The sequence below is a fragment of the Peromyscus maniculatus genome, chromosome 1 (genome assembly GCF_049852395.1).
Source record: "Peromyscus maniculatus bairdii isolate BWxNUB_F1_BW_parent chromosome 1, HU_Pman_BW_mat_3.1, whole genome shotgun sequence".
Lineage (NCBI taxonomy): Eukaryota > Metazoa > Chordata > Mammalia > Rodentia > Cricetidae > Peromyscus > Peromyscus maniculatus.
This window is the reverse complement of record NC_134852.1, coordinates 161,055,300-161,197,748: the sequence shown is the minus strand read 5'-3', so window position 1 is coordinate 161,197,748 and position 142,449 is coordinate 161,055,300. Positions and strand designations below refer to the sequence as shown.

General features: G+C 44.2%; 3 protein-coding genes and 2 long non-coding RNA genes across 10 annotated transcripts in view; 3 read left to right on the top strand and 2 right to left on the bottom strand.

Moving 5' to 3' along the window:
- LOC121822109 (uncharacterized) overlaps positions 1-4,858 on the top strand; it is an 18,194-nt gene extending 13,336 nt beyond the window's left edge. The window contains exon 3 of the long non-coding RNA XR_013049952.1: positions 4,587-4,858. This is a non-coding gene — a long non-coding RNA (uncharacterized LOC121822109). The remainder of the gene's footprint in view (positions 1-4,586) is intronic.
- A 5,290-nt stretch (positions 4,859-10,148) lies between these two features.
- Positions 10,149-18,134, bottom strand: Slc22a6 (solute carrier family 22 member 6). Its single transcript, XM_006995164.3, has 10 exons — positions 17,766-18,134; positions 17,281-17,384; positions 16,897-17,051; positions 15,056-15,224; positions 14,475-14,598; positions 14,226-14,341; positions 13,220-13,434; positions 12,971-13,079; positions 10,832-11,035; positions 10,149-10,541 (listed from the first exon to the last, which is right to left on the bottom strand). Exons 1-10 carry the CDS (start codon positions 18,132-18,134, stop codon positions 10,451-10,453), a joined length of 1,656 nt encoding a protein of 551 aa, XP_006995226.1. The 3' UTR covers positions 10,149-10,450.
- Positions 15,444-22,701, top strand: LOC107399749 (uncharacterized). 2 transcript variants are annotated; one of them, XR_013047063.1, is made up of 3 exons: positions 15,444-15,813; positions 21,967-22,120; positions 22,266-22,701. It is a non-coding gene; the product is annotated as an uncharacterized LOC107399749 (long non-coding RNA). The 2 variants fall into 2 exon arrangements; XR_006063131.2 differs by lacking the exon at positions 15,444-15,813 and adding an exon at positions 18,379-18,493.
- A 2,257-nt stretch (positions 22,702-24,958) lies between these two features.
- On the bottom strand, positions 24,959-42,748 carry Slc22a8 (solute carrier family 22 member 8). 3 transcript variants are annotated; one of them, XM_006995162.4, is made up of 12 exons: positions 42,574-42,748; positions 40,927-41,010; positions 39,881-40,237; positions 30,881-30,984; positions 30,253-30,407; positions 29,574-29,742; positions 27,712-27,835; positions 27,409-27,524; positions 26,313-26,527; positions 25,879-25,987; positions 25,539-25,742; positions 24,959-25,453 (listed from the first exon to the last, which is right to left on the bottom strand). In XM_006995162.4, exons 3-12 carry the CDS (start codon positions 40,211-40,213, stop codon positions 25,360-25,362), a joined length of 1,623 nt encoding a protein of 540 aa, XP_006995224.1. In that variant the 5' UTR covers positions 40,214-40,237; positions 40,927-41,010; positions 42,574-42,748; the 3' UTR covers positions 24,959-25,359. The 3 variants fall into 3 exon arrangements, with proteins under 3 accessions (XP_006995224.1, XP_076415040.1, XP_076415027.1); XM_076558925.1 differs by having other exon boundaries at positions 39,881-39,965; positions 42,574-42,666; XM_076558912.1 differs by lacking the exon at positions 42,574-42,748 and having other exon boundaries at positions 40,927-41,065.
- A 35,734-nt stretch (positions 42,749-78,482) lies between these two features.
- LOC102923679 (solute carrier family 22 member 19-like) lies at positions 78,483-141,576 on the top strand. 3 transcript variants are annotated; one of them, XM_042260251.2, is made up of 11 exons: positions 78,483-79,107; positions 80,299-80,402; positions 87,265-87,419; positions 87,521-87,689; positions 89,519-89,623; positions 97,152-97,275; positions 102,884-102,999; positions 130,135-130,349; positions 131,660-131,768; positions 134,013-134,216; positions 135,488-141,576. In XM_042260251.2, the coding sequence occupies exons 1-11, from the start codon at positions 78,706-78,708 to the stop codon at positions 135,546-135,548; spliced, it is 1,764 nt and encodes a 587-aa protein (XP_042116185.2). In that variant the 5' UTR covers positions 78,483-78,705; the 3' UTR covers positions 135,549-141,576. The 3 variants fall into 3 exon arrangements, with proteins under 3 accessions (XP_042116185.2, XP_076415017.1, XP_006995222.2); XM_006995160.4 differs by lacking the exon at positions 89,519-89,623 and having other exon boundaries at positions 78,485-79,107; XM_076558902.1 differs by lacking the exons at positions 87,265-87,419; positions 87,521-87,689; positions 89,519-89,623.
- The last annotated feature ends 873 nt before the right edge of the window (positions 141,577-142,449 follow it).

Genomic DNA, 142,449 nt, shown 5'->3' with positions numbered 1-142,449 from the left:
TCTGCAGTCAGAGGCAGAGGCAAGCAGATCTCTCTGGGTTTGAGGCCAGCCTCATCTACATAGTGAATTACAGGATAGCCAGGGCTGTTACACTGAGAATAGTGAGACCCTGTCTTGAAAAACGGAGCGGAGAGTGGATGGGTGGGTGGGGGAGTGCAAGGAGGGGCTGGCAAGGGAACTCAGGAGGTAAAAGCATTTGCCAGGATAATCTGGGTTCAATCTGTAGAATCCACATAATCCACATAAAGGCAGAAGGAGAGAAACAACTCCATAGAGTTGTTCTATGACCTCCACACACGATCTCTTCTTCCCCTGCATCTCTCTCTCTCTCTCTCTCTCTCTCTCTCTCTCTCTCTCTCTCTCTCTCTCTCTCACACACACACACACACATTAAAAAATAAATTTAAAAAAAAATTAAAAAGGAAGAGACAAAGGACGGCAGATTTGGGAGGTTGATAAGATATGTTGAAGTGAGTGGACACTATCTACTATCTTAGGCCAGAAAATAAAGAAGAATACCCAGGCTGGAGAGATGGCTCAGCATTAAGAGCACTTGCTGCCCTCCCTGGGCACCGAGTGGAGGCTCACAACTCCAGTTCTAGAAGCTCTGACATCATCTTTTGGCCGCTGAGGGCACTGTGTGCATATAGTGTGCAGACACACACAGGCAAAACACCCATACACATAAAATAACAATAAACAAATCTTTAAGAAAAGAAAGCCGGGCGTTGGTGGCGCACGCCTTTAATCCCAGCACTCGGGAGACAGAGGCAGGCGGATCTCTGTGAGTTCGAGGCCAGCCTGGGCTACCAAGTGAGCTCCAGGAAAGGCGCAAAGCTACACAGAGAAACCCTGTCTCGAAAAACCAAAAAAAAAAAAAAAAAAAAAAAAAAGAAGAAAGTCTTTATAACTGTGTCTGGAGGGACTTCCATAGGACATCTGTGTGTGACAGGGAGGAGGGACTAGCCATGCCATATTTAGTTACCTGATGCTTCTGTGCTGGGTCTTTCCAGCAGGAATATAATTTACCTTTTACCAGTTGCAGGCAGATGCTGTATGAGAAAAGCCTGGGTCTATGCTTGACCATTGTTCTTTCTTAGGGCATCTTCTCTTTGCTTAACACAGACTGAGATGCATGTGATGGTTAAATTAATTATCTGATGATGTTTAGAATCAGCATGGAAACAAATCTCTGGGCCTGTCTGTAAGGTGGTAGCTAGATTAGGCTAATTGAGCTGGGAGACCTACCCCAAATTTAGGCAGCATCATTCTGTGGGCTGGGGTCACAGACAGAATAAAAAGGAGGAAGTAAGCTAAGTGTAACATACATCTCTGCTCCTTGATCATGGATTCAATGTGACCAACCATCTCAAGCTCCTGATACCATGGCTTCCCCGCCAGAAAGGACTTTATCCTTAAACTGTTTGCCAAAAACACCCTCTTTCCTTATATAACATTTGCCCGGCATTATCACAGTAATAAAAAAGTCAACGATAAAGTGCATTTATTAGAGGAAGTATGGCCATGAGCCAAATGCAGACGGGGAAGCTTATCAGTATGTTGCCTTAAGCCAATCAGAACTTTTCCTGAGAATTTGAATTAAGCACACAGAAATGTTCTTAGTGTTGAGCCCTAAGCCTGAGAGGATCAGAGCTAGGACTGGTGATCATTTTGCAAGATGAGCCCACAGATGAAAGGGGCTGAGGAGGCAGAGGAGCAGAAAGAGCGTGCAGAAACACTTTTGGGGTTCCAGTTCTTGGTTCCAGTTCCCATGAACCCTGGATATGCTTTATTTACTGTTCCTGAAGTCTTAAAAAAATCTATTTTTAGTATTTTACATTATGTGTAGGTATGTCTGCATGTGGGTACAATGTAAGACAATTCCTGTACATGAGTGCTGATGCTCGCAGAAGCCAGAGACAGTAGATCCCCAGCAGCTGGAGTAACAGATCACTGAGAGCTGCCTGACTTGGGTGCTGGGAACCAAGTTTGGGTCCTCTGGAAGAAGAGCAGGTGCTCTTAACTGCTAAGCAGTCTCTTCAGCCTCCTTGAATTCTTTTGCGTACCTGAAACTATGTCTCCTTTCCCATGGGCTGATTCGAGGGGGCTATTCTTGCCGACCATTGACTGGAACAGAGGTGAAGAACACGATCCATGTCACAGCTGTGACATTCAGAATGTAGCCCAATGAGCCACTCAGCAGGATAGCATGATCCTCTCTCTCTCTTTGTGTGTGTGTGTGTGTGTGTGTGTGTGTGTGTTTGAGGGAGAGGCACTGTTATAGTTTAAAAACGGTGGGAAGGAGTCACACCATACAACAGGGCCCATGTAGAAGGTTTATTGAAGGGAAAGAAGGGGACAGAGACCAAGCCCTGGGGACAACAGCAAAGAAAAAGAGACCGGAGGTGGGCAAGGACTGCTGCCTTTTATAAGGAAACGTAGTGAATGCGCACAGAGGGTGCTCTTAGTGACTGTAGCTGAGGATGTATCCTGTCAGGACCCTAAGGGCAGGCCAGTACAGATACCTAACTGCTAACATTCCTCCCTTTTGTTTATTATAAAAAAAGGTTAAGAGTTAGAAAGGGGTAGCAGGTGAGGTGGGGATGAGGTCGCCATATTCTCGAGACTGCTTCCTGCTGACCTGGGAGGCATTGATCATCTTTGGGGGACCTGAGAGAGCTGGGGTGCTGGCCACGTCCTGGGGTAGCTGGCTGTTTCACTTCACTGTCCAGGCTCTGTGGAACCATCTGGTGCTGCTTGGACCTCGCAAGATGCTGTTTGAGGTGAGTCGAAGTCCACTCCCTGGAGCTCACAAGAAATCCTGATGAGGTCACCAGCCAAGATGGAGGAGAGCCATGTGGTTGCTGTTAATAGTTACATGCACATGCACATATACACAGAATTAAACAGGAGTTGAGTAAATAGAAAGGGAGAACCTGTGTGTGCTGAGCAGGACGAAGCTGGCTTCTCCATCTCTGACTCGCACCTTGCAGCAAACAGAACATTTAGAGAGGGAGAGCAGACAGACACAAGCAGATCTTGGAGCAAAGAAAAAGAAAATGGAAAATCCTTTCTTGGTTCTCCAACTGCCTGGTACAAAAAATGGTCAGCGGGTCTCCAAAAGACAACCCAATGGGAGGGAGGAGGGGTATGAACAGTTCCCAAGGAGGAGGCAGAGAGAAGAAGATCCAAAGGCCTGAATGTTCTGGTGTCCCAGGGGTCCAGGGAGGATCAGATTAAGAGGGCACAAGCTGTTCAGTGCGTTGTCATGTAAGAACAGGGGCCGAGGGCTAAGAGCCCGAGTGAGACACGGTCGCCTGGTACCGGGACTTCGAGGAAAGCCAGAAGACGAAGATGGTGCTCAAGAAATGAAGCCTCACTGGTGGGAAATGGCCACAAGTGAAGAAGGGGGTGATTACCAATCGTCGGTGTTGGATGGAGAGTCCCAGTGACCCGTTAGGTGGGAAAATAGGGCTGTCACGGGCGGACCAGGTTCCAGGGTCCCCACAAGTCTCAAGCTGCCGGGAGAGCCTATCCCAGTCATGGCATCGAATGTTGTATTTTAAAAACGGAGGGAAGGAGTCGCACCATACAACAGGGCTCACCTGGGAGGTTTATTGAAAGGAGAGAAGGGGCAGAGAAGCGGGCAGAGACTGGTCCCTGGGGACCAGAGCAAAGAAAGAGAAAAAGAGACGGAGATGGGCAAGGACCGCCTTTTTATAAGGAAATGTTGTGAATGCGCATGCACCGAGGGCGCTCTTAGTGGCTGCAGCTGAGGATATGTCCTGTGAGGACCCTAAGGGCAGGCCAGTACGTAAATGCTAACAGGCACTAAATTACCAAGATGAAAGGAACCCCACAGCCGTCTTCGCTCCTTGGCTGTGCTCCATCTCCTAGTCTCAGCTACTGAGAGCAATCTCAAGATGAAGTCAGGAAATTGCTTCTGTCTCTAACACCCTGAACTCAGAATCTCCAGCCTCCTTTTTCCTTCCTCTGCATCCACCTACCTACCTTGCAGACCTGTCTGATTCCCCAGGGTCCTTTGGCATTCTGAGGCGAAAGGTGAGCATTCGGCTCCTGTTGCAGCATCTTCTCTGCTGTGGGCTGGGTAGAGAGCTGCTTCCTGCAGGGATTACTGTGTCTCCCCCAGGAAGAGCCTCCCAGCTCTGTGTTTTGGGCAAACACTGTAGCTTCAGGGTCTTCCCCCATTCAGACAAACTCAAGTCAGGGTCACACAGTCTGTGTTTGTATGTGAGAGGGCAAGATCGGGGCGTATGGCGGGTGTGGGGAGGGATGACAAGGGATCTTGATGGGCATGTTGGCAGGATTTAGAAATACATAGGAGATAAACTTCTAGTGTGTCTGTGGACCCCCCTCTGAATCTGGGTGGCACTATTCTGTGGTCTGGGGTTCCTGACTGAATGAAAAGGAGAAAATAAGTGGAATACAGGCAGTCATCTCTCTCTGGTTCCTGACTGCAGATGCCAGGTCTGTGACCAGCTGCCCCAGGCTTGCGCATCCCTGCTGGCATGGACTGTCTCCCTCTAACTGTGAGCCAAAGCAAACTCTTCCTTTTTTTCTGTCAGTTTCTCTGATGCAGCACCGAGGAAGGAATCGAAACAGATGGGGACACAGAGGGTGGGAAGCGGTCCAGGTTTCCTCACCTCGGCCATGCTGGTAGAAGGGAAGGAAGATCCAGACACCCATGCAGAGCTTTGTGACTCCAGTGCTGCTGGCCTCCGTGTTATCATCGGGAAAGGACTGTTCCATTGGAGGAGAGAAGAAGGAGATGCAGGGTCCAGGCCATCCCCTGTCTGAGGCAGCCAGGCCTCCAGGGACCCTCTCCTTACTGAAGTTGAGGAAGTGAAAGAGAGGGGAAGATGTTGGGGGTGCCTGGGCAGAGTGGGAATGGGGTGGGGTGGATGGGATTAAGATAAGTTGTTCACACAAGTGGAACTGTCCAATAATAAAAAATACTCTATTGAAAACAGAATATGCTCCTATCCGAACTTCTGATGTCCTTATATAAAGAAAGCATCAGGGATGCGTGCGTGCAGAGGAGAGGCCATGTGAGGACACACTGGGAAGGTAGCCAAGGGAAGCGGCTTAAACCTGCTGACTCTTTGATAATGGACTTTCAGCCTCTAGCACGGTGAGAAAGCGCTTTTCTGTTGAGCAAGCTATCTAGTTCTTGGTATTCTGTTTTGGAACTCTGTATGTTAGTCAGCTTCCTGTCACTGTAACAAATACCTGAGGTTAGGCAACTTACAAAGTGCAAAGGTTTGCTCCGGCTCACTATTGTTGCCATTGCTAATAAATGGCTATAAACTTAGGTTTTTGCCAGAACTGGATTTCTGTTTCTTCTCTTCAGCACGTTGGTGTGGTCAGTCTTAATTTATTTTTCAAGGAGGGAACAAATTTATTGATAGTCCTTTGGGTATAGTTAGGAGAATTATAGAGAAAACTCAGCTTGAGTACTGTGATCTACAACTAGTCTGGTGAAGACACTGGGGTCTACAGATTAGCTGTGGACCCCTCACCATGGGGGAGTACTCTGGTGGGCTCCATTTTCAAGTCACTGGGTCCCGAGTCAAAGTCCTGTGTGGATCGGTTGCACTAGCTGAGCCTCAGCCTTCTGGCTGCATCTTGGTCACATGGAGTAGCAGGAAGTCCAAAGTCAAGAGGTCACATCTGGTGAGAGTCTTCATGCTGGTGAAGATCCTGTAGAGTCTCAAGGTGACTGCATAGAATCCAGAATTTTACGTGTTAGCTGTTTGTATGGGTGGGAACCGACATTTTCCTCATGACTATTGAGGTTGATCATTATCAAATGCTTACCACCCATTCCTGTATCTTCTATGGTAAAGCCTGTATTTATGTATTTTTGGGTACATTTAAATTGGGGGTGCCTGAGTTCTGTTTACTGAATTCTAAGGAATTCTTTTAAAATTTAATTCTATTCTCTCTCTCTCTCTCTCTCTCTCTCTCTCTCTCTCTCTCTCTCTCTCTGTATGTGCATATAGAGATCAAAACATAACTTTCAGGAGTCAGTTTACTACTTCCATAGTGGGTTCTAGGGACAGAATCCATGTTGTCAGGTTTTTGTGGCGAGTGCTTTTACCTACTGAGGTATCTCACTGGCCCTAGAAATTCTTTTCACTTATTTATTTATTTTTTTTGAGATAGTCTCATGTGGTCTAGTCTGGCCTTAGGTTCTCTATGTAACTGAGGGCAACCTTGAACTTCTGATCTTCTGTGTGCTGAGATCACAGGTGTGAACCACCACGCCTGGTTTGTATGTGGTGCTGAGGTAGATAAGCCTTCTACCAACTGAGATACACCTCCACGGACAGGAATTCTCTTTAGACTCTGCAAACCTGTGGAACCCAGTGCCGGCATACCTCTCTCATCTCCAGAAGTTTCATAGTTCTCACTTCTGCAAAGACTAGCTGCCTTGGCCACCCTGAACTTCTCTTTTGTTCTCCTCAACTTCATGAGATTGCTTGGCTCTGTTTGGATCCTGCTTCTCTCCTGAGGTCCAGAATCTGCTCCCAGGAAGGGGAGGAGCTCTCATATCATTTGTTCCCTATCTCACATCAAGTATGGCCTGGTGCTACCTAGTATCCAGTGTCTAACTATGTTTCCTTCAGTTTTCTAGTGTTGACAAGTAGAAGAATTCTTTTGGACCCTGCTCTCCCTGATGGTTGGGACCTTTTTCTCTTCCATTTTCAGTGCTTTTAGAACACCCAAGTTCCGTGTATAATTGCAAGTGGAGAGTTCAAGTAGAGGTCAGCAGGTGGTTTTGGGATTGGTTGAGTCTATGTGCCAATGACATCCAACTACTGTGGTAGCTCTAGCTTTCCATTATGTTGTGTTTGGGTCCCCTGAACTCCTGCTTTCCCCAGTGCTGCTGTGCTCTGAGACATGGCATCTGAACATCTAGCACCATCCATCACCTACATCTAAACTGTAGCTGATTGGGGTCCTTACAGTTGGCTCGGCTTCTACAGATGTGACTTACGTCATAGCACTGGTGTACGCTTCTCTTGAGGAGGGATTTAAGCAAAACAGGGTGAGAGTGAATTAGAGCCGGTGGAGGGAATTGAGCCTCAAGATCATCAGTTCAGCACTTCATCAGTTTGCAACAGACTCAGCTGCTGGTGCGTAACCACAATCTGAGCTGCATGGAGATGGCCCTAAGACAGTGGTTCTCAACCTTCCTGTGGCCCCTTTAATAAAGTTCCTCGTCTTGTGGTGACCCCCAACCAAAAAATTATTTTCATTGCTACTTAATAACTGTGATTTTGCTACTGTTATGAATCATAATGCAAATATCTGATATGCAGGACATCTGATATGTGACCCCTGTGAAAGGGTCATTTGACCTCCCAAGGAATCATGACCCATGGGTTGAGAAACACTGCCCTAAGGGATCATTGAGGGTTTTCTTTTCTTGTCTTTTTTTTTTTCAGAGCTGAGGACCGAACCCAGGGCCTTGTGCTTGCTAGGCAAGTGCTCTACCACTGAGCTAAATCCCCAACCTGAGGGTTTTCTTAAGAGGAGGCACAATGGGGCACAGGTTCATGCAGTGTTCCCTTCCCCTCCCCTCCCTTCCCTTCCCTTCCCCTCCCCTCCCTTCCCTTCCCTCCCCTTCCCTCCCCTCCCCTCCCCTCCCTTCCCCTCCCCTCCGCTTCCCTTCCCTTCCCTTCCCTCCCCTCCCCTCCCCTCCCTTCCCCTCCCCTTCCCTTCCCTCCCCTCCCCTGCCCCCTGCTTATCTCTTTTTGTTCTCCCCTCGAGACAGAACATATCATGAAGGCCAGACTGACCTCAGAATCACTGTGTAGCCCAGAGTGACGGTAAACTTTGGTTCCTCCTGCCTCTACCTCTTGAGTGCTGGGATCATAGGCACACACCAGCATACCTGGTTTCTTCAGTGCTGAGGCTGGAACTCAGGGCTTCGTGCCTGCTATCAGCTGAGCTCCACCTCCAGCCCCAGTGCATGATTTTTCTTTTGCCCCTGTGCCTATGATGAACACTTTTTCTTGCACATCTTTGAAACACCTAAGCAGAGGGTTGGGGGTTGGGGGGCTGGGGGCACTGGGAGGCTGCGGGGCTGAGGGTAGGCAGGTGAGGATTTAGCAGAGGGGAGTCTAGGAGTTCCAAAATATATGCAGGAACCAGGGGGGTAAGGCAAACGCTGTGAATTCGATGGCAGGGGCCTTTGCATTACCTATGCATTACAGCTCTACCCCATCAAAAAATACAGTGCATGGGAAAATAAATCTCTACTGGGCCTCCTGGAGGAAGCTAACAAAAGCCATATCCGTTTCCTATTGCTGTTTGTAAGAAATCATTGTAAATATAGAGGCTTAAATCATTCTCATATAGATAGAGGCTGGATATCTAAGGTTGCCATGTCAACAGGGCTGTGTTCCTTTGGGTGGCTTCAAGGAAGAATCCATTTTCTTCCCATTTCAGCTCTGGGAAGTTTCATTCCTTGGCTTGGAGGCTCACACCACTGATTTTATTTTTTGTAATGCTGAATATATTTATTTGACTGAAAATGATCAGAAGTTACTTTAATTTAGTAACAATTAATTGAATCTTATTGCCTCTGTCTTGATTTGAACTGCTTTTTATTTTTGTCCCATCTTGAGTCACTCCGACCTCTTGATTCTGCTGTTACATCCCCTGTTCACTGATCCGTCTTTCTAAGTGCCCTTGCCATCACATTGGGCTAACCCAAATAATTCAGGCTAGTTTCCTCGTCTCAGAATCCTTAATATAACCATATCTGCATGATTCCTTTTCTGTTTCAGACAACACAATAGAAGGTTCCGGAGCTTTGGCTGTGGGTGTCTTTGTGGGTTCCTCTATCCAGCCTACCACAGGACCTGGAAGCTTCTCTGGGGAAGCCTCTGTCCTCTGTGTTTCTCTGGGGCAGTGAAACTTCTGGGGAGGGGGACAGAAACATCTAAGGAAGAGCTTTGGACTGGACTAAAGCCTGTGTGGGAGTTGGCGTGACAGAGTGAAGTCCGGAGAATGCGGCTTTGAGGAGCACTCTAGCAGGAGCACTCTGCCAGGACCAGGCAGTTGAGGGTCCTCTGGAGTTCCATTTTGCTCTGGACACAGAAAATGCTGAGAAAGCTACAAATTCAGTGACATGCTGACCGAAAAGAGACTGAAATGGGAAGAAAACAGTGCCACTTTCAGATCGAGCATTGTGGCACACCCCTGTAATACTAGCATTTGGGAGGTGGAGGCAGAAGGATCAAGGTTCAAGGTCATCCTCAGCTACGTAGTGAGTTTAAGGCCAGCCAGGGGGACGTGAGGCCCTGTCTGAGTATTTCCATTGCTGTGACAAAACACCATGACCAAAAGCCACTTGGGGAGGAAAGGGTTTATTTCATCTTACAACTCTCAGGTTATACTCCATCACTGTGGGAAGTCAGGGCAGAAACTGAAGCAGAGGCCGTGGAAGAACTCTGCTTACTGGCTTGCTCCCCCGTGCTTGCCCACCTTGCTCTGTTATAGCACCCAGGACCACCAGCCCAGTGGTCTGGACCCTCCCACATCAATCATTAATCAAGAAAATGCTCCACAGGCCACTTATGGAGACATTTTCTCAGTTGAGGTTCCTTCCTGTTGGATGACTCTAGCTAACCAAAAAATGAAACCAAACCAAATTATTCTCAAACAATAACTACCTCCAGGGAGTGACTGGGAGGAGAAACTGAGTTAATATATTCAAACTGCTTAAGACGTCGCCCGGCACGTAATCAGCACTCAGTGTTGGGTCTCCCTGGCTGTTCAATAGGGTCCCGTCCTCGTCCTTCCTCTCCAGCCCTGCCCCTGGACCACAGGACACAAGCAGATTGAAAACTCAGCAGACACAGGAAGAATCAGGTCGGCAAGTCGCCTGCACTTGCAGAGGGCAGCATCCTGATATCACCTGTGATCATCTTTCTCTTTTACTGCTCTTACAGAGGGAGAAGAGCCCAAAGCAGAGCCTCTGATTGGCTGCTTTCATTTCAGTTTCTCATCGGGTTCTGATTTCTGGGAAGGGAAGGGGACATAAGGCATTTAACTAAAACAGAAGTGTTAGGAACGGAGAGGTGGAGGCAGAGAAGAAGAGAGAGGGACCAAGGTGGGAGAAGAGAGTCTTTTAATTATCTGGGATTCTTTGCAAAGTCCTGGAGGTGGAGGGCCTTGGAGCCGGGGGAGGGACAGACCGTGTGAAGCTGGACTACTGCTGATGAAGAGCACATTCCATTTAAGAAGTTGCACACAGTCAGACCGTTTAATTATTGTTCCTGGTGGGGCCTACTGAAGTGACCCTTGGGGAGGCACTTCTCTGCCTGCACACTTGGATGGTCTGGTCTCTCCACTCGCTCCCCCTCCTCAGGTAGGTGGCAGGACCTGCTGAAGCCCGCTCCCTTTAGAGCTGTCCTCAGAGCCCATTCTTCTCTTGTGTGGAGGGCTGGAGTGGCATCATCTGCTTCTGCAGTTCCTGCTGCGCTTGCTCCTGTTTTCCTCTATGCCTGGGAAGGGAAGCAGACATCTGGGTTTGCAGCCTCCTGTCCAGGTCTGACATGGTTCCGGCTCTCCCCTCACTCTGTGACTAGCCACCTGCTCTCTGCCCCCAAATGGCAACTGTTCCTTCCTGGAGCTGAGAGCCCCGAGAAGGATTATGGGAGAAGCCTCCCATAGGGGATAAAGGGACTAAACTCTGATCTGGAAGAGAAGTCCTGGGTTTGAGCCTCAGTGCTATCCCAGCCTGGGTGGGTGACCTGGAGTAAGACCCCGATCCTCTGGGCGGGGGGGTGCCCACCTGCTCTTCAGGTCCTGAACTGTATCCGGCAGTGGCTGGCCCAAGGTCTCTGGCAGGAGGGTAGTGACAGCACTGGCGGCCACAGGGACAGCGCCGAAGATGAAGAGAGGCATGGAGGGGTAGAACTCGGCAGTCATGCTCACCAGCGGGCTCACGATGCTGCCCACCCGGGCCATGGTGCTGCCCATGCCCAGGCCTGTCTGCCTGTGGTCAGGTGGGTGTTGGTTAGAGCTCTGGTGTGGGTACCAGTGGTCACATTCGGAGCAGGGTAGTTCTGACAGCCCTGGACATCCCTGTGCTTCCTCTTTCTTACTGGACTAGCAAATGATTCCACATTTTTGTGTTTTGCTGCTGGTTGTGCTGGACAGCATAGCCAGGACCTTGCACTAGCCAGACGCTTTACTACTGACCTGCATCCCCAGGCCGTTGTGGTGACTTTTAAAACAAAAAGGGAAATCGAGAAGGGCTGTCGTCAGAGAACCGGGGACTTGAAACTGAGTTCTGCCTCTGTCCGTAAGCCCCTATGTGACTTTCAGCCAATCGCTTCACATCTCCAGGCTTCAGTTTCCAACTGACACTTGAGACCATTGGGTAAGACCAGTGATTCTTAGGTTACCATGATCTGGAATGTTTTTGTTTTCCTTTTCTCTTTCTGGCTGTGCTAGGGATGGAATTCAGGACCTCACACCCACAAGACGGTTGCTCTGCCCCTGAGCTACACCCCAGCACACCTGCATCCCTTATGAATCATAGCTGTCTCCATCTCACAGAGACCTATGAGTTAGGATCCTCAGGGGGAGGAATCTGGAGGCTGCCTGTTGCTTGTGTGTTAAGAACATTCATTCTCTATGAGGGACTGGAGAGATGGCTCAGCCGCTAAGAGGGGTACTGGCTGCTCCCATAGAGGATCAGGTTCAGTTCTCAGTACCCACAAGGCAGCACATAACCATCTGTAACTCTAGTTGTAGGGAATCTGATGTCCACTTCTGTGCTCTGTGTGTACTAGGCATGCTCATGGTATGTATACATACATGCAGGCAAAACATTCATACATGAAATAAAAATAAATATATCTAAAAGTAAATCCAGCTAACCAAGAACATCTTCTATGAGAGAAAGGTTAAAAACATTGACCCAGGAGGCAGCTGCATTGGGGTCTGGTGCAGGCTTCATGGCTAGCTGTGTGACCTTGCAGAAGTCACCTAACTTCTGTGAGTCTGTTTTCACATTCGTAGAAGGAGAATGATAGTGCCTACTTTGATCAGCTATGAGAAATAAGTGAGTTAATATTTGTGCAAAGATTAAGAAGATGCTTCATACACAGAACACACTTTGTTTGGAAACCCTTAAAGGCATGGCATAATATATATCCAAGATGCCTCATCCCAGCGCTCTGACCTCTCAGGTCTTTGACGTTTCATGTGATTTTGCATTTGATTCTTAAAGTAGACTTACTATTTATTTCTTAATGTCTCTCCCATCTCGCTATAAAGTGGTGCTGAGTTCATTCCTATGGCTGGCATATTGTCAGGAGTGGTTCTTTTTTTTTTTAATATATATTTTATTTATCTACTTGTGTGAGGGTGTCAGGTCCCCTGCAAGTGGATTACAGACAGCTGTGAGCCACCATGTGGGTGCTGGGAATTGAACCCAGGTCCTCTGGAAGAGCAACCAGTGCTCTTAACCAGGTTGCTCTTAACCACTGCGCCATCTCTCCAGCCCAGGAGTGGTTCTTGTAGGAAGTTGCATGCATGTTTGTGTTTTTAGTTTCAGATGTGCTGGTTGGTTTAAGATGGAGTTTAGATATGGTCACAGCTTGTAACTTGTGCTCTGAAATCTTCAGTTCATTCATTGCCTCTGAGATGTAGCTCTCTACCCTGTTCTAGATGGTGACTCCTTCTAGATCTCCTTTAGGGTTAGGTGGGGGCTGGACAGCTATATCTCTGTCAACCAGACCCCGACATGTGTAACTGAGTGAGTGGTTCCTGGTTCCTATATATCCTGCCCTGATTAATGTGTTTTTTTTTTTTTTTGGGGGGGGGGTTGTGTACTGAGCTATGCTTTGGGGTTCTGGCTTTAGTGTGTGCAGGGGACTGTTTTTCCCTAGACCTCCCCTCCGTGCCCTGGGCTCCCACTCACCGGATCACTGTGGGATACAGCTCTCCGGTGTACAGGAAGATGCAGTTGAAAGAGGCAGCCAGGCAGCCCTTCCCTAGCACAGCCAGGGAGGTGCGTATGATCGTCTGGTCTAGAGAGAAAGGAATGGGGAGAGCGGGAGCATAGGAATTGAGGCTGGAGGTACTGGCTTCTTTCCTTCTGAGAAGTTGGGCTGTGTCTGAAGGGGTAGGGTGGGTGGGACTGAGCGCCAAGACGCTGGTAAGTGCTCACCCTTTGGTATCACCCCATTCACCAGGATGCAGATGCCTGCCAGCAGCAGGGAGGCCAGCTGTGCAGGCCGGCGGCCCAGGGAGTTGATGACAAGGAAGCACACGAACTTGGCAGGCAGGTCCACGGCACCGAAGATCACCTGGATAAGGTACATGCTGACCCCGAAGCCTTGCAGGTCCATGACCAGCCCGTAGTAGGCAAAGCTAGTGGCAAACCTGGTGAGGAGGGAGAGGGATGAGGGGCTGGTTAGACAGGCTTGAACAAGGTGCTCTTTCATAAATACAGTGATATGATACATGGGGTATCCTGCTTCGGGACCTAGGATCTGCTTTCGCTATTGCTTCTTCAGACACCACAACTGCATATTCAAACTGCACAGTTGAAGTATTGGGGGCAGTCCTCCAATCCTGTGCTAACCAGACACCCCAGGGAACAGGGGGGACTTTCATCTAGTTGCTAAAAATGTTTAGGGGTTCACAAAGCATAGGTTTGGGGGTAGAACCCTCTACAGAGAATAAACCTAAACTTGCCAGCAAAGAATTCTTTGGCAAGACTGTTCTTCTGACCACGCCCCACTTAACTGTCATGGGATTGCCATGGTGATGCACATGGGAGAGGCAATGGGAAAACCGCACAGGAAAGGAAGATTTGGGTTTGTAGGATATACGTGTGGGTCCTCTTCTGCCTGTGCTACTTTCCCCCCAGGCACCGCCAGAGCAGTCAAGTCTCTGCGTGGTTTTCAAAGCACACTGATCTGTCCTCACAATATAAATCCGTGGGCTCTGGAGACCATTGGTCCTAATGAGGTGGTTTGTACGGGAACGGGGCTGGTGAGTTTAGCATGGAGACTGGTCGAGCTGGAGGACCCTTATTTCTTTAGGGTCCTTACTCCTCCTCACAGCAGATGTGCTGACCCCCTGCCCCCCCCTTTTCCACCCATCGCATCCACGCCCTCCCTCAGCCTGCTGTTTGTCTTCTGTCCACCGGTGCGTCTGTCTGAGCCTACCACAGCATGGAGAGGCAGAGGAAGAGGTGGCGAAGGGTGGGGCAGCGCAGCAGCTCCATGGCTGAGGCCTGGCCTTTGCCCAGCATCAGTTCCTTCTGCAGGCTGGTCTGGAGCACCTGGCGGGACAGGCGGGACTCAGGGCCTGAGCTGCTCCCGGGGAACGCCCTTGGTCCAGCCTCTGAGTCCTGGGTCTTGGTACTGGTATTTGGGTTGGAGCTCAGGCAGCATCTAGGGACAGAGGTGCCTTACCTCTATACTCAGCTTAGCCCCCTCTTCCTGTCTCCCATTGATCCGGGCCACTCTCTGCAGGGCTTGGAGGGTGAGGTCCAGCCTTCCCGAGGAGGAGTACCAGCGGGCTGACTCAATGAAGAACCTGGGAGTGGGGATGGAGAGAGGGTGGATGTTGGCGTGGTCTCAGTTTTAGTCTTCTGGGTTAGAGGTATACAGTAGAGTTTTATTTATGTTTGGGGGCCAGGGCCCGTGCCAAGACCCCCTTAAGGATCACCATAAGGGTCACAAAGTAGTGGCCACTTTGATAATCGCTCATCCCCAACCCAGAATTTAGTTCTTGGGTTCTGAGTAGGGAAGGAGGAGTATCAGCGGGCAGGTCAAACTGTGGGGTGCGGGAGAACTGCCACCCCCCTCTGGGACTAAACCTACCCCCACAGCCTTGGCTTCAGAGTCTGTTCAACAGAAGCATTGGATTGGGGTCAGCTTTCTGTCTTGGATGAATTTTCTGGGGAGGTTTGTGCCCTGCTCTGGGAGCTGGCTTGTCCCCTGTCGTCCTGTAGGCTTCTGGGCCATTGCTTCCCACCCCAGATCCCACGTACCAGGAGTAGATGAAGGCAGCGAAAAAAGGCACAGAGACCAGAAGCTGCAGGTGGCGCCAGTGGGGCACCGCATAGGCGACACCAGCCAGGATGAACTGGCCCAGGCTGTAGACATAGCCAATCAAGGTGCCCACGTAGGCGCGGGTGTGGATGGGCATCCATTCCACATCTGGAAAGGGGTTAGAATAGAGGGGTGCAAGTAACCGGGCTGGTGGGTGGAAGGAGACTCCGCTCCTGCCCTCTCCCAACCATGTGCTTTCCCAAAGCTCCGTAGAAGATGTTTCAGTGAGGTTGGGTGCCAGGGTAGGGAGAGTGGAGACAGTGAATGGAAGTAGGAGACCCAGGGACTGCCTTCTCCACCCCCCTGCTGCTTTTTGGCTCTGCCCCCAGGGCCTGGCTACATCCCCCTTCCCTGCAGAGTTACTCTGACCACTCAGTCTGTTCTCAGCAGAAACCACTTCCCTTTCCCTCGGCCTTGGGCTGGACCCACCCTCAGTGGTCAGAGCACTGGTCTTTTTCTATCCTGAAGCATCAGTCCAGGCCGGAAGAGGACCACTACTCCGTTAAGGTCTCAAGAGGCTGGGCTAGGTTCCTGGCGGGCTTCTGACTCTGCTGCCGGGATACACTTGAATATGTACATTGACTTTGGAGCTGGAGCCTTAGGCATATCTCAGCTCCAGCTCAGGCCTAGCTAGTTCCTTTTGTCTAGAGAATTGTGAATCCCTGGATTCCCTCCTGGAATTGAGAGGTGACTTCAGGTAAATTTCTCTTCTTCTCTCCAGCTTCAGATTCATTATCTGGGAAATGTGTGTGTGTGTGTGTGTGTGTGTGTGTGTGTGTGTGTGTGTGTGTGTGTGTGATCTACTAGAGGAAGCACACTGATGGTTCATGAACACACTGTCCTCAGTCTCTTTGTTTGGTGCATATGATGCTGGCTTATCCTTGTTTAGAAATATTAGACTAGCCACAATATTAAAATAATTATGATATTTTATATTAATTTTAAAAAGTGACAGAGACCTGGGTGTGGTGGAATATGCCTGTAATTCTAGCACTCGGGAGCGGGGAGCTGAATGTCGTGAATTGTAGGCCACATGGTAAGACCCTGTATCAGAACAAAACAAATAAACAATACCAACAAAAATGGAGTAAGATCTGACTCCTTGGCTGCGAGTACAGTTGGTATCTCTAGATAGGATGTTTCCTTTAAAACAATCACATTTGTTTATTTATTCTCTCTCTCTCTCTCTCTCTCTCTCTCTCTCTCTCTCTCTCTCTCTCCCTCCCTCCCTCTCAGTGTTTATGCCATGGCAGGTGTGTGGAAGTCAGAGGACAACTGACTTGCAGCAGTTGGTCCTGGGATCAACTCAGGCCATCAGCCTTGGTGGCAAGTGTCTTTACCCACTGAGACATCTCTCCATGCCCACCTTCTTTGCTATTTAGCCCAGACTGGCCTGGAACTCATTATATAGCTCCATCTGGCTTCATACTTTGGACAGTCCTCCCACCTCTGCCTCCTGATTGTGGGCACATGCCACCATGCCTGGCCTATCTCATGGCCTTTGGATCTCTTTTGGATACAGTCTTCACTTCTCCTAAGGTCTCCTGTACCTGGCTTGTCTTGGTCACTCTGACCACAAGTCTGCAGTCTTACTAATAAGTAAGAGTCGAGATGGAGCGAGCTGGGGAAGGCAGGGTGGTGTTGACTGGAAATGCTGATCTAAGGGAGGTATTGGCTTGAGGGTGGCAGGGTGGGGGTGGGAGAGCTCAGGAGGGGACACCTTCAGGAGGAGGCTGGCAGGATTGGGTGGTGAGAGGGGACATAGGTGAGCAGTCCTCACTTAGTGTCATGCAGTTGATTGCAATGCTAGCCAAAGACATGCCCGAGAGGAGCCGGAAAATGCAGTAGACGGTGTAGTTGGGTGCATAGGCTGCACAGGTTCCTGACACAGCTGTCTGCAGGTAGTTCAAGATCAGAACCTTCCGACGGCCCAGCCTGTGGGGGAGGGAAGACCTGGGTCAGGGGCCTGAGGACTGCGAGGGTTGGGGGGGGCGGGGGGGGGGGCAGGGCCGAGCTACACAGGAGAGGCCCCGGGCTGCAGTCCTCTGAGGATCTAAGAAGAATCCTGAGTCTTGCACTTAAACCAGCCACCCCTGCCTTGAATCCAGCCAGGGGCCCCCCCGATCCCAGCTTAGCCCAGCTCTTTGGCTTACCCAGGACTGACCTGTCTGCCAGGTAGCCAAACATCATGGCCCCCAGCAGCACTCCCACCATGTACAGGGACTGGGCCAGCTGGCGGAAGGCCCGGTGAGAGCACACGAGGTTCCACTGTGGGGAGAGGTAAGCCAGAGTGGGCCAGAGAAGAGCCCAGACGCAGGGAAGGCCCCCTCAGCCTCCTCCAGGAAGGTCCTCAGGGACCCATGCCTCCCTTTCAGTCATACTTTGTTCTGCTGTTTGTCTCACTGTTCCCGGGAGCTAAGTACATTTAAAGCACTCAGCCGCTCCCACATCCACCTTCCACAGATGCCACCCTCTTGAATGCTTTTATCGATCTCATCTCCAGATCTTGGCCCCCCGGGGAACGTGTGTGTGTGTGTGTGTGTGTGTGTGTGTGTGTGTGTGTGAGCACGCACGCGCCTGTGTCTCTGTCTGACCATCTGTCTGAGAGGTGAAGTGGTGTCACATGGAGAGGGAGCCCCAAATCCTTACCTCAGTTACAATGGTTGAAGGGAAGGTGCTGTTGTCATAGACCCAGCCGTCAATGCAGGACTCTGTAACTCCGGTGCCATTGGCCTCTGTGCCATTGTGAAAGGGTGGTACCCACTGTGGGGAAGTAAAACGGAGGCAAGACTCGGGTCGTCCCTCCTTGTCCAGGGGCAGCCAGGCCTCCAGACCTCCATCTTTGCTGAGGTTGGCATTGGCAGGTGGGCGGCAGTGGTGAGTGGGGATGGCAGCAGTGAAGTTCTGCAAGGTGTTGTGGGAAGCCATCAGCAGCAGGGGAGCAACCACCAGGGTGACCTGGATCAGCTGGAAGCGTCCGACGCCCCCCACCTGCTTCAGGAGGTCATTGAAGGCCATGGGGCTGGGCCAGGCCGAGCGGTCAGAGACTGAAGACCTCCAGTCCTAGGACCTCTGTCTGCCTGCCTGCTGCCCTTTGCCTGAGGAGTGGGGCTCTTGCTGCCTTTGCAGCTGAGTGGCTCCTGGAGCTGGAACTGAGCCGGCTCTGTGGCGGGACAGCGAGCTGGTGGACCGCCCCTCCTTTCTCTCTCCCCTGGTTCTGGCCCTCCCTTGCCCTCGCCTCTTTTCTTCACTTCGGGGGTCTGGACAGCTCAGCTTTCAGGGTCTGCTGGAGCCCTGACTCTTATGCAGGCAGCTTTTAATCTTTGGCCTGAAGACAATGAGTTAAAGTGTGACTTGGTGTCAGGAGGATTAACCCTGTGAGTATCCCTTGTGTCAGTGGAATTTTTCCAAGTGGGTGTAAAGGGCAGGAGGGGATGGTTGAGACTGAGAGTGGAGAGTGGATTCACTGGGGGCAGCCATCTGGGCACCTGGATGCAGAAGGGGACAAGATGGGAACTTCTGTCCTCTCTCTGTTGAGGAGTCTGGGCTCTGGGAAATGTGGTGGCTGGCCTCCTGATGGGTTTCTGTGGACATCAAAGTCTGTCTTCAGGAATAACACCAGAGACAATATGGCAAGTCCCGTTGAACCTGAACTTCCGATCGATGATTACTTTTTTAAAAGTGTAGCCCTAATATTGCATAGACCATGTTTCTATCCAGAATTATGTGTTAGTTTGAAATGCAGATCTGACTGGGAATCTTATATTCTTATTTGCGAAGTTGAGTAACCCTGGTCTTTGGCCTTCCAAGGACAGCTCACGTCTTGTAGGACCACAGCCTTGTGCAACTGGAAGAAACAGCGGTGGTCAAAGGTTGCTCTTGAAGTCACGGGGACCAAGGGCAAAATCAGACAAAATGGGAATCATTCTCCTGGGACCTTAGTTTTCACATTCTTGATTCTTCTTTTTTATTTGTTTTTAAAGACAGGGTCTCACATAGCTTGGGGTAGCCTCCGGGTCGGTATGTAGCCAAGGCTGGTCTTGAATGACTCCTCCTGGCTCCACCTCCCAAGTGTTGGGATTTCAAACATATACCACCACACTGTTTACCTTAATTTTTTCTATTTTTGAGACAGGGTTTCTCTGTGTAACTCTGGCTGTCCTGGAACTCGCTCTGTAGACCAGGCTGGCCTTGAACTCAGAGATCCACCTACCTCTGCCTCCTGAGTACTGGGATTAAAGGCATGTGCCACCACAGCCTGCCAACTTAACTAACTAACTAACTAACTAACTAACTATTATTATTATTATTATTATTATTATTATTATTATTATTATTATTTATGTGTGTAGCCATCTCACTGGCCCCCATTTCCTCATTTAATTGTCTTGATTCAAATTTTCCCATTGCTGTGTTTTTATTTCTAAAAAAAATCTTACTTTATTTCATATGTATGGATGTTTTGCCTGCATGTATATCTGTGCACCGTATTCATGTCTGGTACCCACAGAGGGTGTCAGATTCCTTGGAACTGTCATTACAGACAGTTGTGAGCCACTCTGTAGGTGCTGGGAATTGAACCAGGGTCCTGTGTAAGAACAGACAGTGCTCTTAACCATTAAGCCACTTCTCTATCCACCTCTTCTATTTTTTTTTTAAACAATGAGCATGAACCTATCTTATTTTTAGCTGCAAGTCCAGCTAAATTGACTTGAATTCCTCCAACAGTTTTTGGCTCCTGAGCCTCAGTTACTCACAATCTGAGGCAGTGTTGAACACTAACTGGATGTCTCTGTTGGATCCGATTGCTTGGATCACAGACTGGGCAGGTTGCTACTCTATGGCTTTGATTTGCAAGGTGCATCTGGTGTAGAAGAACAATGAACTCCAGAGTCAGTCCTCTTGCCATATTCTCAGGCTGTGTGACCAGGAACAAGTTATTAAACTCCTGTGTACCTAGTGCCCTTGCTTTCAAGGTAGGGAGGTTTTAATGTCCCCTTTATTTTGTTCCTGGAGGGTAAAATGAGTCAATACAGGTCAAGAGTTTAGCCTTTATCCAAGAATAGTGGTTTGTGCCTGTAGTCCCAGCTCCTGGGAAACCTGAGGCAGGGGGCTCAAGCTCAGGAGTTCAAAACCAGCTTGAGCAGGAGGATAGTAGTTCAAGCTTAGTCCTGGCTACATAGTAAGTTTGATGGCCCTCTGGGCTACATGAGACACTGTTGTTTTTTTTTTCCCTCAAGACAAGGTTCTTCTGTGTAGCCCTGGCTGTCCTGGAACTCACTCTGTAGACCAGGCTGGCCTTAAACTCACAGAGCTCCTCCTGTGTCTGCCTTTCAAGTGCTGGGATTAAAGGAGTGTGCCACCACTACCTGACTATGAGACCCTGTCTTAAAGAACCTCCCACCAGAAAAAAAAGGCCAGATACTATGCTACGCAAACTGCACTTGTATGCATTCAATTGGGAGGGTGTTTATTGTCTGCTTAAGTCCTCAGGCACATGAGGCACAGGACTAGGATCTTAGCTTCAAAGCTGGCTTCCTCCTCTTCCTCCAACGGGGTCTTATTATACATGCCAGGCTAGTTTCAAACTCATGGTTCTCTGATCTCAGCCTCCCAAGTTCTGGGATTATAGGCCTGGAGCCACGATGGCTAAAAGCTGAACCCTTCACAGTGGCTGTAGAGGTGTTCACTGCCAAGCTAAAGGGGTTTTGGAGATGAACCAACTTCATATGTAGAGAAGAGGCCCAGAGGAGGCTGTAATTCATCCCAGCCTCCCCCTCCCAGCATGTGTTGATTCTAGCTTGGGCTCAATGGGTGTCCAGATGCCTGATACATTCTCCAGGCCAAGGTATATAAGAACCTGTGGCCTGGGGAGGCCAGGACAGCTGGACAAACAGCTTAGAGGCTGTGGGGTCAGTTCCCTGCCAAGACTTAGGGCTCTTGTAGGGAAGTAGGTGGAGTGTTGAGGGTAGTGGGGTGACCTCTTGCAAGCACCCTCGCTCTCCAAGCTTGTGCTTAATTCTGCCCTGGGTAAGAACTTCTTTCTTAGCTCCTGTCTTAGTATTGTTGTGATGAAATACCATGAGCAAAGCAGATTGGGGAAGAAAGGATTGATTTGCTTTATACTTCCACATCATAGTCCATCACTGAAGGAAATCAGGACGGAAATTCAAACAGGGCAGGAACCTGGAAGCAGGGTTGATGCAGAGGCCATGGAGGGGTGATACTGACTTGCTCCTCATGGCTTATTCATTCTGCTTTCTTATAGCACCCAGAACCAGTCCAGGGGTGGCACTATCCACAGTGGGCTGGGTCCTTACCAGTAACTAAGAAAATGCCCTACAGGCTTGTGTACAACCCCATCTTATGGAGGCATTTTCTTTTCTTTTTTCCTGCTTTTTATTTTCTTCTTTCTTTATTGAGAATTTTTTTATTCATTTTACGTACCAATCACAGATCCCCCTCTTCCCTCCTCCCACTCCTCCAGCCTTCCCCCTCTCAGCTTCCCCCCCATTCAGAGGCATTTTCTTAATAGAGATTCCCTCCTCTTGGATGACCACAGCCTGTGTCAAGTTGACATAAAACTAGCCAGTGCAGCTCCTGACAAATCCCAAGCCTGGTGGAGTCTATAAAAGGCTCCACTGGAGACTTCACGAACTGAACGGTGGCAGGATCCCAGGGTTTTCAGATCTGGGGATGGTCCCTTGTTGACTTTGTGGGTCACTGAAAATTCAGGATGGGATGCCTCTGTGCTAAATGGATCATTGGCTTTTAAATTCTGGCTGTGCTCAGTGGGAGAGTGTCAGCTTTGGAGATCTGGATACAGGCAGAAACGTATTTCTCTTTTCAGAACCACAAACCACTGGAACTGAGAGCCATCACTCAGCTGGAAACAACTTGTGATACGGATAAGAAGACTGAGGCCCGGACAGGACCAGTGTCGCCCATGATCACACTGCAAGTCTCAGACTCCACGCCTTTGACTCCTTTGTTCTCTGTGCTGTGTGAGTTGCTGTCACATAGGTTAGATTTTCTGGGCTAAGTGCTGACTTGGTGTAACTGTAGTCTGTTAAGTCAATGGGATTCAAAGTGTGGGACTACATGTGATTTTTATTACTTTGTGACACCTTTCAAATAAATAATTTACAGATCAAAGAAGACAGTTTGGCTCAGATCACGTTCTGGAAGCATGGGGTTGAAATGACCTGGAGAGTTCAGAAGACTCCAGCTGCCTACCAGCATCTAAGCCGGAAATTTCAGAACCAAAGTGACCCTTGTGCCTTGTTCCTGGCTACCCCAACCAGCAGGCCGTATAAACCCATCCAAAACCACTGTTTAAAAGCTGGATCTACGCTGGGGATGTATCTCATTGATAAAGTACCCATATAGCATGCAGAAAGCTCTGGATTTGATTCCTAGAACCACATAACACAGGGCATCGTGACACACAAGTAATCCTAGCACTAAGGAGGTGGGAGCTGGAGATCAGAAGTTCAAGGTCATCCTCAGCTGGCTGTTCAGCACATCAGAGGCCAAACTGAGCTACATGAGACCCTGTCTCAATAAAATAGCAAAACCTCACAAACTAGATATGAGATCACTCACCCACGAGGTGACCCAGGGGGTGCTCCATATTGGGTGGCAATTCACTGAGTTAGTAGTTGTCCCTGCTCGGGTCCAGAGAGAGGGGAATAGAGGAAGCAGGGAGGGCTGAGGAACAGCAGCACTGGAGAGGAGGAGGAATTGGGTTTGGTGTTTCTCTGTGAATCCTGACGGCAGCAACAGAAAATCCTTTCTGGGCATTTGCCTTTCCCTCACCACGTGTCCGTAAGACACACTCTGGAGCAGTGCAGAAACGGTCCTGGTTAGGACATCCCAGGAGCCGTCCTGACTTCTGGATCACTGATGGGTGGGGAGAAGGTAGAGGCCAGTGATTCACGCTGAGCCCAGTTCTTCTCTGTCTGGTGGAGATCTAGTGAAACCAAGGGAGGCACTGCTGGCTCGACTGTCAGCTGATCTGAGGCAACAAGGTGGAAGCCCCATCAGTAGCCATCAAGTTCGAAGGCCTGATAGCCTCACTGGAAAAGTCAGGTCTCCATGGCCAGTGTACCAGCCCCAAATTATCTAAAGGTTGGCAAACGAGACTCCTGCATCCAAACCAAGAGTAAATACAGTTTCCCATGAGACTGGATGACAGGCTGGTGTGGGTGGGGCTTGGAGCAGGTAGCAGAGGGGTCCTTCTGCCTTTTACTCCCTCTCCTCCCAGCTCTTGCTTTCTTTCCCAGACTTACTCTTCCACTTCCTATTTTCTTGACTATCCTCCCCAGTAAGCCACTTTATATCAAATCCTTGTCTTGGGGTCTGCTTCTGGGGAAATCTACACCAAGATGCAACCGAGACCATGATTCATTGTACAACCAGTAGGGTACCTAACCCAGGCTTTAGAGCCTCAGAAGTCCTTTGGGAGGAAATTGCACAAGTTGAGACCCCCAAGATGAGTTGTGGATGAGCCAAATGCAGTGGGAATCAGACAGGGAAAATTCAAGTGCTGAGTGAAAGGCTGGAGCAGTTTTTGAGCAGAAAGAAACTGAGTAAGGCTGGATTTCAGCCTGTAAAAGTGGAATGTTAAAAACAAATTGCTTAGGCAGGTTGGGGCCTGATTCTGGCAGATCTTGTAAGAAGGTTGAAGTTCTATCCCCATGAAAAATCACTGAAAGATGGAGGAAGGGTGCAATATAATTCTTTTAATATTTATTAAGCACCCTCTCAGATCTTTAAATACATACTTAAGAGTGGTCATTAGCTCTGTGCTTGATAATGAGAATTCATAGAGTGTGTTGGCGTTGTCCTATGTGGTCACCAGTAGCCACTGTGGAGCACTTGAATGGAGTTGATCCAAGCTGAGTGTTCTGGTTCACTTTTTGTCAGCTTAACACAAGTTAGGAGGAGGGAACCTTAATTGAGAAAATATCTCCATAAGACTAGCCTGTAGGCAAACTTGTGGGGTGTTTTCATGATTAATTATTGATGTGGGAGGGTCCAGCCCACTGTGGGTGGGGCCACCTCTGAGCTGGTGGTCCTAGGTTCTATAAGAAAGCAGGCTGAGAAAGACAGGAAGAATAAGCCAGTAAGCAGTGTTCCTCCATAGCCTCTGCTTCAGTTCCTGCCTTGAGTTCTTGTCCTGATTTCCCACAGTGATGAAGTGTGACTTGAAAATTATAAGATGAAATAAACCTTTTCCTCCCTGAGTTGCTTTTGGTCATGGTGTTTTACCACAGCAGTAAAAAGCCTAACAAAGGCAGGGTCTCATGTAGGGTACTGGAACTATTTGATTAGCAGGTCTTGGGAATACAGACCCTTGGAGAAGGGTGAAGTGCTCCTCATCTTGATGTTTCCCTTAGCTCTGAAGCAACAGTGCCCAGTGAGTGTGGCTCAAAACCTCGAACTGAGAGCCCACATAACACCTTTTAAGGTATTTTGTCATGGTGATAGAAAGCTGACTAACACGGATAGAAATAACCGGAGGGAACCAGCTTTGTGGGGACACTATAAGAAGGTTCTCACCAGACACTGAATGCCAATACCTTGACCTTGGTTGGACTTCCCAGCCTCCAGAGCTACAAGCAATACATTTCTATTGTTTAGACAATCCAGCCTGTGGTTGTCTGTTACAGCTGCACAGACTAGAATACCTGTACGTGTTCCACAGTAGCCCAGCTTGCACGCAGCTGAGTGCCCATAGCTGTATGTTTGCGTAGTACAGATGGACATGTGTGTGCTCACATGTCCACATGGTGGCCAGCCCTCTTTCCCATCTCCTTTCCCAAGCAGCATGGCCTGAGTTCTTCATTGTGGTTTATTGAAATTTCCCACCAAGGAAAGAATTTGGGGGAGGAAAGAACTACCTGCTAGAGGATCTCAAGGGAAATGGAGATGGGACAATGGAGGAAAGTGGCCAATACAGAAGGGGCAGATGGAAGGGCAGGCCCTGGGTTGCAGGGAGGATGAGTGCAGGGGTGAGTATGGGAAGCCTTGTGGCCAGAGCTTTGAACAGGTGAGGTCTGGGTTGTGGGCTACGGTGGAGGAGGTGATGGTGGAGATACCTTGACTGAACTCTCAGAAGTCTTTGTTCTAAGAGTATGGGCCCACCCAGGGTCTCCCCCAAGCCCCAAGGTGCTTGAGGAGCCCTGGAAGGGTCCTGCTTGGGATCAGTCTCTGGAGGGCAGGAAAGAAGATTCTGTTCTCAGCTTGGGTCCGACCCACCAGTCTTCAGAGGGATTGTCTGGGATGCCGTTTCTGGCTCTGGCTCCTGCTTTGCTTTCTTGACTTGCTGGTGCCTAGAGACATAGAGCTTAGGAGAAGCCTGGAGCTCTGGCCTGTTTGCTCAAAGGGGGTCCTGGGGGCCAGAGGCAGAGAACTCACCAGTCTTGAATGTCCTCGATAGTCTCGGGCAAGGGCCGGTTGAGGGTCTCAAGCAGGAAGAAGGCAGCGCTGCCTCCCAACAGGGCCATGGTCCCAAAGATGACATTAGGGATGAAGGGCTGCACTTCACCCGTGATTTTCACCAGTGGAGCTATCATACTTCCCACTCGAGCCCACACGTTACTAACACCCATACCTGTTTGCCTGGGAGGGTTCAGAGAAGGGATTGGCAGCCTGAACAGAGGGCTTTTAAAGGACAGTCCTGGGACCCCTGGGTAGAGGACGGGAGGAGGATGCTACAGTTCCATCTGTTAGCCCCTGACCCCGGTGCATCGCCTACCTGAGGACTGTGGGGTAGAGTTCACTCGTGTAGAGGAAGAGGCAGCTGAAGGAGCCAGACAGGCATCCTTTCCCAAATACAGCCAGTGTTGTTCTCACGAGCGGCATTTCTGCATGGGAAGGGGTTGGAGGATGGGCCTCGGTGTTCATGAGCACCCGAATGTTTTCACTCCTTAGCAGACTTTGTCTCCCTTTGTGCTTGGTTGCCCGGAAGTTCATATGAAAAGGTGAGTAATAACCCATCTGCTACTCCTAATGCTTTTTCATGTTGGCCAATTGGATTGTTTTCTAGAAGAGTAACCTGAGCCCCACAAAAAGTGGGGATCTGTTTAAGGCCAGCACAGTGAATTGGAGGAGGGCTAACAAAGCTGGAATTCACTTTCCAGCCTGTATCAGATTCTTCCAAAAGGTCCTAGGGTAGCCTCAACCTCTCACCTGAAGACACAAAGATGAGGGCCAAGATGGCCCCTCCTGCCAGGAGCAGGAGGAAGCCTTGGGTGATGCGCCGGCCTAGATAACTTATGGAGAGGATGGTGATGAATTTGGCTGGGATATCGACCCCACCAAAGATGACCTGGAGTATGTAGATGTTGACTCCAAATTCTTCTACCCCCATAGCCAAACTGTAGTAGGCAAAACCAGTAGAAAACCTGAGAGACAGAGAGGCATTGGTCAGCATCTGTAGCCAAGCTAAGATCTCTTCCCATAGCTGTCCATGGGTTACCAGGATGATAAATAGTTTTGCTTATTGTGTTATCTATAGCTGATTGATACAGTCTGCTTGAGTACAGTTGAGTTTTATGAGGTTGTGTCTGAAGTCAAGGAAAAGTGCTGGGATTCATTGGTCATGTCTTGCATGGTCATGGTCTAGGGTGTTCATGGCGAAGGTGCCCAAGATTGGCTCCATAGAATAACATGACTGGAGGGACTCTCAGAGACTAGAGGAGGCAGGAAATGATCTGTTTTTGTTCAGTAGAAGTGGAACATCCAGAGAGGCAGAGGTGAAAGTCAAGCTGTGAACCGTGTGAACATAATTCTTCCTCCTCTCTCAGAATTACGGCAAAGTGTGGGACAAATTTGATCCTGGGGAAGACTGGGATGGAAAATGGTCTCACAACTAGGTCACAAAAGGACTTGGGGGACGATGTAGGATCAGTCAGAAGAGGAAATTTGGGAGATACATAATTGCTTCCTGAAAGTCTGCAGCCTGCAGGGTCAGCTCTGCTCTGTGTGGCTCCAGAGGGCAAGGCTAGGCTTCAGGGGCAGAGAGGCAGACTGTGGAGAAAGTTCTGTCATCAGGAGGTGCACTGAAGGGTCTGGAGCACCTGCCCTGTGTGGGGCAGTGCGACCTCAGAGGGAAGCAGACACTCTCAGCTGAATATGGGACTTCTGGGATGGAAGCTGGGCTTGGTGGCCCTAGGAGGTATTCCTTTGATTTCTCTTGAATGGTACCCTAGGCTTTGCCCTGATGGACACCTCCTTGTTCATCACCCCTGTGCAGGGTGTGGGTAGGGTGAGGTGGGCAGGTTACCAGGCCAGGGAGAGACAGAAGGTCACACGGCGCAGGATGGATACCCGGAGCAAGTCAGATAAGCCGTATTTGACCTTGGCTGAGGTGATGTCCTTCTGCAGGTTGAACTTCAGCTCCTTAGAACATAGGAGAAGGAGGGGTGCTGTTAGTGGGTCTGCTGGTGGGAGGGAAGGAGGTTTCAAGTCTAAGTTCTTCCAGAGGATTCAATGTGGGAGCAGATGGAAGACAGCTGTAAGCCAAGGAAACAGAGGCAAGAGAGGCAGACACATGGTCCTGCCCCAACTGCAGTCCCTCCTCACCTACCTCAGTGGTGAGCTTTTCCCCCTCCTCCTTCTTGCCATTGAAGGTAGCCACCCGCTTGAGTGTCTTCAGGGCCTTTGAGAACTTTCCAGACAGAACCAGCCAGCGAATGGACTCTGGTACCCACCTGGGGGCCAGAGTCAAAACATAATGGTTCCAGATTCAGAGTCCCTTTTGAGATGTCTGCATCCAGGGCCATGGGATAGGAGGCCCAGAATCCTCAGGTGCCTCGTGCACTTTCTATGGAATTTCACATGGGCATCTTTGTACCTGGGCTGCCTCTAGTTAGCACAAATTCCAGCATTCTGTCCCCGCACTTCTAAAACTGCCTTCCAATGCTCCCAACCTAGGTTGGTGGCTGTTGTTGGATGTCTTCCTTAGCTAAGAGCCCCAAGGACTAGACTAAGGTAGGTGGAGCCTGGGGAGGGGATGGCATACCTGAGGCTGGACAGCTGGAGGGTCATTTACCTCTACTTCCCTAACCATCCTTGGTCTGGATTCCTTCAGGGCCTTTGGAGGGTGGAGGCTGATACCTGGCTTCAGACCCCTGATCCCAACTTTTTGAGTCTGTTGCTCATGGACTTATAGCTTCGTTTCTACCTTGACAGTCCTGTGAGCCTGCTCTCACCAAGACTGTGAAGGAGTTCCTCTCATGCGTCATGGCCGGGCCCAGGGCTCCAGCCTTGTCTCCTGAGAATAATGATAGCAATGGCTCCCACTCAGCAAGCCTTCCTGTAGGTGAGCCCCACAAAACTTAGGATAATCAGCAGCACCATCCCCATCTTACCTAGAAAAGCCTTGAGGCTCAGAACGGGTGAGGCCTGCCCCAAGCCACGGGGTAAAGGGCACTGAGCGTCACCTGCACTCTGCTGACCATCTGCCCCCTTGGTCTCCCGACTCGGACTGCTCCCACCCCAGGTTGTGCATGTTTCTGCCCCCACTCTCTAGTCCCACCCCCTCCCTTTCAGATTGCTGTCCATCTCTGACACTTCTATGTCCATTTCCAAGTTGCAGTTCCATCTCGAGTCTGTACTTCTCCGTGTAACTTTCCCCGAGCCTCAGTTTTCTCATCTTTGGATAGGGACAGTAATGCTCCCATCAAAAGGAGATGTGACAAGGACCAGAGACAACACTCATTAATGTCCAGGATGGGGTATTACGCATAATTTATAAATAGTTACTCCACGGTTTCACAGTCTCCCTCGGAAAGCTTGTGACTTCCAGTACTTGGGCTTCGGCAGCGAGTTATGCAGGCTGGTTTTCTGTCTTCCCGTGTGAACTGGCATTCAACAGGCTGATCTGAGATCTCTGGCCTCTCTGCATCTCCCAGCAGACCACCTCAGTTCTCATAGATTTCCAGGCTGAGGCTCCACTGTGGATATTCTTTTGTACTTTACATCTGGAACTCTCCCAATTCTGTAGCTACTTCCTTCAAAATGTCTTTCAGATTTCTTCCCTAGCATCCTCTAGCCTGCATATCCCCCTCCCTTCTGTTCTCGGCCTCACCATGTGGGTCTATATTTCTGGGCTTCCCCCCCCCCCAGACAGAAATTTGGGTAGGCCTGCCAGCCCCACAGACACTTTCTGTGCTTTTCCATCCTCTTCCATGTAAAGTTGAGGCTACCCTGGATTTCTGTGCTCATGATGGACCAGCCCCCCTCCTGCCTATCTCAACTCATGCCTCTTCTTCAGCTGCAGGTAGCTTCCAGTGCCCCCAACACCTGGTCTCTCTTCCAGCATGCCTTCCTTGACTCTGGTGCAAGGGAACAGGGGACAAGTGGAGTTGGATAGCTGGATTAGGCATGGATCCCTTATTTGTCCCTTGTGGAATTGGGTAGAGAGGAGAACAGAAGAGGGCCACATACCAGGATAACAGGGAGAAGATGAAGAAGGGAACAGACACAGTTAACTGTAGCCAGCGCCACTGAGGAATGACATAGGCCAGGCCCGACAGAACGAATTGGCCAATGGTGTAGCAGTACCCAATTAATGTTGATGAGATGGCCCGCATCGAGGTGGGTACCCATTCCACATCTGTGAAAGGAGCCCAAGGACTAGATTAGGGTCTTGTCAGGCCTTAGGCACCTCCCTGTGAAGTGGTATCAGCTTCTGCCTCCCAGGAGCTACCTGACTTCATCTGATCTAAAGGATTCAATTATCATCATTTTGCAGATATTGCGCCTGAAACTCAAGGACATAGGACTCAAGTCTGGGCCTCTCTCTGCCCCAGTTCAGTCTTAATATGCCTCCCCACTGGCAAGTAACTTCCCTTGCTTTGCACCTCAACTTCATCATCTGTACAGCAGATATAGTATCGTTCATTCACTTCTGCATATGTACTGAATAGGATCATAGGCCTAGCAGAGGACTCAGACCCAAGGCAAGTCCTATAGCTTCATAGCTGCTGTCATTACGTTTGTGATTGTTGTGAAATTCAGAAGGGTCTTAAGAAATCAAAGGCAGGCCTCTGGTCGAATCAAACCCACTCTCTTTTTGGCTGGTGCTCCCCAAAGCCTTGCTGCTCAGGCCCCCACTGTGGCTCACTCAAGATAACGGTGCTCAGAGAAATGCCTGAGATGCTGCAGCCACACAGGAATCGGAAGATCATGTAGACGGGGAGGCTGGGGCTGAAGGCAGCGCCTGAACCACTGGCTGCCAGCATGAGGTAGCTCCAGGTCAGGATAGGCTTTCGGCCAAACCTGCAGCTCAGAAGAGAGGAAGGGCCAGGTTAGCCACTGCGTCTGATCGCCAGCTTGAGTGGCTGTGCAGGCTTTGGGGCAAAGGGCTGAAGGCCACCCCCCAGTCCTCACCCAAAGACCAGCTGGAGCATAGGACTCTCTCACCAGACAGAGCCTTGCTGGTAATTGCTGTTTTTCAACAAGTTTGCAGTAGGAGCGTTGAGTTAATGAGTTATTTCCTCTGCCTCTGCTTAGCTGACCGAGCAGAGGTCAAAAGACCACGTATCTCCAAGTAATCCATCTGCCCTGGCTTTACACTATGTAACCACAATACTGTGTCTGAAAGCCTGGGTTGAGAGGACTTTGGGACAAGGGATTGGTGTCTGCCCAGGGAGGATCATTCTTCTCACCTCTCCCAGCTTTTGCTTCTTCGGGGTACATGGGCGTAACAGAGTTAGGAGGGGATGTACAGGGAATGTGCTCCCCAGCCTCACCTGTCTGACAGTTCTCCAAACACAGGCCCTCCAATCAGTATGCCTGCCATGAAGATCGACTGGGCCATCTCCTTCAGTTTGTTGGAGCTGCACACCAAGTCCCACTGCACAAGAGCAAGGTAGGGCCATGCCAGTTCAACACAGTCCAGTACCCTCAAGCCATGCTAAGCCTGCACCTTCACGTGCGTGTGCACGTGTGCGTGTGGGCACGCACGCATGCACTCAGATGCCTTGGCTTCCCTGAGCCTGGTTTTTGGCTCCCAAGCACCAATTCTTTCTGCCCGTGGGGGTTCCTTAGGCCTTTGACCCATGATCATTTGATGGTAGCATCTCTCAAGTGTGTGTGACCTGTTGTGTGGTTTACAGAGTCTGCTCAGCTGCCCCATTGAGCTCCGTCCTCAGCCTCTTCCACTGAAAGTCCATCTGTGCTCTGCAGCTCCCAATCTGCCTCCTCATTTCCCCCACATTTCCAAGGCTGGTTCCTCCCACCTGCATCCTTGACCTCACCTCTCCTCCTCTTAAGGTCTACTCTTTTGGTCTCTCCCTCTCTCCTCTTTCTCTCTCTCTCCCAACTCTTCTCCATCAGTCTTCCCTATAAACTTTCCAATTCTCTCCAACAAGAATCCTTGATGCCACCCAACCTCTTTGCCCATTTCTCAGTTCTGCCCTGACCAACACACGGGAGCTGTGCTTACCAAGCCGCCCACGGCCTCTTTGTCACCACACTACAGACCTTCTGTGTTCCGGCCTGACTTACCCCTGGGCTCCCCTCCATCGGGCTCTCCTCTTGCTCCTTACCCCCACCTTCTCCACTTCTTTCTCCCTGCCCCATCCTGCTAGCTTCTCCAGGGCTCCCTCTGGATCCTGCTCTTCAGCTAAGGCTCTTTCCCCAAGCCGATTTCTGCAGCCCAGCCTCTCCTCCGGCCTTCAGACCACTGGAGTCAGTGTCATACTTGAAAACACCACCTGGATGACAGCCCACGAACATTCCAGACTTAACAGGACTTGTCATTCCACTCTTTGTGAGGTTCCTTGCACACCGAATGGCAGACCTGGCTTTTAAAAATATTTATTTTTGAAATTTACATGGCTTTGAATCAATGAATCCTAATTATATCACACGTGTGGATAACACTGCCATGTTTTCAATATACATGCAAAGAATAAATCGTGCTATGGAAACCTGTCCTTAACTTTTCCTGCTTTATGTTTTTTTGTGGTGATACATTTAAAGTTTCTCCTTTCAACTGTTTTGATATTCAATCCATTATGAGGACTATAACCACCCTGCTGTGCAAACAGAACTCAAGCTTATTCTTTCCATTCACCTACAGCTGTGTATCCATTGATGAGTAGCTTTCCTGTGCCCACTCCACACCAATCTCCTCAATCCTTGGCCTCTGACAAATATGATTCTATACTCCTAAGAAACCCACATATAAGAGAGCATGCTGGTGTCCACTTTTTGACTTCTTCCTCTCTCTCCTGCCCCGCAGAGAATATGATATCTTCATGCTCACAGATATGCACTAGGGAAACCAGGAATGTTAGACACGCACGGTTGTCTCTTCAAAGGGAGACAGGTATAATTTGTTTTCCATTTAGAAGGCTGGGAATGTATGTAATTAATAGCCTGGTGACCTGTGCTACCTGTAGGGCCAGGTCACACCTGACTCCCCCAGACATTTCCTTCCTTCCTTCCTTCCTTCCTTCCTTCCTTCCTTCCTTCCTTCCTTCCTTCCTTCCTTCCTTTCTTTCCTTCCTTCCTTCCTTCCTTCCTTTCTTTCTTTCCTTTTTTGAGACAGGGTTTCTCTGTGTAGCCCTGGCTGTCCTGGAACTTGATTTGTAGACCAGGCTGGGCTTGAACTCAGAGATCCACCTGCCTCTGCCTCCCAGATGCTGGGAATAAAGGCATGTGCCACCACACCTGGCTTCCCCTAGACTCTTATGCTTAAAAATAAGCATTCTCCCTAGACCAGTGGTTCTCACCCTGTGGAACTGCATATCAGATATCCTGCATATCAGGTCTTTACATTATGATTTATAACAGTGCAAAATTACCATTATGAAGTAACAATGAAATAATTTTATGGTTGGGGGTCACCACAATATGAGGAACTATGTTAAAGGGTTGCAACCTTAGGAATGTTGAGAACCACTGTCTTGGACCCTTATTGTGAGCATTGTTTCTCAGCCAATCTCTAGAACCCATCTTTATGGAAGAGCTCACTAAGAGTTTTGATGCAGTGATGCCTTAAGCTTTATTGTGCATACAAGATTGAGCTAATTGTCACAAAAACTTTTCCAAAATTGTACTATACTTAAATATGCCTAAAATGAACTACCTGGCATCACACAAGTTACTGAGTCATGTTGAACCGGACTTCTTGCCTCACTCAGATCAAAACTCTGCTGGCTCTGGTGTTTGCAGATACTCCACCCCACAGTCATTTGAGACAGGGTTTCTCTACATAGCTCTGGCTGTCCTGGAACTCATTTTATAGAGCAGCTAACAGAGACTGGCCTGCTTCTGCCTACCTAGTGCTTGGACTAAAAGAGTGTGCCACCACACCCGGCTGCATTTGTTTTTGAAACTGGATTTTTCTATTCTTTAGATTTATTTCTTTTGTGTATATTGAGTGTTTTGCCTGCACATGTGTAAGTGCACTGTGTGTGGCTGATGCCTCCAGAGGTCAGATGAGGATGTCAGAGTCTCTCAGACTGGAGTTATGGATGGATGGTTGTGAACTGCCATGTAGATGCCAGAAACAGAAAGTAGGTCCCCTGCAAGAGCAACAAGTGCCCTTAACCGCTGAGCCTATCCTCCAGGCCCTCTATTTTCATTGCAATTGCCTTAGTATAGGGCTCGCCATCTTGCCTCTGAACGCATAGTAACAGCTGATGTTTGCTGAGGGCCCCCTGTACCAGGCACTGTCATAAGTTAAAATTTTTCTATACTTTAATTTCTTTAAGCCTCACAACATCCATGTTGTATGTTCCCGTTTTACAGGTGAGGAAACAGGCTCAGAGCAGGTTACTGTGACAAGTGCATGACAAGTCTTCCCCACTCCTTTCCCGATGACAGAATTGGCTTTTAGGTTTCTATTTTGCTAAATATTCCCTGGCTCCCTGTTGTTGGCTAGGTAAGGACACTCACTCCCCTGCTGAGAGGTTTATAAGGCTGGCTATGCTTTGGCCTGGTCAACCTGTCTGCTCTAATCTCCTGCTAATCCCAGCACACATTCTTTGCTCCAGACATCCTGAATTACTTGTGTAATGAAGTGAAGAATGTTCCCTAGAAATGCCTCCTAAGAGTATTTCATAAATAAAGTGTGGGGAGAGCCCAAGGAGTTATTTTCTACCTTTCTCTTCTGGAAGTGAGGCGGGATGGGGGTGGATGAGGACTCCAGATCTTCCAGCTAGCTCCAGGTGAGCCAACATATCCAGTAATCCTGGTAGACATTTCTAACAGGGAAGGGGATCTACATGGTATGGTGTGGCGGCAAGGAGGGAAACGGAATATAGGAGGAAGTGAGGGCGTAGGGAGAGAAGCATGGTGGTCGTGGGGTGGGAGGTGTTTAGAGAGAGTTCTGGAATTTTATGACAAGCCGTCTTAAGCCGTTTAGGAAAATCTAAAGAAAAGACCTACTGCTCACATAAATTACTTCACCTCCTTCCTTTGCAGCAAAAAGCACACCCCCTGTGTGATGCTGTAGCTGAGGGGAGCCATGTTGTTATTGATAAGAAAGTTGAATGGGAAGACACATGTGGCATCTCTACCTATTGGCTTAAGAGGGACTCCTTGGCCTGGGCATACATGCTTTCTCTTTTCTTATGGGTGGGAATAGTGACAATAGCAACAACCCTGGGAGGCAAGTACTGAGTTGCTGTCAGTCTGGGTCCCTGGATGGCCCTGCAGATCTAACCATCAGTCTGGAATGCTATTTTTTTTTCAGAACTCTTACAGAAGAAACACTTCTTTATTAATAATAATAGTCAAGCCATGACTTATTGCTGAGGCTTTCATTATAGCAACAAAATGTTGTAGATGAAAATGGAATTTGTATCACCCTCCACGTCTGCATGAGAGGTTTACATTCCAAATTCTATGAGGAAAACTGCCTCCTTTGTGAGATGTGTGTGTGGTGGGATGGGCAGTATCTAGCACACAACTCTATGTAGTGAGGAGAGAAAGCTTCAAAACGACATGACATCCACTGGAGTCATTCCTTAGTGATGTTTGGAAGCTCAAAAGAAGTACTCTGTGGTTAAAACTTTAAAAAGAAAAAAAAAAGCAAACTTCAGTTACACTGTAAATTTCTTTCAGAGATTTCATGAGTAACGAAGCTCATGAGAAGCAATGAGAAAAATGTGGCTGTGACCACCCTGCAGAACAACACAAACTGTAGGACCCAGGTCTGAGACCTGCAGCCATTAGGAGTTGACTGTGTCCCCTCAAAAGACACAGTTCTAGCCTTCTACACTGGAAATCAAGTTGTTTAAGTATAATTAGCTGAGTTACAGTGAGGCCGTCCTGGGTAGGGTGGACCCTTGTAGTAAGGGTAGAGACATGCACAGACAGGACAGGATGGAGGCGGAGCTTAGACTGGGACCCACAAGCCAAGCAGTGCCAAGGCTGTCAGCAGCCACCTGAAGCTAGAAGAGACATCGATGATTCTTTGTAGGGCCTTTGTAGAGAACATACTAACGCTGTGGGGTTTGGACTTCTAGTCTCCAGATCTGTGAGATAATAAAATCTTTGTTGTTTTAAGCTACCCGATTTGGGGAATTTGCTAGAAATGAATAAACTGTGTGATTTGGCTTTGTGTGAAACATCTATTGGCCTTATAGGTGATGATGTGAAAGGGATTGAGAATAGACGAGGGAACGGGTGTGGAGCAAATGGGATGTGTTTTTAAAGGTATACCGAGTTTCTGAAAGAGGAAGATTTTAGCATTTTGGAAGCTTTCGATGGAACTCCCTGTGGAAAGCTCCCAGTGCAAAGCCCTCAAGAAGGTCCTGGTAAAACCTGCAGCAGAAGGCTTGAATATTCATGACATCTGGAGTGGTTTCTGTGCTTTCTTTGACTGGGACTCCAGAGGATTGTGTAATCCTTGGATTTAATCAGGTTTTACTCTGAGTCAATGAAAACGAATGGTTCCTTGATTCCCTTACTCAGTCAGGGGTGTTGCCTGTCCTTTGATAATCTTTTCTGAATGTCAGGGGCTCCTCTGGGTGGTCAGCTCATGCTTGTGAGGTGGATGAATGTCTGGGAACTGTGACTCCCAGTGAAGGTAAGGTTGCCCTTGTCTCTGCAGCTCTGATTTTACTGCTGGGAGGGCAAATGCTATGAAGCCTCTTTTTACTGCCAACAGGGTACATGCTATGAAGCCTCCTAGCCACTCATGTCTTTGTTTTTCCTCTCCTGTATTCTGTAGCCTTGCTGAGGGCAGAAGACATCTCACTTGACTTTTTATCCCTGGAAACTAACAGAATAGTTGGTTATAATACATCTTAGAGTTTGTTTAATGCATAATGGATGAATGAATAAACAGGGCAGGGCTATCATACATATTTTTACTGTTGAGGCTCAGAGAGGGAAAGGTAATGTGCTCATTGGAGGAAGCCTTTTGTGGTGCTTCTCTCCCGCCCTGGGTATGGCCTGGGTCTGTAATTCCCATCAGCTCCTGTGAGTTCTACACAGACTTCTTGCTCTCCATAACCTAGTCCTGCCCTGCATTTCTTTTCCCAGTCTGGTAGCATAACTAAGCCCCAAGGAGCTGGTTCTGGAAGGAAATGACAGAAACTTCTGCCTTGTCTTCCTACCTGGCCTAGAACAGCAGGAAGGTGGTCGGGAGGAAAGAGAAGGGCCACTCTGCTCAGGAGGCTGAGGAAGAGGTTGAAGCAGAGAGTGCTTGAAGCAGGGTTGAGGGCAGCCAGTGGGGATGTGGAGCAGGAATGGGACTGAACCCAAGAGACAGACTGATAAGTGTCCTGAATCTGGGTAGTCTGGGGATTTGGTGATGAGGACCAGGAGGTCAGAGGTGGTTGACCAACGACCCTGCAAGAGTCCTGCCTGGGGTACAGACCATGAACTTCTTGTGGCCCTGGAATCAGGACAGGAGGGTACAAAGCCAGGAGGAAGCCCAGGGGCCTTTGAAAGGCGCACTTTGCTCACTTGAGGCTGGTCCCAGGTCCAGGGGGCTGTGGGCTGAGTCAGTGTATGTGGCTGTGAGTTATACTCCTGGGAACCTAGGGATCAGCACCCAGGCTCCCGAGCTTTCCAGGCATAAAAGAAAGGTCTTTGTTCCCTCTTAATGTCCTCGTTAAAGCTCCTTCTGAAAAGTCCTGATTGCCTCTATCACATGGGAGGCAGAAATTCTACCCACCCCAAGCAGATGGCGCTTGTATTTGCCATGGCTGAATGAACAGAAGACCACGGCGCTTGTGTTTGTTCTGGTTGTTGGGTTTGGCCATTAATGTTCCAGTGGCTGGGCAAGGTAGGAGAACCTTCTTGTGGGCTTGTCATGGCTGTGTCCCCAGGGAATTAGAGCTTAATGTAGAGCTAAATGAGGTCTGACATGGACAAGGGTGCAGCCCCCTGAGGACTGCTGATCCCCTACATTGTGCAGACTCACATCATCTCAAGGAATGTAATGGTGACTGGAAATTTGGCTGGCACAAAGGTGAACTGACGCTTGACTGTGTATGAGGCCCTGTGGCCTCTGCCTTTGGCATGGCTCCTGGAAGCCCACCTGAGGAATGACCTCGAGAGGAAGCTGTTCCCCAGTGGTCAGCAGTGCCTCTGCAGGAGGAACTTATCCTGTATTTAGCATTGTTTAAGCACCTACTGCATACCTAGTCCTGTGATGACAGATAAAGGTGGGAGAGATACTGTCTGTGTCCTGGAGGAGCTCCTCCAGGGTGGGGTGGGCCATCTGTAGATGAGTCAGACAACCCAGTTCTCTCAGTGGGATGAAGGGTGGACAGTCAGTCTCATGAACTACAGGTCAGGTTCTGTGCAGCCTTAAGGAGCGTGGTCTCTAGAGCCCTACCTCAGGGACTTGAGTTCTCCACTCTGCCCTGTGTGAATGTTGTGCCTCGACTAGGGACCTGTTTTCCAACGTCCTCATCTTTGCAAACCGGATAATCAAGGTGCTAAACTCCGAGGGCCGTGAGGATGAAATGAATCCATGCACACACCTCTATCCATCTGGCTCCTGTGAACTCGCACACCATGTTCATGATTAGGCCATCTCATTACTCCTTGTAAGCCTGCTCTTTCTTTCTTCATTTTCTCCTTCTTTCACTCATACACTGGGAAACTTATGGGCATGTCTTTGATTTCCTATCTGCTCTTCTCTCCCACATCTGTTCAGCCACCAGGCCCTTAGATTCCAATTCCCTATCCTCTTCTAGTTTCTAACCCCCCCATTCCATCTATGTGTCACCTCCATCCCAGAGTCCTATGCAGCTCACGACTAGCTTTCCCTGCTGGTAGACAAAAGCTGTCCCTGCAAGCCACTCTCTGTCCTGCAGAGTGAGGCTCCTCAGATGGCGACCCGAGCCTGCCACACTCCTTCTTAAAGACTACCACATCCTATGGCTCCTACTTCCTTGTTACAGAGGCCACAGGTTTGGCTTAGTGACCACACCAGGCCATCCTGCTGTCCTCTCCTGTCCCATGTCCAACAGCCTCCATGCCTCACTGTTCTTGTCTATTCTTCAGTCTGTGCATCTGTGACTTTGCATTTGGCATTGATGGTGTAGATAGTCTTGGATTCAAATCCTACCTCTGCCTACAGAAGAAAGTCAGGGCTGAGCCTCCATTTCTCATCTGTGAAATTGAGCTAAAGACATTGCCTTCCTTAGGATTTCAGAAAGCCCAGACTCACAGAGTGGCTACCTGGGAGTGTATTTGCAAGGCAAAGGTCTTCTAGTGAAGCAATGTTTGGATCCTGCACTTGTGGGGCTCACAGGGTGTCCCTTTATTAAGCCTCCCTGGAATTTACAGCTAACTCATCCATTGTACTTTGTACTCAGGGCCATTTTGCTTTAAAATCCAGCCTTGAAACTGATCGTGCACACTGCACAGAACAATCACCTCCTTCCCCAGGACTGAGGGCCTCACCCTCAACAGCAATAGACAGTATCTGCAAAGCACCCAACTATGCCTGGCAGTCAGTTGACATTCAGTAAACACCATTCCTGTTTCCTCTCTTCCTCCTGTCAGTCTCCTGCCTGGCCTGTCAGTTCATTGAAGGATTTGATTAAACTCTAGTTTTGGTTCTAGTTTGATTTAACTCTAGTGAGAGAATCAGCTCCTCCAAGAAGGATGACTGGGAAGTGAAGCCATAGTACCTGTGTGGGCGACTGACACTCCCTGGATCTTCTCAGGAGTCTTTCAACCTCTGCTCCTCGAAATCCCTTTTCTACACCCCCCCTCCCCTGACGCAATGCTTTACACAGGATGGAATGTTCCTCTTCTCCCTCCCAGTCTGGTTAACCCTTGCCTGGTGTTCCAGTCTCAGCTCCAGGGCTGCGTCTTTAGAAGGGCTTCCTGCAATGCCCACCCTTTCCTGTCCCTATAACCAGTCCAGTGGTGGTAGGTCACAGTCCAAGGTCACGGCATAGCATGAGGTAACAAGCCATTTTACACTACTTCATGTGGTGTTTTTGCCCACTGATGCTATCCAACAAGGTTATAACACCCCACCAGGAGCAGGGACTGTACGTTTTCTGAATCCCTGGAACTTAGTACCATGCCAGCTAAAGAACAATGCCCCCATGGATTGCTGAAGGAATGCTTGGGCTCTGAGCATGATGGAACCAAACCACTCAGCTCCTCTTCATTAGTACTGGGATCCTTCCTTTTGGCCCAGCCCTCTGTCCTCCAGTCCCAGGAAGTCTAGGCCCCCTAGCTCTCTTCCTATCCACAAGTGCTGTAGGGTGTATGGGACTACCTAAGATAAGGTGGGGGAGCCAGGGTGCCAGACATACCTCTGTCACAATGGTGTCTCTGGTGCCGTTGTAGATCCAGCCATCCAAGCACGGCTCAGTGGCTGCCTGGGTATCATTGGGAAGACTGGCATTGGGCAGATGCATGAATCGGAGACACTTCTCAGGCTTCCCATTTGGATCCAAGGGGAGCACCCAGGGCCCTATTGAGGCGTTGGGTGGCGGGCGACAGTGGTGGGCAGGGGTGGTGGCTGTGAAGATCTGTAGCAAGTTGTGGTTGGCTATTCCAAGGACTGGGAGGGCCAGCAAGGTCACATGCAGGTACTGGAAGGGACCCATGCTTCCAACACGGTCCAGAATCTCGGAGAAGGTCATGGCACCAGGCAAGACGAACCAAAGCTGTAGGCAAGGCATCAGGCCAAGAGGGGTGTGTGTGTGTGTGTGTGTGTGTGTGTGTGTGTGTGTGTGTGTTATAGGCCTGTGGAGCAACATAGAACCACATGCACGAAGATGTATCTAGTTTCATGTATGAGCATGTGTATGGAGCTGTGTCTCTGTGTGTGTATGTGTAAAGATGTGGGGGCTCTGGTGCATGAGAATGTACCCAGCTGCATGAAGGGACGTGAAATACCAAAAGTGCACACACACACACACACACACACTCACACACACAGATGTGTGGGAGCAGATATCTACAGTATGCATACATTTAAAATGCAGCATGAAGGCTGTGTGAATGCAGGCATATGGCCCTATGCTTATATGTTATAGGTGTGCATGCATGGAGCTGCACAGGCCACAGAGTAGGGACCAAGAGACCAGACTTGGATGTTGGTTGCACAGGCTGGAGGTGGGTGAGGGGGAGAATAATACACATTCGTGTATTGCTCTGTGTGGGGTGGAAAGGACCTCCCCAAGTTCAAAGCCTCCTTGCTGTTCCCTGGGGTGAGTCCCCCATGCGGGAGTATCAGAAGAGTCCAAACAGGTTACCAAAGGCACTAGGGGTTTGACTAATCACAGTGAGGAAGAGGGCCTGGCTTGGGGGTGTTCTTGGGTGCTAGACTTGGGGGCCTTCAATCCCGTCTCACCTGGTGGCTGGGGCTGGATCCAGTGGGGCTGGAGGTGGATGTGGTGGTGGCCCGCGCTCTGTCCTAGGGTCCGGCAGCCGGCCGCTGTGGTAGGACAGCTCAGCTCTAACAGGCTGTTTGCGTCTCCCCCAGGGGGCCTTATATAAGGCATAAGCTGTCTCCTGGGCTAATGTTTGACTTTGTTTGGAGGATTAACATCCGGCGGGCGGCAGCGAGAATGCTGTGCACCCACCAAGCCCAAGGACTGCCTCAGCCAAGGCTGGTGGGGGTGGAGACGGAGCTGGGGAATGGAGTGTGGCTGAGCCTGGAGGACTGCTGGCTGGGCAAAAGGCTGAGTGGCCCAGGCCGCCCTTCCCGAGAGAGAGTCTGGGAAGGGATTTTGGTCTGAGGGTCCAGGGCCCCTCTGAGTTGATAGTCAGAGGATTTGGAGCTGAGAACAACCAGTGAGAGAGGCAGTATTCCTGCAACGCACTGTCTTTTCCTGCCCGGTGTCTCCTGAGTGGCTGCGTGGAGAGTGTTAGAGCGCACCCAGACAGAAAGTCCCAAGCACTGGTCCTTATGGTCTCAGAGATGCCATGCCTTGGCCTCCTGGAAAAACCAGGGCCATTCTTGTCTGAGTCTCAGACACAAGAGACCATTCTTCCATCTACCCATGGACTCACTCACCTTCTTCCAGCTGCTTCTTTCCGGAGACCAACTGCAGCCCCTATGGCTTTGTTTATTTCTCTGGGTATGGTTTAATTATCTAATAATGTGCATTTCTTGTATAAAACAGAAGATCTAACAAGCCAACACAAATCAAATAAGTACATTCAATCTCACCCAAGAGCCAACTGGGCAGTGAGTTCTGTGTCATGTTCTAGTCTTTTCTCCCACAGACTTATATCTAAGACACAGTCTAGCAGCCAACTTGAAGCTTGGTTGGCACTCATGGTCAGTCCTACCGTTAGCCTGGCATCGTCAGGAAACTGAGAAGTTAAGTAACTTGCTTAGGGTCCTCAGCTAGGAAGTAGGTCAGAGGTGCGGCTTCAAGCTCATTTCTGTCCTTAAGCTCTCTCTCTCTCTCTCTCTCTCTCTCTCTCTCTCTCTCTCCCTTCCCCCTTCTCTCCTTTCCTTTCTTTCTTTCTCCCTCTCCTCTTTCCACCTCCCTCCCCTCTTCCAGTTTTTGAGACGGGATCTCACTACATAGTTCAAGCTGGCCTTCAGCTCACGGCAGTTCTTCTCCCCGCTTAGGCTCCCGTTGAGTGCCGGGATTACAAGTGTGCACTGCCTCTTCTGGTTTGAATCAGTGTTCTGTGAACTCCGCAGGGCACCGTATTCCTTCTTCCTTAGCAAAGTGGCTTAACCTGGTGTGTCTTTTAAATCACGACTAGCTTGTTTTTGGCTGGCTGTTTCTATTTCCTGGGACCCCTGGGAGATGTCCTATCCCACCTGCTCTAGGGGGCCAGAGAGGGGCCCACTTGGGGTCCACTGTTTTGTCTGCTAGAGGTCTCCCATTCTCCTCTTGGGCCCCCTTCTTAAAGGTGGCATCCAGCCCCCAAGCGAGGGCCGGGATCCCTCTGCTGAAGTACCTGCCAGTTCTTCCTCCCTCTACCACAGGGCAGGGGCAGCGGATGACCCCTTTTCCAGCCCCTCCTCTTCGCTTACCACCTGGACTCAGCAATTATTGATGTTCTCCGAGTGGCCTGAGGCAGGCTGAGATCTGGAGTCATCAAAGGAAGATTAAATTATGCTCCAAGGCCGCCAAGGGGTTGTTTTAGGAAGGTTTTGACTGTGAGGCTTGCAGCAAGCTGGGCTGCCACAGTTAACCCCATGCTCCCCCGCCCTGTTCTGGGTGTTCACTCTCTTAGAGAGATTTTTCTGGTTCCTAATTGGCCTGGGTTGTCCGTCTGTTCCTGTCCCAGTGGGTTGTTGTTTAAAGGCTCCTGGTGACTTCCCTGAGGCTGTTGGGGTTGAGCCAGAGTATACATAGCCCAGCTGCCCAGTGAGGGGCCGCTGTATCCAGGCAGCACCCCCACCCCCCAGCGGATATGCCTGGGTTCCTGATCCCTGGATCAAGGCTATTGGGGGGGTTGTATGATGCACTTGTATGACCTTGGAGAAAAATCACCTCTCCCTGGGCCTCTTCTCTTCATTAGTTAAGTGGCTTTGAAAAAAAAAAAAAGCACCAGAAACCTTTCATTTAATGGTATATTGGGTTCATGACATCTCTAGATAAAGTATATTATAGAGTTGGTGCTCCAGCTAGAGTGAGCGAGAGTGATGGGAGCCAAAATGAGCACCTTTCTCCGTCACCTTTCTTAGTTGCTCTTTCCCTTGGCACCTTCTGTCCCAGGCTGCCTCTGCTGTGATCCTAAAATTCAATGTGTTCAAACTGATTTTTTTTAAAAGAAATTATGTACTTGAGAAATCTTACATGCTGAATGCATTTTAAATTCGGGACATGGAAATTGGTTTTGCTCCCCCCCCTCATCCCTTTTCTTCCTTCTTTTCATTTTTATCTAAATTCTTCCAGTATCCTTTAAGCTGAAACTGAGTTCAGGTTCCCCTGTAATCTGTTAGGTCTCATCAGGGGTATGTGTAATTTGACCAAGAAGGGTCCAAGAAATCCTCTAGTCCCACGCCCTCGTCTTTTTGTGGGCAATCGAAGTCCAGTGCAAAGGAACACAGACTGTGTCTCCAGCTTCTTCGGCATCTTTCGAAATCTTAAGTTCTCTGAGGCAGGGGAGCTGCTGAAAAAGGGAATCTCGAACACAGAGAAGTAGGGTCCCGCCGACTTTTTTGTGGCCATGTGTTTTATCTGAAGCCCTACACTATGGCTGTGCTTACTTCCAGCGTGCCTCTCTGAGTGGACGGCATTCAAGAAATAATTATAGCACAAAAGATGTTAAAGGTGACCAGGCTGGAGGACTAGATCAAAACGGGCTGTCTGGAGGAGGTGACACCATCACCAGGATTTGATGACTGGGTAGAGTGAGTTCATCAGGTAGGGTGGAGGGGGAGGGTAGTGTATGCAGGGTGATTGTGATTAGCCAGAGGAGAAATGGATGAAGTCATTTGGGCAGAACCTCTGTTTCCACCTAGGGTGGTGACCTTAGCCTCAGGGCCAGGAACCTCTGTGACAGTCTCAGAGGGTCTGGTGGCCCCTGGGTTTCTCTGTCCTTCAGGAGTGGGGAGGGAGAGTGTCTGAAGCCTGAACCCTGTGAGGAGTCAGGAGTTGACTGAGTCAGGCTCAGTGGTACCCAAGTTCGTTTAGTTCAGCATCTGAGTCTCTCACCTCTTACGGTTATTTTTACCAGGCTGGCTGCCAGTAGCTGCTGCCTACCTGTTCTGAACCCTCTCAAGGGTTCAAGGTAGGAACTTAGCATGTGCATCCCTGCCTGGCTGCTTAGAATGTTCATAGGTGAGGATGGTAAGGCTAATTTTCCTAGGGCCAGGCCCTGTATTTCCCTAGTGGCTGAGTCAGATCCTCTTAGCCCTGGGATTGATTGATCACTTACTTGTTAGAGACCCAAACTCAGCTTCAAGAAGATAGATGGTCTGTGTGGGGTGTCTTCATGCCAGACCTGAATAAGAGGAAACTGTTCTCTGCCCTTAAAACCCAGCTCCTCCCTCCTGCACAGATCCAGGGTACAGTTGTCTTCTAGGGAAGGAGACTTTACAGGGCTGGCTATGAATGTTGACTCTGCCATTTACTACCAAGCTGGACTTGGGCAAGTGATAAATCACCTGTTTAAGTCTCAATTTTTTTTTACCTGTAAGATGGGGTTGTAGGATTGTTGTGGTTTTATATAAAGTATGTAAGCCCACAGAACCAAAGACATGGGACTTAATTTGAGGGTCAGACCTGAGAGAACAGGTCTCAGGAGAACTGAGCTCTCATAGGATTAAAGAAGGCAGAACAGGTTTAGAGAGGAGGAGTACTGCCTTCCAGGGCACAGACCAGCAGGCCTGCGAGGTGGGTGGGCCTCTTGAGATCTTCCTCGTCAACTGGAATACATAGACCCTGGCCCAGCCATTCCTGCCTGAGTCCATCCTGTAGCTAAGCAGCCTGGGCCTCAGCTGTGTTACAGGGCAGGTTTATAGGCCCCTTCCTGAACCTACATTCACAGAGATCATGTTATTGCAACTTGAGCCTGGTGACTAGGAATGGCTCTTCACAGGCAGCTCCAATGCAATGTGGGGAGACACCCTCTTCTGGTTTACATCACAAACTGTGTTTCTTCCCTGAAGATGGAGGGAGCAGGGACTCCCCCTACAAGGGGTAAGCGCCCTAAAGAGTTGAGGAAAAGGACCTGGTGCCAATGCTGCACACCTAGTAGAAGGATGAGGCCAGTCTGGGATACACAGTTGGGCCTTGTCTTAAAAAAAACGACAACCAAACCAAACTGAAACAACAACTGCCCCCCCCCCCAACAATCCTCCTCAAAAGTCACAAACAACGAATAACATAGAAAAACCACTAGTAACCCAAAACAAAAATAATCGCTACAACAAAAAGAACTGAGTGAGGAGATCTCAGGCTGGGGTACTTAGCTTCAAGGTGATGGGACAAATGCCATGGTCTCAATTTCCCCAGCACAGTTTTCTGCTCATCGAAGGCTTATGTTAGAGCTGGCAGACTAATGCTGAGGGAGAGTATGTGAGTAAACTGGGTGGGTCAAGTGCTGGCAACAGACGTGTGTGTGTGTGTGTGTGTGTGTGTGTGTGTGTGTGTAAGGGGAGGTGTCAATAAAGAACATTCTCATGAGAGAGAGAGAGAGAGAGAGAGAGAGAGAGAGAGAGAGATCCATGAAGAGCTGTAGTGTGTGTGTGTGTGAGCTATGGAGTGTAGAGTCTGTGAGCGTGTTTGTGTGCATGTGTGTTCATCTGTCCATGATAAGCTTGTGGAGTGTGTGTGTGTCCATGAGGCGCTGTAGAGTGTGTGTGCACACAAGTGTGTTTGTGTCCATGAGGAGCTGTAAAGCGCACGTCCAGTCTGAAGCGGGGTAGCTGCTGCTCCACACCAGCTGCTGTTGCCATGGGGACATGCAGGCTTTGGGTTGCCAGATCCTCAGATATTTTAAAAATAGCTTGAAATCTGGACTTTTTTTGTGTGTGAAAATTTTCCAATTGTGTAGGCGACCCTTCCTCCCACCTTCTGGAATCCCTTTGCCTTCTCTGCTTCTGCCGCCCATGGGGGCCACAGGCTTCATGAAGTGATTCCTGGTAGGGAAGGGTAGGACTGCCTTAGACTTGTTCTCGAGCCTCCTCCTTGCTGGCCGTGATGGGCTATTCTTGGCTGTCAACTTGACTACATCTGGAAGTAACTGAAACCCATCCAGCTGGGTACATTTGTGAGGGATTTTTTTCTTAATTAAATCATTTTAAGTGGGAAGACCTGCTTTTGAGGTGGGAAGATCCACCTTTACTCTGGGTCACACCTGGTGTCAGCCTATATAAGGGACAAGGAAGAAAGAAGCTTGTTCTCTTTGCCTGCTTGCTCTCCTTGGCACGTCCAGTCTTTCACAGGCATTAGAGCCTAGTCCTTTGGGATTTCAGTGTACACTGACGACCTGTTGTGACATCCAGCCTCATGGACTGAACAATTACTGGATCCCTGGACCTTCTGTTGGTAGACAGCCATTATTGGACTAGCTGGACCAAAGCCTGTAAACTATTCCAATAAATTGCACACACACACACACACACACACACACACACACACACACACACCCCGAATCTATCTATCTATCTATCTATCTATCTATCTATCTATCTATCTATCTATCTATCTATCTATCTATCTATCTAACAATCTATCTATCTATCTATCTATCTATAGATTCATTCTATAAGTTCTGTTCCTCTAGAGAATCCAGCTAATATAGATTTTGGTACCAAAAATGATTCTAGAGCAACAGAAGTCTAAGGATGAATTTTTAAAGGATCTGGAATAGGTTTCCCAATTTGCCAACACCTACAGTTACTGAAGCCTCTCCTAGAAACTTGGAGAGTACTGAAAACCCATGGTGTGAACTATTTTACAAACTTAAGGAAACAAATGCATTTGATTATCCTGATTCATCAATTGTGAGAGGCAATGGATTTGGTGACTCTGTATACAAAACTTTTGACCATTTGTGGAAAAATAAGGAAAACGATGCTGCTGGTTGGTTGCTCCTCCATCTCTGGACAGAGGAAAAGAATGAGCTCTGCGATAAAAATTAACTGACTTCCAGCATCGCAGAATATGGTGAAGGACAAGGGACTCAGAGATAAAACCAACAGGCTCCAGATACATATAAAGTCTAACGTTTCTCAGTGTGCCCTGGAAGAGAATCTTCTCTCCAGCAGCCACAGAACTCAAGTTTCCGAAAATCAAACTGAAGCCCTTATTATAAGGTTGGCTGAATTACAGCAAAAATTCAAGTTCCAGCTTCAGAGGGTGCCGGTGATAAAAGTTAGGGCATTGATTGGTACAGAATGGGATCCTGCAATGTGGGATGGAGACGTGTGGGAGGACCCTATTGAAGCTGAGAACTTTGAATATCAGATTCTTAGGGGTTTATCTCCTGGAGGAAGGAGTCTCTCCACCCTCAGCAGAAGAGGAACTCCCACCTCTACCCCCTCAAATATTGCCTTTTCTGCCTTTGACTGAGGAAATTAATCCCTCATCGTCTGTTAAACCAGCAGAGACTTTCTCTGAAGGAAACACCAGACAAGACAATACCGATGTCCCTCAGGGCCCTAGTTGCCTCTAGATCTATAACCAGACTCAGGCAAAGCAGGCTCCTAGAGGGGAGGTAAAAAGTGTAGTCCGTGAGGAGGTGCACTACACTACTCAAGAGCTTAATGGGTTTGCTAATTCATTCAAGCAGAAGTCTGGGGAATATGTGTGGGAATGGATTTTGAAGGGTGTGGGATAATGGTGGAAGGAACATAAAACTGGATCAGGTTAAGTTTGTTGATATGGGCCCTCTGGGTGGAGAGTCTAGGTTTAATATGGAAGCTTGCACAGTTTGTTTGAATTGTTGGCCTACTGAAAAGGAGTTGGAGATGCCTGATATCCCTTGGCTTAATGCTGATGAAGGGATTTTAAGGCTCAGAGAAACCACAAATGCCAGAGTGGGTACACTGTGTAAAACCTAAACCATAACAACGGGAAGGCCCAGAAGACATGCCCGTCACTAATCTTACAAGAAGCAAAGTGGTGAGGGGGCACCAGCACATTTGAAGAGCCTTATTGTTGACCGTTTCCTTATGCCAGACCTTAGGGCTGGAGATGCTGCTGCTCAGTTGAATGGATTAAATCCAATGGGTTTATTTGGGTCTTGAAGTAACAGAGCCTAGGTGGCAGAACTTAATTGCCAAAGGCAAGGTAGGCATACTTATTGTAATGGGCAGCACAGACAAAGCAGTGTCCATAATGGCCTGACCCATAATGGTCAGCATAGGCAAAGTGGATTTTATGGTGGCAAGACTCATATAGACCTTTGGTACTGGTAATGTTTCCAGGCATGAAATAGATTCATGGGCTGTAACCAGTGAGTTGTCTGGACGGTCAGGGACTTGGAAAGAGCATGATTGGAAAACTGGTGAGAAAGACATCTGGGGAAAAAGTAAGAGGAGAGAGCTCTCCAAATGGACAAAGGATGTGAAGATATTTGTGTCCCATGTAAATGCTCATCTTCAAAGGTGACTCCAGTAGAAAAGGAGTTCCATAACCAAGTAGATAGGATGTCCCATTCTGTAGACAGTCAACCTCTTTCTCCAATCATCCCTGCCCACTGGGCTCACGAATGTGACCATGGTGGCAGATATGGGGCTTATGCATTGGGCATGACAACATGAGCTGACGCTCAACAAGGCTGACCTGGCTACGGCTATTGCTGAGTGCCAGATCTGCCAACAGCATAAATCAGCACTGATCTCCCCAGATATGGCACCATTCCCTGGGGTGACTAGCCAGTGACCTGGTGGCAGGTTGACTCCATTGGACCACTTCTTCTGTGGAAAGGACAATGCTTTGTCCTTATTGGAGTTGATACTTTTTCTGTTTATGGATTTGCCTTTACTGCATGCAATGCTTCTGCCAAAACCGCTATCTGTGTACTTACAGAATGCCTTATTCACTGTCATGGTATTCCGTATAGTATTGGTTTTGACCAAGGAACTCACTTCATAGCCAGAGAAGTGAGGCAGGAGGCCCGCAGTCATGGAATCCACTGGTCTCACCCTATTCCCCATCATCCTGAAACAGTGGCCTGATGGAGAGATGGAGTGGCCTTTTGAAGTAGTGCTAATTAGGTGGTAGCAGGAGGTCTGGGTAGGGTCCTTCAGAAGGCAGTATATGCTTTGAATCAGTGTCCAATATGTGGTACAGCTTCTCGCAGTGCCAGGATCCGCAGGTCCAGGAATCAAGGTGTGAAAGGGAATATATAGTTCCTCTCACTATCACCCCCAATGGTCCACTAGGAAAATTTTCCTTCCTGTTCCCATGACCTTAAGTTCTGCTGCCCTATAAATTTAGTTCCAGAGAGGGGAGCACTCCTGTCAGGAGACACAACAAACATTCCTTTGAACCGGAAGCTCAGACTTCCCCCTGGTCACTTTAGGCTTCTAACGCCCTTAAACTAACAGGCTAAGAAAGGAATAACAGTGTTAGGAGGGGTGATTGATCAACTTACCCAGGGGAAAGTGCATTGCTCCTCTACAGTGTCTGGAGTGCAGGAGATCCTTTAGGGCATCTCTTGGTGCTGCCCTGTCCTGTGGGTAAAGCCAATGGGAAACCACAACAACCTGATCCAGGCAGGATGGCACAGGGCAGACACATCAGGAATGAAGGTGTAGTCACTCCTCCAGGAAAAGAGCCAAGAGCTGCTGTGGTGCTTGCTGAGGGTGGAGGAAATGCAGAATGGGTAGTAGAGGAAGGTAGTCATAAATACCAACTAAGGCCACGTGACCAGTTGCAGAAACAAGGATTATAATTGTGCGTCTGTCATTATTGGTTAAGAATACATTTGCACAGGTATTTGTTTGCTTTATCATGTAATGTAACGTCAATAAAGAGAATGTTGGTGGCTGTCATATATTTAAGTTTGGGATATTAAAAGACTGCCCTCCAGTGATTATTGCCACCCTTTCTAAAATTTATAATGTGTTTGTGATTGTACAAGGGATTGTTACATCATGTCAAACATAATTATGATCTGGCTAAATATACGTGTTTGTGACTGTACATGGGATAGTTTTATCTTGTTAGGTGTAATGATGATCTGGTTAAATACTTCTCCAGCACCTGGGCTGAGCTTTCTGGGAAAAAAAAAGGGGGGCATTGAAGATGGGGCAGAAGAATGAGAAATATGCATTGTTTTGGTGACTCACAAACCTACAGAAGGAAAGTGGCTGGAACAGGAGCCTGGGCAGGTGTCAGACACCCCAGGGACACCTTCCCACATGCCTCCATTCTCTCTGAGGTTTTGTGTCCTCTCAGGGATACCATCCACAGTGGGGGTGGACCCATTTGGTCCTAAACTGCGCTCACCCCTTCTCAGTATCTTCCTATTCCCTGGTTCCAAAGCTAGCTCCTGTTAAGCTCCTCAAATGTCACATCCCCAGAGAGGCCTTTCCGGACCACATTGGCTAGTGCAGCCTTACCTCCATCTTTCTGTGTGCTACAATATGCTCTCTACAGCGTCCTCAGATACCTGAAGTCCCACGTGCTTACTTGTCACTGGTTTTCCTCCTGTGGATTATAGGGCTGTGGAGGCAGGACCTGGCTGTCACACATGCCACTGCTCGGCTTCATGGCAGGAATCTGGTAGTTTTGTGTTTAATGGACATACCCTGGTGACTAAGACTAAACGGGAGGCTTAGACAAGGTCCTGAGAGTCTTTTTAAGATTGCAGTCACTTCCTTTGCTTGAGGGGTGTGTCTATAGCAGAATCCAGTCTTTTGTCATCTTTTGGGGGGCCTGGAAACCCTGGGGTTGTTTCCAGGATGCAGTCTTAGCAGAAGCAGAGTTCAGTCCTGGATCTCCCTCGCTGGGCCTTAGTGTCCTCAGCTGTAGATGGGCAGTGACAGTGGTTTCAGTTCTGATGCTTCTGTGTGTGCTGTGAGGTGGTTTGTGGTGTCTTTGCACCTTTGGGTCCTGACTGGAAGCCTGGAGTTTATTGACAAGTGTCCTCCCCCACCGAATAGTGCATTTCCCCAGCCTGCCTTGTTTTTTGCCCAGGGCTGGTGCACAGGCTTGCTCCAAGGTGGGTTTCCCTCAGCGAGATCAGTGACAGAGGAGCTGAGTGATAAAGATGAGCTGAGCTGCCAGAAGCAGATGGTACCACAGGGAAGAAACCACAGATGCTAGGGGAGATGCTCTGAGCCAGAGAAGTCCCAACTCAATTGTTCCTGGGTCTCAGGTCTCCTCCCAGAAAGGGAGGGGCATCCTTGTGAGGGGGATTGGCAGAACCAACTTGGCCATGATGAAGGCAAAGGCCAGAAAAAACTTGGAGTCTACATGTGGAGGACTTGGCAGTGGGGTCCAGATAGACAGCTGCTTGCACAGGGAAGAGACTCTGAGACTGGGGCTGAGGGCGGAAGAGCATCGGGTGTGGCACCCAGTTTCGTGAATGTTCGTAGCTGAAAACACAGGGTCTATCACCATAGATAGGGTGTCAGGGGCTGACCCTCCACCTCAGGGCTCTGTGCTCACCCCTGTGTCTTCAACACTGTTGATGAAAATCGATAAGTAAACTTGATTGAGTTTGCTGAGAACCCAAAGCTGGGATAGAGGGTGTCTAAGTGGGAGGAGAGAATCAGAATCCAAAGCCATGGGAGGGTTGAGTGCCGCTACTTTGTAGTAATATCACTTCCCACAAGTCAGTTAACATTTTTCTTTCTCAGAGAAGCCGATTGATCCACAGCCTCACATGTTCCAGGCATCATGTGCTCTGCCACTGAGCTACATCTACTGTCTGCCTGTCACATGTGCGTGAGTGCATGAGTGCGTGCGTGTGTGTGTGTGTGTGTGTGTGTGTGTGTGTGTGTGTGTGTATGTGTGTGGTTTTAGCTTGCTTTCTATTGGTGTGGTAAACAGCATGACTGAAAGCACCTTGGAGAGGAGAAGGTTTATTTCTTCTTACAGATGTAGTCCATTATTGAAGAGAAGTCAAGGCAGGAACCTGGAGGCAGGAGCTGAAGCAGAGGTTGTGGAGGGGTGCTGCTTACTGGCTTGCTTTCCATAGCTTGCTCAGCCTGTTTTTCTACCTAACTCAGGACCACCTGCCCCTGGGTGGTACAACCCCTAGTGGGCTAGGTTTCCCCGAATCAACCATTAACCAAGAAAATGCCCAACAGACTTGCCTACAGCCCAGTCTCCTGGAGGCATTTCCTTAACTGAGATCCTCTCTTTCCTACTTGTGTCAGTCTGACAAGATTGCTGATCGGTGCAGGTGTCTTTCCTCAATCACTCTTCATCTTCACTTATTTGTAAAAAAGTTTTAGATTGACTTATGTGTGTGAACATTTTGCCCCTATGTGTGTCTATAAACCACCGTGTTATTATGGATGGTTGTGAGCTACCACATGGATACTGGGAATTAAACCCGGGTCCTCTGCAAGAACAAGTGCCCTTAACTGATAAGCCATCTTCCCAAGCCCTACCTTTATTAATTAGTTAATTATTTTTTTGAGCCAAGGTCTCTCACTGAACCTGAAGCTCAGAGATTCAGCTAGACTGGGTAGCCAATGAGTTTCCGGAATCCACCTATCCCTGCTTTGCCTGGCAGGCTGTGCCCAGCTTTTTCTGTGGGTGTCAGGGGGTCTGAATCAGGTCCTCATCCTTCCACAGCAGGCATCTGAAGAAGTTAGCCATCTCCCCAGCCCACACAAGCTTACTGAATCTTGGCTTTCCCCTCTGCAAAATACAGACAATACCACCTACAGCGCAGCGTTGTGAGGGGTCACGAGACAACTGTGATTATGATATTAGCCATGTGTACCTGGCACAGAGTAGGTCCTTTAATAACTGGTGGCTGTTGATGTGATTGGTGTCAGTGGGAGCTCCTTAAGGGCAGGGGACTTGTCTCTCATTTCTGTACCAGCACCTGGTACTGCGTGGGCACTGAACAAATGTTTGTCAGATGAACGAACAAGATGAATTTGACAGGGATAAATGTCAGTTCCTGCACTCAGATCCAAAGACCCAGCTGCACAGGGATGCAGTCGGGGGAGAGCTGTAGGGATGCAGTGGGGGAGAGCGGTCTCAGTACCAGCATATGTGAGAAAAGCGGAGGGCTCTACACTGGTGCAGATTCTGGCCAGTGTGAGGTGGCTGCCAAAAAACAGCCAAGGCAAGCTCTGGTGGCATTACCAGAGGCCCCGTGGACCAGTCTCAAGGGCCACACACCATTCTGTCAGATGAAGTGGGGAATGAGACCCAAGACCCACATCACAGAGAAATCCAGGCACCGGTCCTGGAGAAGTTCCCATGAGGCATGTGGTGGCATTCAGCCCTTGCCTCTTGCATTTATTTGCTCGGGACACCATAGTAACAGCACCAAGTCTCAGTTTCCTTATCTGTGAAACATCAAAGCTACAGGTTGGACGCGGCATGGTTGCTGGGGAAAGGCAGGAACCAAGTTCAAGCCTCGCTGGACTCACTCCCCCACCCTTCTCTCCGAGCTCCCTGTGTGTGGGCGGCTCACACTGGAGGACAGCTTGCAGGAAAGCTGTGGGTGGCCGGTGGAGTCTTTCCATTTTTGGGGGGTTGGATCAGGATTACATGTGTGGCTTCTCTCGGGTAGAGCTCCATGCCTCTTTCCTCCAGTTGAATTCAATTAGCAGATCTGAAAGATCGGTTACCTCTCTGGTCCACGTCCAGACCCGGCCAGTTTCCTTTTCACGGGCGGGATTCTGCCCTTACTTAATATGCACAAAACTAGGTTTTTGGTCCTCTGCCACAAACAGCGCTCCAGCCTAGTGGTCCCTGTGCGCCCTCTGGTGGCTTCAAGGAGTCACTGCATCGGGCTTAGCATAGGGTTGGAATTAGACATTTTGGCAAAATCATGGCCCTCCATCAGCAACAGATGCATGAAAAAAAAAACATACTATGATATATGTATACAGTTGGATTATTTATTAAGCATTAAACATGAGGGAAATGTCACCACATACTACAACATTCATGGACCCTCAACATTTTTTTTCTTAGTGAAACAAGATACAAAAGGCAGATAACTATAATTTTGCATCTAGGAAGCGCTATAAAAGGAAAATTGAGACATGCAGGAATTAGAATAGAGGTTTTCGCAGGATGAGAGGGCTTGGAAGGAGAGTTATTGCTTAACAAGTTCAGAATTCCGTTTCCCATGACAACATCCTAGAGATGGGTGGTGGTGATCATTGCTCAGCACTGTGGAGATGCAGAATGCCACCGAGATGTTCTCACACACATGGCGTGGTGTCTGTGCATGCCTGCGGTCTCAGCATGAAGGAGGCAGGAGGAAACATAAGCTATGGTCTCAAAAAGCAAAACCGGGCTGGCAGAGGGCTCAGCGAAGTGCTCTAGGACTTGGGTTCGGGTCCCCAGCACTCAGGGACTGTAAACATCAGGGTGTTGATTTTACAGGATCTGCTCCAGGTAGTAGATTCCTGGAGCTCATAACAGCCGTGGTTACCTGCACACTATTAAGCCAACCAAAATTCCAGCATGGATGGAAGGGCCCCTGAGGTCTCGGCCCCAGTAGGGGAGCTGTTGGCAGTTGGTGGCTGCTGAGGAAGAGAGTCACTTTGCTTTCTTCGGGAAGGTTGCCCATTCCCCAGTGGAGAGGACCCCCCAACCCCCATGAGCATATGGGCAGCACTAATTGGACTTGGGGTTATTAATTACAAATTTTTAGAAAGAACACATGGAGTTGGGAAAGAGGTAGGGTGGGGGACACTAACAGGAATCTTAGAGTGTTAAGGGTGGATGGATATGATAAAAATATATGGTGTAAATGTATGAAATTGTCAAAGAATAAATTAAATGTTGTTAAAATTAATAAATATAATTAGAATAAAGTTTTCTGTTTTAATCATGGGCAACTTTATGTCTCTTTGCATGTTTGCGTATGTGTACTTATGTGCAGCGGCCAGACAGAGGTCAATGTCAGGTGTCTTTCTCGGGCTATCCACCTACAGATAGAGTCTCTCTTGGAGCAGCTAGACTGACTGGCCAGTGAGCCTAGGGATCTGTTAGTCTCCACTCCCTGCCCCCTGCTGCTGGGGTTACAGATACATGCCACCGCACCCTTATTTTACAATCCATGGGTGCCAGGTATCCAAACCCAAGCCTTCAAGCATTTTACTAACTGCTTAGCTGTACTTAAGTGAGTCCATGCGCCCAGTCGTGGTCCTGCTGGGTTTTTATTTCAAATGCCTCACTCTGAGAGGTCTGAGCTGGTTCTAACATTCTAACATAAGAGCAGCACAGTTCCTAGGGAGAAATGAAACTTGAGCATATATTTTGATTTCAAGAAGTGCTGACCCAGAGGAATTTGAATTTTTGCTAAGTGGCTTCTTTGCACTGTTTTTAAAGTGGACTTTTGTCTAATTTAACCCTTTGATAGAAACGATAGTACATTTTGTTTACATTTCCCACCCACATGAGCAGTGCCTTCAGAAACAGAGGCCCCCCACCCTTCCTTCTTGTCTTGCCATCTAGTTCTGTTGGGAAGCCAAGAGCAATGACACTAGCTTGTGTTCTGGATGTCTCTGGGGCTGGCTGACAGTAACACACAGGGAGACATCTTATGCCTGGCACTGAGACATTTCAAACGCATGCCTTCGGGAAAAGTGTTGTCCACCTCTGCTGGTGTCTCAGTTAGGATTTCTATTACTGTGAAGAGACACCGTGACCATGGCAATGCCTATAAATGAAAACATTTAACTGAGGGGGCTCACTTACAGTTTCACAGGTTCAGTCCATTATCATCATGGTGGGGAGCATGGTGGGGTGCGGGGAGACATGGTGCTGGAGCTGAGGGTGCTACATCTTGACTCAGAGGCAATAGGAAGTTGACTGTCACATGAGGGAAGCTTGAGCAAGAGTCCTCAAAGCCCGCCCCTACAGGGACACACTTCCTCCAACAAGGCCACATCTCCTAATGATCCCATGCCCTTTGGGGGCCATTTTCTTTCAAACCACCACAGCTGGATACTTCTGTTCAAATTACTCTCTTATATTTATTATATTTTAAAAACTAGCTTACAAATTAATGGATCTCCATAAGGCTTAAGTATCCTGAGTCTGGCTAACCCACCCTACCCTGTCCTGTCCCTGGTACCCCAGTCCCACCTAAACCTTTAGCCTCAAGCATGCCTGTCTCCCCCTTTCCTGTTGCCTGTGCTCTGCTGTTCCTGTTAATGAATTTTGTTTCTTGGGTTAGAAAGCCGTAGGCTCCATATGGTGTTTTCGAGCATCTTTTGGTTAAGGCTTCTATCACCTACCCATTTCCCGCCCCTACCTACCTCTGTCTCGAACCAATCTGCCCCCAGGAGTTCCCCCTTTACATTCACTTTATTATCCCCTTCTCCCATCCCCAGTGGCCTGTCTGCAGTTTCCTGGCTTCCACATGTACTCCAGGTTAAGGGTACACAATGGAAGATGAGAAGCTGGCATCCACATATGAGAGAGCTGTGATTATTATTATTATTTTTTCTGGGCCTGGGTCACCTCAGTCAGAGTAATGTTTTTCTAGTTCCACTCATTTACCTACAAATTTCATGATTCATTTTCCTTTATAGCTGAGTACTATTCCACTGTGTAGATGTACTGAATTTTGCTGTCCATTCCTCAGCTGATGGCCCTGTAGGCTGTTTCCATTTCTCCAGCTATTGTGAATAGAGCAGCCATGGACATGGATGTGTGACCATTTCAGCAGTAGAGTGTGGAGTGCTTTGGATATTTGTTTAGGAGTGGTGAGGTTGGTGTCCCTCTCTTTAGTCTGGTTGCCACAGTAGCAGCACCCATTTACATGGCCACCAACAGTGTATAAAGGTTTCTTTTTTCCCTCCCCACACCTGTGCCAGCCTTTGTTGCCATTTCTACTATTGAAGATGGCCGTTCTTAATGGGGCGAGATGCAACCTTAGTTTTAATCTGTATTTTCCTGATGGACAAGTATGTTGAACATTTTTTAAAAAAGTGTTTATTAGAGACTGGAGATATGTCTCAGCCGTTAAGAGCACTGGCTGCTCTTCCAGAGGACCCAGGTTCCATTCCCAGCACCCACGTGATGGCTCACAACCATCTCTAACTCCAGTTCCAGGGGGTCTATAGACACCCTCAACTGGCCTCTGCAGGCGCCAAGCACACATGTGGTCCACAGCCACACATGCAGGCAAAACATCCCCCCCCCAAAAAAAAATAAATAAAAACCCTAAGAGTGTTTATTAGCCATTTTCACTTCTTTCGAGAACTCTCTGTTCAGTTCCACCGTCTGTTTTTCTGTTGGGTTGGTTGTTTTCTTGGTGTTTAGTTTTTTGAGGTCTTTGTTTATTCCAAGACACAAGGCCTGCGTCAGCTACATAGTTGGCAAAGATTTTCTCCACTCTGTAGGCTGCCTCTTCACTCAGCTGACAGTTTCCTTTTCATTATATGAGACTGTTCTTGCTGGTTGCTGCTCTTATTTCCTGTGTTACTGGAGTCCAATTCAGAAAGCCCTTAGCAGTGCCCACAGGCTGAAGTGTGCTTCCTGCCTTCTCTAGGAGCTTCAGAGTTTAGAACTTCTTCTGTTGAAGTCCATGCTCCATACGGAGTTGAGGTTTTAAATTATTTTTAATTTATATATTTATTTAAAATTTTTATGTGTATGAGTGCCTGACTGCATGTACGTATGTGCATCACATGCATGCCTGGTTCTGTGAAGGCCAGAAAAGGGAACCAGACCTTCTGGAACTGGAGTTACAGACTGTTGTAAGCTGCTGTGAAGGTGCTGGGAAGTGAACCCAGGTCCTCTGCAAGAACAGTAATTGCTCTTAACCACTGAGCCAGTTCTCCAGTCCTTGGCATTGGGCTTTGTGCAGGGTGGGAAGTAAGATTCTAGTTTCATTGTCTTACATGCTGATATCCAGGTTTTCCAGTACCATTTCTTGAAGAGGCTGTTTTTCCTCTAACATGTATTTTTGGCATATCTGTGAGAAATCAGGCAGCATAGTTGTGTGGACTCATCTGGGTGCTGTGTGTGTTCTAGTCTACTGATTACATGTCTGTTTAGATGCCAGTACTATCCCGTTTGGTTATACGGCTCCACAGCATAACTAAGTCAGGTATGATGATACCTCCAGCAGTTTTTGTAGTTGTTATCCAGGATTGCTTTGATTATGTTTGGTCTTTTGGGCCTCTGTATAAATTCTAAGATTGTTTTTTACATGTCTGAGAAGAATGGCCCTGGAATTTCGACTGAGATTTCAGTGAGCTGGTAGATGGCTTTTGGTAGGTCAGGCACGTTCACAATATTAATTTTTCTTACCCATGAGCATGGCAGGTCTTTACACCTTCTAGTGTCCTTTCCAGTTTCTTCTGTGAGCACCTTAAGGCTTCCATCACAGTGGTCTTCTGTCGGTTAGGCTTTTTCCTAGGTAATTTATTTTATCTTTGTGACTATTGTGAATGGAATTGTTTTTCTGATTTCTTTTTTTTTGTGGTATATATATGTAATAAAATTTTATTCAACTGTAAGTCTTCTTTTTAAGTATAATTATATTTGGCTTTCAAATATTTTATTGAGAAATATTGCATCTGTGTTCATCAGGGAGACTGGCCTATAATCTTGTTTTTATTTTATTTTATTTTATTTTACAATACAATTCAGTTCTCTGATTTCTTTTATAGCATGCTTGCTGTTGGTGTGCAGGAAGGTAAATGATTTTTGTGTGCTAATTTTGCATCCTGCCTCTTTACTAAAAGTGTTCATCTGCTTTGATCGGATTTTGTTTCCCAAGTCTTTTTCATCTAGGCAGCCAGGGTATCCAAGAAACTAAGTCAGGTCTATTTCTGCTTAAAGTCCCCCTCCCCACCCTTCCCTTGGCCCCATCACCCCTTCCCTCTCGGCACCATCTCCCACATTCTCCCATCAAACTGTCACTCCAGGCTCTTTTCTGACTCCCGGGTTTTGACCTCACAGGTCACTCTCTGGATCTTGCTCTCTGGTTTTCTCTGTCGTCCAAGTGAGCTCAGATGCCACCTGCTCTCCCCTGGGACTTCATTACTCAGTCAGCTCCTGGTGCCTCACCTCCTCAGCTTCTCTCTCACCTGTCCTGTGTTTTCTTCTTCAGGTCTGCTGTCCTTACTGCGTTATCTTATCTTTATGAACTTGGTTTGTTTAACTGCTTGAACTTTGTAGGGCACACAACAGGAAGTCATCCCCCACTTGCATTGGCTCTGTTGCTTCTGAATTCCTTGAAAACATTTCAGGAGTGCAGCTTTATTCCTGCGGCTGTTAGAGCAACTCTGAGTCCATCCATTAAAGAGTTAAGTTACTTCAGAGGTGCACACTGAGGGCTTTAGCAGTGATGCCACAATGTCTTTTTTTTTTTTTTTAAATGAATGTCTTCTAGAATTTATTATATTTCTGTTGTTTTCCAATTGGCTGATTTAATTAATTAATTAATTAATATTATGTTAACCTAATATTTTATTGATTATTTGGGAATTTCACATAATGTACCCCATCACCCTTACCTGGGAGGACAGTCCTGGGAGGTCTGTCCTTCAGCCCTTGTGGCCTCCGCACCAAAAAAAGATTAAAAAAACAAAAACAAAAACCAAGTTCAATTTGTGTCGTCCACATAGTCACTGGAGCATGGTCAAAGTCCCTGTGGTCAACCCCTTAAAGAAAAATGAGTCCTTCCCTACCCCACCCCTTCTAGTAGCCATCTATTGTAGAGAGCATCCTTATCACAATTTTTAAGAGTTCTCTTAAATGGCTTCCTGTCTAGGTGGCTTTCTTACTTTGGGTGGGAGTTATCACAGAAGCCTTCAATGTCTCTCTTTCTCAGTTGTGAGTCTGCAGTCATCCATGTGACTGCAGAAGAAGCTTCCTTTACAGTTTATAGTCAGCAGGAACATGGATCATGGACTTCCACACGGTATCTGGCAACAACATGGGCCACAGACACCTACCTGACCTCTGGTGTTAGCATGTGCCATGGATCTCAGCATGGTCTCCAGTGGCAGTATGGGTCATGGACACCAACACGGACCCCAGCAGCAGCCTGGCCCACAGACATCAAGATGGCTTCAGGGGGCAGCACAGATCATGGACATTCACATGGCCTTTGGTGGTAACACTGGTCATGGACATCAACACGTTCCTGGGCTGTAGCAGGACCACAGATCCAAACATGGCCCCCAGAAGCAGCAGGGATCACAGACATCAACATGGCCTCTTGGCAGTAGCTCAGGCTTCAGACATTGAAATGGTTCAGCCTCTCTCCACCTTGCAGGCACTGCTCCATTCCTCCATCCTTCCCGTCCCTCTACCACAAATTTATTTGTCGCAGTGGCATTGGAAACTGCAGCATGTCACTGAAAATATTTTTTTGCCCACACAGCTCTCTGTGCAAATACTCATTCCAGCGAATCATGGGTCTGGCTCAAGGCCTCTGGTCTCTGAAGCACCATAAATACCAGACCATCATAGAGATGTCTTTGACCACAGTCATGCTTCAGGTTTTCATCTTTGGTACTGATGACATGCTTCTGGATCTGGTTCTGCATCATTGGCTCCTTCTTGAGGTCCAGCAGTTCAAAGATGGAGTAGGTGTTGGGATTTACCATCTGGGCCAGATGGCTTTGGAGTTGGCCTTGACTAGATCCTGACGCCCTTGGCTTCCCCAAGTGCTGAGATTATAGGCATGTGCTACCACACCCAGTTTTGTTAGCCTGTTAGTTTTACAACATAATGCTTTCATCACGACATTTTTCATACATGTCTGCAATATATTCTGATCATCCATGCCCTCAGTACCCTCTCAGATCCTACTCCACTTTCCCACCATTTCCCTTCCTCTTCACAAATAGCCTTTCTCCTTTCATATCTTTTTTTAGTCTAGCATCCAAGTATGAGACGAGACATTTGATATTTGTCTTTCTGAGTTGAGCTTATTTTGGCTAGTTTTCAAATGCTTCAGCAAAACTATGGACAGCTGGCCCTCTGCACCTGCAGCTTCTGCCGCCTCTATTTGGTTAACTCAGTGGTTCTCAACCTTCCTAATGCTGCAACCATTTAATACAGTCCCTCATGTTGTGGTGACCCCAACCATAAAATTATTTTCATCGAGACTTCATAACTGTGATTTTGCTACCGTTATGACTCATGTAAATATCTGATATGTGACTCCTATGAAAGGGTTGTTTGACCCTAAAGGGGTTGTGACCCAGGCCATGAGAAACACTGTACTAATCTCACTTAAAAATATTTTAACAAATTGCATTGGGTCAGGTGTGGTTGTGCAGAGGCAGGTGGATCCCTATGAGTTTGAAGTCAGTCTGTTCTATATAGTGGGTTCCATGACTACCAGGGCCATATAGAGTCCTATATTAAAAAATATGAATATAGGCCATGGTGGTTCATGCCTTTAGAGTGCCAGGCCAGTCAAGGGTATGCAGTGAGACCCTCTCTCAAAAAATGGAAATGTTGACATAGTATTTGCACTACATTATGTATTATAATTCAAAGGTGATTTAAAGTATAGTGAAGATAATGCTGAGTGGGTTCTATGCAAATGTTACTCTAAATATTGCACGTCCATAGATTTTGATATCTTAGGGGGTCATGGGGCAAGATGCACATGGGTACCGATGGGACAGACAGACATAAAGACACACACATGCACGTGTGCGCGCACACACACACACACACACGCGTGCACACACACACACGCGTGCACACACACGCGTGCACACACACACACACGCATGCACACACACACACACACGCAGCGCACGGACACACACACACACACACACACACACACACACACACACACACACAAAGTGTGCCTGCATCTCCATCACTTCATCCTCCCACTTGTCCAGTTCCTTCATGTCTTGCGCAGTAGTGAGTGCTCTGGATACTGCTGACATCCTGAGGTCTAAGTGGTGACCAGATGGGTGTTCGTTATAGTATTCTTTCAATTTCTTTGTATGTTTGAAAACTCTCTTTTAAAAAGTTGAGTGAAAACAGAAACGTTAGTAAGCTAAATATCTAAATATCTATCTCTCTTCCAGCATAGTCTAGCCAGCTTTGCAAAGGCCTGGATTTCCTGGGGACAGATTTCCAGCGAGCAGTGGCACTGTGGTTGGTGTCTTTTCCCCTTGAGTTCACTGCAGGCAGCTGTTCCTGCTTCTTCAGGAAAGGGAAGGGGAAGGCTGTGTGGGGGCAGTTCCAAACCACACCTAAGGAGAAAAAACAGTTCAACTGTCCCTGTTGGAAAGAAGCATAGAGCCTTCTCCAGCTGCCTTAAAACCTTCCTGGAAGAAGTATGGTAATCACCTGCCTCTGGGAAATGTTTGCAAATCCTTTCGGAAGCAAAGCAAGCCCTTCTTCAGCCCTGCTCCCCAGAAATGTTTCACAAGATCCCCTGAAACATCCATTTGAAATGTAACCAGCAAGGAATCCAGTGCCCTATTGCCCAGTTTCTGTCGCAGCAACCTAGCCTAACTTCAGCTGGGCCTGGTTCCAAAATGGCAGACCTATCTTCCTACCCACCTGCTGTCTTATTAACAGGGAAAGTGGGATTTTCATTTGAATTATTCAACACAGGTGACCACCGTTATCACCAGGCTTGGGTGGATGAACTCTTTGTGAAGACAGGGTTATTTAGTCTTCATTGTTATCTATCTGTCTACCTACCTACCCTATCTATCTATCTATCTATCTATCTATCTATCTATCTATCTATCTATCTATCTATCTATCTATCTATCTACTTACCTACCCTATCTATCTATCTATCTATCTATCTATCTATCTATCTATCTATCTATCTATCTATCTATCCATCCAGGTATATAATATAATGGGGGAACTTTCTGCTTGGCTACACAAAATGGGGAGAGTATTTCTCTTTGCAGTCTCTCGGTATCTTGCTGACTGGCACGTTCTGGCTTAGTGGTTATTCGGTATTTCTTTCCTTTCCTCTTTTGCAGGAGACTTTCTGGATCGCCAGGAGATTGTGCCTTTCTTTAATTTGTATTTCCTTGGCAGATGGTGTGTGCCCCTTCCAGAGATGTGTGCTTGTGTGTCATCTTTTCTGTAGAAAGGAATGGCACCGTTTCCTTCAAGCCTCGCTAAGGTCCCATGGGTCCCTATGTCTAATGTGGCCTCCAGCGAAGGGTCAGCCGCCCTGCCGTTATCAGGGCAGCCTCCCCCAGAAAGGGCTTGAGAAGTGTTCGCTCTGCTCCCGGACAAAGGCTGAGGAGAGGATTTGCAGAGACTGCTGTTGACCCTCTGAGTAGTTCAAGAGGCTGCTCGGCCAATTCCCCCAACACCGACAGGACCAGTGTGTAGAGTGCAGTGGGAGAGGGGGAGGTGACAGCTTCCTGCACTGTGCTGGGTGCTGGGGACTAGGCTGGGCGCAGCGGACTAGGCTGGGCGCAGGGAACTAGGCTGGGCGCTGGGGACTAGGCTGGGCTCAGGGAACTAGGCTGGGTGCAGGGGATTAGGCTGGGCGCTGGGGACTAGGCTGGGCGCTGGGGACTAGGCTGGGTGCTGGGGACTAGGCTGGGCGCAGGGGACTAGGCTGGGCGCTGGGGAAGGCCAGGGCGCAGGGGACTAGGCTGGGCGCTGGGGACTAGGCTGGGCGCTGGGGACTAGGCTGGGCGCTGGGGACTAGGCTGGGCGCTGGGGAAGGCCAGGGCGCAGGTTGTGTGCCCCGCTGAGGCTAGGAGCGCCTCCGAAGTCACGCAGCCGCAGCCCTGCGAGACTGGCTCGACAGCGACATCCTGTGGCAAGTATGGAATTGTAGGGTCTCTACGGAGTAAGTGAGCCAAAGGTGTCACTGTCCTGGAACAGCGGCGGCTGGGAAGAAAGTCATGTGACAACGAGGATGCTGGGGGCTGGCTCAGGAGACTGGAAAGGATATGTGTGGGACAAGACTCTTATGCAAATGATATTTCCTGAATATCAATTAAGTTACGGTGACACCGACCTTGCAGAGCACGCTTCATTTCAGATGACCAGTTAAGTTGGGTGTGTGTGAGAAGTTGGCTCTTAGGGAGATTATAGGGGAGAATCAGTTTTTTTTTCCTCTTCCTGTTTCAAGTGTCAGGTTTCTCTGTCTCCGTCTTTCTCTTTCTGTATTTTGACTATATTCTCACCACGTAACCCAGGCTATCCTCAAACGGGTGATCCTCCCACCCAGCCTGTCCAGTCCTAGGATTACAGGCACAAAATACATTTTAAGTTATTTCTTGGAGAAAGGGTCTTGGAACTTGCCATGTGGATGAGGCTGACCCCAGACTCACAGAGATCTGCCTGCTTCTGCCTCTGTCTCTCCAGTGTGAGATGTTTTAAATCGTTGAGAATAACCACCGTGGGAGCTCCATGACAGGTGTGCTTGGCACCAGTATATTCCCTGTAACACCCAGGAAAGATGCAGCACTGACTTTTCCTGGAAGTCTTGTTGGTTGTCATGGGTTTGCACCCAAGAGGCATTGCTGATCTGAGCATTTACTGCAGGCAGCGGATGAAGGTTGGGATAGCTGGTCGGAAGATGACTCAGCCCCTGGCTCAGCCTGCTTTTGGAGATAATTTTCTCTTCATTAGGCAGTAATCAGTTTTAAGTTCCAATATGTTAAGAAGCACACTATTTTTATCCTGTATAGAGAGACTAAGAAAACAACTGTCGATCTCCTGTGTATAGTAAAAGACATTGTTGTGTGTCAAAACAACACAATACAACACAATTGCTTTCCTCAGCACTGAAAGCTGTGCACACATCTGGTTCCTGTTTATCAGTCAACCTTTATGTTTGATGTATTTATTTATTTCAAAAGTTAGTACTGAACACTGAGCGTCATTATGGCAGTCTCTCTCATACACTATTTTACTTTGTTCTTATTTGTCTCTTTTAGACTCTGCTCTGGTCTGTGTTTTGATATGTTCCTTATTTGTTATTGCTATGCCATCCCCTGCTCTTGCTCTTCATCATCTCATTATAACAATTCTTTTTTTCAGAGCAAAGACTTGATCTGGACCTCAGTGTCAGATCCCTGGCTGGTGTCTGTGGACACATAGTCAAGAGATTTGCAATGCCGGGCTGGGGAGGTAGCTCCGTGGGTAGGCTGCCTGCCTAGCGCACATGAGGCTTTGGGTTTGAGCTGAGCATCGCATGACCTGGCTGACACCTGTGATCCCAGCCTTTGGGAGCTGGAGTCCGGAGGATCAAGAGTTCAGGACCAGCCTGATAGCAAGTTGGAAGTTCCCTGGGCTTTATGAAACTCTGTTACAACAAACGAACATGTTTACAATACAAATGATGTATGCAGACATTTAGACAAGGAACTGTGGTCATTCTGCACCCAGTTCTGTATTGACTTTCAATTTTTTTCCCTAAGGAAATAGTGAGAGTCTGTAGCAGGGGGTGGGGGAGAGGGAGGGGGAGGGAGGATTGAGATTTTTGCCTCTTCTTTTTGTTCTTGTCTCATGCTGACTCCTCCAGTGGACCTTTTCACACATGACTCTGTCTAGCAGATGATTGTCCCACAATGAGCAAAATGCAGATGATTCCACCAGAGGGCAGTAGAACACAGTGTTCAGAGTTTGGCATCTGGGTTTGCAGGATTAAAGGCACCTGCAGCCAAGCTTTCTTTTGACCCCTGCAAGTTGTCCTCTGACCTCTACATGTGCTCCAAGGTATGCATGCATGTGTCGTGTGCGTGAGCACACCCACAACCAAGCAAATAAGAATGTTTAGGGGATGGACACATGGCTCAGTTGTTAAGAGTGTTTGTTGCTCTTGCGGAGGACCTGAGTTCAGATCCCAGTACACACGTCTGGAAGCTCACAACTGCCTGTAACTCCAGTTCCAGGGAACCTGGTGTCCTCTTCTGGCCTCTGCAGGCATTGGACTCATATGCATACCCACTCCCAAGTACACAAATAATTGAAAATAAAAATAACAATTTAAAAGAAAAGTTTGGGGGGGGGGCTAGAGAGATGGCTCAGTGGTTAAGAGCACTGGCCACTCTTCCAGAGGACCGGGTTCAATTCCCAGCACCCATATGAGACAGCTCACAACTGTCTGTAACTCCAGGTCCAGGGGAGGAAGGCTGCACATTATACATATGCTCATACCTCATTGTCCAGAAAACACTGCTGCCGGGAGCCTTAGGCCATGCTTTTCTGCAAGACAGGCTGAGAACTGCACCCCTCAGTACACCCCCACCCCCATGGCCAAAAATCTGTTATAGAAGAATGAAAACCGGATACTGGGAATTACCTGGCAGTTTCTGCGACAAATCATCAAAGCAGCTGGGGTTAAATAGTCTGACCTATAAATGGATTTTTTTTTTAAATGAAGGCAGTGACTTCAAAGGTGATCCAGACTCAAACCACTGACCATTACCTTTACATCCCTTGTTTGTAATTAAACTTAATTGGTGACATCAATGTTTGGAGCTGGCAGCTCAATGCCTGCCCTGGTGACATTATCTTAGCATCATCACTGGCTGATGTCCTATCGGTGGGCTTAGGCTGAATTTGTCTGTTGCATTATTAGAAATCTTTGTTTGCCTGATTATCATCTCATTATATTATATTATATCATCTCATTAGCTTCCAGGGCCAACTGGGAGCTTCATCTGCTAGGAGATGAGGGATGAAGTCTGGGTGGTAGCTGTCTCCTTGTTACATACAGCTGATGAATCACTCACTTGGAAAACACTGCTGACTTCTACCCCTTCTCCTTGGTGGCTTTGTGAAGCCACCAGGGCCAGCTCACTGTTAGGGCTCTGTGTTTTCTATTTTTCATATACTCCCTGCTTTCCAGGCTATGAAGCATATTTTTTTTTCTATATCCACACATGGAAACAAATGCATCTAAGTACTTACAGACTGATATGTCCTTAACAAATGGAACAAAAGCTCAAATATATATTTGTTTAAAATGAACGAAAATTGTCAGTTGTGGTGGCACACACTTTTAATCCCAGTGCTCAGAGGCAGGAGGATCTCTTGTGAGTTTGAGGCCAGCCTGGTCTACATAGTGAGTTTCAGGCCAGCCAAGGTTACATAGTGAGATTTTGCCTCAAAAACAAACCAAAAAAGCCCCCAAATCAACTAAAATCAATCCTTCACACTTTTGTGTGTTTTAACACCCATTTTTGCATACTTTGTAAGAGTTTTTCATTTGTGATTATGAATTCTTGGAATATTTTTACATTCAGCTTTTCTAAAGATTAAAAAATTATTTTGTGTGTATGGGTGTTTTGTCTGCCTGTACATATGTACATCATGTGTGTGCCTGATGCCCAGGGAGGTCAGACAATAGGGTCAGCTCTAGTGTGCTGCCCAGGCAGAGTGCAGGGCCTGCTCTCCTGTGTGTTGTAGCGGGTGTGGGGCAGGGATAGTTCTCTCTCTTGTGACTCTGGGGCCAGCTCTCTCACTTGCCATAAGTAGCAAGGGGTAGAGGAGGGGAGTGCATCTTTCCCTTACCCATGCTGCCACTTGGCAGACGACGGTGGGCAGGGTCAGCTCTGTTGCTCTCAGGCCCCCAGGGCTGGCTCACTTGTATCCCTGGCCACAGGGTCAGCTCTAGTGTGCTTCCCAGGTAAGGTGCACTCCTATGGTGAGTGGTGGGCCATCTTTCCTGAGAGCAGGGGCAAGCTCTTCCCTGAAGGGTAGGGCCAGCTTGCCTACTGCAACATCCAGCCACCCAGGACCAGGGAAGGGTGGGGCTGTCTCAGCACTGCATGGTTCCCTGTGCTAACACAGGCCACGGTCATCATCACAGACCCTGGCTGTAGCAGGACCATGGACCCAGACATGGCCCTCGGGAGCAACTCAGGGCTTGATGACACCACAGTCCCGGTGACAGCATGGACAACTCAGATCAGCACAAAGGTATGCAATGTTTTAATCTTCAGAGTAGATAAGAATGTTTTATCCCCACTCACCCAGGCCTGAGGTAGAAGTTGCATTCTCTTCTTTTAGGCAGAATGAAGTAACTCTCCTTTACTGGAACTCAGTGAAACTCAGCTACCTCTACCTCTTTAGATGGTAATTTAACTCCTAAAGAGGGGCTTCTTTTTCTTTTCTTTTCTTTATTAAGAAATTTGCTATTCTGTGGGCCTCTTTAGCACTTTGTTTCTTCCTTTTCTCATGTGGTTTTCATTTACCATGGTCTCCCATATTCCTTGTTCTCCCTCTCTGTTCTTGATCCAGCTGGCATCTCCCGCTCTCTTTCCCTTGACCCTCGCCCTTCATTGCTCCCACTCATGTCCAGGCTGTTCATGTAGATCTCAGACATTTCTCCATCATTGGGCGATCCTTGTGTCTTTCTTGGGGTCCTGTTTTCCAGGTAGCCTCCCTGGTGATGTGAGTAGCAGTCCAGTCATCCTTGTTCCACATCTAGTATCCTCCTATGAGTGAGTACATACCATATTTGTCTTTCTGAGTCTGGGTTACCTCACTCAGAATGATTTTTTCTAGATCCATCCATTTGCCTGCAAAGCTCATGATATCATTGTTTTTCTCTGCTGAGTAGTATTCCATTGTGTATATGTGCCACAATTTATTTATCCATTCTTCAGTTGAAGGGCATCTAGGTTGTTTCCAGGTTTTGGCTATTACAAACAATGCTGATATAAACATAGCTGAGCAAGTGCTCTTGTGGTATGATTGAGCATTTCTTGGGTATATGCCCAGGAGTGGTATAGCTGGATCTTGGGGGAGATTGATTCCCAATTTTCTAAGAAAGTGCCATATTGATTTCCAAAGTGGTTGTACAAGCTTGCATTCCCACCAGCAGTGGAGGAGAGTTCCACAAAGATATCCCCACAAAAGACCGGCAATGGCCGGCAATGGCCGGCAGTGGCCGAGAGACAGCTGGGACTGACCTACTCTGGTGATGGGATGGCCAAACACCCTAATAGTTGTGCCAGAAACCCCATCCAAGGACTGAGGAATCTGGATGCTAGGCCCCTGGTGGAGCGCTGGGAGTCTAATTAGTGAGAAAGAGGAGGGTTTATATGAGCAAGAATTGTTGAAACCAAGGTTGGATAAAGCACAGGGACAAATAGCCAAACGAATGGAAACACATGAACTATGAACCAAAGGCTGAGGGGCCCCCAACTGGATCAGGCCCTCTGAATAGGTGAGACAGTTGATTGGCTTGATCTGTTTGGGAGGCATCTAGGCAGTAGTACCAGGTCCTGGGCTCGTTGCATGAGTTAGCTGTTTGAAACCTGGGACTTATGCAGGGACGCTTGGCTCAATCTGGGAGGAGGAGACTGGACCTGCCTGGACTGAGTCTATCAGGTTGATCTCAGTCCTTGGGGGAGGCTTTGCTCTGGAGGAGGTGGGAATGGGGGTGGGCTGGGGGGAAGGGGGGACAGGAAAGGGGGGACATGGCTGTTATGTAGAACTGAATAGTACTGTAAAATAAAATAATAAAATAAAATAAATATATAAAAAAAGAAATTTGTTATTCATTTTACATACCAACCACAGACCCCCCCTTCACTCCTCCCACCCCCAGCCTTCCTATTCCAATCCACCCCCCAATTCCTCCTCTGAAAAGGTAAGGCCTCCCATGGGGAGTCAGGAGAGCCTGGTACACTCAGCTGAGGCAGGTCTAAGTCCCTACCCCTGCACCAAGGTTGTGCAAGGTGTCACACCTTAGGCACTGGGCTCCAAAAAGCCTGCGCATGCACCAGGGATGGATCCTGATCCTACTGCCGGGGCCCCCTTAAGCAGATCAAGCTATACAACCGTCTTGCTTATTATACAGAGGGCCTAGTCCAGTCCCATGGAGGCTCCACAGCTGTTGGTCTAAAGTTCATGAGTTCCCACTAGTTTGGTTTGGTTGTCTCTGTAGGTTTCCTCATCATGATCTTGATGCCTCTTGCTCATAGAATCTATTTTCTCTCTCTTCGACTGCACTCCTGGAGCTCAGCCTGGTACTTGGCTGTGGATCTCTGCATCTGCTTCCATCAGTTACTGGATGAAAGCTCTATGATGACAAGGTATTCACCGATCTGATTACCAGGGTAAGCTAGCTCAGGTATCCTCTCCATTATTGCCAGTAGTCTAAGCTGAGGTCATCTTGTGGATTCCTGGGAACTCCCCTAGCACCTGATTTCTCCCTATCTCCATGATGTCTTCCTCTATCTTTCATTGCTCTCCCACTCTGTCCCTGTTCCAGCTCAACCATCCTGTTTCCTTATGTTCTCATCCCCCATCCCCTACCCTCCACTGCCCCCTCCTCACTCCCAGTTTACTCATGGAGATCTTATCTATTTACCCTTCCCAGGGCGATCCATGTGTCTCTCTTAGGGTCCCCCTTGTTAGCTAGCTTCTCTGGAGCTGTGGGTTGTAGTCTGGTTATCCTTTGCTTTACATCTAGTATCCACTTATCAGTGAATACATACCATGTTTGTTTTTCTGAGTCTAAGATCCTCAGGATGATGTTTTCTAGTTCCATCCATTTGCCTACAAATTTCATGATGTCATTGTTTTTTACAGCTGAGTAATACTCCATTGTGTATATGCACCACATTTTTTTTTTTTATTCATTCGTTGGTTGAGGGACATCTAGGTTGTTTCTAGGTTCTGGCTATCACGAATAATGTTGCTATGAACATAGTTGAGCATGTGTCCTTGTGGTATGATTGAACATTCCTTTGATATATGCCCAAGAGTGGTATAGCTGGGTCTTGAGGTAGATAGATTCCCAATTTTCTGAGAAACCGCCATACTGATTTCCAAAGTGGCTGTACAAGTTTGCACTCCCATCAACAATGGAGGAGTTGCTCCACATCCTCTCCAACACAAGTTGTCATCAGTGTTTTTGATCTTAGCCATTCTGATGGGTGTAACATATTATCTCAGAGTCATTTTGATTTGCATTTCCCTGAAGACTAAGGATGTTGAACAATTTTGTTTTTCTTTTTTTCAATATTTTTCATTTTTCTTTATTAAGAAATTTTCTACTCATTCCAAATGCTATCCACAGACCCCCCTCCTCCCTCCTCCCACCCCCCAGCCCTCTTTCCCAAGCCACCCTGCATTCCCACATCCCCCAAATTGAGGTCTCCCATGGGGAGTCAGCAGAGCCCACCACACTGAGCCTAGGCAGGTCCAAGCCCCTTCCCACTGCACCAAGGCTGTGCAAGGTGTCACACCAAGGGCACCGGATTCCCAGAAGCCTGCCCATAGACCAGGGACAGATCCCGATCCCCCTGCCTGGGTGCCCCCCAAACAGTTTGAGCCAAACAACAGTCTTCCATGTCCAGAGGGCCTAGTCCAGTCCCATGGGGGCTCTATAGCCACCAGTCCACAGTTCATGGGCTTCCACTAGTGTGGCCAGTCATCTCTGCACGTCCTCCCATCATGATCTCGACGCCGCTTGCCTGCAGTATCTCTCCTCTCTCTCATCAATTGGATTCCCAGAGCTCAGCCTGGTGCCTGGCCGTGGATCTCTGTATCTGCCTCCATCTGTCACTGGACAAAGGCTCTATGATGACAACTAGGTTATTTGCTAGGCTGGTCATCAGGGTAGACCGGTTCAGGCACCCTCCAGCAGACCAAGGTGGGGTCAACCTTGTGGATTCCTGAGAGCCTCCCCAGCACCCTGCCTCTTCCTATTCCCATGATGTCCTCATCTATCATGGTATCTTCCTCCCTGCCCTCCCACTCTGTCCCTGTTCCAGCTTGACCCTCCCATTTCCCTATGTTCTCATCCCCCACTCCTCGCCCTCTGCCAACCTCCCACCGGAATGCTCAATATTACCACAAGGACACATGCTCAACTATGTTCATATCAGCATTGTTTGTAATAGCCAAAACCTGAAAACAACCTAGATGCCCCTCAGCTGAAGAATGGATAAAGAAAATATGGCACATATACACAATGGAGTACTACTCAGCAGTAAAAAACGATACCATGAAATTTGCAGGCAAATGGATGGATCTAGAAAATATCATCTTGAGTGAGGTAACCCAGACTCAGAAGGACAAACATAGTATATACTCACTCATAAGTGGATACTAAGTGGGAGGGAAGGGATGGCCAGACTGTAGCCCACAACTCCAGAGAGGCTAGCTAACAGGAAAAGACCCTAGGAGGGACACATGGATGACCCTGTGAAGGAGAATTGGATGAGAACAATTTCTTAAATGTCTTTCAGCCATTTGAGATTCTTCCATTGAGAATTCTCTGTTTAGATCTATAGCCCATTTTTAAATTGGATTGTTTGGTATTTTGCTGTCTAGTTTCTTGAGTTCTTTATGTATTTTGGAGATCAGGCCTCTGTCAGATGTGGGGTTGGTAAAGATCTTTTCCCATTCTGTGGGCTGTCATTTTGTCTTCTTTACTGTGTCCTTTGCCTTACAGAAGCTTGCTTCTCAGTTTAAGGAAGTCCCATTTATTAATTGTTGCTCTCAAAGTCTGTGTTACTGGTATTATATTTAGGAAGTGGTCTCCTGTGCCAATGTGTTCAAGACTATTTCGTGCTTTCTCCTTTATCTTTCTCAGTGTAGCTGGATTAATGTTGAGGTCTTTGATCCATTTGGACTTGAGTTTTGTGCATGATGATAGATATGGATCTATTTGCAATCTTCTACATGTTGACATCCAGTTATGCTAGAACTATTTGTTGAAGATGCTTTCTATTTTCTATTGTACAATTTTGGCTTCTTTGTCAAAAATCAGATGTTCATAGGTGTTCAGATTAATGTCAGGATCTTCAATTCGATTCTATTAGTCCACATGTCAATACCAATGTTGGTTTTTATGTCAATACCAAGCTATTATTACTGTAGTTCTGTAGTAGAGCTTGAAGTCAGGGATTGTGATGCCTCCAGAAGTTGCTTTATTGTACAGGATTGTTTTAGCTATCCTTGGTTTTTTGTTTTTCCATATGAAGTTGAGTATTGTTCTTTTGAGGTCTGTGAAGAATTGTGTTGGGATTTTGATGGGGATTGCATTGAATTTGTAGATTGCTTTTGGTAAGACTGCCATTTTTTACTATGTTAATTCTACCTATCTATGAGCATGGGAGATCTTTCCATTTTCTGATATCTTCTTCAACTTCTTTATTCAGAAACTTAAAGTTCTTGTCATACAGGTCTTTCACTTGCTTAGTTATCATATAGGGGAGCTACTGATTTTTTTTAGTTAATCTTGTATCCTGCCAAATTACTGAAGGAGTTTGTCAGCTGTAGGAATTTCCTGGCAGAATTTTTGGGGTCACTTATGTATACTATCATATTCTGCAAATAGTGAAAGTTTGACTTCTTCCTTTCTAATTTGTATCCCATTGATCTCCTTTTGTTGTCTTATTGCTCTAGCTAGAACTTCAAGTACTATATTTAATAAGTATGTGGAGAGCGGACAGTCTTGTCTTGTTCCTGATTTTAGTGGAAGCACTTTGAGTTTCTCTCCATTTAATTTAATTTTGGTTGTCAGGTTGATGTAAATTGCCTTTATTATGTTTAGGCATGTTTCTTGTATTCCTGATCTCTCCGAGACTATTATCATGAAGGGGTGTTGGATTTGGTTGAAGGCTTTTCCAGCATCTAATGAGATGATCATTTGTTTTTTTTCTTTCAGATAGTTTATATGGTGTATTACATGGACAGATTTTAATATGTTGAACCATTCTTGCATCTCTAGGATGAAGCCTACTTGATCATGGTGGATAAGTTTTTTTTTTTTTTTTTTTTTTTTTTTTTGGTTTTTCGAGACAGGGTTTCTCTGTGTAGCTTTGCGCCTTTCCTGGAACTCGCTTTGGAGACCAGGCTGGCCTCGAACTCACAGAGATCCGCCTGCCTCTGCCTCCCGAGTGCTGGGACTAAAGGCGTGCGCCACCACCGCCCGGCGGTGGATAAGTTTTTTGATGTGTTCTTCAATTTGATTTGCCAGTATTTTATTGAGTATTTTTGCATCAATGTTCATGAGGGAGATTGGGGTGTAATTCTCTTTCTTTGTTGTGTTTTTGTGTGGTTTGGGTATCAGGGTAACTGTAGCCTCCTAAAAAGAGTTTGGCAATGTTGCTTCTGTTTCTATTATGTGGAACAATTTGAGGAGTATTGTTATTAGTTCTTCTTTGAAATTCTAGTAGAATTCTGCACTGAAACCATCTGGTCCTGGGCTTTTTGGGTTGGGAGACTTTTAATGACTGTTTCTATTTCCTTAAGGGTTATAGGTCTATTTAAATTGTTTATCTGATTTTGATTTAATTTGGGTATGTGGTACCTATCCAGAAAATTGTTCATGTCTTTTACATTTTCCGATTTTGTGGAGTAGAGGTTTTTGAAGTATGACCTGATGATTCTCTGGATTTCCTCAATGTCTATTGTTATGTCCCCCTTTTCATTTCTGATTTTGTTGATTTGGATTCTCTGTCTGTCTTTTGGTTAATTTGGATAAGGGCTTGTCTATCTTGTTGATTTTCTCAAAGAACCAACTCTTTGTTTCATTAATTTTTTGTATTGTTCTCTTTGTTTCTATTTTATTGATTTCACCTCTCACTTGATAATTTCCTAGTGTCTATTCTTCCTGGGAGACTTTGCTTCTTCTTGTTCTAGAGCTTTCAGGTGTGCTGTTAAGTCACCAGTGTGAGATTTCTCCAACTTCTTTATGTGGGCATTTAGTGCTATGAATTTCCCTCTTAGCACTGCTTTCATAGTGTCCCATAAGTTTGGGTATGTGGTGTCTTCATTTTCATTGATCTCTAGGAAGTCTTTAATTTCTTTTTTTATTTCTTCCTTAACCCATTGGTGATTCAGTTGAGCATTATTCAGTTTCCATGAGATTGTAGGTTTTCTGTAGTTTTTGTTGTTGTTGAAATCTAACTTTAAACCATGGTGGTCTGATAGAACACAGGAGGTTATTCCAATTGTTTTGTATCTGTTGAGATTTGCTTTGTGGCCATGTGAGAAGGTTCCATGGGGTGCTGAGAAGAAGGTATATTCTTTCTTATTAGGATGTAATGTTCTGTAGATATCTGTTAGGTCCATTTGGGTCATGACATCAATTAAGTCCTTTATTTCTCTGTTAAGTTTCAATTTGGGAGATCTGTCCAGTGGAGAAAGTGGGGTGTTGAGATCTCCCACTATTAATGTGTGGGGTTTTATATGTGGTTTAAGCTTTAGTAATGTTTCTTTTACATATGTGGGTGCCTTTGTGTTTGGGGCATAAATGTTCAGAATTGAAACTTCATCTTGGTGGATCTTTCCTGTGATGAGTATGTAATGCCCTTCTTGATCTCTTTTGATTGATTTTAGTTTGAAGTCTATTTTGTTGGATATCAGGATGGCTACACTGCTTGTTTCTTAAGACAGTTTGATTGGAAAGTCTTTTCCCAGCCTTTTATTCTTAGGTAGTGTCTGTCTTTGAATTTGAGATGTGTTTCTTGTATGCAGCAGAAAGATGGGTCCTGCTTTTGTATCCATTCTGTAAGCCTATGTCTTTTTATAGGTGAATTAAGTCCATTGATATTAAGGGATATTAATGACCAGTGATTGTTCATCCCTGTTATTTTTTGGTGGCAGTGTTTGTGTACTTCTCTTCTTTGGGGTTTACTGCTGTGGCTTTATCTATTGCCTGTGTTTTTGAGGGTGTATCTGACTTCCTTAGGTTGGAATTTTCCTTCTAGTGCTTTCTGTAGGGCTGGGTTTGTGGATAAGTATTGCTTAAATCTGGCTTTGTCTTGGAATGTCTTGTTCATTCCGTCTATGATGATTGAAAGTTTTGCTGGGTATATTAGTCTGGGCTGGCATCCATGGTCTCTTAGTGTCTGCATTACATCTGTCCAGGTCCTTCTGGCTTTCAAAGTCTCCATTGAGAAATTGGGTGTTATTCTGGTGGATTTGCCTTTATAAGTCACTTGGCCTTTTTCCTTTGCTGCTCTTAATATTCTTTCTTTATTCTGTACATTTAGTTGTTTAGTTATTATGTGGAGAGGGGACTTTTTTTTGGGGGTCTAGTCTGTTTGGTGTTCTATAGGCTTCTTGTATCTTCATAGGCATTTCCTTCTTTAAGTTGGGAAAGTTTTCTTCTATGATCTTGTTGAATATATTTTCTGTGCCTTTGAGTTGGTATTCTTCTCCTTCTTCTATCCTATTCTTCTAAACCTATTCGTAGGTTTGGTCTTTTCATGGTGTCCCAAATTTCTTGGACATTTTGGTTCATGACTTTGTTGGCTTTAGTGTTTTCTTTGACTGATGAATCTATTTCTTCTACTATCTATTTCTTCAACGCCAGAGATCCTCTCTTCCATCTCTTGCGTTCTGTTGGTTATACTTGCATCTGAAGTTCCTGATCGTTTACTCAGATTTTCTATTTCCAGCATTCCCTCTGTTTGTGTATTCTTCACTTTTCTATTTCCCTTTTCAGGTCTTGAACTGTTTCCTTCATTTGTTTCATTGCTTTTTCATGATTTTCTTTCAGTACTTTATTGTTTTCTTCTAATTTGTTTGCCCTTTCCTCTAGTTGTTTATAGCATTCTTCCCATTTTTTTTGTCTTTTCCTCTACACAAGCCTCTACCTTCTTCATGATGTTATTCATAAGGCTGTTTTCTTCTGCTTCTTCCAATTTTTGATGTACAGGTTTAGATGTTGGAGGCGGGCTAGGTTCTGGTGATGCTGTATTGCTCTTCATTTTGTTGTATGTACTTCTGCCTTGACGTCTGCCCATCTCCTTGTGGTTCATTCTTGGTCTTATCAGCGCACTTGGTTCAGACAGAGCTGACAGATTCAGGAAGTCTCCTCTCTTGTCCAGATGGGAGCTCTTGTCCAAATGGGAACCCCGGGGCAGGATGGGAGCTCTTGTCCAGAAGGGAAGTCCGGGGCGCGATGGGCGCTGTTGTCCAGAAGGGAAGTCTGGGGCAGGATGGGAGCTCTCTCTCTGGTCCAGAAGGGAAGTCTGGGCCAGGATGAGAGCTCTGGTCCAGAAGAGAAGTCTGGGGCAGGATGGGAGCTGGGGGCTGGTCTCTAAGTCTCAGGAAGTGCTGGGGTCTTGGGCAGATGGGCGTGGGGGCAGGGCATGGAGATTGCAGGGTCTGCTGGGGGTCTTGGAGAAGGGGATCCTTCCCGGTGGGTCTAGAAGGGTACCTGCCAGGTGGCCAGAACCTGGGGCCAAGTTGGGCAGGTCTTTTCCGGAGTGGCTGGTGCCCAGGGATGGGGTCCGGGGCAGGATGGGAGCTCTGGTCCAGAAGGGAAGTCTGGGGCAGGATAGGACCTGGGTGCTGGTCTCTCCCATGGCAACTCTTATAAAGGAAAACATTTAATTGGCATATGACTTACAGTTCAGAGGTTCAGTCCATTATCATCATGGTAAGACATGGCAGCATTCAGGCAGACATGGTGCTGGAGAAGGAGCTGAGAGTTTTATATCTTGATATGCAGGCAACAGTAAGTGAACTGACTCAATGGGCATGGCTTGGACATATATGAGACCTCAAAGCCCACATCCCCAGGGACACACTCCTTCCCACAAGACCACACCTACTCCAACAAGGCCACATGTCCTAATAGTGCCACTCCCTTTGGGGGCCATTTTCTTTCAAACCACCACAATACCTTAGGGGAATCAAACCAGCAGCTTGGTTCAGAGAGGCTGAGTTACTTGGAAGGGAGCTCATTTATGTCACTCCTGCTGTTTTGGCACCAGATGAATGAAAAAATGAAGACAGGAGTGTTTCAAGGTATGGTGGAGGAGAAGGGTTTATTGTAGATCTGAGGGAGAGAATAGCCAGAGGCATCTGGAAGAGTCCAGACTGAACATGGCCAGCAGACTGAACCAGGCCATGAGAACACCTAGGAACCAAGAACACCAAGAGACAAAGAGACTGCATGCCCAAAATGGCTGAGTTGTACAGGGCTCAAAAGATGGGGGAAGGGAAGTAGAAGCCCAGCCCCTGGGAGGAAGAGGTTTAGGGTAGGGGTGGGGTGATGAGTGCTGGGAGGAGCCACATGTACTGAGGGAGACTTTTCCTGGGTTTCTTTGAGACCTAACACCATGCCCTTACTCACCCTCCTACCATCTGAGTCTATATTTATAATGGGAGTTCATGGGCATTGGACCTGAAGAAGGTCAGATAGCAAAGTTCAAGAATTGTTCCATACTTCATTTCCGTTAATTTAGCTTCTGATTCTTTTTATTATATGTATTAACCAAGGTGAATATTGAGCAGTTTAGGACAATGAAAAACACCTAACTTCTGAGTTTGGAAAAGTACATATTCTGTAAAGGACTGCATGTTGCATAACAGGCTAGCTCTTGTTTATTTTTTTCACAGCATTTGTAGACCAATGTCTACAGGGGCTGTGCACAAAGTTTCTCACAAAGTAAACCTTTAACAGATTCATTACAGAAAACAACTCAGCAGAATGTTCCTCTTGGTGACTTTAAAGGAAGCAGCTCCCTACCTAACACCTAGCTCATTAAGGGATAGCTGTTCTATGGCCTTGGTGCAAAAGGGAGGAGGGACAGGATCTACTGTATAGTGAAACAGAACTTGTTGAAACCTTTGGAGTCACCCAGGAGCAATTGTCCTTGCCTTCCCTCGGACATAGTTCTTTGTCTTCGATGGCCTTTCAGGATCTCCTGGATCAAGTTGGCAGCCTGGGGAGATTCCAGATCCTTCAGATGACTTTCATTTTGATCTGCAATGTCATAATGGCCCCTCATTCTCTACTGGAGAACTTCACTGCAGCCATACCCAGTCATCGATGCTGGGTCCCCATCCTTGACAATGTTACTGTCTCTGATAATGAAAGTGGGATTCTGAGCCAAGATGACCTCCTGAGGGTCTCCATCCCCCTGGACTCCAACCTGAGGCCAGACAAGTGCCGTCGCTTTGTCCAACCACAGTGGCATCTCCTTCATCTGAATGGCACCTTCTCCAACGTGACAGAGCCAGACACAGAGCCCTGTGTGGATGGCTGGGTATACGACCAAAGCACCTTCCTCTCTACCATTGTGACTGAGGTAAGTGACTTCATTTCTTGTCATCAGTTCATGATGGGTGTTTAGCAATAGCATGAATAGTGCACATGTTTTGAGCTTAGATTTAATCTTTTAGCCAATGTTGATACTTATCTGTTAAATGTGAAACACCTATTCAAAAAAAAAAAATGAAAAGGACTTATTTTCCTGCTTATTTCACTCTAAGGGATGACTACAGTTTAAAAAGTAATTCTTATGTGTCAAATCAGTTTAAGCAAATAATTCATGTGCTTTTTTTTTTAAAATAAATACAAGTCAGTATTTATTTTTCAGCTTGGATTTCAAATAAGAAATATCTAGGAGATTGAACAGAAGCATAGTGGGCTGTCTGGGAGTATGGCTCGCTGGTATGACACTTGTGGCACGTGTGAGCCCAGGGTTCAATCTAAAAAGTCTCAATACTTTACCTTCTGTGACAGGGTAGAAAGGGGTTGTGCACATGGCCTTGGGATACAACTTCAGTACTGTCAATATATCTATATCTAATGTATATCTGTATTTATATCTAATCTAATCTAATCTATCTATCTATCTATCTATCTATCTATCTATCTATCTATCATATTTCTTTCTTCCTTTCTTTTCTTCTTCTTCATCATCATCATCATCATCATCATCATCATCATCATCATCTAATCTTATAAAGTCAATATCCAAACTCTGCTCTCAGAGTGATATGAGAGGCTGTGCTCAGGTATAGGATCCAGCAATTTTTTTTTGTCTTTGTTTTTCAAGACAGGGTTTCTCTGTGTAGTTTTGGTGCCTCTCCTGGATCTCGCTCTGTAGACCAGGCTGGCCTCGAACTCACAGAGATCCACCTGGCTCTGCCTCCCGAGTGCTGGGATTAAAGGCATGCGCCACTACCACCTGGCTCCAGTACATTTTTTAAGGCTATCAAATTATTACAGTATATGGCCAAATTTGAGAATTTCCTAGCATGGGCTACAAAGTCAGTAGTACAACCTGAAGAACTAGGTCCTAGTTACTAGGGAAAGATTCCTGGAGCCAGGTGTATTTAAACTGAAATCAAGATTGTAGAAATCAGGTGGTATTGAAATGGCAGAGGAGTTTAGGGGTCTGCTACAATGAGGCTTGAGGGTCACATTGAAGCATTTTGATATAGTCTGACTGACAGGGTATAAGTCTAACTTTGCTGGTTTCTGTATCTTCCAGTGGGACTTGGTGTGTGAATCTCAGTCGCTGGAATCAATAGCTAAGTTTCTATTCTTGACTGGTATGTTAGTAGGAAATATCATCTATGGCCGCTTAACGGACAGGTGAGTGTCTCTGGTTTATGGCTCTCTCTGTGTATGGTTATTTCAGTTCTTTGTGAGTCATTCATTCATTATGAATGAGGTAGCCATTGCAAATTATATTCTTCTAGCTGTATCTTTGATTCTAAAGAACCACAAACAAAAATGGAAATTTCACTCAGTGTGATGAGTGCTGTCTGAATAGAAGTCTATGTGTTGTATGGACACAGGAATAGCCTCTCCATGAGATATGGGGGTGTTTCAGGATGGGGAGTAGAGAGAAAGTGTGACAGCATGGTTGAGAGATATGAGAAACAGTCAACTATGGGAATGAGACCAAGATGGGCAACACATTGTTTTCATCCTATTTGAATATTCAAATACAGACAACAGCATTGACGCTCTTCCCAGAGGAGCTGTGCTTTCTCCCTCCTGGACACCTCACTGAACAGCTGTGGTGCCCAGAGAAGGGACATTATGTCTTCACTTCTTAAGCACAGTGATGGAATGTCCTTTGATACCTATGGTGTGTTGGGCAGCTATGTCTGTCACTTTTATTTCTGCTTCTGCCAAAGATGATTTCTAAAGGTCATACTTTAAGGCATATGAAACAAATCACCTAATGACAACTGTCATCGTAGTTTGTGGCATAACTTAGATCTGGTGACTGAAAAAAAAAACCCACCTCTTTTTAAATAGATGGCCATTTCTGCCAAGCGAGGTGCTGCCTTTTCCTGTGGCAGAAGTGGCATACACTTGGGCCCTCAGATAGTACAGGTTGCACACGGCTCCGTGGTGCTTCTTTTATTTTAACTTTAAACATTTGGTATCACTGTGGACATATGTACATGATGTGTGTGTAAGCATGTGTGCCATGACTTGCAATGTGGAGATCAGAGGATGACTTTCTGGAGTCAGTTCTCTCCCTTCATCTCTACATGGCAGCTGGAGGGCATGCTGAGGTTGCCAGGCATGGGCCGCAAGTGTCTTTAGCCACCACACCATCTCACTGGTTCTGCACCTCTCTCATAAGGTCCCTAATTCTATTCATGAGGGCTCCACTCTCATTTTTTTTTAATTATTGTTTTTGAGCCTGGGTTTCTCTGTGTAGCTCTGGCTGCCCTGGAACTTGCTCTGTAGACCATGCTGGCCTCGAACTCACAGAGATCTGCCAGCCTCTGCCTCCCAAGTGCTGGGATTAAAGGCGTGTGCCACCACTGCCTGCCTCATATTTTTTTTTTTAAAAGAATATCTTTTAATCGTTCTTTGACGATTTCACAGTTGTCAGCAATATATCCTTATACTCACACCAACTGCCCCCTTCACTCATTTTCAGGTACCTCAATCCCTCTCTCCCTTCATATAGTCCCCTTAAAAGAAGTCATCACAGTGTTAGGTACGATTAAGACATTCTTTGTGTGTGGGTGTTTTGCCTGTTTGTCTGTGCCCAGGGAGACCAGAAGATAGTGTCAGATACCCTCAAACTGGAGTTAGAGATGGTTGTAAGCTGCCATGTGGGTGCTGGGAATAGAACCTGTGTCCTCTGGTAGAACAGCTGGGTTCTTACCCATTGAGCCATCTCCTCAGCCCCACATGATATTTCAAACAAAGTGTGTTTGTGTGGTTCTTCTTCCTCCACATCCCCTCCCGCAGTCTCTATGCCCCTCCCTGTTGCTGACTCCTAGATTCTTTTCCTTTTCATGTCCCATTGTCTTTTTCCCACCCTCATCCTTCCCCATCACCAAATATTTGGCCTCTTTTCTGGGTTTTTTAGACTTAACACCTCTTCATATATATATGCATTGCAGGCAATGATCCTCATATACGGAAGAATGTGCAGTTTGTTCTTTTTTGGGGTGGGGTGACCTCACTTAACATTATACTTTTTGGATCCACCTATTTTCCTGCAAATCTTATGATTTCTTTACAGCTGAAGAATATTCCATCATGTGCGTGTACCACATTTTCATTATTGATTTATCTGTTGATGGACAACTAGGCTGGTTCTATGTTCTTGCTATCACAAATATAGCAACAATAAAAATGACGAGCAAATGTCTCTGTGGCAGGATATGGAGTCTTATGGGTCTATGCCTAGGAGTTACATGGATAGGTCATATGGTAGTTTTAATTTTAATTTTTTGAGGAACCTCCCCACCAATTTTCATATTGGTTGTACTAATTTGTACCCCTACCAGCAGTGAATAAATGTTCCTCTTTTTCCCACATCATGTTCAACATTTGTTTTCTGATTTCCTGATGATAGCCATTCTGCCTAGGGCATCCCCACTCACAGTTAACAAAATCTGAAAGGTCCGTCTTAGTACCATCAGGCCAGAGAGTAATTGTCCAAGTCTGACTCCTGGATGCACACCAGACCGTAGCAAGTTTGTAAGCTGCTCCTCATGGAACAGCGCTGTGTAAATGCCAAACAAATACTTTTGGTTGGAAGTAATGTTCACTCATGCATTTCAAGTCTTGTGGTATATTCTTTGCTTTTTTATTAATTACCAAGAGCAATATTAAAATCTCTCACTCTACTGAACTATTTTTCCTTTAACTTTGTTTTTATTGTGTGTATTTGAAAGCACTGTTTATGTAAATGTAAATCTGAGATTCAGCATTATAAATTGTACTTCCTTTTCTCAATGAAGACTCATTAAAATATTTATTCATCTGATTATTTGTGGATTGTTTTATTTTATTTATTTTAAAGAAGGTATCTCACTGTGTAGCACATGCTGTCCACAAACTATATATCCCAGGGTGGCCTTGAATTTACAATCCTCATTCCCTCAGATTTCCCCAGCCTAAAATTATTATGGCTAAAACAAATTTTGGAGTTAATGCAGTGTTTCCCAACACCAGGAACACGACGGAAGCCAGTAAAGGAGCTGGCAGCTGGGTGTGAGGTAACTGGAGAAGAGGCAGCAAAGGGATTAGGGAAACAGCAGAGCTGATCTCAGCAGGTTCTAGCTGGCTCCCACAGAACTTCTCTCTGAGGAACATCCAATAGGCACCTTTGCCTCTACTTAGTGTGTTGTCAACTTCGTGAGTACTTACATCTTTACACTATGTGTGTGTCTAACTGTATAAGACTGAACTGTGGGTGAAGACAGCTTCCAAGAAAGCCTCTTCCTTGCCAGGAAGGAAGATACCCAAAGACCACCCCAGGGGAGGGCAAGCAGAAGGAACATGGTACCTCAGGACCTCTAAGTTCAGATATTGGAGGCAGACTTTGACACTGCTGCTTTTTTGAACTATGCTCAAGATTACTTTGACTTCTTGTTCTACTTGGACACAGTAGAATTACCCTCCCTTAGAAGACAACAACCAAGATTGTTGGGGATAGAGGGAATGTGGGAGGGTAGATTTCCCCACAGTGTCTCACTACATATCCCACCTTAGCAAATGCTATGTGTGTTCCAGAATAGTCTTCAGATAATAATTTTGTACCTCAATGTCCTAGTATCTGGAATTGCTGGTATATACTACCATACCTGGACAAACATCTGTTTTAAAATCTATTTCTGTCTAAAATTAACATAGCTTCTTCAGCCATCATATCCTTTTAGGAATATAATTTTTTGCTAGCTTTTGAGAATTTCACATATGCATATGATGCATTTTTTTATATCATATTCATTTCACTCTTCTCCGTAACTCCTTCCAAATGTATTCCCAACCTCACAATCTCTCCCAACTTTGTGTTCTCCTGAGCTCCTTTAAAAAATAAGCTGTTGATTACAATTTGTGCTGCCCTCGGTGTGGGGCCATTCACTGTAGAATGGTCTACCTACTGGAGTCCATACCCTTAAAGAAAACTGAGTCTCCTTTCTTGAGAAGCCCTCAGCTGTTAATAGCATCTCAGCTAGGGTTAGGGACTCATGAGCTCCTCCCCACTTCATGCTGAAGTGTTGATTGCTTGAACTGTGCAGGTCTTTTGTAGTCAACCACTGATGCTGCAAGCTGATGAGTACAGTGTCCTATTTAGTCTAGAAGACTCTGTTTTGCTCCAATCTTTCTGACCTTTGGCTCTTAACAATCTCTCTGTTCTGTCTTCCTTGATGGTCCCTGAGCCTTTGGTGCAGCCATTTTATTCTTACAGTTTACATGGAATATGTCAATTGATCATTTTTCTTCTGTTTAGCCAAAGAGCTAGTTAAATTTTGATCTTTGTTTTGAATACATTCTTATTATCTTGACCTTTTCATTAGAATTGTTAATGTTTGATTAGAATTATTTATTAGTCTTCAAGAAATGTCAGAGTGTAAAGTCAATCTTCAAAACAAAGAAGGTAGGAAGAGGTACCCTGACATTCCAGGAAACCCTGTCTTGAAAAACCAGAAAAATTAACCAACCAAGCAAGCAAGCAAACAGAAAAAAAAAACAACAACCAAAAAGCCAAAACCAAAACAAACAGAGAAAAAATTAAAGAGAATCTGAAATGAGGAAAGAAGTATTCATACATATAATGATCTTTTAGATTTCAAACATCTAATATCCCCCTATTAATAAGAGATCATTCGGGTGTGTTCCATATTAGTGGCTTCCCTAATCTCTGTTAGCAAACTCCTGACAAGAGAAAATTAAGAAAGGGGTTTTTCAATTTAAAAAGTTTTAATTTTTGAGCATTTTATACACAAGTACTGTTTATATCACTTCTTCACCTCCTCCTCTAACTCCTCCTGTGTTCCTCAAACTATCTCTCAAATTCATGACCTCTTTTTCTTTAATTATTATTTTACATGTGTACACACCCACATATAAATATAACCTACTGAGTCCATTTAGTTTTGCTTGTTTGTGTGTGTTTAGGACTGACTACTTGGGATTGGATAACCTATAATCCCTGAAGAAGACTGGTTCCCCTCTCTCAGCAGCCATTAATTGCCTATAGCTCTTCAACTAGGGGTGGGGTCTTATGAGATTTCCCCCATTCATGTTGACGTGACAACTGGTGCTGTCACTGTGCTAGTCTTATTTAGGTGACCATATTCAGATTTTATGGGTACAGCTCCTGTTGTAGATAGAAGACAATTATTCTGGCCCTCTGGCTTTTGTAATCATACTATCCCCTCTTCTGTGATGTTTTCTGAGCCCTAGGCATAGTGGTTGTATTGTAGATGCATCAGTTGGGTTGAGCACCCCATGGCCAGTTGTTCTCTGTATTTTGGTTTTGCACCTGCTCGAGGATACAGTCATCATGTTGGAAAGACACAATGGAATGAGGGGTTAGGGGCTTTGGTGACAAGGGATGGAGGCTATCTACTCACATACTGCAGACTAGGAATGGGAGAATGGATAAGGACTGGTGCCAGGCTCTCTACTCAAAGTCTTCAGAGAAGCACTTCCTTCAATGAGGCCCCATATTCCAAAGGTTCTAGAACAATGCCACCATCTAGGGACCATGTGTTTCAACATTCTTTTTCTTTGGTGCAACTTTTTCTGTTTGTTGGGATACCTATATATCTCTGTACTTTTAGTTTATCTTTCTAATTGCTACATGGTGCTTCATAGTGGGAATCCATAATGAGTGTCCTGAGCCTTCTTCTGGGAATAGACAACTAGGTTACCACTAAAGGTTTGCTGTCTAAGAAGTAGAACATTTACCAGTTTTATAGATGATTCTTTCCTATGAGAATATGTATACTTTATATGATATACCTATGTATTGTTTTGACTGACCAAGTTTTACTAAGACTATCATTTTATCATTTCATCTAACACACCACTTTTTTATTCATTCCTTGTTCTAAATTGAAGCACACATTTAAGAATTATGAATATGTTATATAAATGTGCATAAAATAGAATGTATAATTAATGTCACAATGTAAATATGCTGTCGAGAGTAGCAGATACCACATAGTGGTTCCCTAGTTACCCAACGAATGTAAAAATCAATACACATGCTTTTGTTCAACTGGTCAGAAAGGATTTCTCTTCTAGTTGGCAATAAAACTGAATATTGATTTTTTGGTTCTTTCCGTTTTGTATTTCTTCATTCTTCATCTGGCTTAATTATTTCTTTAGACCTTTGTACTAGTTCTTATGCCTGCATTGTGACTTTTAAATATCTGCACAAGGAAATGCAATGTTGTTCAGGGTCATTAAATCTAAACTCAGCAGAGAGAAGCTTTGATACAGGCCACCATCAGATATTCACAGATGTTCTGTGATACCACTTTAATCCACAGGCACTGAGGTCCTGGATGCCCAAGTGCTGATTTTGATAGCAATATGAAATACTGTGTGTAATCTATACTTTTCTGGTATGAATGTGAAGTATCACCCACAGAATTCTTTGTCCCTCTACTCGATGGAAGTCTTTTGGGAAGTTATGGAACATTTGGTTGTGGAGGCTAACTGGTAGAGTTGAGTTGGGTTATTTTCACAGTAGACCTGATGGAGATAGCACCTTCTAGGTTAAGTCTGAACTCTGCTGCCGGGGTCAGTCACCATGTGAGAAACTCTTACATTCTCCTGCCACCATGGAACCACTACACCATGCCTCCCCCACGATGTGTGTACTATGTGGAACTGTGAGCCAAAGTCAAATCCTTCTCCCCTGAAGTTGGTTTAATCAAGTATCAAGTATTTTGTCACAGCAACGGAACAAGTATACATGTTAAATGCATAATTTAGTAAGAGCTATTTATATTATTTTAAAACTCCAATGTTCTATACCCATCTTGTGGCTTGAATTAGTAGGAAAAATACTGGTAACAAATCAGAGAAAAGGCTTTGGTTCATACTGTTTACAAGCACAGAAAGTAGCTTTGCAGGATATACTCTTGGTTACTTTTTGATTATCATTTTAAAGTGTCTTCAATTTGTATGCCAACTGCCCTGTTCCCACAATCTAATCCTCCCTTTCCTTTAGGTTTGGGAGGAGGTTACTCTTCATTTGTGCTTTACTGCAAGCAGCTGTCACTGAAACCTGTGCAGCACTTGCCCCCACCTTCCTCATCTACTGCATACTACGTTTCCTGGCAGGGGTTTCCTTCTCAACTTTTTCGACAAACAGTGGCTTGCTCAGTAAGTCAAAGCTTTTGATGGACATTTCCCAAGCTTTGGTTTTGACCTGGATGTCCTTCCCACCTTAATTGGAAGTCAAGATTCATTTTCTTTTCTTTCAGTAATAGAATGGACGAAACCTAAATTCCAAGCCATGGCAACATCACTGTTACTATGCGCTGCAGCGACTGGACAGGTAACATTGGCAGGCCTGGCTTTTGCTGTTCAATCCTGGCACCACATCCAGCTGGCACTGTCTGTGCCAATATTTTTCTTACTTGTACCCACAAGGTATGAATTTCCTTTCTGTTCTGTCTTATGGAATCCTGGGATGACAATGCACATGGAATCAGGACAAAAGAAATGCATTTGTTCTTGGTCTGCACCTGACAGCATGTGCTCCACTTTGTATTTTGTGACATGAGGACAAGCAGGACTCTCAGATAAACCAAGGATACTGAATTAAACTTGAATTTAAGATTATAAGTCTTTTTTTCAGATTTATTTATTTATTTATTTATTTATTTATTTATTTATTTATTTATTTAATGTATACAGTGTTCTGCCTGCAGGCTGGAAGAGGGAACTGGATCTCATTACAGATGGTTGTGAGCCACCATGTGGTTGCTGGGAATTGAACTCAGGACCTCTGGAGGAGTAGCCTGTGCTCTTAACCCCTGAGCCATCTCTCCAGCCCCGATTATAAGTATTTTTATAAAATTATATACATGTATAACAAGAGATATAGTTATACTGAGAACTCATTATTTATATGAAGTTTCTAATTGTGAGTTCTGATTTTTTTATTAATAACTGGATAAAATGTATCCCCTTGTATTCATACTATGGAAAATTGGTAATTTCTGAGGAAGAATATTCAATACATACATAGTATCACTATTAGATATGGTATACTTAATAAAAATGTGTACTATTTGATGTTTAAACTTTATTATACATAAGTTAATTTTATTTACTAGGAAAAAAACTACCCTATAAAAGAGAGAGTAGCAATGAGTCCTTATCAGAATGTTCTTGGTCTTTCTGTGTGTCTTTGCTACCAAGCTTTATTTACTCAGGTTATAATAGAATTTTTGCAAAAATATTTCATTTCATTACAGGAAAATCTTTAAAGATTTGATTGCTGTTACTGTAGTTTGTATGAGTAACTGTAAAAAGAAAAACATTTTGGAAACTGTTGTGACATTTATCTTTGCAGGTGATATGGATAAAAGACAGGAAGTAAATTTATCCTCACTGTTTAATGAAAGAAGAACATACATGATTTCTTTAGATTAAAACTGTAGGCAGGGGCCTGGAGAGATGGCTCAGTGGTTAAGAGTTCTGGATGCTCTTCCAGAGGACCAATGTTTGATACTTAGCACCTACATAGTGGTTCACAACCACTTATCCACTTCCAGGGAATCTGATGCTCTCTTCTTCACATGCATTCCTGTGGTACACAGAAATATGAACAGGCAAGACACCCTTTCACATAAAAGTAAAGCAAATAAAAATAAAATCTTAAAAACAACGGTAGGCAGAATGACTCATTCATCTCATTTGTTCTTTACATACCCTTTTTTTCCTTTCCATTTTTTAAATTTTAATTTAATTAAAAAAATTTTTTTGAGACAGAGTCTCACCACACAGCTCTGGCTGTCCTGGGACTTGCTTTGTAAACCATCCTGGCCGTGAAATCACAGAGATCCATCTGCCTCTGCCCATCTCGTGCTAGGATTTAATGTGTGTGCTACCAAGTCTGTCTCACTTTTTTTTTTTTTTGGTTTGAAAGTTTAAAATTTTTATTAGATATCCAAATATGATGTATGTATCTCAAATTTTCAAAAAGTTTATTCTTTGAAGTTTTCATGTATACACTGTATACATGAATAGAATGTATCTTGATCACATTCGTACGTACCTCACTATCCCCTTCCAGCTCCCACCAGGACCCCAATCACATCTTCCCAGCTTTATGTACTATTTATACTTACATATTTATCTCTCTGAGTCCAATGAGCACTGCCCATGTGCTCCTGGGTGTAGGATCATCCGCTGGGTTATGGGGGAAGCTATCAGTGACCACATTTCTAAAGTGACTTTCTCTTTTCCAATAGCCATCAACTGCCAATAAATCCTCAGCTAAGGGTGGAACTTGGGGTGCCCATCCCCCTTCCTGCTAGAATTTTTAACTGGCTTGATCTTGTTTGCTGTGAGATCAGGTAAAACAGCCATGCCGTGTTGAGAGGAAAGCATTCCACAGCACTCTTTTCCACCTTCTAGTGCTTACATTCTTCCTGTCTCCTCTTTCACCGCTTTCCCTGAACCCTGGTTGGGAAAGTGTTGATATAGATGTCCCATCTATGGCTGAGAACTCAGTCACTTATTCTCAACATCCTGAAGAGTTATGATGCCCTGCATTAACCGCTGCCCTCTTCAACAACAAGTTTGTCTAACTAACGAAAATATGAATATAAATTGAGTTTGACAATCTGAGCACACAGCAAAACATCAATAATTCTTTGTAGAAAGAGTCTGGAAGTGTTCCTTTCTTAACTATTTTATGGAATAATTCGAAAAGTATTGGTGTTAGTTCCTTGAGATTCTGGTAGGATTCTGTGCTGAATGCATCTGGGCCTAGAGTTCTTTAGGTCAGGACGATTTTATTTATGCTTCAATTTCATTGCTGGCTATGGACCTGTTTAAATTATTTCATCTTGGCTTGATTTTCTTATGTTTCATGCAACTAGATATTTGTCCATTTCTTTTAGATGTTCCAATTTAATGGACAAGAGATTTAAAAATATGTCCCCATGATTTTCTGAATTTCATTGGTATCTGTTATAATGTTTCTACTTTCATTTCTAATTTTCCTCATTTGGGTCACTTCCCTCTTTTGGTTAATTTGGCTAAGGGTTTGCCAATCTTGCTTGTCTTTCTAAGTTTTTGTTTTCTTTTCTTAATTTTGGCCCTGATTTTGATTATCTATTCCATCCACTGTTTTTGGGATTGGTCTGTTCTTGTTTTTCCAAGGCCTTAAGATACACCATTAAATTATTAACGTGAAATCTCTCAAATTTTTTTGATATAGGCACTTGTACTACAAAGTCCCCTCTTAGGATTGCCTTTATTGAGTTCCATAGATTTTGGTATGTTGTGTTTTTATTTCATTCAGTTTTAGCAATTAAAATTTTCCTTCTTGACTTCTTCCCAGTCATTATTTAGGTTCCAGGAATTTGTGTACTCTCTGTAGTTTCTATTGCTATTGATACTCAGCTTTATTTCTGTGTGGTCAGATAGAATATAGGTTGTTTATTTAAGTTTTCCTATATTTGTTGAGGTTTGCTTTGTGTCTTAATATGTAGTTGATTTTGGAGAAAGTTCCATGGGCTGCCACTGCAAAGGATGCATGCTATTTATTGTTTGAGTAGAATGTTCTCTAGATGCTTGTTATGTTCATTTAATTTTATGTTATTTCATACTAATTTTTTTCATTTAGATTTTTACATATAAATAAAACACTTAAAATATTGGAGGTGCAACATATATGTTAGCTCTTAATATTTATAGCATGCTTATGTTTTAAGCAGATGTATGAATATGTTAGACATAAAAGAAAAAACTTATCTCATTTAAATGATTGTCTTAGTGAAATTGAGAACAATTTTGATGTTTTTTCTTTCCCAAAATAAAGAGATTCTTCCTTTTTTTTTTTTTTTTTTTTTTTTTTTTTTTTTTTTTTTTTTTTTTTTTGTACTCTGTTGGTGATCCTTGTGTCTGTAGTTCCTGTTTGCTTACCTAGGTTTTCTATTTCCAGAATCCCCTCAGTTTGTTTCCTTTATTGCTTCTATTTCCATTTTTGGGTCTCGAACAGTTTTATTTGTTTCCTTCAACTGTTTGTTTGTCTTTTCTTGGTTTTCTTTAAGGGATTTACTCATTTCCCCAGTTTTTGTTTGTCTTTTCCTTGATTTCTTTAAGGGATTTATTCACTTCTCTTTTAAGGACCTCTATAATCATCAAAAAGTTGGTTTTAAGGTCTTTTTCTTGTGCTTCAGCTGTGTTGGAATATTCAGGGCTTGCTGTAGTAGGCTAGCTAGGCTCTGGTAGTGACATTTTGCCTTGGCTTTTGTTGATTGTGTTCTTATGCTAGGGTCCAGGCATCTGAGTTAGGGATGATTATAGGTCTAGGTGCCTGTTTCTGGGTTTGTGATTTTTGGATTGGTGTTTTGTTTCTTGGTTTTTGTTTCTTCTTGGTCTTCTGGCCTGTGGCCTGCAGTTGAACAGAGTGGGATAGGGTGAGGTGGGAGGGGGTGTCTCCATTGGAGTTGGAGGTTGTACTTCTGGTGTCCCTCTGATTTGGCAGGGGAGTCTCTGACTGATTTGAGGTCTGGGACATGGTGACAAGGAAGGGATGGGGAATTGGGGAAAGGGTAGAAGGCACTGAGAAAGTGGGGGAGGGCCTCAGGCTGGTGGCTGGAGGGGCCTCTTATTCTTTTGTTTTTAAAAACAGTTATTACTTTATTTTTTTTTGTCCTGATCTATGTACTGAAGAGATTGGAGTATTGAAGTCACCCACTATCACTGAATGGGAGTCAATTTGGGATTTTAGAATTAATAGTATTTCTCTTATAAAATTGAGTGCCGTTGTTTTTGGCACATATATATTTAGAATTATGGTATCTTGTGGTGGATTATTATGTTAATGAGTATGGAATGACTTACTTTATCACTTCTGATTAGTTTTGTTTTGAAGTCTGTTTAGTCAGATATTAGAATATTTATCTATGCCTACATGCTTGTTGGGTCCATTTGTTTAGAATCCACCTTTTCACTTTTTAATTCTAAGGTGATATCTATTTTTGTTTTTAAGTTTTGTTACTTGGAAGCAGCAAAAAGAGATTCTGCTTTCTAATACAATCTGTTAGTCCCTGTCTTTTTATTGGGGGAACTGAGACCACTAATATTATTATTGAATTTTGTATATTTATTTCTGTCATTTTTTGTTTTTATGTTCTTTTCTTAGACCTCTTTAGATGAATTGTTCTGAAATTGTTCATTTATTCCCTGTGACTTCTTGTGTGTGTTCATTCTTGTCTTGAAAGCAAATATTCCTTCTAGTGTCTTCTGTAGAGCTGGCTCAGTGGTCAGAAATTCCTTAAATCGGTTTTTATCATGAAAAGTTTTAATTTTCCATTAATTTTAGTAGATAGTTTTGCTGATTATAATATTCTTGGTGGATAATTGTTGTCTTTCAGAAGTTGGAATACATCTTTCCAAGCTCCTTTGGGTCAAAAAGTTTTTGTGAGATAATCAGGAATTATTCTGATGGGCTTGCTTTATAAGTTATGTGACTTTTCTCTCTTAGTCTGTGTTTTTAATGTTTTAACTACAATATGTTGTGGGGCCTTCTTTTTCCTGGCCCCATCTAGTTGGAGTTCTGTAGGCCTCTTATACCTGGAGGACCATTTTTTTCTCTAAGTTTAAGAAATTTTCTGATATGATCTTTATTGAAAATATTCTTCATGCCTTTGCTATGGTGTTCTTCTTCTGTGCCCAAAATCTAAAGGTTAAGTCTTTCCGTGGCGGTCCAGACCCTTTCCACTTTCTGTTCCTACTTCTTTTTAAATCTACTATTGACTTTTACTGAGTGATCCAATTCCTCTCATTGTCTTCCATTTCTGATACTCTTTGTCACATGTCCATTTTATCAGTGAGGGTTGCTATTGAGTTTTTTATTTGACTTACTGAGTTTTTCAATCCTAGCATTATTTCAGTTTTGGTTTCCTTCATTAATCCTGTCTCTATTTTCACTCCTTGGATTGACTTCTGTACTAGCTGCTTTTCTGCTGCTGTGATAAAACACCATGACCAAGGCAGCTCACAGAAGGAAGGGTTTATGGTTCTAGAAGGATAAGAGTCCATCGTAGCAGCAGGCGGCAGGCATGGAGGCTTCTAGAAAAAACTGAGGGTTCACATCTCAAATTACAAACAGGAAGCCAAGAGATTGAACTAGAAACAATATGAATCTTTAAACAAGGCTACATTTTCTAAACCTATTCAAACAGCGCCACCAACTGGGGATCAACTATTCGAGTGCTTTAGACCATCTTATTTAAGCCATCACAAGTTCCTCATTCCTTCATCTCTTTGTTTTTGTTCTCTAGGAGTGTATTTATGTCTCCTTTGACTTGTTTGAACATACTTATAATTATTCCTTTGAATTCTTTGTTCAGTAGTCCTTCCAAGTTATTTTCATTTGGCGGAGTTGGCGTTTTCTTTGGGCCACCAATTTGCTGTTTCTCCTTAGTGTGCTGGCTGCTCCAAAGCTCTGCTGTACTGCAGTGCCTCTTAAAGGAGCCACATCCATTTTTTTTTGTTTGTTTTTTGTTTTTGTTCTTTAGCTTGTTTCCTCTCTTTTTTCTTCAGCTTTCTCAGGCCCTATGTGGAAATTGGGGCACCATGTTGGGTGCCATTTGTAGTTGGTATTTTCTTTGAGCCACCAACCAGCTCCCAAATAAAGACACGGAGATTTATTAATTATGAATGCTCGGCCTTGGCTTAGGTTTGTCCTACTAGCTCTTTTAACTTAATTTAACCTGTTTCTATTTATCTGCATTTTGCTTCAGGGATTTTTACATTTCCTTCATTCTATGTCCTACTTTTCTGCTTACTCTGTGTCTGTCTGGCCCCTGGCATCTCCATGTCATCTCCTTTTTCTTTCTTCCCTTGAGCCTAAATTCCTCCTCCTACTTATTCTCCCTGCCCCGAAGTTCTGCCTATACCTCCCACCTCACTACTGGCTGTTCAGCTTTTTATTAGACCAATCAGGTGCCGTAGGCAGGCAAGGTGAAACAGCAACACATCTTTACACAAATAAACGCAACATATCTTTACATAGTTAAAATAATGTTCCACAATGTAAACAAATGCAACACATCTTTGCATAGTTAAACAAATATTCTGCGACAATTAGGTGCCATTATTATGGGAGCAGTGACTTGTGGAGGAGAAATGCTGTGTTGGTCTTCCACTTTATTTCTATTTCTGTTATGGGACTTGCACATCTGGAGTTAATTTGTTGGTTGTGTTTTCCTTTATTCTTTTACATTTTTATTTACTAAAGTTATGTCTCCTTTAAAAGTTTCAGTAAAGTCCTACTAGAGCTGAGATGCTCCTTTTCTCTCTGGGACTGGTTTTTAGGGCTGGAAGATCTAGTTCTATTGTTTCTCTGAGGGTCAGATATTGTCCTGTGTCAGTGAGGCCCTCTTGACTGGGTTTGCAGCTCTTGCTGTGAGTTAAGGAACTCTTGACATGCCTGTGGTCTTTACCCAGAGTCATATCTGGCTCACCCTAGTTTCTCAGCTACTGCTAGAGCTACTAGGAGATGTGGAACTTTCCACACATCTGTAGTCTTTTCTTTCTTTCTCTCTTTCTCTCTTTCTCTCCTCTCTCTTCTCTCCTCTCTCCTCTCTCCTCTCTCCTCTCTCCTCTCTCCTCTCTCCTCTCTCCTCTCTCCTCTCTCCTCTCTCCTCTCTCCTCTCTCCCCTCTCCTCTCCTCTCCTCTCCTCTCCTCTCCTCTCCTCTCCTCTCCTCTCCTCTCCTCTCCTCTCCTCTCCTCTCCTCTCCTCTCCTCTCCTCTCCTCTCCTCTCCTCTCCTCTCCTCTCTCTCTCTCTCTCTCTCTCTCTCTCTCTCTCTCTCTCTCTCTCTCTCTCTCCCACCCCACTCCCTTGTTTTTTTGAGACAGGGTTTCTTTGTGAAGCCTTGGCTGTCCTGGAACTAGCTCTGTAAACCAGGCTGGCCTCAAGATCACAGAAATCTGTCTGCTTTTGACTCATGAGCACTGGAATTAAAGATTACTGGCACACACCTGTAGTATTAACCTGGAGTTAAAAACAGGCCCTTTCATGGGCCCTCAGCTTCCTTTGAAGTTGGCAAAAAATGTGGAACTCTGCAAGCAACAATCCTTTCATGTATATTTAAAAAATGTATCATTGACCTTCACTGAATGACCTGTTTCTTCTACCTTGTCTTCCATCCCTAATATTTCATTTTCTGCATCATCCATTCTGTTGATGAGGCTTTCTACTGAGTTTTTTCTCTACAAAATTGTTATTTATTTACTTTAGTTTATTCTTCTCTCATACAATACATCCTGACCACAGCCTCCCCTCCCTTCCATCCTCTCAGTCTGCCCTCCATCCCCCATCCACTGCTCCTCCACTTCCCTTCAGAAAAGAACAGGCCTCCCAGTGACATCAATTGATGGTGGCATAACAAGATTCAGTAAGACTAGGCGTAAGTCCTCATATCAAAGCTGGACAAGGCAACCCAGTAGGAGAAAAAAGGTCCCACAAGCAGGCAAAATATTTAGAGACATCCCCATTCCCATTGTTAGGAGTCCAACTAAAAATTTAAGCTTAACAGCCTGTTGTAGTGGCACACGCCAGTAGGATTTGCTGGAGGAGGCAGAGGCAGGAGGATCATGAGTTTGATGCCAGCCTGGGTTCCACTGAGGTTTCTATTTGAATTAATTATTGAGTTTTTCATTTTCAGCATTTCAGCTTAGTTTTTCTTCAGTAATTCTACTTCTTCACTGGATTCTGTTTTTATATCTTGCATAGACTTTATTCTATTTCTATCTTTGTTTTTTTTCTCTTGGAGCATATTCACATATTATTTGAAGTGCTAAATCTAGTTATGATAATTATGTTGAATTATTTGTCTGGGATTTTTTTCTGCTCATTTTTATAATGGATCATTATTTTGGGATTAGTAATTTTTGGAAGAGTCATGTTGTCTTGGTTTATCTTGTTTCTGAGTGGGGACTGAAGCAGTTGGAGAACTTTGTTGGTTGAGTGTTTATTTCTTCCTCTTTTTTTTTTGTTCAGGCTGCCTTTTCTTTTACTAGAGATACTTACAATATTCAGGAGAGGACTAAGTCTTAGTATGATTGAGATGTAATTTTCCTCTTTAAGTTGGTGCAGTGAGTTTCAGAGCTGCCTGAATGAGCCTGAGCAGGGAAAGCTGGGATCCCCTATTTAGTGCAAGAGGCTATGTGGGGCTTAGCTCCCAGAGCAAAAATCATACCCTTTCCTCTTTTAAAAACACTTAAAAAGTGTTAGACTATTAGATCAACAGAGAAGGTTAGAAATGACTCTAAGAGGTGCTTATAGGTCTGATACAGTGAGATGAGTTCTTATAGACAAAGGAGTAAATCTTTCAGACTCATTCACATAATTTAAATCTTTACAACACATCAATCAACATTGTAGTACTGAAGTTTCCATTATATAGGTGAGCAACTGAGTCAGGTTCATCTTTAAAGAGTGGCTAGATACCATCAGGTTCTTGGTGTAGGAATGAATGCAATTCAGATGGTATAATTACTATGCAAAATTTTCCAGAGGTTCTTAACTTAGGAAAATATGAATAAATGTATTCCTGCATTTTGCATAAGCAAAGTGCTATATAGGTGTCCCTTATATTCCAGTTCAGTGAACTCCATGTAAATTTGCATTCAAATCATGGCAGGGAGACCAAAATGACTCTGGTTCTGCATTCCAGAAGTACAGGTGTATTGCATGGGTGAATTGTTTCCTAGTGAAGGTACCAGACAACATAGGATTATATTTACTGCTATAACAGAATGAACTAACCATTAGACTAATAATAAAACTACCCAAGAACAAATGTGGTGCAAGAAATGACCAAATGAAAATTGATTTTACTTTCAACATCTTCTTGAGCAGGTGGATGTCAGAGTCGGCTCGGTGGCTGATTGTGATCAACAAACCTCAAAAGAGCTTAAAGGAACTTAGAAAAGTTGCACACATAAATGGAATGAAGAATTCTGGAGACATCCTAACCATGGAGGTGAGCATGATGGACTTGTTACGACACAAAGGAAACACAAGCCTGATACATATATGTTTAGGTGTCAAAATGCAATAAGCCACTATTATACATATTGCATACATATATTTATTTCAAGAGGGACTTTTGCTTATTGGACTTAATTTCTAAAAACTTATCCACAGGATTTTATTCATTTTAAAACTTTTTCTTAGCACATCTTAGTTATACATAATGATGAGTGTTATAACATTTTCATATATGTATTTTACATATTTTTATCATATTTATCACTCATTGCTCTTATTCTTCTCTCATTCCCACTCATCCCCTTCCTCTTCTTACACAATAATTTTGCATTTCATGTCTTTTTTGTGTATGAACCAAGAAGTTAAATTAGGATTAACTCTAGAAGCATGGGTAAGATGTTATTTACAGGACAGTGGGCAACTCACAGTGGCTATTCCGTTGAAGAAAATGTCTTTCTTCTCCCTGAAATCATTAACTGACTATCAGTCTTGTGAATCAGTAGGCCTTTATGACCCCTTCCATCTAGCAATGGTCAATAAATCCTGAAGAAGGAGAATGGCCTTACAAGCCTCTCTACTTCCCATAATGGAATGTTGAATGGACCATCTGGACAGGTCTTGGGCAGGTAACCACAACTTCTAAGAGTTTAAGCCGTAGAATGGCCATATAAGGCCTTGAAGATAGAATTCTATGTACTCCACCCCTTCCCTTGCTCCTTAAATCCCTCATATTGTTTCTTGAGCCTTGGGAGTGGTGATACAGATGTCCAATTTAAAAAACGAGCACTTGATAGCCACCTATTTTCAGCACTTTGACCAGTTTTGAGTTTGCAGTAACTGCACCCTCTATAAAAAGGCGCGTCTCTGACCATAGCTGAGAGCAGCATTGCTGTATGGACACAAATAAAGATATTTAGATGGCATTTCACTGGTACCTTATGTCCAGACAAAACAGCTCCCAAAACAGCAGCAGTAGCTTCCTGTTTTGGTTACTTTCCTATTACCATGACAAAAACACCATGACCAAGGCAACTTATAAAAGAAAGCACTCAATTTGGGGGAATACAGTTGCAGAGGGTTAGAGTCTACGGTGTGGAGCATGGCAGCAGGCAGAAAGGCATGGCACTGGAGAGGGGACAAAGGGGGTAGGTGGGAAGAGAGCAAGCTAGCTAACTGGGAGTGACATAGCTTTTGAAACCTCAAAGCCCACACTCAGTGACACATCTCATTTAACAAGACCACACCTCCTAATTCTTTCCAAACAGTTCCACCAAGTGGGGACCAAGCATTCAAATACATAAGCCTATGGGGGCCATTCTCATTTAGACTACCATACTCTCTCACTAAGGTCTATAATGTGTACAGCTATGGGTTTTTACCTAGGTTCAATGCACCAGATATGAGTTCTCTCCTGTGGTACAGGCCTCAACTTCAATCAGAAAGTGGCTCGTTAATTTCATGGCAGTGATGCCAGCATTGCCCAAGGAGACATACCTTCTCTGGTATGTATAGTGTGGCACAAGTATTTACAGCTGAATAAATTGTTGATGAAAATTCTTTTGCAGAAGCCTGAGGAGCACTTTCTAGTCCTGTGAATGCTAGCCAGCAGGGAGAAACTTTCAAGCTTAATGTCAGCTTGATTTCTCTATATCCTGATAGTAAGGCATGTGATTATATTTAGTAATATATTCTTACTGGTAGTTCTGGTAGGAAACCATAAGCAATGGTATGGTCAACTTGACAAGATCTAGAATCACCTAGGATACAAGTTTTCAGGCATACCTGTGAGAGTTATTCATATTAGTTTGGTTTCTGAGCATGACTGTAAAGGATCATCTTGATCAGGATGAACTAGGAAGACTACCTTAAAAAGGGCATCACAATCCTCTGGGCTTGTGTTCTGGACAAGATAAAAAGAAGGAAGCTAGTAAAGTTTATTGAAGCGTTTATCTAATTATTCTTTATCAATAAAAAAATCGGGAGTTGGGTATTGAGGTAAGAACCTGAATGATCAGAGAAGTGGCAGAGAAGCCACAGTGACCTCCTATCTTTTTTGTTCGTCCATCCAAAAGGCCTGAGATCCTCTCACAGCCCTGCCTTACTACTTCTTGTCTCCTATCTGTCCTCAGTCCAAAACTTCTATGGTTAATTTTGGTCAGCTAGTGGCTAGCTCTGACCTCTGACTCAAAGCAAACTTTATTGTCAGAATGCAATCAAAATATCACACAATAGTATATTAGTTACTTTCTGTTGCTGTGATAAAGGGTTTACTTGGTTTATGATTCCAGAGGGAGAGTCCATAATGATGAGGGAGGCATGGCAGCAAACAGGCATAGCAGCAGGAAACAGAAAGTGAATTGGAAGTGGGGTGAGGCTATAAACTTCTAAAGCCTACCCTCAGTGATGTACTTCCTTCAGCAAGAATCCACCTCCTAAAGGTTCCATATCATCTCCAAATAGCATCATCAAGTGTTCAGTTATATGAGCCTATGGTGGACATTTTTAATCAAAATTGCCACATTCTACTCTCTGGATTCCATGGGTTCATGGCCATATCATAATGTAAAATGCATTTAGCCTAAAACTTGAAAACAAGCCATTTACAGTCTTGAGAATTGTTCAAAAGTCTAAAGGACAAAGTATCTTCACTCAAGAAAATCTCTTAACTGTAACCCCCATTTAAAACAAAACAAAACAAGTTATATAGTTTTAACATACAATGGCATAGAATGTACATCCTCATTCCAAATGGGAGAAATGGGAGCATAGTGAAAAAACACTGGACTAAAGCAGGACCAAAATATAGCAGAGCAAACACCAAATTCTGTAGTCCCATGTCCAGTGTCTAGACATTTAATTTCAAAGGCTTAGATTAGCTCTATGATTTCAGACTTGTCACCTGCAACATACATCTCTTTTAGGCTTGTTCAACTCTCTGTATTCAGCTCTCCTTGGCAGATGTCTTATGGCCCTGGCACTTCCCGTATCTTGGGGTTTCCACTGAAACCCAGGCTTCCCTTACACAGCTTTATGCAAAGGACTCTGAAGGCCTCCTAGACTCTAAGGAACTTATTGCAGTGATTCCAGAACTGGCACACATTTGGCTGGTCCCAGTGGCTTTTTGAAAGCACAGAGGAAGAATCTGACTTGTAACTTGAATCCTAAAAGGTCCTATTAAATAAAAAACCTGAAGCCAGATATTGGGGTTAAAACCTGAGAGACCAGAGGAATAGGAAGAGCCACAGCTAACCTCACCTCACCAACTTCGCAGCTTCCAAAGAGACCTACTTCCTGTATACCCACTCCTATATACCTTTCTGTTCTGCCAACTCATTTCCTCTCCACCCAGCTACATCACTTCCTCTTCCAGCTCAGCTCTGCCACTTCCTGTCTGTCTGTACAGACCTCCAGATCTTTATGGTTAACTGGTGTTGGAATTTAAGGCATGTGCCACCACACCTGTCTCTGTTCCCAGTGTGGCCTTGAACTCACAGAGAGCCAGATAGATCCCTGCCTCTGGAGTGATAGGATTAAAGGTGTGTGCTAACATTGCCTGACTTCTATGTTTAATATAGTGGCTGGCTTTTTCCTCTGCTCCTCAGATAAACTTGATTGGGGCACACAGATAAAATATCACCACACTTTTGCATCTTGAATGCCTTCAAAGCCAGTACTACATGTACAATCCTGCCAAATTGGGCTGTGCTAGCTTGGGATGAACCCTGGCCCCTTTGACTACATCAGCCTTTTATGTTGAAACAAGTGCTTTCTCTCTTAGGCTTTCTCCTTTTACAAGCTGGAAGCTTAAATGGCAGGGTCTTGCTCTTTAGCAAATATCCCATTGTTCCAAAGAAGGGCAAGAAGACTTTCCTTAATGGCTCCGATCTTAACAATTACAACCTTTCTTTAAACACATGCTTTGGTTGCAAAACATCCTAGTGATCTTTTATTTTTTCCTCTGCAAACTTTACATTTTGCATTTCTTTTGCTCCACTTGCTCTTTTTTTTACTGTAAAGCTGCAGAAGAGCTTTCAGGAATATAACCACACCACAGACTCAAATTAGTTTATTGCCTGTTAATTTACTTCAGTGGTTCTCAACCTTCCTGGTCCTGCAGCCCTTTAGTACAGTTCCTCATGTGTGGTGACCCCCAACCATAAAATTATTTTTGTTGATACTTTATAACTGTAATTTTGCTACTGTTATGAACTGTAATGTAACTATCTGTTTTTTTCTGATGGTCTTAGGTGATCCCTGTGAAAAGGTCATTTGAACTCCAAAGGGACCATGACCCATTGGTCGAGAACCACTGATTTAGTCTCATGTAAATTCTCAGGATCTGGGCAAAAAAACATCCACATTCTTTGCCAAAGTATCCTATCCGAGGTCTGTAGCCCAGCTGCTGATATTACTCTTTGACACCTGAACAACTGGGCTGCCACCACCTGCACCGCCCTCAGCACTGCTATCTCCCAGACCCCTGTTAGAATGGTCCGTTCATCTCTGTTTAAAAAAGCGGTAGTAGCTTTTTTAGTCCAAAGCTCTACAGTCTTCAATATTCCTCCAAAACCCAACATGGTCAGATTCTTTACAGCAGCAGCCTACTTCCTGATATGTTCTGTACTGGTTACTTCTCTGTTGCTGTGATAAAAATACCACGACGAGAGAAGCTTACAGAAGTTTACCCGAGCTTACAGATCCAGAGGAGAATACGTAATGGCGGAGGAGCACGGCAGCAGGGAGCTGGCGCAGGAGGCTGAGAGACCGTGTATCTTTAACTGCAAGCCAAAATCAGAGTGCAAACTGGAAGCAGGGGGAGGCTGTGAGTTCTCAGAGCCTTCCCACCTTCTAAACAGCGCCACCAACTGGCTACCAGGTGTTCAAAGACCTGAGCCTATGGGGCACACTTCTCTGTCAAACCACTAGAGATCATAATCTAAATGAGTCTTCACTTGTTCTTTTTCTTCCTAATCTGCATCTCTAACGTACACCCTACCTTCAGTGTTCTGAATCTATCTATACTTCCTTGCTTAACATATCCTTACTGCAGAAATCACTTAAATTTTTTTTTAGCTGTTTGGGTTCACATTTCTCACCAGTTTTATAGTTGACACGACTTCTTTGATGTTTCTATTTCTCACTAGATAGAAACTGTTGCTGGAGGGCTTCTCTCCAGGTTCCATCAAGCCCTGCAGTCCCACAATCCACATATAAAATAATCACTCAGACGCTTATATTACTTATAAACTGTATGGCCGTGGCAGGCTTCTTGCTAACTGTTCTTATATCTTAAATTAACCCATTTCTATAAATCTATACCTTGCCAAGTGACTGGTGGCTTATCGGCATCTTTACATGGTGCTTGTCCTGGCGGTGGCTGCAGTGTCTCTCCCTCCTTCTTCCTGTTTCCCCAATTCTCCTCTCTCCTTGTCCCGCCTATACTTTCTGTCTGGTCACTGGCCATCAATGTTTTATTTATATGGAGCGATATCCACAGCAGAAACAATTGCTATTGCTACAGTTCTCTGCAGGTGCCTGGTATACCCACAATGCCCATCATTTTGTGACAACTAAACAGTTCATTAATGCTGTTGTTGAAGGTTGTAAGAACCACCATGAAGGATGAGCTGGAGGCCTCACAAACAAAATCTTCCCTGTGGGACTTGTTTCGTACACCCAACCTGCGCAAGCGGATATGTCTCCTGTCTCTTGTGAGGTAGGCTTCATGTAGTGCCTATTAAAATAGTTTGAAGATAAAACTTCTCACTGATATATTTGGAGATAAAAGATGAGGAATTTCTGTAGCTGGAGGTAGTCAAAAGGTTTTAAATATACGAGCCCAGACTAATTGTACAGTGATGGGTGTGTTCATCCAATCACCTGCTGGATTTAGCACCAGAGACTGATGCTGAGAACCTCAGTCATGGTACAAACTTGGTCCCTGAGTATGCCTATTTGTCTATTTCAATTTCAAAAGAGATAAAAAAAATCTCAAAATTAAGGTGCATAAATGTAAACTTCTCAATGAACACACACAGTTATATAACCTCCAACCAGCTTAAGATACAGTTAAAATTCTAAAACTCTGGAAGGACTCATCATGCATCCCACAAACTCTACTACATCTTTAATAATTCAGTAGCAATGTTATATCCCATCATCATACAATTATTTTATTATGAGTATAAAATTATCATTTACAATAAATATTCCAGGGAACAAATTATAAGCATGCACAGGAAAACTAACAAATATAGCCATTCTCTGTGGAGAGAAAGAACAGTTTAGTAAAAAAAATTCCTGTCTAGCTGCCTTGAACAGTGGAGGACAGCAGCAGTTACCAAAGCTTGTTGGTTTTCTGTGGGTTGATGCCAGGGGGAACCAGGTGGTTAGCTGGGGGAAACCAGGTGGTTAGCCAGGGGGAACCAGGTGGTTAACCGGGGAACCAGGTGGTTAGCCAGGGGGAACCAGGTGGTTAGCCGGGGGAACCAGGTGGTTAGCTTGAGGATTCTGCCAGACAGGTGAGGTGCTAAGAGTTGTGGTCAAGAGTGTTCATATTGTCTTCAGGGGCTTCTGAGAAACACTTTAGGTTTCTGTTTCCTAGCAACCCCAGCTCAGGTGGGAGACTAGTCACTGCCGTCAGCACTGCCACTTTGGGGCCTGCTTTGAGGATCTAACATGCCAGCCTTTTGTTGGTGATAAAGCATGGTTGTCCTCTGACTACTTGAGTTGAGTGGGAACATTAGCAAAGGGGGTCTGGAATGTAGGGCCAGAGCAGGGGGTCAAACCAGCAGGCAATGGTAAGAGACCTGAGGGAATTCTGTCAGAAGTATCTGGTTCACTGAGCAATGAGTCAGTTCATTAATTTTTTCCTGAAAAAAATCTGAAGAGACCCGGAACAACTGTTACTATGACTAAGATAGAGGTCAGAGGGCTGAGGAGAGGCATGAGGCAAGAGTCCAAAGGAGATGACAGTGCAAGTCCTGCATTAGAGTCTGTTCCCAGAGGTTCAGTTCTGTGTGCCAGCTCATGTAAGTTCTTAATACTCTTGTTTACCTGGTTTACATAGTAATAGAATTTTTTAAGAAGAGACAAATGCCTCTTTTCTCAGCAGTCAGCAAGTCAAGGGCCCTCTGGTTTTGCAGGACCACTGAAGCTAAAGAGGTGAGCTAGTTCTGGAGCAGTAGTAGAGCCAAGGTTGACTTCTGTAGAATTTACCAGGACGGAAGTCTGCTGGGAAAGATAAAGACTATGGATAGAAGGTAAAGTTAAGGAGCTTGTACATATATTTGAAACTTTCAGTCCTGTTGCACCGACTTGCTGGTTTGGGGGGGGGTGTGGTAAGGAGCCTCAAGACCAGGGGAAGGAAAGGCCCCACCCCCAGCGACAGGTGGTAGGCAGGAGAGCTTAAGCTTTACACTGACAGTAGTTCTGGTCAGACAAGGGATCTGGTGCAGATTTGAGCAGTGGCCGATGGAGCCAAGTCACGACTCCCTGAAGCGTGCATGGATGTTTTAAAGTTGACAGGACAGGTCATTAGTACCACTGCCTGTTTCAATCTGCATTGGAATCTTCATCGTAGGGAAAGCAGTTAATAAGTGTCTTGCAAAAAACTCAAGCAGGTGCATTCCTTTGAGTCATAGCAAAAATAAAGCCTGAAAAGTTATCACCATAAACATGAACATTCATCTGTAACAAGACAGAAACTTCCGGGCAGGAGAGCGAGCAAAGGCAAGGGAAAGCTTGAGGGCCTGGAAGACGGTTCTGGGACAGAAACACGGACATTCTTTCCTCTGGCCTGTGGTCTTCGCATCACCACATGAAGAGGGCTGGGCAGATAGAGGTTGGACAGAGATGTCTCCAGCACAGGAAGTACTTTTTAAAACTTATTTTTTTTCATTTATTTTATATCCTGACCACAGCATTCCCTCCTCCCACTTCCCCTCTGCCTCTCCCCAATCCATCCCTCTTCCACCTCTGTTCAGAAAGGGGCAGGTCTCTCACACTTGCCAACAAAGCATGGTATACCAAGTTGAGGTAGGACTAAGCTCCTCTTCTTATATGAAGGCTGGGCAAGGCAACCCTATGGTCATATTTTATTTGTACTGAAATGTGATTTTATTTGTATGTTAATAAAAAAAAGTTGCCTGGGGGTCAGAGCTAATAGAAAGCCATAGCAGAAGCTGGGTGGTGGTGGTGCACCCCTTTAATCCCAGCACTTGGGAGGCAGAGCTAGGCAGATCTCTGTGTGTTCAAGAATATAGCCAGCATGGAGACACATGCCTTTAATTTCAATACCAACCATAGAAGACCTGGAGGTCTGTACAGACAGGCAGTGATGAGGAGGTCATGTGGTTGGGTTTACAACCAATGAGAAGGCAGAATAGAAAGTCAATAAAAAGGACAAACACACAGGAAGTAGGTCTCTTGTGGAGATGAAGGACAGCAGTGGCAGTGAAGGGTAAGGTATTTTAGCTCTTAGCTATTGCTCTGACCTCTTGGGCTATTAACTCTGCATTTGGCTCTGTGTTTCTTATTTAATAAGACCATTCATCTACACAACCCATCATTAGGAACAGGTTCCCAAAAGCCAGCCCAAGCATTAGGAACTGGCCCTGCTCCCACTGCTAGGAGTCTCACAAGTAGACCAAGCCACACAACCATCACACACATGCAGAGGGCCCAGGCTGGTCCCATGCAGGTGTTCTAGCCATTGGTCCATAGTGATCTTCCAAGAGCAGACCAGTTGCTTCTGTGGGTTCCTTTGTGATGACCCTAACCCCATGTCTCATACAATCCTTCCTTCCTCTCCTCAACAGGATTCTCCAGGCTCTGCCCAGTGCTTGGCTGTGGATCTCTGCATCTGTTTCCATCAGTTATGGGACAATGGCTCTCTAACAACAATTGGGGGCAGCTACCAATCTGATTACAGGAGATGGCCAGTTCAGGCTACCTATACACTATTGCTAGGAGTATTTGCTGGGGTCATCCTTGTAGACTTGTGAGAGTTTCCTTTGCAGCAGGTTTCTACCTGACTCCAAAATGCTCCCCCATCATGTCATCTCTTTCATTATTCTCCCCCTCCATCCATCACTCAACCTGATCTTTTAAAACTCTGTATTGAGAAAAGAAAACATCCAAAGGAAGTTTAAAAATTTTGAGCCTGTGACTATGATGATTTTAATTATCTTTTAATAGCATATGCTTGTAACTGTTACCAAGACCAGATTAATATATCTTATCAAAACTCAATTGATTAATATGTTAAACTTTGGATTTTCTATTTTTTTTGCTGTCCATATACTTTTTTTATTACTAAGAAATTTTCTATTCATTTTACACACTAACCACAGATTCCCTCCGTCTCCCTCTTCCCACCCCCAGCCTTCCCCACAACCCTCCCCCATTCCAACCTCCTCCAAGTCAAGGTCTCCCATGGGGAGTCAGCAGAGCCTGGTACATTCAGTTGAGGCAGGTTCAAGCCCCTATCCCCTGCACCAAGACTGCTTAAGGTGTCACACTTTAGGCATTAGGCTCCAAAAAGCCAGCTTATGCACCAGGGACAGATCCCAGTCTCCCTCACTGGGGCCCTAAACAGTTCAAGCTAAACAACTGTCTCGTGTATCCAGAGGGCTAGTCCAGTTCCATGGGGGCTCCACAGCTATTGGTTCACAGTTCATGGGTTTCCAATAGTTTGGCTGGTTGTCTCTGTATGTTTTCCCATCATGATTTTCATGTCCCTTGCTTATAAATCCCTCCTCTCTCTCACTGATTGGACTCCTGGAGCTCAGCCTGGTGCCTGGCCATGGATCTCTGCATCTGCTTCCATTAGTAACTGGATGAAGGCTGTATGATGACAATTAGGGTATTCACTACTCTGGTTACCAGAGTAGATCAGTTCAGGAACCCTCTAGACTATTGCTAGTAGCCTAAAGTGGGGTCATTCATCCTTGTGGATTCCTGGGAACTTCCCTAGCACCCTGTTTCTCCCTATTCCCATGATGTTTTCATTTATCATGACATCTCTTTCCTTACTCTTCCACTCTGTTCCTGTTTCAGCTCTCTCACTCCCAGTTTGCTCATGTAGACCTCATTTATTTCTCCTTCTCTGGGCTATCTATGTGACCCTCTTAGGGTCCTCTTGTTAGCTAGCTTCTCTGTAGTCTGGTTATCCTTTGCTTTATACTTGGTATCCACTTATGAGTGTTGGTTTGTCCTTCTGAGACTGGGTTACCTCACTCAGGACGATATTTTCAAGTTCCATCCATTTGCCTGAATATTTCATGATGTCATTTTTTTGGAGACAGGGTTTCTCTGTGTAGCTCTGTAGACCAGGCTGGAAGACCTGTAGACCTCGAACTCACAGAGATACACCTGCCTCTGCCTCCCGAGTGCTGGGATTAAAGGCATGTGCCATCACCGTCCGGTGATGCTATTGTTTTTTACTGCTGCATAGTACTCCATTGTGTATATGTGCCACATTTTCTTTATCCATTCTTTGGTTGAGGGCCATCTAGGTTGCTTCCTGGCTATTATGAATAATGCTGCTATGAACATAGTTGAGCATATGTCCTTGAAGTATGATTGAGAATTCCTTAGGTATATGCCCAAGAATGGTATAGCTGGGCCCTGAGGTAGATTGATTCCCAATTTTTCTGAGAAACTGCCATACTGATTTCCAAAGTGGCTGTACAAGTTTGCATTCCCACCAACAGTGGAGGAATGTTCCCCTTGCCCCGTATCCTTTCCAACTTAAGCTGTCTTCAGTGTTTTTGATCTTAGCCATTCTGACAGGTGTAAGATATTATCTCAGAGTCATTTTGATTTGCATTTCCTTGATGACTAAAGATGTTGAGCAGTTCCTTAAATGCCTTTTAGCCATTTGAGATTCTACTGTTGAGAATTTTCTGTTTAGCTCTGTAGTCCAGTTTTTAATTGGATTGTTTGGTATTTTGCTGTCTAGTTTCTTAAGTTCTTTATATATTTTGGAGATGAGCACTCTTGTCATATATAGGGTTGGTGAAGATCTTTTCCCATTCTGTAGGCTGCCATTTTGTGTTATGATCATGTCCTTTGTTATACAAAAGTTTCTCAGTTTCAGGAGGTACCATTTATTAATTGTTGCTCTCAATTTCTGTGTTACTGGTGTTATTAGGAAGTGGTCTCCTGTGCCAATGCATTCAAGACTACTTCCTACTTTTTCTTCTATCAAGTTCAGTGTAACTGGATCTATGTTGAGGTCTTTGATCCACTTGGATGTGAGTTTTGTATATGATGACAGATATGGATCTATTTGCAATCTTCTACATGTTGACATCCAGTTATGTCAGCACTATTTATTGAAGATGTTTTCTTTTTTCCATGGTACATTTTTGGCTTCTTTGTCAAAAATCAGGTGTTCATAGGTGTGTGGATTAACGTCAGGGTCTTCAGTTTCATTCCATTGATCCATATGTTGGTTTTTATGCCAGTACCAAGCTGTTTATATTACTATAGCTTTATAGTAGAGCTTGAGGTCAGGTATCGTGATGCCTGCAGAAGCTGCTTTATTGTAAAGGATTGTTTTAGCTATCCTGGGTTTCTTGTTTTTCCATATGAAGTTGAGTATTGTTCTTTTGAGGTCCGTGAAGAATTGTGTTGGGATTTTGATGGGGATTGCATTGAATCTGTATATTGCTTTTGGTAAGATTGTCAATTTTATTATGTTGGTTCTATCTATCCATGAGCATGGGAGATCTTTCCATTTACTAACATCTCCATCAATTTCTTTCTTCAAGGACTCAAAGTTCTTATCATACAGGTCTTTCATTTGCTTAGTTAGTGTTACTGCAAGGTATTTTTATATTATTTGTGGCTATTGTAAAGGGTGATGTTTCTCTGATTTCTTTCTTATCCCACTTATCATTTGTATATAGGAGGGCTACTGATTTTTTGAGTTAATCTTGTATCCTGCTACATTACTGAAGGAGTTTATCAGTTGTAGGAGTTCCCTGGTAGAATTTTTGTGTCACTTATGTAGACGATCACATCATCTGCAAATAGTGAAATTTTGACTTCTTCCTTTCCAATTTGTATCCCTTTGATCTCCTTTTGTTGTCTCTTTGCTCTAGCTAGGACTTTGAGTACTATGAATAGATATGGGGAGAGTGGACAGCCTTGTCTTGTTCCTGATTTTAGTGGAATCACTTTGAGTTTCTCTCCATTTAATTTGATGTTGGCTGTTGGCTTGCTGTAAATTGCCTTTATTATGTTTAGGTATGTTCCTTGTATCCCTGATCTCTCTAGCATTTTTTATCATGAAGAGGTGTTGGATTTTGTCAAAGGCTTTTTCAGCATCCAATGAGATGATCATGTGTTTTTTTTTTCAATTTGTTTATGTGGTGTATTACATTGACAGATTTTTGTATGTTGAACCATCCTTGCATCCCTGGGATGAAGCCTACTTGGTCATGGTGGATAATTTTTTGAATGTGTTCTTGGATTCAGTTTGCCAATATTTTATTGAGTATTTTTGTATCCAATGTTCATGAGGGAGATTGGTCTGTAGTTCTCTTTCTTTGTTGCATCTTTGTGTGGTTTGGGTATGAGGGTAATTGTAGCCTCATAAAAAGAGTTTGGCAATGTTCCTACTGTTTCTACTGTGTGGAACAATTTGAGAACTATTGGTATTAACTCTTCTTTGAAATTCTGGTAGAATTCTGCTCTGAAACCATCTGGTCCTGGGCTTATTTTTGGTTGGGAGACTTTTAATGCCTGTTTCTATTTCCTTAGGGATTATTGGCCTATTTAAATAGTTTATCTGGTCTTGATTTAACTTTGGTATGTGGTACCTATCCAGAAAATCATTCATTTCTTTCAGATTTTCCACTTTTGTGTAGTATAGGGTTTTGAAGTATGACCTGATGATTCTCTGGATTTCCTCAGTATCTGTTGTTATACCCCCTTTTTTATTTCTGATTTTGTTAATTTGGATATTCTCTCTCTGCTTTTTGGTTAATTTGGATAAGGGCTTGTCTATCTTGTTGATTTTCTCAAAGAACCAACTCTTTGTTTCATTGACTCTTTGTATCATTCTCTTTGTTTCTATTTTATTGATTTCAGCCTTCAATTTGATTATTTCCTGGCATCTACTCCTCCTGGTTGAGTTTGCTTCTTCTTGTTCTAGAGCTTTCAGGTGTGCTGTTAAGTCACTAGTGTGAGATTTCTCCAACTTCTTTATGTGGGCATTTAGTGCTATGAATTTCCCTCTTAGCACTGCTTTCATAGTGTCCCATAAGTTTGGGTATGTTGTACATTCATTTTCATTGAATTCTAGAAACTCTTTAATTTCTTTCTATTTCTTCCTTGACCCATTGGTGATTCAGTTGGGCATTATTCAGTTTCCATGAGATTGTAGGCTTTCAGTAACTTTGTTGTTGTTGAAGTCTAACTTTGAGCCACGGTGGTCTGATAAGATACAGGAGGTTATTGCAATTTTTTTTGTATCTGTTGAGATTTGCTTTGTGACTGAACATGTGGTTGATTTTGGAAAAGGTTCCATGGAGTGCTGAGAAGAAGGTATATTCTTTTGTGTTAGGGTGGAATTTTTTGTAGATATCTATTAAGTCCACTTGAGTCATAATGTGTGTTAGTTCCCTTATTTCTCTGTTAAGTTTCTGTCTGGCAGACCTGTCCATTGGTAAGAGTGGGGTGTTGAACTCTCCCACTATTAGTGTGGGCTTTAATGTGCAATTTAAGTTTTAGTAATGTTTCTTTTACAAATGTAGGTGCCCTTGTATTTGGGGCATAAATGTTCAGAATTGAGACTTCATCTTGGTGGATTTTCCCTGTGATAAATATTTAATGTCCTTCCCAATCTCTTTTGATTGATTTTAGTTTGAAGTCTATTTCATTAGATATTAGGATAACTACACCAGCTTACTTCTTAAGTCTATTTGACTGCAAAGTCTTTTCCCAGCCTTTTACTCTGAGGCAGTGTCTGTCTTTTCTTTTTTTAAATTTTTTTTTTTTATTTTTAGTTTTCGAGACAGGGTTTCTCTGTGTAGCTTTGCGCCACCACTGCCTGGCGGTAGTGTCTCTCTTTGAAGTTGAGGTGTGTTTCTTGTATGCAGCAGAAGGATGGATCCTGTTTTCATATCCATTCTGTTAGCCTGTGTCCTTTTTCTTTTTTTATTGTTTTTTTAAAATTTTTCTTTATTAAGAAATTTTCTACTCACTCTACATACCATCTACAGATTCCACCTCCTCTCTCTTCCCACCCCCAGCCCTCCCTCCCACGCCACCTCACATCCCCAAATCCCCCAAATCAAGGTCAGCAGAGCCTGGCACACTGAGCCTAGGCAGGTCCAAGTCCCTTCCTACTGCATCAAGGCTGTACAAGGCGTCACACCACATAGCCTATGTCTTTTTATAGGTGAATTGAGACCATTGATATTGACGGATATTAATGACCAGTGACTGTTAATTCCTCTTATTTTTTGGTGGCAGTGTTGTGTTTCCCTTCTTTGGTGTTTGTTTGTGTGGGATTACCTATTACCTGTGTTTTCGTGGGTGCATCTAAAATCCTTAGGTTGGATTTTTTTCCTTCTGGTGCTTTCTGTAGGGCTAGATTTGTATAAAGATATTGTTTAAATCTGGTTTTATCATGGAATATTTTATTTACTCCATCTATTGCTATTGTGAGTTTTCCTTGGTATAATAGTTTGGGTTGGCATTCGTGGTCTCTTAGTATCTGCATAACATGTGACCAGGACCTTCTGTCTTTTAGAGTCTCCATTGAGAAATCAGGTGTTATTCTGATGGGTCTGCCTTTATATGTTACTTGACCTTTTTCCTTTGCAGCTCTTAATATTTTTTCTTTATTTTGTATGTTAAGTAGTTTAATTATTATATTGCAAGGGGGCTTTTTTTTGGGGTCTAGTCTGTTTGATGTTCTGTAAGCTTCTTGTATCTTTATATGCATTTCCTTTTTAGGTGGGGGAAGTTTTCTTCTATGATTATGTTGAATATATTTTCTGTGCCTTTGAGTTGTTATGCTTCTCCTTCTTCTATCCCTATTATTCTTAGGTTTGGCCTTTTCAAGGTGCCCCAGATTTCCTGGATGTTTTGTGTTATGACTTTGTTGGCTTTAATGTTTTCTTTGACTGACGAATCTATTTCCTCTATCCTATCTTCAATGTCAGAGAGTCTCGCTTCCATCTCTTGTGTTCTGTTGGTTATGCTTGCATCTGTAGTTCCTGTTTGTTTACTCAGATTTTCCACTTCCAGCATTCCCTCATTTTGTGTCTTCTTTATTGTCTCAATTTCAGTTTTTAAATCTTGAACTGCTTCCTTACCTGTTTAATTGCTTTTTTTTTTATGGTTTCTTGGCTTTCTTTAAGGGATTTATTGATTTCTTCCAATTTTTTTGGGTCTTTTTCTTGATTTCTTTAAGGGAATTTTTCATTTCCTCTTTATAGGCCTCTATCATTTTCTTCTTCTTCTTCTTCTTCTTCTTCTTCTTCTTCTTCTTCTTCTTCTTCTTCTTCTTCTTCTTCTTCTTCTTCTTCTTCTTCTTCTTCTTTTGAGACAGGGTTTCTCTGTATAGTTTTGGTGCCTGTCCTGGATATCACTCCGTAGACCAGGCTGGCCTTGAACTCACAGAGTTTCACCTGGCTCTGCCTCCTGAGTGCTGGGATTAAAGGCATGCACCACCACTGCCTGGCTCTCTCATCTTCTTAAAGTCATTTTTAAGGTTGACTTCTTTTGTGTTGGGATGTTTGTGTCTTGCTGATGTAAAATCACTAGGTTCTGATGGAGCCATATTAGTCTTTATGCTGTTGACTGTATGTTTGCACTGGCATTTACCCAGCTCTTTCTTTACTTAGTGAAAGTGTCTCCGTGTCCGAGGGAGCCTCTTTTGGGCTGATCGATACACTTGGTCCAATGGGAGCTCTTGGTCTAATCAGGGCTCTTGGTCTAATCAGTGCTGATGGACTCTTTGTCTCAGGGGGCATCTCTTGGTCCATTCAGCCCTGGTAGGCTGTCTTAGGGAGCAGCTGCAGTCTTGGAAGATGGGTGAGTTTGGGAGGGGTGGGTCTTATGGGTCACAGGGTCTAGTGGGGGATGGTGGTAGTCAGACCTGTCTGCCGGAGATCTGCCTACTGGCCTGAAACTGGGACTGCAATGGGTGGTAGTATGGGGATACAGGGTTGTGCCCCCGGGCCCAAAGCCAGGGCTGTTGTGTTAGGCTATGAGGACAAAGACTCACCTCTTAGTCCAACTGGGTACTGGCGGGCTCTGTCTCAGACTAAACTTTGGACGTTCAAGTTTTAATATCATATGTATCATTTTAAAATGTCATTTTCATATACCTTAAACCACTTTTTAGACTTTTGTAACTTGCATAAATATTTAGTAATTTACCATGAGACATAGGTACTTGATTATTGAGAGTAGTCATTGAAAAGGCAAGTATTTTTAAATCATCACTGGAGCATAAAGGAACAGTATAAAGAAAATTTTCAGTCAGTAACAACAGGCTGGTAGTTTTGAGCTTGTGGTGCCATTGAAATCTGTTTGTGAGTTTCCCTTTTTCAGTAGGAAGCCGTTAACTCTAGGAAAAAACAAGGCCTGACTTTTACACTTGAAACAGTTATAGGTTTAATTAGAATTGGTATTTTTATAAACATTTTAGGCTGGTGTATAATTGAGCCTCAGTTTTGAAGGTTTTTTTTTTTTTTTTACTTAAGAGACTCAAGTATTTAAATTTGTCTTTAAAGCTTTTATTTATATCATCGGCAAGCAACACGTCCATCTTACAATAACCCAAAGCTATTGTAAAGTGAGATTTTTTTTTCCAGTGAGACTGTTTTTAAGGTGAAAGCAGACTTTTAATATTTGACCAAATGAAGCACCTAAAGACTATATATATCAAAGAATCTCTTTTTTTCCACGATAGGCACAATTTATTTATTTATTTGATATGAAATAGAAAATTATACTCAATTTCTATTTATTTATTTATTTTTTATTTTTTTTATTTTACAATACTATTGAGTTCTACATAATAGCCACAGATTCCCTTGTTCTCTCCCTTCCTGCTCCCCTCCCCTTCCCCCCAGCCCACCCCCCATTCCCACCTCCTTCAGATCAAGGTCTCCCCTGAGGACTGGGATCGACCTGATAGACTCAGTCCAGGCAGGTCCAGTCCCCTCCTCCCAGATTGAGCCAAGCGTCCCTGCATAAGTCCCAGGTTTCAAACAGCTAACTCATGCAATGAGCCCAGGACCTGGTACCACTGCCTAGATGCCTCCCAAACAGATCAAGCCAATCAACTGTCTCACCTATTCAGAGGGCCTGATCCAATTGGGGGCCCCTCAGCCTTTGGTTCATAGTTCATGTGTTTCCATTCATTTGGTTATTTGTCCCTGTGCTTTATCCAACCTTGGTTTCAACAGTTCTCACTCATATAAACCCTCCTCTTTCTCATTAATTAGACTCCCAGCGCTCCACCCAGGGCCTAGCTGTGAATGTCTGCATCCAGATTCCTCAGTCCTGGGATGGGGTTTATGGCACAACTGTTAGGGTGTTTGGCCATCCCATCACCAGAGTAGGTCAGTCCCGGCTGTCTCTCGACCATTGCCAGCAGTCTTTTGTGGGGGTATCTTTGTGGATTTCTGTGGGCCTCTTTAACTCTTTGTTTCTTCCTTTTCTCATGTGGTCTTCATTTACCATGGTCTCCCATATTCTTTGTTCTCCCTCTCTTTTCTTGATCCAGCTAGGATCTCCCACTCTCTTTCCCTCGACCGTTGCCGTTCATTGCTCCCACTCATGTCCAGGCTGTTCATGTAGATCTCATCCATTTCTCCGTGTCTTTCTTGGGGTCCCGTTTTCCAGGTAGCCTCACTGGTGATGTGAGTAGCAGTCCAGTCATTCTTGTTCCATATCTAGCATCCTCCTATGAGTGAGTACATACCATATTTGTCTTTCTGAGTCTGGGTTACCTCACTCAGGATGATTTTTTCTAGATCCATCCATTTGCCTGCAAACCTCATGATGCCATTGTTTTTCTCTGCTGAGTAGTATTCCATTGTGTATATGTGCCACAATTTATTTATCCATTCTTCAGTTGAAGGGCATCTAGGTTGTTTCCAGGTTTTGGCTATTACAAACAATGCTGATATGAACATAGCTGAGCAAGTGCTCTTGTGGTATGATTGAGCATTTTTTGGGTATATGCCAAGGAGTGGTATAGCTGGATCTTGGGGGAGATTGATTCCCAATTTTCTAAGAAAGTGCCATATTGATTTCCAAAGTGGTTGTACAAGCTTGCATTTCCACCAGCAGTGGAGGAGAGTTCCTCTAGTTCCACATCCTCTCCAGCATAAGGTGTCTTCAGTGTTTTTGATCTTAGCCATTCTGACAGGCATAAGGTGGTATCTCAGAGTTGTTTTGATTTGCATTTCCCTGATGATTAGGGATGTTGAGCAATTCACTTCCTAAATATAACACCAGTAGCACAGACACTGAGAGAAACAATCAATCAATGGGACCTCTTAAAACTGAGAAGCTGAGAAGCAAAGGATATGATCAACAAGGCAAAGCGACAGCCTACAGAATGGGAAAAGATCTTCACCAATCCCACATGTGACAGAGGACTGATATCCAGAATATATAAGGAACTCAAGAAATTAGACATCAAAACGACCAACAGTCCAATTGAGAAATGGGCTTTAGAACTAAACAGAGAATTCTCAACAGAGGAAACTCAAATGGCTCAATTTCTATTTAAAAGAAAGCTAAACCACAGGGTGGCTAGTCCTCAGAGGTTAAGAGAAGAAAGAAAATTCAGGAAGAAGTTGGATGAAAGAAAAGAAAAAAAGCATAATTTAGGCATGATACCCCCACCTAATACCTGGGCTGGGCAATTAGGCATAGTGAGGAAGGAGTGAGTGGTCAGGTGGCCCCAGAGAGAAAGAGGAGAGGCCCTGTAGCCCTAGGTCAGAGGGGCTGCCTATCCATACCCATCACAGGGATCTGAGAAAGATAAGTCTTATCAGAGTGAGCAGGAAGTATAGACCAAGTGACCTCTGTATAAATTAAAAGTGACAGAGACTTACCCACTAATTGGACAGTCAGCCTGGGCTCCTTCCTAGTAATTTTGATGACTTTATTAAGGGCAGAAGTCTCAGAGCAGCATCAGTCTTTGGCTGCCAGGCCCAGAAGATCTGAGAGTGGAGGAGGAACTTGGGGGACTGATCTACCTTGGTGAGGTAGGGTGATGTAGTCGACCCTCCAGTGCTCTGTCTGTCCAAAGTTTGGGCAGGGGCCCCAATGGTGGGGTGAGCCTTGGGGGCCTTTCTTTGCTCAGTGGTTAGTGTTGTCATACTTGAAGTAGATCCCAGGTGGAGTCCATTGGTGCCCCATCTTCTTTGATGGTGGCTCAGGGCTGCTGCCAGAAGCTGGTATTTCTGCCTGCCACAGGAAGCCCTTTACTCCTTCTTGCCTCTATTAGAACATCTTAAGCGCCACATTCAGCAGCTCTCTCTGAGAAGTTTAAGGGACATCATGTAGTACCTGATTTTGAATATTATTTCACATTTAATAAACTTTACTTGTTTTCTGTTACTTGCTTTAGACGTAACTTTGACAGCATATACAGGTTAGACAGGAGGTTAAAGCTTGTCCCTGTATATGAATTTCACTTGTATGTAGCATGACTACAAACATAGTTTTGAGTACATTAAAGAATTTGATCATTTATAAGGTGTCTGACCAGTAACTTCAAGTCTTAATTGTCTTTAACAATTTACAAATTAGTAACTTTGATAAGATTAAAATTTTATTTTATTTATTTTTATTTTTTTAATTAATTTTTTCCTAATGAATACCTTTAAGGTCCAGCCTTAAAGACTTTTTCTCAGAGCCCAAAGGAGGTTCTAAAACCACTGAAGGAAACTAGACCTGAGAGTTGAAGAATGAATCTGTTTTTATCATTCTTCATTCCATATTTTTGTATTCTCCTGCTTCTCTGAATCTGCAGCTTTTTTCCAGCTCACATTCTTACCACCTCTCTTTCTTGACTATCCATACGTTTCTTTTAAAAAAAATTTTAAAATTCATTTTACATACCAACCACAGATCCCCCTCTCATTTCTCCTCTAGCCCCTCCCCCATTTCCTCCTTCCTCCCCTCCTCCCATGGGGGGACAGCTAAGCCTGGCACATTCAGTTGAGTCAGGACCAAGCCCCTCCCCACTTTATCAGGGGTAAGCAAGATGTCCGACCACAGGTAATGGGATCCAGAAAGCTGGCTCATGCACCAGGGATAGATCCTGATCACACTGCCAGGGGCCCCTCAAACAGACCCAGCTATGCAACTGTCTCCTGCATGCAGAGGGTCCAGTCCAGTCCCATGCAGGTTCCACAGCTGTCAGTCTAAAGTTTGTGAGTTCCTTTGAGCTTGGTTCAGTTGTCTCTGCAGATTCCCCATCATGATCTTGACGCCCCCCTTTCCCCTCTCTTACTGAACTCCCAGAGCTCAGCTTGGTGCACGGTTGTGGATCTTTGTATCTGCTTCCATTAGTACCTGATGAAGGCTCTATGATGACAGTTAGGGTATTCACCAGTCTGATTATCAGGGTAGGTCAGTACAGGCACCCTCACCACTGTTGATAGTAGTCTAATCTGGGGGTCACCCTTGTGGATTCCTGGGAATTTTCCTAGCACCAGGCTTCTCTGTTACCTCATGATGTCTCCCTCTATCAAGATATTTCTTTCATTGCTCTTCCCACTCTGTCCCTCCCCCCAACTTAACCATCCCATTCCCTCCTGTTCTCATCCCCATCTCCTCCCCTCTATCACTCCCTCTCATCCCAAGTTTACTCATCGGGATCTCCTCTGTTTCTTTTTCCCAAGGTGATCCATGCATCTCTCTTAGGGTCCTCCTTGTTTTCTAGCTTCTCTGGAGCTGTGGGTTGTAGTCTGGTTATCCTTTGCTTTACATCTAGTATCCACTTATGAGTGAGTACATACCATAGTTGTCCTTCTGAGTCTGGATTACCTCACTCAAGATGATATTTTCTAGTTCCATCCATTTGCCTGCAAATTTCACGATGTGATTGTTTTTTACAGCTCAGTAATACTCCATTGTGTATATGCACCACATTTTCTTTAGCCATTTTTTCTGTTGAGGGACATCTAGGTTGTTTCCAGGTTCTGGCTATTATGAATAATGCTGCTATGAACATAGTTGAACAAGTGACCTTGTGTGGTATGGTTGTGCATCCTTTAGGTATATGCCCAAGAATGGTATTATTGGGTCTTGAGGTAGATTGATTCCCAATTTTCTGAGAAGCCACCATACTGATTTCCAAAGTGGCTGTACAAGTTTGCATTCCCACCAACAGTAGAGAAGTGTTTCCTTTGTTGCACATCCTCTCCAATATAAGCTGCATTCAGTGTTTTTGGTCTTAGCCATTCTGATAGGTGTAAGATGGTATCTCAGAGTCATTTTGATTTGCATTTCCCTGATGACTAAGGATGCTGAGCAGTTCCTTAAATGTCTTTTGGCCATTTGAGATTCTACTGTTGAGAATTCTCTGTTTAGCTCTGTAGCCCAGTTTTTAATTGGATTGTTTGGTATTTTGCTGTCTAGTTTCTTGAGTTCTTTATATATTTTGGAGATCATCCCTCTGTCAGATGTGGAATTGGTGAAGATCTTTTCCCATTTGTAGGCTGTCGTTTTGCCTTCTTTACTGCGTCCTTTGCCTTACAGAAGCTTCTCAGTTTCAGGAGGTCCCATTTATTAATTGTTGCTTTCATATCTGTGTTACTGGTGATATATTTAGGAAGTGGTCTCCTGTGCCAATACTTTCTAGGCTACTGCCTACTTTCCCCTTTATCTTGCTCAGTGTAGCTGGATTTATGTTGAGGTCTTTGATCCATTTGGACTTGAGTTTTATGCACGATGATAGATATGGATCTATTTGCAATCTTTTACATGTTGACATCCAGTTATGACAGCACCATTTGTTGAAGATGCTTTCTTTTTTTCCATGGTACATTTTTGGCTTTGTCAAAAATCAGGTATTCACTCTGAGATACCATCTTACACCTGTCAGAATCGGTAAGATCAAAAACATTGAAGACAGCTTATGTTGGAGAGAATGTAGAGCAAGGGGAACACTCCTCCACTGTTGGTGGGAATTCAAACTTGTACAGCCACTTTGGAAATCAGTATGATGGCTTCTCAGGAAATTGAGAATAAGTCTTCCTCAAGACCCAGCTATACCACTCCTGGGCATATACCCAAGGAATGCTCAATCTTACCACAAGGACACATGCTCAACTATGTTCATAGCAGCATTATTCATAATAGCAAGAACCTGGAAACAACCTAGATGCCCCTCAACTGAAGAATGGATAAAGAAAATGTGGCACATATACACAATGGAGTACTACTCAGCAGCAAAAAACAATGATATCATGAAATTTGCAGGCAAATGGATGGAACTAGAAAATATCACCCTGAGTGAGGTAACCCAGACTCAGAAGGACAAACATAGTATGTATTCACTCATAAGTGGATACTAGATGTGAGGGAAGGGATGGCCAGACTGTAACTCACAGCTCCAGAGAGGCTAGCTAATAGGGATAGATTCTAGGAGGGACACATGGATGGTCTAGCAAAGGAGAAGTGGATGAGATCTACATGAACAGACTGGGAGTGGGAAGGGGTGGCAGAGGACGAGGAGTGGGGCATGAGAACATAGGGAAATGGGAAGGTTGAGCTGGAACAGGGACAGAGTGGGAGGGTGGGGAGTTAGATACCATGATAGATGAGGACATCATGGGAATAGGAAGAGGCAGGTTGCTGGGGAGGCTCTCAGGAATCCACAAGGATAACCCCACCTTGGAGTGCTGGCAGTGGTCTAGAGGGTGCCTGGAATGTTTTTCTCTGGTGACCAGTCTAGTGAATACCCTAACAAAGGTCATCATAGAGCCTTTGTCCAGCGACTGATGGAGGCAGATGCAGAGATCCACAGCCAGGCACCAGGCTGAGCTCTGAGAATCCAACTGATGAGAGAGAGGAGGGATTCTGCAGGCGGGGGACATAGAGATCATGATGGGAAGACATGCAAAGATGACCGGTCACACTAGTGAAAGCCCATGAACTGTAGACTAGTGGCTATGGGACCCCCATGGGACTGGACTGGGCCTTCTGGATGTGGAAGATGGTTGTTTGGCTCAAACTGTTTGAGGGACACACAGGCAGGGGGATCAGGATCCATCCCTGGTTCATGGGCAGGCTTTTGAGAGCCTGGTGCCTGTGGTGTGATACCTTGTGCAGCCTTGGTGCAGTGGGGAGGGGCTTGGACCTGCCTGGGCTCAGTGTGCCTGGTTCTGCTGACTCCTCAAGGGAGACCTTGATTGGGGGGATGTGGGGATGTAGGGTGGCTTGTGAAAAAGGGCGCAGGGGGAGTAGGTGGAGGGAGGAGGGGGGATCTGTGGGTAAGTATGTAGAGTGACTAGAAAATTTCTTAATAAAGAAAAATGAAAAAAAATTAAAAAGAAAAAAAAAACAGGTGTTCATAGGTGTGTGGATTAATGTCAGGATCTTTAATTTGATTTCATTGGTCCACATGTCTGTCTTTATGCCAATACCAAGCTGTTTATATTACTATAGCTTTATAGTAGAGCTTGAAGTCAGGGATGGTGATGCCTCCAGAAGTTGCTTTATCGTAATGGATTGTTTTAGATATTCTGGGTTTTCTGTTTTTCCATATGAAGTTGAGTATTGTTCTTTAAAGGTCTGTGAATAATTGTGTTGGGATTTTGATGGGGATTGCATTGAATCTGTAGATTGCTTTTGGTAAGATTGCCAATTTTATCATGTTGGTTCTACCTATCCATAAGCATGAGAGATCTTATAATTTTTCTGATATCTTCTTCAATTTCTTTCATTAAGGACTTAAAATTCTTGTCATACATGTCTTTCACTTGCTTAGTTAGAGTTACCCCCAAGGTATTTTTATATTATTTGTGGCTATTGTAAAGGGTGATTTTTCTCCAATTTCTTTCTTAGCTCATTTATCATTTGTATATAGGAAGGCTACTGATTTTTTTGAGTTAATCTTGTATCTTGCCACATTCTGAAGGGGTTTATCAGTTGTAGGAGTTCTCTGGTAGAATTTTTGGGGCCACTTATGTAGACTATTACTACTACATTATGTATCACTATTACATAGTGAAAGTTTGACTTCTTCCTTTCCAATTTCTATCCCCTTGATCTCCTTTGGTTGTCTCTTTGCTCTAGCTAGAACTTTGAGTACTATATTGAATAGATATGGGGAGAGTGGTTAGCCTTATCTTGTTCCTGATTTTAGTGGAATCACTTTGAGCTTCTCTCCATTTAATTTGATGTTGTGGTCTGCTTGCTGTAAATTGCCTTTGTATGTTTAGGTATGTTCCTTGTATCCCTGATCTCTCCAGGACTTTTATCATGAAGAGGTGTTAGATTTTGTCAAAGGCTTTTTCAGCATCTAATGAGATGATCATGTGGGTATTTTCTTTCAGTTTGTTTATATGATAGATTACATTGACAGATTTTTGTATGTTGAAACACCCTTGCATCCCTAGGATGAAGCCTACTTGGTCATGGTGGATGATTTTTTTTTGATGTGTCCTTGGATTTGATTTGCCAGTATTTTATTGAGTATTTTTGCATCAATGTTCATGAGGGAGATTGGTCTGTAATTCTCTTTCTTTGTTGCATCTTTGTGTGGTTTGGGTATCAGGGTAACTGTAGCCTCATAAAAAGAGTTTGGCAATGTTCCTTGTGTTTCTATTGTGTGGAACAATTTGAGGAGGATATTAGCTCTTCTTTGAAATTCTGACAGAATTCTGGGCTGAAACCATCTGGTCTTGGGCTTTTTTTTTTTTTTTTTTTTGGTTGGGATACTTTTAATGACTGTTTCTATTTACATAGGAATTATAGGTCTATTTAAATTTTTGTCTGGTTTTGATTTAATTTGGGTATATGGTACCTATCCAGAAAATTGTCCATTTCTTTTAGATTTTCCAATTTTGTGGAGTACAGGTTTTTGAAGTATGAGCTGATGATTCTCTGGATTTCTTCATTGTCTTGTTATGTCTCTTCATTTCTGATTTTGTTAATTTGAATATTTTTTCTCTGTCTTTTAGTTAGTTTGGATAAAGTTTTGTCTATCTTGTTGATTTTCTTAAAGAACCAACTCTTTGTTTCATTGATTCTTTATATCATTCTCTTTGTTTCTTTCTTTTTTTATTGATTTCAGCCCTCAATTTGATTATTTCTTGGCATCTACTTTTCCTGGGTAAGTTTGATTCTTTTTGTTCTAGAGCATTCAGGTGTGCTGTTAAGTTGCTAGTGTGAGATTTCTCCAACTTCTTTATGTAGGCATTTAGTGCTATGAACTTTCCTCTTAGCAGTACTTTTATAGTGTCCCATACATTTGGGTATATTATACATCCATTTTCATTGAATTCTAGGAAGTCTTTCTTTATTTCTTCCTTGACCCATTAGTGATTCAGTTGGGCATTATTCAGTTTCCATGAGTTTGTAGCCTTTCTGTAATTTGTGTTGTTGTTTTATTGTTGAATTATAACATTTTTTTTTCAAGAGAAGGATTCTCCGTGTAGTTTTGGTTCCTGTCCTGGATCTTGATCTGTAGACCAGGCTGGGCTCGAACTCACAGAGATCTGCCTGGCTTTGCCTCCTGAGCACTGGGATTAAAGGCATGCGCCGCCGCTGCTGCCCGATGTTGAATTCTAACTTTAAGGCATGGTGGTCCGATAAAATGCAGGAGGGTATTTCATATTTTTTGTATGTGTTGAGATTTGCTTTGTGACTGAGTATGTGGCCAATTTTAGAGAAGGTTCCATGGGGGCTGAGAAGAAGGTATATTCTTTTGTGTTTGGGTGGAATGTTCTGTAGATATCTATTAAGTCCATTTGAGTCATCGTCTATTAGTTCCCTTATTTCTCTGTTAAGTTTCTGTCTGGCAGACCTGTCCATTGGTGAGAGTGGGGTATTGAAGTCTCCCACTATTAGTGTGTGGGGTTTGATGTGCAATTTAAGCTTTAGTAGTATTTCTTTTACAAATGTGGGTGCCCTTGTATTTTGGGGCATAAATGTTCAGAATTGAGACTTCATCGTGATGGATTTTTCCTGTGACGAATATGTAATGTCCTTCCCGATCTCTTTTAATTGATTTTAGTTTGAAGTCTATTTTGTTAGATATTAGGATAGCTACACCAGCTTGCTTCTTTTTTATTTACTTATTTTTTATTAAGAATTTTTAAAATTCATTTTAGACACCAATCAAAAATCCCCCTCTTCCCTCCTTCTACCTCCTTAGCTTACTCCTCCCAACCCACCCTCACTCCCCTTCACAAGAAGGCAAGGCCTCCCATGGGGATGCACATCCAGTAGAGGCAAGTCCAAGCCCTGCCCCCTGCCTCAAGGCTGCACGAGGTGTTCCATCATAGGTTTTGGGCTCCAAAAAGCCTGCTCATGTACCAGGAATGGATTCTGATCCTACCACCAGGGGGCCCCCAAGCAGAACAAACTACACAACTGTCTCACCATGCAGAGGACCTAGTCCAGTCCTATGCAGGCTCCACAGCCATTGAGCCAACCTTCATGAGTTCCCACTAGTTTGGTTTGGTTGTCTCTTCAGATTTCCCCATCATGATCCTGATGCACTTGCTCACAGAATCCCTCTTCTCTCTCTTTGACTGGACTTCTGGTGCTCTGTCTGGTGTTTGGCTGTGGATCTCTGCATCTGCTTCCATCAGTCATTGAAGAAAAGCTCTGTGATGACGGTTAGGGTATTCATTGGTCTGATCACGGGGGCAAGCCATTGCAGGTCAGGCACCCTCTCCATTATTTTTAGTAGTCTAAATCCAAACTGGGGTTATCCTTGGGGATTCCTGACAACCTCCCTATCACTGGGTTTCTCTCTATCCCCATGATATCTTCTTCTATCATGGTATCTCTTTCATTGCTTTCCCACTCCATCCCTGTTCCAGCTCAACCATCCCATTCTCTTATGTTCTCCTCCCCTATCCCCTACCCTCCATTGCCCACCCCTCATCCCCAGTTTACTTATGGAGATCTCATCTAGTTCCGCTTCCCAGGGTGATCCATGTGTCCCTCTTTGGGTCTTCCTTGTTAGCTACCAGCTTGCTTCTTAAGTTCATTTGACTGCAAAGACTTTTCCCAGCCCTTTACTCTGAGGTAGTGTCTGTCTTTGAAGTTGAGGTGAGTTTCTTGTATGCAGCAGAAGAATGGATTCTGTTTTCATATTCATTCTGTTAGCCTGTGTCTTTTTATAGGTGAATTGAGACCATTGATATTAAGGGATTTGAATGATAAGTGATTGTTAATTCCTGTTATTTTTTTGGTGGTAGTGTGTGTGTGTTTCTCTTCTTTGGAATTTCCTGTTGTGGGATTATTTATTTTCTGTGTTTTGTTTGTTTTTTTTTTTTTGGTTTTTCGAGACAGGGTTTCTCTGTGTAGCTTTGCGCCTTTCCTGGAACTCACTTGGTAGCCCAGGCTGGCCTCGAACTCACAGAGATCCGCCTGCCTCTGCCTCCCAAGTGCTGGGATTAAAGGCATGCACCACCACCACCCGGCATATTGTCTGCGTTTTCATGGGTACCTTTAACTTCCTTTGGTTGGATTTTTTCTTCTAGTGCTTTCTGTATGGCTGGATTTGTGGAGAGATATGGTTTGTATCTGGTTTTATCATGGAATATTTTGTTTACTCTGTCTATGTTGATTGCTGGGTATAATAGTCTGGGTTGGCATTCATGATCTCTTAGTATCTGCATAACATCTGTCCAGGACCTTCTGGCTTTTAGAGTCTTCATTGAGAAGTCAGGTGTTATTCTGATGGGTCTGCCTTTATATGTTACTTGACCTTTTTCCTTTGCAGCTCTTAATATTTTTTCTTTATTCTGTATGTTTAGTGGTTTGATTATTATGTGGCAAGGGGACTTTTTTTTTTTTTTTTGGATCCAGTCTATTTGGTGTTCTATAACCCTCCTGTATTTTTATAGGTATTTCCTTCTTTAGGTTGAGAAAGTTTTCTTCTATGATTTTGTTGAATATATTTTCTGTGCCTTTGAGTTTATTCTTCTCTTTCTAATATCCCTATTATTCTTAGGTTTGGTCTTTTCATGTTGTCCCAGATTTCCTGGATGTTTTGTGTTATGGCTTTTTTGGATTTAGTGTTTTCTTTGACTGACAAATCTATTTCCTCTACCCTATCTTCAATGCCAGAGATTCTCTCTTCCATCTCTTGTATTCTGTTGGTTATGCTTGCATCTGTAGTTCCTGCTTATTTACTCAGATTTTCTATTTCCAGCATTCCCTCAGTTTGTGTCTTCTTCCTTGTTTGTATTTCAATTTTCAGGTCTTGAACTGTTTCCTTCACCTGTTTAATTGATTTTTCTTGGCTTTCTTTAAGGGATTTGTTGATTTCTTCCAATTTTTTGTTTGTCTTTTCCTCAATTTCTTTAAGGGAATTTTTCTTTTCTTTTCATTTTTCTTTATTAAGAAATTTTCTACTCACTCTACATAACACCTACAGATCCCATCTCCTCCCTTCTCCTATCCCCAGCTCTTCCTCCCAAGCCACCCCACATCCCCACATCCCCCAAATCAAGGTCTCCCATGGGGAGTCAGCAGAGTAAGGGAATTTTTCATTTCTTCTTTAAAGGCCTGTGTCATCTTCTTAATGTCATATTTAAAGTAATTTTCTTCTGCCTTTTCTATGTTGGTATGCTCAGGTCTTGCTGATATAGAACCACTAGGTGCTGGTGGTGCCATATTGCTCTTCATGTTGTTGAATGTATTCTTGCACTGGCATCTACCTGTCTCTTCCTCCAATTGGTGCCAATGGTGTCTGTGTCTCATGGAGCTACTCTTGGTCCAACTGGAGCTCTTGGTCCAATCAGAGCTGGTGGAGTCTGTGTCTCAAGGAGCAGCTGGGGTCTTGGAGGATGGGTGGGTAGGGGGGTGGATTGGGGCTTGTAGGTAACAGGGTCCAGTGTGGGGGTGGTGGTCAGACCTGCCTGCAGGAGTCCTGCCTGCTGGCCTGCAACTAGGGCTGCAATGGGTGGGATATGGGGACCATTGTTGTGCCCCTGGGCCTAAAGCCTAGAGGTTGGGGTGATCAGCTAGGAGAACAAAGACTCACCTCTTGGTTCAATTGGAGCTAGTGGAGTCTGTGCCTGAGGGAGGATTGGTGTTTTGGGAGTGTGGATTGGGGCTTGTAGGTTACAGGGTCCAGTGGGGAATGGTGGGAATTGGGCCTGCCTGTAAGAGTGCTGGCCTGTAACTGGTTGTGTCCTTGGACCTAAAGACTAGAGGCTGGGGTGATGGCTAGGAAAACAAAGACTCAACTCTTGGTCAAATTAGAGCTGGCAGAGTCTGTGTCTTAGGGAGCAGCTGTGGTCTCAGAGGATAGGTGAGTTTGGGGCATGGATTGAGGCTTGTAGGTTACAGGGTCTGGTGGGGGATGGTGGTAGTTGGGCCTGTCTTCAACTGGTTGTGCCCACTACCCATGCATTTCTAACAGAATACTTCTTGCAATCCTGAGAAAAGTTTCAAAACCCTCAATGCCATAGCACATTGCTAGAATAGACAATAAGGAGCAGAGCCATTACCATGAAAACACAAGGATCCAAGGTCTCAGGACCAGAAGGAGGGGGCACAGTGCCTAGTGCAACAAACTCTGAGACAGTTTTTGTTTTTTTGGTCAGCAGACTTGGCAAGCAAAGAATTGGAGATGAATTTCTAAATGGTCTTATTAAATAAAAAACATCGAGCCAGATATAGGGGTGAAAGCCTTAGAGAGATCAGGGAAATAGGGAAAGTCACAGCTAACCTTACCTCACCAACTCTGCAGCTTCCAAATGGGAGTTACTTCCTGTCTACCCATGCCCATATGCCTTGCTGTTCTGCCATCTGATTTGCTCTCTCTGTTCAGGTACATCACTTCCTCTTCCGGCCCAGCTCTGTCAGTTCCTGTCCATCTGTACAGACCTCCAGACTTCCATGGTTAACTAGTGTTAGAATTTAAGGCTTGTGCTACCACACCTGGCTCTGTTTCCAGTGTGGCCTTGAACACACAGAGATCCTGCCTGCTAAGTGATAGGATTAAAGGTGTGTGCTAACATTGCATGACTTCTGTGTTATGGCTGGCTTTTTCCTCTGATCTTCAGGCAAGCTTTATTTATTAAAGCACAAATAAAATATCACCACATTTCAGCACAAATAAAATATTACCACAAAGAATTGGTAGGCTTTTCTTAGAATGTTTTGTGTTAGTAACCTTGGTAAGACACCTGTAACTCTGACCCGGTGCATATCTGTAAAGTTTTAAGCTTATGATCTATTTACATAGGCCTTTAGTCCAGTTTGAACTTACTCTGAAGTAAAAATGAGCTAAGTGTGTGCAGTTTGTGTTAGACTGAGGAGAGATTATTATTTTCTGTGTTAGTCTGAGCAAAAGGAACAAAGCAGTCTACAGTCTCATGGGACAATGGATCTGGCTATGAAGCACATCCTAGTATATTTTCTATATATCAAGATTATACAGCTAAAGAAAAGTCATTTTCCTGACCACACACAGATATATGTGCTCATAAGATTGAGATGTAATCATGAGATTAGATATACACATTACATAAAGATGGATGGTAATGGGGAGATATCATAGCTGCAATTGCACAAGAAATCTGCAACAAGAAACAGTCAATTCATTCAAAAGGAAATAATTCCAAAATACCTGTATTTTGGTTTAATCCTGCATCAGAATCCTTGACTCTGGTGCGTTGGCCTTTTCAGGATAGCCGGATTTCTCACTGCATAATCCTGCAGGCTGCAATAGCTCATGATAATGGCTCCTGACATTTTTTGTTTTACATACCATTCCCAGTTACCCTTCTCTCCCCTTCTCTCACTCCCCATTCCCCCACCCCACTCTTCATTCACTCCTTAGAGTGGGTAAGGCCTCCCTTGAGTAGTCAACAAAATTTGGCATACCAAGTTGAGGCAGGGCCTAGCCCCTTCTCCCTGCAAGATTAAGATTTTATAATTTTATCCCTGTTAAGTTTGAACTTAAGTCTTTGCCAACTATGTTCAATACCAGGCCTCCAAGAGATTTTAGACAAGGAACAATATATTTTAATGATAAGGTTTATGAATTTCTGAGGTCTACTCAGGCTAACACAAACTGACTAAAAGATACATGTCTAGCCACTCATGTGTTAGTGTGTTAGGCTTTAGCTATTTGGATAAATAGTTTTGTTTTGTTTTCAAGGTAGGGTTTCATCATGTGGCCCTAGATGTCCTGGAACTCACTCTGTAGACCAGGCTGGCTTTGAACTCACAGAGATCTGCCTGTCTGCCTTCTGAGTGCTGGGATTAAAGGTGTGCACCACTAGTGCCCAGTTTATTTGAATAAATTGAGTCATACAAGAAACTGTGATATTTTATAAAATTACACTATACAAATATCAGGAAAATGAGTTTTTTTTAAATGAGGCACTTTTTTTTATTTTATAAAATGTACTTTTATAAAGTCTCACAGATTTTCTAGTTTGCAGTAAACATAAGGTAGTAAGGCCTAATTAAACCCCTGAGTCTGAAGCGGGAAGGAGATTTGAGAAGGCAGGCAGGAGGAGCGGCAACAGCGGCCTGGGGTGGGAGGATCCTATGGTTGACAAGATGATGGAGAGCTGAGGATGGGGTGGCAGAAAAGGAAGCCCACTATCAGGGCGAAAAGTAGATAGAAAATGGTTAGGAAAAGTCTTTCCTTCCAAGTCCAGATACTGGGAACTATAAGTAGAAGATCTGTTAGAAGGAGGAGACCAATGGCATATATACGTGCAAGGAGAGGGTGCAGAACATAAGGATGCAGAGGAAGGGAACAGCGAGCCTGTAGGGTGGGGTGGGGAAAGTGCCCCTGGATGGAAACTCAGTCCAGAGGTGGTCCCTAAGTGAACTGAGGTTTGTCAAGTGAATTCGCAGATTTCAAGAGATGGTTGTCCCCAACCAAGTGAAGTGTGCTGAGGAGAGTGTGAGAGACTGCCTGATGTACAGCAAGACTTTTGTAGCAGGCTTCAGTGAGTGTGAGAGAAAAGTCTGAAACTGAGAGAAGGGCTCTTGCTCTAGTCTGTGAGAAGAGATGGGCGGGGCTTCAGGAGAAATGGTGAGAGAGAATCTGGAGTCAAATATAATACATGACGGAGGCAAATGAGCTCTACCATGGAAGTGCCCAGCTGGTAGTTCTTGGTTTGGTTAAAGGAGGGACTGGTTCTCCAAAGGTGGACACAGGTATCTCTCCCGGGTTTTGGCACCAAATATAAGCACACGCAACAAGAAACAACCAAACACAGTCATTGTGAGTACCTAGAAAGAACTATTTAACTTAAAAAAGCATCAAACTGCTTCAGACAGCAGAGGACAGGAGTAGTTGCAGAAGCTTGTGGGTTTGTTTGTTTGTTTGTTTGTTTTGTAGATGGCAGGGGGTACTGCTCAGAAGATGGAACAGTCAGGTGGTTAAAATGGGAACTCTGTCAGACAGATGAGATGCTGACAGTTGCAGTCAGGAGCGTTCAGTCAGACTTTCAGGGCTTTGGAAATGCTTTAGGTTTCTGTTTTCTAGCAATCCCAGCTAAGGTAGAAGTTGAGTCATACCATCAGCACTGCCACACTGGGGACCTAACCCAGCTGTAACTTTATGTTTTAACAACTAAAACTGACTGCTTTGACATCAAGTCCAAACTCATGATGCAACTTTCTTTGTTCTTTACAGATTTCTGACATGGATATCTGTGTTTGGCCTGCTGATCAACTTCCAGCACCTGAGGACTAATGTCTTCCTATTGCAGTGTCTTCTTGGTGTAATCACCATTCCAGCCAATTTACTTGGAATTTTTTTACTGAATCACATGGGCCGTAGAATGAGTCAACTGTTTACCATATCCTTGCTTGGAATTTCCATTTTGGCCATAATATTTGTGCCTCAAGGTGAGGAAAGAACACAGGGTGAGCAAAGATTATCTTTTTCACTTTCCTCAGGACTTTTAGGCCCACCTATGAAATCAGAACAAAATACATTCCAATAATTTCTCCCAGGAAAGACTCCAAAGCTACACAGAGAAATCCTGTCTCAAAAAACAAACAAACAAACAAACAAACAAACAAACAGAAAAATAATTTCTTGTGACCCGTCTGGGCATTTAGGGCACAATAGTTAGTCACATTTGGTTCTAGTAGATGAATGTTTATTATATTCAAGATGCACATGAAAACTGGCCAATCATTTCCAAGTTCTGTTAGTCCATACAGGACCTTATAATCTGATTTAAAATGACCACAACATACTGTTTCTTCCTCTGTATAGCTCTGTCTCATTACTTCAGCTTCAGTAACAATTAATTTTCTGAACTCTGTATAGAGTTAGAACTTACAAACTTCATAATATGAGATCACAAATACAACCCTCATTTGGAAAGTTATATCAAGAAAATAAACATCACTTGTATTGAAATACATGAAAGTATGAATGGATTAAGCATTAAGACTGTTAAAACTGACTCCACTGAATTAAATGGACTTAAGTAATAAATAGGTGGTACACAGGTGGTCATAACTCTTGAATTCAGGAATACTATAATTTTTTTTTGCCTCACCTGAAGGCTCAATACAAAGTTTGAATATTACATTAAATTGAATTGAGTAGAAAATGACTTTATAAAACTTTCCTTGAGTGGTTTCCAAAATCTGACATTTTTTCCGTAGCAGCAGTCCTTATTCTTGAGTCTTGAAACATTACTTCAAACCAAACCAATCTCCATCTTGCACACCACAATAGGACTTCTGTCTTTTCATGACACAATTCTACAGTATTTCACATTAATTGTGGATTTAAATTTCCTGAGAATCTGAATGAGTGTATAGTCCTTAGTTATTTCTCCATGATATTCCTACACTCTGCATGAGAAATTGCTGAAACACTGGATAGAGAAGATGAAAGTAAAATCCTCTGAACTCACCCAGCTTTCTACTTTTTAAGCAAATATCAAGATATTTAAGGCACATGAATCCAAATTTTGGAAGCTTTGCTTCTCCATAAACCAATATATGCAGATAGGTTACCTTCTTCAATTTATTAGCCAGTGAGGGAATTCTGCTAATAAATTTTGCTATACATTTTCTCTACATTATATTTTACACTTTTACTCATCCCCAGTAAGAATGTTTTCCATTTGGGATTTGGGGAGTACAAATTTCCACAGCTCAGATTTCATGACGGTCCTTGGTCTTCTTCTCTCTAGAAATGCAGATCCTGCGTATGGTTTTGGCAACTTTGGGAGGAGCATTTTCTTTTGTCTCTGTTGGCAATACTCTTGTGCATGCAAATGAGTTACTTCCCACCACAATCAGGTACAAGACTCGCGGTTCATTGTCAGGGTCAGAACAAACTTTTCTATTCTCAAATATTTTTGACATTTACTTTTAATTAATTAATTAATTAATTATTTTTAGTGTGTGTGCATGTGTGTGTATGATAGGTGTTTATGCAGGTATGTGCTTTCTACCATGTGTCCATAGAGGTCAGAAGATAACTTTCAGGAGTTGATTCTCTTCTGGTCTCAGGGACTGAAACTGAGTCATCAGGTTTGATGGCACTTTTTCTTGCTGAGTCATCTTGTTGGCTTAGCTTATTTACTCTCATTGACTGGATAGTTATCTAAAACAATTGATTGTGACAGTAACAACAAAGTGTGTCCAAAGTTTCCTCAAAGTCACCTTTTTGTTAGTTGCTGTTAAGGCTATTAATGTACCACTAATTAAATCTAAGATAAAACTTGGAACCCAGAAAAGGCAAAATCATGAGAAATAATCTACTGTAGCAGGAATCTTTTTTTTTTTTTTTTTTTTTAACATGATGACATATTTACTAAAATATACTATAAATAGTATGACTACAGCATTATTTATACATTCTAACATTCTATGTTAGGCAATAGGATCTAACTGAGTGACTTGTAACTTTTAAGGCATCAGTGCATCGAGGGCAAAGCTACATAAAATAAATATGAGAAGAAGAAAGCATTAGCTTATCCTTGGTACAAGGGATTACTGCATACTGCATCCGTTGGCCACGTTCACAAAGCAGGTCATAAATCATACACCCTCTTGTGAAAATGTTACAGCATCATAATATCAGGTGGCAGAAAAGGTTTCACGTGTATATTTGACCTTCGACAACGGCAACAGAGGCAGCTTTTTCAGAGCCATGATTCCCCTGTTAAAGCCATTGCTGTTGATCCAACTGAAGAGTACTTTGTTACAGGATCTGCAGAAGGCAATATAAAGATTTGGAGTCTTTCTACCTTTAGTCTTCTCCATACTTTTATCAACGAACATGCTCGGCAGTCTATTTTTAGAAATATTGGAACTGGAGTCATGCAAATTGAGACAGGACCAGCAAATCACATTTTCTCTTGTGGAGCTGATGGAACAATGAAAATGAGGATACTACCGGATCAGTTTAGCCCTTTAAACGAGGTGTTAAAGAATGATGTAGCAGGAATCTTAAAGGTTCTTATTAATAAAATCAAACCTGAGGCCAGTTATTGGGGTCAATGCTGGTAGATCAGAGAGACAGAACAAGCCACAGCTATCTCACCTCGCCAGTTCCTCAGCTGGTCCTGTTTCCTCAGACTGGAAGCTTCTGTGTCCTCATCCAGAATGAATCTCAGCTGTACTGTGTTGCTCCATAGCCTGAAAGCTTAACCAGGCCAAATGCTTAACCAGCCAAATGCTTCTAGTTTCTGGTCCTCACGCCTTATATATCTTTCTGCTTTCTACTACCACTCCCTGGGATTAAAGGCTGGCTTTCTGGGATTAAAGGTGTGTGTCACCATGCTTGGCTTTTTCCAATGTGGCCTTGAACTCACAGAGATCCAGAGGGATTTCTATCTCTGGAATGCTAGGATTAAAGGTGTGAGTGCCACCATTTTCTAGCCTTTGTATCTAGTGGCTGTCTGTTCTCTGACCCCAGATAAGTTTATTAGAGTACACAATATTTTGGGGAACACAATACCACCACAATCTACTTTATTTTTTACTTTTTAAAAATTAGTTTTAAAAAGTTAGCATGTAGAATAATAGGCTTATTATACATTTTCACATATATTCTGTTTTGGTTGCTCTGTTACTTTGATCCCTCAAATCCCCTTCTGCTAGTTACCTCCGTCCTTCTAATTGCCAGTCTCCTCCTTCCATGTCACATGTGCACCATTAACCTCTTTCTCACTTAAGATATTGTCTTTTTCCCCCATTGTCTCCATTCTAGTTTTCTAGCTTTACCCACACTTCTACCCCATGTACACATAGAAGCTAAAATCTATGGATTATCTAGGATCAGCACAGTGGAGAAAACATGTAGTATTTATTCCTCTGGGTATGAGTTTGTAAGTGATAAATGAGTGTTTTAATACTGTGATCTTGAGAAAAGACACTATCAAATGAAACAGAAATGGGAAAAACAAGAGCAAAAATTATCAACATTCTTATGCCTAAATATACTGCTGATTTTCATAAATAATGCAGGATTCTAAGTCACAAATTTCAAATGTGCATCCTCATGCAGTTATTTCTGCATTCTATTTTGTGCTCAAGGGCAACTGCTTTAGGAATCATTGGGATTTCTGGAAGTATTGGGGCATCCTTGTCTCCTTTGTTTATGATCCTCAAGACATACTTTGACTCCTTACCTTGGATCATCTATGGGGTCCTCCCCATCCTTGGTAGTCTTGTTGTCCTTCTTCTTCCTGAGACCAAGAATCAGCCTCTGCCTGACTCCATACAAGATGTGGAAAATGAGTGAGTAAACCCCTGCTCCTTATGGGACTTGTGTGTTAATGGTCTGTTATGAGGAAGGTGAAACAGCCTTGTCTCCCAAAGTACTCTGTGCCAGGTGGCCTGATAACTAGGTAGGTTTTTTTTTGTTGTTTACTCATGGAAATTGTGTTTGGAATAGAACCATTTGCATATCCTTTCATACAATGGTTTCAGATGTGTCTGGAAAGTCTCTATATAACAAAGACCAGCTCTACCTAGATTGTATTGGGAGATTTAGAGATAAACAGGACAAGAGTATGTGTCTTTTGTCCTCTCTGACCTTGTGTGAAACACATATCCTTGATGATATTTCACAAGCATGCTCAAATACAAATGTTATTTCATCCCTCAAACCTAGTAAGTGCTGGTAAGCTGTCTGAAACTGACAGTATCTATATGCTTGAGTGTGCAATGGTCACTGAATAACTTAAAGGAAATTAGATATAGGTCTAAAGACCTGCCACAGATGACACATATCTGAGAGAAGGACTCTTGTTTTTGCTATGAGATTCAGATTATCTTTTTCACTAGGAATGAAAGAGTTCATGACAGAGAAGAAGGGAATGGTCAATAAAGGGGTCATAGAATGTGAAGAAATGGGCAAGATTTCAAAACTTTTGGTGCATTTCCATTGCCTTTTCCCCCTAAATCTCCTTGGAGAATATCATGATAACCAAGGAAGAAAGTGTTCAAGTTTGCTTCTGTTGCAGTGATAAAACACTGACCAAATGCAACTTAAGGAGAAAAGGATTTATTTTTAGTTTATAGATTAGAGTTCATCACTGAAGGAAGTCAAGACAAGAACTTGAAGAAGAAAGTAATCAAGGAATGTTACTTACTAGTTTGCTTCCTCTGGCTTGCTCAGCTACCTTTCATATAGAGCTTAGGCTATCTGCCTAAGGATAATACCACCTACAGCAGCTAGACCCTCTTACATTAATCAGCAACCAAGAAAATGCTCCAAAGACATGCCACAGTCTTAATCTGATGAATCAATTCCTCAACCAAAGTTTTCTCTTCTCAGGCATGTCAAGTTGACAACCAAGGTTAGCTATCACACAGAGAGGTTACCAGGGTAGTTGGCCTTTTATGTCACAAGATGTACTCAAGTCATTTGGCAAAAGTAATGGATGTTTTCAAAGCAGTTTGGTGAAGGATGAGTTTGCTTTAAAGAGTACTGGGGATGCCATTTCTCTCTGTGTCCTCTCAGTTTCACTGTTATATATTTTTGATGTTTGCTGTATGTGTTACAGAGGGAGAATCTTCAGACAAGTAAAGCAAAAAGATACTTTCATCAAAGTGACACAGTTTTAAGGAACTCCAAGAATGGAATCTGATCAAGAAGCAAGATAAGAAAAATATCACTGATGTTTATGATAATCCAAGATCACTCTGAATATAGCAAACATTTTCAGTAAATAACAATATAGTAGATAATTTGTATTAAAATTAAAATTGCCATACTCGATTGATACATATATTATCCAAAAACAAAATTAAAGGAAATCATAACAGTGAAATAAACCTTCAGAGATATTTCTATGATAACAGAAACCTATGAAGTTTCCAATAGGATGCGATGAACCTTCCTCCCACTGTTGCGACATAATGCCTGGGAAAATTAAAGATGGATGATTTATTGTAGAATTATCATCAATTTCAGCCCATGGCCACTTGGGTCTATTATTTCAAGGTTTGTGGAAGACAGTACATGATGGCAGAAGAGTGTGCTGGGGGAAAGCTGCTCACTTCATGGTTTCAGGATGGCAGACATAGAGAGGGAGAGAGAGAGAAGGAGAGATAGAGATAGAGATAGAGAGAGGGAGAGAGAGAGAGAGAGAGAGAGAGAGAGAGAGAGAGAAAGAGAGAGAAAGAGAGATAGAGAAAAGAGAAAAGAAAGGAGAGAGGATGAGGGGTGGAGGGAGAAAAGAAGAGAGGAGAGGGAGTAAGGAAATGAAGAAAAGGAGGAAGACTAAGAGAAGAAGAAAAGAGAAATAAGGTAAGATGAAGAACAAAATAAATAAAGCTTTCAAAGGCATGTTCCACTAGCACTTCTCCTGGTCCTACTTGCAATAGTTTTAAATTTCTTTTCAATAGTATCACCAGTGGGAACATACCCTTCAACAAATGAAACTTTAAGAGATGCTCTAGATCCAGACTATAACAAGAAGACTGATTAAGTTTAAAAACACGCTTTTTTTCTATAGTTTATAGAAAAAAAATTGGTGGAGTAATAATTAACAACATCATACTTTTGAAAATAAAACCTGAAAGATATTTCAAATTTGTCTAAATATTAAGAATTATTTGTGAGTCTGCCTTCATTTGCAGTGAGAAAGTATATTAGATAAAATATTATATATAACAATAAAGGCAATATACAACAAATCTACAGCCAAAATCATACTAATTATCAATTTAGCTAAACTTTAAGCATCTGCACTAAAATCATGGACAAAGCAAGCTTAGCTTGCATAATAAAACAAGAGAAGTAAATAAAGGAAGAAACAGAAAAGGAAGAACTCAGAGTATTTGTAGATTGTGTGATTATATAATAAAAGACTCTAATGTCCACACCAGAAATCTAAAGCTTATAAACATTCATCAAAGTAACAGAATACAAAATAATCACTAGCCCTCATATATCAATGACAAACATTTTGAGAAAGAAATGAGGAAAGTAATCACATTTACAATAGCCTTAAGAATCTTGAAATAAATATAAACAAGGAAGTGAAAGACTTGTATGATAAAAACATTTAAGGCATTGGAGAAAGATCTTGAAGATATCAGAAGATGAAAAGAATTGCCATGTTCATTGATTGGTAGGATTAACACTGTAAAAATGGACACCCTACCAGAGGAAATACGCAGATTCAATTCAATCCCCACCAAAATTCCAACACAATTTTTTCCATAGAAATTACAAAATGGAATTAAAATTCAAATGGGAACACAAATGACCCAGGGTTACCAAAACAATTCTGAACAATCAAAATGCCACTGGAGGTATAACCATTCTTGGTTTCAAGTTATAACATAAAGTTATAGTAACAAAGCAATGTGATATTCTCATAAAAACAGATACACAGACCAATGGCATGGTATTTAGGACCCACATTAAGCCCACACTCCTAAGGCTACTGATTTTTCACAAAGATGCCCAAAATACACATTGGAGAAAAGACATTTTATTTTCAACAAATGTTGCTGGCAAAACTGGAGAGATACAAGTAGAAGCATAAAACTAGATCCTTATACCTCACTTTGCGTAAAACTTAACTCCAAATGGATCAAGGACCTCAACATCTGATATCATGAATCTTTTTAAAGGAGAAAGTAGGCAATGTGCTTGAACTCATTTATGCAAGAAAGGGCTTTCTGAACAGAACCCCGTTAGCACAGGCATTAAGATCAACAATTGACAAATGGGACCTCACGAAACTAAACATTTTTTGTACAGCAAAGAACACCATTATTTGAGTGAAATGTCATCCTACAAATGGGAAAGATAATCTTTACCAGCTGTCTTAGGGTTTCTATTGCTGTAAAGAGACACTATGACCATGGCAACTCTTACAAAGGAAAACATTTAATTGGCTTACAGTTCAGAGGTTTAGTTCATTGTCATCATGGCAGGAAGCATGGCGGCATGCAGGCAGAAATGGTGCTGGAGAAGTAGCTGAGAGTTCTACATTCAGATCCAAAGGCATCAGGAACAGAGATTGACAGTAGATCTGGCTTGAGCATTTGAAACCTCAAAGTCTGCCCTTGTAGATGAATTTATAAATGGTCTTATAAAATAAAAAATATGGAGCCAAATACAGAGGTGAAAGCCTTAGAGATCAGGGAAATAGTGATAGCCACCAACCTTACCTCACCAGTTCTGCATCTCCCAAAAAGTGAGCTACTTCCTATCTACCCACACCTTTATTGCCTTGCTGTTCTGCCTTCTCATTGGCTCTTAGCTCAGCTACCTCACTTCCTTGTCACTGCCTATCTGTACAGACCTCCAGGTCTCTATGGTTGGTACTGGGATTAAAGGCATGTGTCACAATGCTTGGCTGTTTACTAGCATGTCCTTGAAAACACAGACTGCCTGTCAAGTGATTGGATTAAGGGCATGTGCTACCCCTGCCTGACTTGTGTTAATGGCTTGCTATTTCCTCTGACCTCCAGGCAAACTTCACTTATTAACATATAAATAAAATATCACCACATTTCAGCACAAATAAAATATCACATTTCCTCTTTTTTGTCTAATGAAAATAAAAAATAAAGAAGTTATAACTAATGTAAGAAAAACTATATACAATAAGAACATAACTATATACAATATATACAAGCAATAAATACATCAACAATGTCTAGTCCATTTGCATTTGACAAATTCAGAGAAAATATTCCATTATCTATCCTGTTTTGGTAAGTCCAAAATGTATCTGATTCACTTTCTATCCTAATTTATATTACTAACAGAGAACTATCATATAATGTCTTTCAAATTTATACACTTTACACCTCTTAGTGAATTTATTTTCTGAAATTTCTTAACAAGGAAAATTGTTACTACAACTATCTAATCTTCGACTCCCTCAGAGACCCAAGAAGGAAATAATATTACCTAGTAATGGCTTCATCTCCTTTACTAAATGCCAGTCTAACATTGAGAGGCCATACTCTGTCAGCCTAGTTACTCCTTCAAGAACAACTGCTTCAGCTATGGTTCCACTGCACACCAGAAGCCATTGGTCCACTGCCTGTTCATCTGCCTTCAAAGAAAGGGGCACTGTACCTTTTCCATTGGCCACTTCAGTGATGGTGCCATATTGTCCTGGCCTCAGAGGATACTTGTTGCTAAAGCTGTAACCACATTTGTCTTGGCAAGGATCAGTAGTCCTTTGTTTTGTGTCCTGTTTGTCCATTTTGGATAGCATACTGTCAGCAGTTGAGTGAGGGCACTTTGTTGACCAGTGGCTAACTTTTGCCACAATGAAAGTTAACTCCACATGCAGTTTCTTCAGTGCCCATATCTTCTCTGAAGTAGTGTGGTACTGCCAGGAGGCGGCATGTCTCATAGTCATAAAAAAAGAAAAAAATTCTAAGTTATTAAAACATTTTAAATGCTATATTCTGTAGATCTCTGAAGGGTTTGAAGATGACCTATCTATCTAAAATATATCTCTGCTTAACCTTGAAAACATACCTAATATGACTGCAAGTTCGATTGTAATGTCTAACTACTAACTTTCATTTCTTTATATCCTAATAGTTGGTAATAATAACATTCAAGGATTAGCAAATTGCATTACATTGTTAAATGAACTGTATAAATACAATATCCTGAACAAGATCAGAAATAAACTGTGGTATTGTATTCCCCTAAATATTGTGCATGCTAATAAACTTATCTGGGGTCAGAGACAGAACAGCCACAATATTAAACATAAAGGATAGGCAGTGGTAGCACACACCTTTAATCCTAAGCATTCCAGAGGCAGAAATCCATGTGTTCAAGGATACAGCTAGGCATGGTGACTCATCACACCTTTAATCCCAGAAAGCAAGCCTTTAATCCCAGGGAGTGGTGGTAGAAAGCAGAAAGGTATATAAGGTGTGAGGACCAGAAATTGTCAAGTTCCAGGAGAGGTAGCTATATCATTTGTTGTCCAGTCTCTGCATAATGCCAAAGTGCAGGGCTTATCTCAAGTCTTTGTTTGAGTAGTCTGTGAAGCTGGATCATCTCATCTAGCCATCTTGAAATTGTTCTGAGCAGTTTGTTGTCCAAAGCTTTGGGTGAAGTTTGTCAGCCAGTTTTAATTTTTAATTGAACTGGGACTACAAAAAGACAATTTGTGTTAAGTGTCTGTAGAGAAGAGCAGAAACACACATTTAGAAAGACTTAAGAAATTTTATATGTGATATACCAATAGGCCAATTTACTCTTTTTCTTGGAACATTTCTTCTAGGTGATTTGTCCTTTTTCTTCAGATATCTCATTTGTCCAGTGTTCTTCAGATTCCTTAGCCTTCATTCTGAAAGATAAAAACAAAAACCTTTCCCCAAACCTAATTTTGGGGAGGTTCCCTTTTGACAAGTAATATCTGATTAAATGAAAAACATTTGTTAGTGGTATAAGTTAGTTTAAATTGGATGGTCATGCTGGTTGATGAACTATCATCTTTTCTAATTAAGAGGTCTCTCTTGTTCAAATCGAACCTTTATAAATTTTGATGGTATCCACAGCTTATCTTCTCCTGTAGAAACAAAAGCAAAACTTTGTCCCCAACATAACACATATTCTGGTTTCCATTCTGAGGTCAGCACATCTTTAAAGTATATAGGCTGATTTAATTCTGTAGTTTTTTCTATTATCTAATGACTCTCTGCAGCTGTTGTTCCTTTCTCATTAGCATTGAGAAAATTCAAAGTTAATAGAGCATTATGTAATCTACTTCTGGGGTTTTTGTAACCCCTTTCAGTTTATTTCAGCACAAATAAAACATCACCACATGCCCTGGTGTCACACTTCCTCCAACAATGCCACATCTACTTCAACAAAGCTCACCTCCTAATAGTGCCACTTCATTTAGGGCCATTTTCATTCAAACCACTATAATAGCTATTTATCTGATGGAGGGTTAATCTCTAGAATATATAGATAACTCAAAAAATTAAACATCAGGGGAAAAAGCAGGGTCTGGAGAGATGGCTCAGCAGTTAAGAGTACTTGTTGCTCTTGCAGGGGACCCAGGCTCAGTTACCAGTACTGGAAACCATTTATAACTCTAGTTCCAGAGGGTCTAATGCCTTATTCTGACTTCCAAGGGCATCAGGCACACATGTGGTACACATATATACATGCAGTAAAACACTCATACACATAAATTTAAAATAAAATATAATAAACAAACAAATTAAAAAATGAGGCATGCATTTTAACATCAAACACATAGGCAGAATGATCCAAGAATAAAAGCAAATTCTTCCCAAAATAGAGAATTAACAACTTTACACCAAAAATATTTAGATAGTAGGACTTACAGAAACAGAGACTTGGGGAATAGTAAAGTAAACACTTGGAGAATAGGAAAGAGAAGGAGAGAAAAGCAAAGAATCTTACAGTTTTAAATACAGAAAACAAAAGCAGCAACAAGTTGGGTGGTGGTGGTGCACTCCTTTAATCCCAGCACTCAGGAGTCAGAGGTGGATCTCTGTGAGTTTGAGGCCAGCCTGGTCTACAGAGCAAGTTCCAGGACAGTCAAGGCTACACAGAGAAACTATGTCTTGAAAAAACAAACAAACAAACAAACAAACAAACAAATGAAGGAAGAAAGAAAGAGTAAGGAAGAAAGAAAGAAATGCAGAAAAACTAGATCTCCCTACCCGATCTAGAGCTGGAGATAGAATCCAGGACCTGGCTCATGTGAGGTGAATGCTTTCCCACTGAGCCATGTCCCAGAAAAACTAGATACTTTAACTTTGTTAAAGTGCATTGTATACCAGTGTAAGTTCTGGGCACATATTTGTTAGGTGATTGACGCACACTGAAAAGTATAAAATTAAACAGAATTTAAAATGTTAAAAAAAATGGGGCATAGAATTAACAGAGTATTGTAGATGGAAGTTTTCCTGTGTCCCACAGCTGTTTGTTCCCAAATAAACACACAGAGGCCTATATTAATTACAAGCTGTTTGGTTTATGGCTCAGGCTTATTGCTATCTATCTCTAACATCTTAAATTAACCCATTTCTATTAATCTATATTTGTCCAGGTGGCTGTGGTGTTACCAGTCTGCTGGCAAGTTGTTCCTTGGGTGACAGACTGGCATCTCTCTGACTCCACCTTTCTTTTTGTTTTTGTTTTTTTTTGGAGTTAACTTTCTTTTCTTTTTTTTTTATTATTTTATTTTATTTTACAATACTATTCAGTTCTACACAACAGCCACAGATTCCCTTGTTCTCCCCCTTCCTGCCCCCCTCCCCTTCCCGCCAGCTCACTCCCCATTCCCACCTCCTCCAGAGCAAGGCCTCCCCCGAGGACTGAGATAGACCAGATAGACTCAGTCCAGGCAGGTCCAGTCCCCTCCTCCCAGATTGAGCCAAGCATCCCTACATAAGTCTCAGGTTTCAAACAGCTAACTCATGCAATGAGCCCAGGACCTGGTACCACTGCCTGGATACCTCCCAAACAGATCAAGCCAATCAACTGTCT

Excerpts from the sequence above, each read along its gene's own strand:
- Slc22a6 (XM_006995164.3), bottom strand. The coding sequence starts at position 18,134 with ATGGCCTTCAATGACCTCCTGAAGCAGGTGGGGGGCGTCGGACGCTTC. Across the intron at positions 14,342-14,474 it reads GGGCTAAGCTGAGTATAGAG|GTGCTCCAGACCAGCCTGCA; the intron begins GTAAGGCACCTC and ends CTGTCCCGCCAG. Across the intron at positions 10,542-10,831 it reads GTTCAGGACCTGAAGAGCAG|GCATAGAGGAAAACAGGAGC; the intron begins GTGGGCACCCCC and ends TTCCCTTCCCAG.
- Slc22a8 (XM_006995162.4), bottom strand. The coding sequence starts at position 40,213 with ATGACCTTCTCCGAGATTCTGGACCGTGTTGGAAGCATGGGTCCCTTC. Across the intron at positions 27,836-29,573 it reads ATCTTCTCCCTGTTATCCTG|GTGGGTACCAGAGTCCATTC; the intron begins GTATGTGGCCCT and ends TCTGGCCCCCAG. Across the intron at positions 27,525-27,711 it reads GGGAAAAGCTCACCACTGAG|GAGCTGAAGTTCAACCTGCA; the intron begins GTAGGTGAGGAG and ends CTATGTTCTAAG.
- LOC102923679 (XM_042260251.2), top strand. The coding sequence starts at position 78,706 with ATGGCCTTTCAGGATCTCCTGGATCAAGTTGGCAGCCTGGGGAGATTC. Across the intron at positions 79,108-80,298 it reads TCTCTACCATTGTGACTGAG|TGGGACTTGGTGTGTGAATC; the intron begins GTAAGTGACTTC and ends TGTATCTTCCAG. Across the intron at positions 97,276-102,883 it reads GAGACATCCTAACCATGGAG|GTTGTAAGAACCACCATGAA; the intron begins GTGAGCATGATG and ends CTGTTGTTGAAG.